Source organism: Acomys minous, assembly GCF_964271855.1.
Source record: "Acomys minous genome assembly, chromosome: 16".
NCBI classification, from domain to species: domain Eukaryota; kingdom Metazoa; phylum Chordata; class Mammalia; order Rodentia; family Muridae; genus Acomys; species Acomys minous.
The window spans coordinates 57,171,978-57,313,709 of record NC_140498.1 but is presented as its reverse complement, the minus strand read 5'-3'; the positions used below and the strand labels follow the sequence as shown (position 1 = coordinate 57,313,709).

Below are 141,732 nucleotides of genomic sequence, written 5' to 3'. Positions count from 1 at the left end.
TGATCTGCCAGATTGCGAGCGAGCAGACAGCTGCAGCCCCAGCCACACAGCTCCAGCACAGAAATAGAACCCTGGGTTCCTTTAATACTCACATTATCTAGATGGAGCTATATCTGGCCGTCCCTGACAAGTTCTCGACCCGCCACTTTGTTTCTACCAACTAAATATAGAAACTCGAGTGACTCATATTTTTTTTCCCCTCGTGTGCATCTAAGCGTACAAGGAAATCAGGCTGCTCCTAAGAGAAAGATGAGCCTTGCTTCTTCTTGAGAACCCTTTCAAGGTCGGCAGTTCTGGAACCCAGGACTCACCGGCGGCCTCATTTATCACCCGGCCCTGTGAGTGGTGCTCTGCCGTGGTCCAGGGAAGGAAGGCGTTTGCTGTACTATTCCCGAATGCCCTTCTTTCCGTGCAAAGTGACCTCCAGGACCATGGAGATCCCCCCACCCCGCCCCCTTTAACTCTAGAGACCATGGAAGAGACGGGTGCAGCCACTTTCCTCGGCTCCCTCGTGGTGACGTGATGGCTGCCCAAGGTGCATGGTGAGAGATCTGTCTTATCTGATGTGACCACAGTCATTATTTTAAGTGCTGGTGACATTGTGATGGCTGGGCTACATCAACCACGAACTGAGAGGTGGATGGAAGAGGATGGTTGTGTGTGAGGGGTGGGGTGTTTTCCGAGGTGGATGGCACAGCTTCTTTATAGGACCTGGCTGGCCTTCACAGACGGCTCTTTCAGGATCTGGCCTTCCCACGAAGAACTTGATATAGGATTCCTTACAGTGACCAAGAGGGTAACACAGCAGAGGCAAATGAGACTGCTGAGTCTCTCAATGGTGTCTGGGGGTGTGGGAGAGGAGACAAAGTCAGGACAGGCACGCACATGGCATGTGTATATGATACACTGTGTTTGCATGCTTGTATTGTGTCTGTGGCTTATAGTGTGTGTTTGTGCGGGTGTGTACGTATATGTGTGAGGGTATGTGGTGTGTGCACATGATATATGTGTTTGTGTGTGGATGGTATATATGTCTATGCATGTATGGTATATGAGTGTGGATGTGTATCCTGGGGGGGATTAATGTGTGTGTGTGTGTGTTCATGTGAACACAGACACGTGCACACATAGAGGTCAGAGGACAATCTCAGGTGTTTGTTTTCAACTCCCATGTTGTGTGAGAAAAGGTCTCTTGTTTGGCTTTGTGTACACCAAGGTAACTGTCCTCTGCGCTTCCTGAGCTCCCGGGAACCCCATGTCTGCCTCGCCTCTCTTCTAGGACTGTCGGCTTATAGATGTATGCTCTGTGTCTGGCTTTGTGCGGGCCTGGGGACCTGAGCTCACATTCTTGTGCTTGCATGATAGATGCTATACACACTGAGCCGTACCCTCAGCCCTTTAAGGTTTGTTTTTTCAATGTGTGAATGTAGTGTGTGTGTGTGTGTGTGTGTGTGTGTGTGTGTGTGTGTGTGTATGTGTGAGATATACATTCATGTGTGTGCACGTGGAGGCCAGAGGTTGACAGCTGCCATCTTCAACTTCAGTCTCTCACAGAGTATGGCCCTCACCGATTGGCCAGACTGGCTGGCCAGCCAGCTTCAGGGATCTCCCTGATCCTCCATCACTCCTGCCCCAGTGGTCCACACCACCTCTGCATTACTGATGCACTTGGCCACCTAGCTTTTTTAGGTGTGTGCTAGGCATAGGAGCTCAAGTCTTCATGTAGCCTGCCAGGCATTTTACCCGCTGAGCCGCCTCCCTGGCCCCTGCCTGTCTGTTCTTAGACAGGGTCTCATCCTGGAACCCAGCCTGGTCCTGAACTCACGGCAGCTGCCTTGCTTCGGCCCTCCAGTGCTGGGGTTTCAGGAGTGAGCCCCTAGAACCAAGGTCAGTATTTGGGATTCTCCTGTCGTGAGCTGCCCCGCAGGCAGGGTGGACACTCAACAGCCACTTTTCAAGGAGGCTGTTCTTTTTCACAGCAGAAAGGAGTCCGGTGACCAGTGGGGTCTCTGCCTCCGAGCTTACTTGCACACATCTCCTTTTTGAAAGATATGCTGGAGGCAAAGATAAGACAGCTGAGTTGGCTGGGTGATGGAGAGAGAGAGTTAGGGAACTGCCTCCTTCCCTCCCACCCCCCTTTGCCCCTCCCACCCCCTTTGCCCCTCCCACTTCCCTCTGCTCCTCCCACTTCCCTCTGCTCCTCCCTCTCTCACCCTCTAGCCAGATGACCAAACCCATCAGAAATGGTGGGCCAGGTGAGTGCAGACTGAGCTTCCTGGCTTTCCCAGGTACTCGATGCACCCGTCAGATGGTATCAATAGGTCATAAACCTCTGGTCTGTTCCAACAAGGTCGTGACTGCACAGCAGAAGGAAGCCCCCTCCCCCGTGAGGAGGGGTTCTGTAGGTATTTGACAGACATTGTTCCCCACTCTTGTCTGACCTACACCGCTGGTGGGCTGACTGTTTTACTTTGGTTTGTAATCGCGAATACGACCCTGAATAAGCCCTTTCTCCCCTAAGTTACCTTTGTCAGAGAACTTTAATCACAGCAAGAAGGAACAAAGATGCGTGGTTGCTTGATGGGTGTGGGCTGCCCCCCCAAAAGCTGGACCCCCCATGAGGACAAGAACCATGTCTATGAGCACTGTACCCCAGAACTAATCACTAGAAACCTTGCTCAATAAATATCAGTAAGCCCAAAGAGTAGCAACGGGGTGGGGCTATGGATTAATGCCATGAAAAAATAAGTTTCTCTGTATGAATATAAACTGTTAGTGAGTACTGATCTCCCTGTAGAGCAGAGGTTCTGAACCTGTGGCTCACAACCTGTCTAGGTGTCACAGGGGTCACCTAAGACCCTTGGAAAACACAGATATTTACATTATGATCCACAACAGTATGAAAACTAGTTACTAGGCAGCAATGGGATTAACTTTATGGTTGGGGTCACCACAGCATGGGGAGCCGCATTAAAGGGTCTCAGCGTCAGGAAGGTTGAGAACCACCGCTCTAGAGTGATGGGCTGGAGTGTTGCAAATGCCAAGTGCAGGTCATTTGAAAGCAGCGTGAAGAAAACGGAAGGCCCGCACAAGCTAGTTGAAATCCCAGCATGGTGTGTGTGTGTGTGTGTGTGTGTGTTGTGGCCAAATAGATCTTTCTGTATGGAACTATTGTCAATTGATGGCTACGGACAGTAAGAGAGTAATATCCCAATATAATACCAAATAATAATCGGTGTTAATAAAAATAAACTTTGTGCATACATATACACATATCTGTACCACAGCACACATACACAAACAAAGAAATAAATACATGTAATTTTAACAAGTGTGGTGGTGCAAGTCTTTAATCCTAGCACTTGGGAGGCAGAGGCAGGTGGATCTCTGTGAGTTCGAGGCCAGCCTGGTCTACAGAGCGAGTTCTAGGACAGACAGGGCTGTTACACAGAGAAACTCTAATAAATAAATAAATAAATAAATAAATAAATTTAAAATCTGAACTTGACAGTGTCAGCTCCGGTCTGACCCCCTGACAAGTCGGCCTGGCCACGCACTCTGCGCAGGGTCTGCAGCCTAAGAAGAGCTGCTCTCCATGCTGTTGAGTAGTTTATCCCCCTGGTTGCTAACACGGCATTATCACAGGCAAAAAGATTTCCCACAGGTGGGAACACAGGTGGAAGCAGTTTTATAGGCAAGTTTCCCAAGATTCCAGGAACAGATAATTTTAGTCCTAAAGTCTTTCAGAGCCTGTGAAAAGAGGCACACCTGCTGCTGACCAGGAAATGAAACTTGTGGACCTATCTCGTGTCACCCAGACGAGAGAACAATTCAACTGGTTTCTCAGTATAGCCTTGGCTGTTGTAGAACTTTTTGTAGACCAGGCTGGCTTTGAACTCACAAAGATCCACCTACCTCTGCCTCCGTAGTGCTGGGATTAAGGCAGTTACATCTGTGTCTGTCTGTCTCTCTTTCTCTTCTCTCTCTCTCTCTCTCTCTCTCTCTCTCTCTCTCTCTCTCTCTCTCTGTGTGTGTGTGTGTGTGTGTGTGTGTGTGTGTGTGTGTGTGTTTAAGATAGTGATCAACTCATTTCAGGAGTGGAAGATTACTACAGCATTAGAAAATGGAATTAGATTAAAAGAGGGAAAACATATGGCCATTTCAAAACAAGCCCCCCCCCCTTTAAAGGTTTATTTATTATGTACACAGTGTTCTGCATGCATGTACACCTGCAGAGCAGAAGAAGGCACCAGATCTCACCATAGATGGCTGTGAGCCACCATGTGGTTGCTGGGAACTGAACTCAGGACCCCTGAAGAGCAGCCAGTGCTCTCAACCTGAGCCATCTCTTCAGCCCTATCCTCCCTCCCCTTTTTAAAGCAGCCAGGAAACCTCCACAAGCTGTTTATAATAAAACAAACAAAAGTGTCTTAGTCAAACAAAGATTGGGGGGTGGTTTTCTTAGCATACATAATAAACTCTATTTTTAAAAAGTGTTGTGTGCACATAACGCTTCACAAACAAGCTAAAAGTGTTTCCTTTAAAAATCAGGAATAAGATGAGGTCATCAATTTTCACCACTCCCACCAGCTTTGTGCTGCAGAACACTGAATGCAACAGCAAAGCAATGACAGGTGTAAGACGTGGGAAGGCGACACAAAAAAACAAAACAAATCACCATTATTCTAAAGGTTGTCTATGCAGAAAACGTCCACAAATGATAAGAAACTCTAGCTGGGACTGCGATGTGGCTCAGCCCGTAAAACATTCACCCATCAAACACAGGATGAGAACTTGGCTCCCCGGGCTGTGTGAACGCTGAGGGCGTGTGGTAAGACACACCTGGGAGGTGAAGACAGATAGGAGACCCCACACAGCAAGCTGGAGCCAAGGGCCACACGCACCCAGGAGCACACTCATGTGCAAACACAAGCATGTAACACACACAAGAGGGGGGAGGGGGACTTAGCTACATAGATGATCAATGAGCAGAAGTCAACTGCATTTCTCTATATCAGCTCAAAGAGATGCAAACTTTAATATTAAAAGGGCACCATTTAAAGTACCACACAAGCTGGGCGGTGGTGGCACACACATTTAATCCCAGCACCTGGGAGGCAGAGGCCAGCCTGGTCTACAGAGCAAGTCCAGGACAGCCAAGGCTACACAGAGAAACCCTGTCTCAGAAAACCAAAAATAAATAAATAACCACACAATGTAAAGTGCCTTGGAATAAAACTATGAAGATGCCCTGCTGTCTGTTTTCCCCAAGCTCTATAGATTCAACTGGAATCCAAATAACCTTAGTGATTTACTCTTAACATTCATATGAAAAAACCCAAGCCCCAGGGACGGCCCCCAGACATCTAAGAAAGCTGAGAGCCTCACCCCAGAGGGGAGTGAGGGGCTGTTAGAAAGTTGTGTTTACTAAGACAGCACAGCATTTCACCAGAGACAGACAAGCTGAGATGCCGAGACTCGACCATGGCAAAGCTGGAAGTGCAGGTGAGTGGGGGAGACGGCAGATTTCCCAACAGAAAGCACACCACAGTCATCTGTGTGGGAGAGCCAAAGGGACTGGACCGCAATCTCATAATCTCACGTGTGCGGCCACGTGCATAAACCGTCACAGTGGCGAGACGCAGACTGGAAAGGTGAACCTTTCAAAGTTTCTGAAGGAAAATACGTATAGATTTGACTATATTTAGCTTCATAGCATTTCTTTCTCAAAAGCCTGTCACTGAGGGGGCTGTGAATACAGCTTAGTGGGCGTGTTTTAACACGATTGAGATCACAGGTTCAATCCCTAGAACAGAAACAAAGGCCAAATAATAACCAAAAAAAGAAAAGAAAAAGAAACTATTGATGATGTAAAGGTAACAAAGTCAATAACCAAAGGAACATAGGATAAGATGCAAGAGGGAAAAGAGGCCAGTTTATAATGGAAAGATATGGTCTATGACAGTCATAATTTGGAAGAATAAAAATAGAATCCCAATAATACAATTCCATATTGTACAGATGAACAGAAAGGTAAAGATTGAATGACACCAATCAGCACAAATGTGGAGCCACAGAACCAGAGTCAGCTGAAGTGTGAAGTTGCTTTAACAGTTTAATTTAAAAAAAAAAAAAAAAAAAAAAAAAAAAAAAATATATATATATATATATATATATATATATATATATGAGAAGAACTATAGGGGCTGGAGTGATGGCTCAGTGGTTACCACATGACGCACGCTCACAACGATGGAGATACCAGAAGGAGCTAACGGTAAGACAGTTACCGTATATAAAAGCAGGCTTATTGGAAGCAGCTCTTGGCCACCATGTGGTGAGGGAAAGAAAAACGCATGCAGAGAGGAGGAGGAGGAGGAGAGGAAGAGAGAGATACAGAAAAAAGAGAAGAGAGCAGAAAAGAGGGGACAGGAACCAAAATGGCTGGATTATATAGTGAGGAGCCTCTGGGAGAGGGGAAGTCCTGCCCCTGGGCTAGGGAAGTCAGGGTAGAGGGCAGGGCGTGCCAGCCACGCCCTGCCGCAGGTAGGGACCCAGGGATGCCTGAAACAAAACACATGATGTGATGTATGTTACGCCAGTTCCAGAGAATTCTACACCTTCACACAGACACACATGCAGACCCAACACCGAAGCACATAAAATTAAAAAAAAAAAAACACAAAAACTTTAGACCTGAATAGAGGATTCTCAAAAGAAGAAGTGTATTGACTGAAAAACATGTCTAAAAGTTTCCAGCACCGTCAGCCACCAGGGAAATACAAATTTAAACCATCCGAGAGTCCATCTCACCTCAGGTGGAACAGCCAAGCTCAAGAAAACAAATGACAAGCCCATCACAGAGGCTCACACCTCAAACCCAGTCCTCAGGAGGCAGAAGCAGGTGGACCTCTGTGAGTTCGAGGCCAGCCTGGTCTACAAAAAAGAGAGTTCCAGGACAGCCAAGGCTATGCAGGCAAACCCTGTCTCAAACAAACAAATGAGAACAAACGGTGACAAAAATGTAAGAACATCTTTTTTACAGCTGGTGAGAGGAAGTTGACGCAGCCACCGTGGAAATCAGTGTGGAGATTCTTAAGAACCTAGAAATAAGGGCTGGAGAGACGGCCCCGTGGTTGAGTGCTTTTTCTTGTAGCGGCCCCAGGTTCAGTTCCCAGCACCCACACAGTGACTCCAGTTCCAGGGGATCTGGCGCCCTCTTCTGGCCTCTGTGGATATTAGTCATGCCCATGGTGCGTGGTTCACGGTATGAGCAAAACACTCATAAAATAAAATGGAAAGATAAAATGAAAGCCCTTTCACCTAGATTAGAACTACCAGAGCACCCAGCTGTGCTATCAGCAGGCCACCACCCAATGGACTCTGTATCTCCCAGAGAAACTGCCTCATCTGTGCTCATGGCTGCTCTACCTGCATGCAATAGCCGGGAAGGGCAACCGGCCTACATGGTCATCAGCTGATGAAACGCTAGTGACAATATGGCACATAAGCACAATGGAATTTTCATTTGGCTATAAAGAAAAATGGAACTGCCAAATCCGCATTTTAAATGCATTGGAGCTAAAACAACATTATGCTGAGTAAGGAAACTGGGGCCCAGAAAGACAAACACCATGTCCCCCTCTCAGTGGATGCTAAATTTGAATTTCCAGATTTGTGTGTTTAACTTAGAATACTTGTGGCGCATGCCTTTAATCCCAGCACTCGGGAGGCAGAGGCAGGTGGATTGCTGTGAGTTCAAGGTCAGCCTGGTCTACAAAGCGAGTCCAGGGCAGCCCAGGCGACACAGAGAGACCCTGTCTCACTCCACCCCCCAAAACCAAACAAACCAAACAACAAAACTTAGAATACTTGTAGAGCCCTGGAAGCTAGAGATGGGGCCACCGGGTGGGGTGGGGGATGGAACACGGGTCATGTGAAAGCGGAGAAGAGACGCTGGGGTGGGAATGTTTTGACAGGGACAAGGCAGGAGGATGCAGGAGACAAGAGGACGGGGTAGGAGCTAACTAAAACAAAGGCTGTATGGAAAAGCCACATGGAAACCTACTGTCGTGTAAGACAATTAAAAAGTGTAAGCTCTAAAAAATGTTTGGAGAGCCGGGCGTGGTGGCATGCACGCCTTTAATCCCAGCACTTGGGAGGCAGAGGCAGGTGGATTGATGTGAGTTCGAGGCCAGCCTGGTCTACAAATTGAGTTCAGGACAGCCAAAGGCTACACACAGAGAAACCCTGTCTCAAAAAAACAAAAAAAACAAAAACAAAACAAAACAAAACAAAAAACCAAATACAATGGTGGTAAACGGTTCTTTGACCACGACTTCCGCCATCATGGCTTATGGCATCACTGGGCTGACAGTCAAAGCACACAGGTGGCTCACTCGGTAGGAGGCGGCTTGTATCAGAGGATTATTAGAGCTGCCCGTGCAAACAATGGACTGAGAGAAAGAGAGAAAGGTTGTGTCTAGCCAAAACCAGAAAGAAAGGGCGTGAGGCTGCACTAGCAGGAAGTTGGTGGCAGTAAGAGCTTAGGTAGGTTCTTGTGGCCTGAGGTTGAGGACGACACCTGGGGGCTGGGGGAGGGGAGCACAAATAAGAACAAAGGGGTGACTGTGCTAAGAAAACGACACAATGAAGCCCAGCCCTTTGGGTGCTAACCAAAGATTAGTAAGAAAGAAAAGGGGCATTGAAGAACTTGTTATCCGTAGCCACTGCCTAGGTAACAGTCTCTGAGGTGATGGAATCATTGGGTGGCACCTGCTGCTTGCTGTCCTTATGTGTCTCTGGTGGTCTCTTCCCAATGCTCCGGTGGATGCTGACATGTGAGTTTGTCATTAATAATCTTCCCATCCAAGGAAGTTCAATCAAGTAAGAAACATTTAAATAATTTAAATGTTTAAAAATTGCGTTTGGGTGTGTTTTGTCTGCATTTACATCTGAACCATGTTTGCAGTGCCGTAGAGGCCAAGAAGAGGGCGTCAGATCCCCTGGCACTGGGGTTACAGATGGCTGTGAGGCACCGCGTGGGTGCTGGGAACTGACAGGAGGGGCCAGGGCGCTGAGCTGCAGAGTCATTCACTTTCCCAGCTCTATAGCTGTAGCTTTGAAAGAGCCATCTCAGGGCATCACGGCCCATGCCTAGACTCAGGAGACAGAGGCAGGAGTAAGCTTACACACCCACGCTCAGATCCGCAGTGAGCTTGTGGGCAGTGTGAGCTACTGAGACCCTCCTTCAGAACCATAAATAATCATTGGATGTTTGTTGACTACACACATCCAGTGGTATAGATTCAATCCTGAATGTTTGCTAAATACTAAATGATGACATTAGAAAAAAAAAAGGGATTTCCTTATATATGAGATGCTAGAAGTTTCCTGGAGGGGCATATATGTAAATAGATAAATTTTTTCCTTTTTTTTTTTTTTTTTTTTGAGACAAGATTTCTCTTTGTAGCCCTGGCTGCCCTGGAACTCACTCTGTAGATCAGACTGGCTTGGAACTCACAAAGATCCACCTGCCTCTGCCTCCCGAGTTTTGGGATTAAAGACGTGTGTAGTAAACACTTAACAAAGAGAGAGTTCGTGGGACAAAACAATACTGGTATTGCAATGGGTTAGTCTTTTAAAGTTTATTTTTATTTGTGTGTGTGTGTATGTGTGTGTGTGTGTGTGTGTGTGTGTACATGACTACAGTACCTGCCAAGGCCACAAGAGGGCATTTGATCCTCTGGAGCTGGAGTTGCATCTGTGAACCGTGTGACATGGGTCTCTCTGGAAGGGCAGCGAGTGCTCATCCAGCTCCAAGCATGGTTAAACTTGATTCCCAACCTGAGAGGAGATAAAGTCTGGACATATCCGTGACGTCATTTCCACAGCTGTAACAAAAAATTCTGTACCCTGAATGTGGGAGGCACCATCCCATGGGCTGGGGTCCCAGACTGAACGCCAAGGTGAGAGCTAGAGCAATGGCAGCATTCCCCTCTTTGCTTCCGACTGCAGAACCAAAGCGGCCAGCTGCCTCCTTCTCCCCAGTGCTGTACCGCACTCCCAACGCGTGAGCCGAAGGGCACCGAGAGATGGCTCAGTGGTTATGAGCACCCGCTGCGCCTACAGAGGCTTGCGTTACCTTCCTAGCAACCACAGAGCGGCTCACAACCATCTCTAACTCCAGATCCAGGAGATTCCTAGACTCTCTTGGGTGGGCAAAAACATGTAACCATTGTAGAGAAGAGTGAGGGAGGGCCACAGGGGCACACACAGTCAGACAAAACACATTTCAAAGCAACCTACTAAGAAATTAAGTAAAAAGTTTAATGAAAGGTTTTAGGTAGATGAGTCACGTACAGATTGGAGAACCACGTTGATGTGTAGTTCTATGAGCCTAGGACACCTTAGCCGTTAAGTCACTGACTTAAACTGTCACGCGCATACTATTGAGGATTTGGTCGCGGGGAGCCCGTCCTTTCTTGGGGTTCTACACACATACCCAGCCTTGAACCTTCGACTTAGGAAACTGTAAGCCTCTGGAGTTTTGAGTCATCAGGAACTTGATGCAGATCTCCCCCCTAGACTTCCTTGGATGGCCCGTGGGAAGTCTGCGCATCTGCCCATCTAAAGCCGTCCACGCGAGGAGACCAGGTCCAGCGCACGCCCTCGGCCCGGCTTCCCCAGGGAGAGCGAGCGTGGGAGCGAAGGTCCAGCGCGACTCCCTGACCCTCCCACGCTCTCTTTCCTTCCTGGCCGGACGGACGCACTTCCGGCGGATGTGGGGGCGGGGGCTCGGCCCCGGAAACGGAAGTGAGCGGCGTGGTCGGCCGACTGGAGCAGGGTTGGAGGAGGCGTACGCAAAGCTGTTTCCAAGATGGTGAGTGAGCGCGGACGGCCGCGATGGCGGTGGACATCCGTGGCGCGGGCACGGGCACGGCTGCGCGCTCCCGGGGGGTGCCTGCCGTGGCCATGGCTCGAGCTGCGCGCTCCCGGAGGGTGCCTGCCGTGGCGTGGCCAGGACCCGAGCTGCACGCTCCCGGAGGATGCTGGTTCCCGCAGGACCGCGCGCTTAGAGCCCCGGGGCCTCCTTCTGTAGTCGGGGCGGACGCACAGGGCACCTCTAAAAGCCATCCTTGTATGGGTATTGGGACACCGCCACGCCCCATCTCCCTGGGGTTCTAGAGCTTACTGCTCCCGAGCTCTGTCCACGACCGCTGGTTGCGTTTATACAACTCAGCCTCGATTTACGAACATCTCCCCATTGCCATGTGTAGGGGTGCAGGTTGTTGCGCCCGTTTTGTCCCTGTAGTGACTGCCTGGACTTCCCCATTCCGCCCTCTGGCCTCTCCTCCTTCCCCGCTTTCTGTTTCTCTTTGAGCAGACTCCTGAGTCACCATGGCACAGACGTGACAAGAGCACTCCTTGCAGTTTATCTGCCCACGGCCAGAAAATGTGTGTTGGCAAATGCCGCTGACCACTGTACAGGAGTGTGAGAAACACTCGGGAATGCGAGTGCCTTTAGGTCTTTGTAGACTTTACTTTTACCTGACACTGTATTAGAACCTTAAAGAGCCCCGTGTTTTACAGAAAGACATTGGAGAGGCGTTTCTAGGGTTCAGAATTCCTCTTTTGTGTGTAGGGAAACTTTGCATTGTAGGGCTTCCTTAATATTGGGGAAGCTCTAATCATACTGGCCTAGTCCTGTCTGTCACAGAGTAGGTGACAGTCCACGGAAGATGGCAGGATGGCTTCCCATGGGAAGGAACAGTGCAGGCTGGTGAATTGCAGCCTGAGGCCCTGGGCTCCCCTTCTCAGATGTTAATAAGGCATAGAAGGGGCCTTAGCAGTCAGTGTTGGCCTTCAGGTGTGTTTTAGGGGAGCCTTGCTGTGCAGGGTTGGAAAATTGGTGGGGCCCAAGCAGAACCCAGGGTTTGCTGTCAAGTTAACTACCAAAAAGCTACTTTCTCAACAACAGTTCAGGATAGAGTAGGATTACAGACCAAGTTGTGCACAGGCTTGCTTGCATTTATTTTGACATGAGTGGGTTAGTGGTGTTAGCTGTGGTGTGACAGTGTCGCACTATCTCAGCTAGCTGCATTTATTTTCACTTCTAGAAAGAACCCTTGTCCCTTCTCTAGGCTCCCAAGACCTCGTTCCCTGGGTGTCTGCTGTTATCCATGCCTTTTATTGCTGTTCTCAGATCTGTCTGTGAGGCTTGGCGTTCCCCTGTATTCTGTCCTCCGCCTTTTCATTGTGGTAAACGCTACGACCGAAGGGAGGGTCCAACCTTCCAGGATTGTCAATGTTTGGGTAAAATTCATGGTCTTTTATATAGATGACTGTCCATCTCTGAGTTGTACCTCTTTATTAGTACGTTGGTTGAGGTTTGTCTATTCATGTCCTTACATTATGATTTTTTTCATAAATCATTATTTTTCATAAAATGTTGTCCCTCTTGGCACATTCAGCAGCCAGCCCAGCAGTCCTTCCACCACCCCCCCCCCCCCAAGATGTGGGACCAGGCACTGTGCCCTGCGTGCTGGCTACGGTAGAACGGAAGGCTCTCTCTGTATGTAGCTCCCGGCCTTCCCCGTCTCAGTCCTTTCACTCACGCTGGCTTTGTGCTGCAGGACTCCAGAGGCCTTGGGTCGCAGCTGAAGGACAGTATTCCAGTCACAGAGCTCTCGGCGAGCGGGCCTTTCGAGAGTCACGATCTTCTCCGGAAAGGGTACGTCGGGTCCTTGTGCCTGTGCCTCCCGTGGGTTCTTTTCAAGGTGCTCTTTGAGGATGGCTGTAAATGTGTCTTTGATCTGGTCTGTAGGGAGGTAAATGCTCAGCTAGAGGCCTGCCTGGTCCTTGCAGTGGGGGAAGCATCTTAGCAGCATGCAGACAGGCGTGCACACAGAAGGACCATCTCCTAGTGCAGGATACCATGTAGGGTGATCGCAGGGTGCGGGGGCTGATACTGGGGATTGAACCTGGGATGTCGTATCGTGGGAGGCAAGCACTCCGCCACTGAGCTACAGCCTTAGCCCTTGATACATTCGGAGTCCTACTGCTCGTAACGCAGAGCCGTGGGCCTCCTCACGCAGCTCACTGCTGGGAGCCACTAGAATGATTGACACGGGACCGCAAGCGTGACTTGAGGTCAGGTCCCCAGCACTCATAGAAGCGAGGCCAGCCTTGCCAGTTGGTGGTCTTTGGGTCCAGTGAGAGACCCTGCCTCAAAATACAGAAGGTGGAGAGCAGCAGAGCAAGCGCCTAATGCTAGCTTGTGGGCTACGTGTGCCCCGCGCGCACAGGAGTCAAAGCCTTCTATACAGAGCAGGACGGATGTAGGTATGAACTCAGAGAGACTGAGGCAGCATGCACAGGACCTGCACAGATCTAAGCCAGATGGGTCCCAGAGCCAGGGCAGGAAGTGGGCACAAGCCCCCATCCCTCACCCAGAAGCAGCTTGCAAAGGAAAATTTTAGTTTCTTCATTGGAACCCAACACTTAAGGTCAGGTCCCCATGCCATGGACAGCCAACACAAAACAAGCTCGATGGTAACTGTAGAAGTTTCGTTTGTTTGTTTGCTTCTTTCCTTAATATTATTATTGTTATTGTTGTTTTATTTTGGTTTTTCAAGACATGATTTCTCTGTGTAGCCTTGGCTGTCCTGGACTCACTTGTAGACGAGGCTGGCCTTGAACTCACAGTGATCCGCCTGCCTCTGTCTCCCAAGTGCTGGGATTAAAGGCGTGTACAACCGCCACCTGGCTTTTATTTTATTTTTACATATACATTTATATTATTACACATGTATACAATAAACTAGTTAAAGCAAGAAGAACCATGACGCAATCAGGAATTATGTAAATGTTACATTCTTAGTGTTTTGTCTATTTGTATTTGACAGCCTTGAAGAAAACATCTTTCCTATCTTGGTGCATCTAAAATTCTGAATGTAAATCAATATCTATCATATCTCATCTCTCTAGACCTAAACAGCTATCTAGATCTAAAAACATCTTAACCCCAAAACAACTAAGCTTAATTGTAAAACTAAACAACCTGGTCTTCAACCCCATCAGAGACTTGAGAAGGAATAAAGTTAATTATCTGAGTAAACAGGAAGTACAAGTTAGCAACTTCCAAAATGAGAAAATGACAGATAGTTTGCTGTCTGGACAGTCACCGAAAACTCTCTGTAACATTGGAGCATCATTTTCAGCCTTCTGGCCCAATATATCTGACAGACATATTTGTGAGGCAGGAACTATTGAGGACTTGCTTGTCCTGTTTTGGCTAGGTTTGGCCATCGACGCTGCCTGCATCCAAACTTGCCCATTTTTAGGCAGAATTCTGTCTGTGACAGAAACGAGGTCATTTTGCCCAGTACTGGCTTGCCACATTTGAAACCATCTCCATAAGGAAGTTCTTTGATGCTCATCATCCTCTGTGAGGTAGGCTGTATGTTGCCAAGAGTTAACTTGTCTTGTTGACACAGAATCATTAGACTAGTAAAAACATCTTTAAATGCTATATTCTGTAGGTCTCTAAAGTTTTTGAAGATCATATTTTTGGTTTTTGGGGACAGGGTTTCTCTGTAGCCTTGGCTGTCCTGGACTCGCTTTGTAGACCAGGCTGGCCTCGAACTCACAGAGATCTGCCTGCCTCTGCTTCCTGAGTGCTGGGATTACAGGCGTGCGCCACCACACCTGGCTTATTTGGCTCTTTTTTTTTTTTTTTCTTGCTTGTTTGTTTTGTCCTATTCTGGCTTGTTTGTCCTTATTCTTAGTTGCCTGTTTCTTTTCTAACGAGAAAGAAAAGGTGTAGTTTTGGCTGGGCCTGGGAAGAGTTGGGGGGGGGGATGGTGGTCAGAACACAGAGTATAAAATAAATCTATATTTAATTTAAAAAAAAAAAAAAGGAAAGGGGGGTGAGGCGTGATGTGTTGTGGCTGCCTGGTTTGGGGTCCCAGTGTTGTCATCTATGACTGGGGCTAACGGTGCAGACCTGACGGTGAGGAGTAAGGGAGTCACACCTGAGAACGTGGCAGTGGTGCCTGGTCTCACCGATCACCAAGTAGTGGCTGCTGCTGTTTCTGTTCTCCAGCTCCCTCCCCTAGGTGCCCACTTCTGTCACTTGTTTCCAGTAGTCTGTCCTTGTTCGGGCATACAAGCTCAGTACGGCTTTTGGTAACTACACCTTACGTGTATTTGCATCTTAGTTTAAAACGCTGGCTCTTCCTGCAGTAGGATGGCGTTCTGGTGTGGACTCTAGGCACAGACATACTCCCTTTTGGATTTGTAGTAAAAAGACACAAGATGTTGCCTCTTGAATAGGAGGCATAATTTGATTCATAAAGGCTGAGGGCTGCAGAGGTGGCTTAGCAGTTCAAAGCACAGAGAACCCTGGTTCAGTTCCCAGCACCACATGTGGCTCACAGCCACCTGTAACTTCTGGCCTCTGTGGGAACCAGGGCACAGACATACTCACAGACAAAACACAGACAATAAAAGCAAATAAATCCTTAAAGGGAATTAATAGACTAGCTGCCAACCAAGTCCTGGTGAGTCCTCCCCCGCCCCCCACATTCATGAAATGCTGCCTCTTTTCTTCCCAGTTAGCCAGTTCCTGCATAGGAGGGCTGGTTCCGCGGCCCCCCCTCCCTGGTGATGATCTGTCCACACGGGTTCTCGGTGATCGGCTGTTGCAGGGTTTCTAGGGTTGTTGATGCCTCAGACCCTGGCTTAGACAGAACTTAGCATGACAATGACCAGTGGTCTGGTCCTGGCTTGGGTCTCTCCAGCGTGTGGTGTGACATATCTTTATGGAAGAGCCTTAGGTACTCTGTCCTAGGAGCAGCATCCCAGCCAAGTGGCAGTGACAATAAACACATGCTTAGGGAGCTCTTCTAGAAATAGTCTCATCCGTTCGTTCATTCATTCATTCATTTTTGAGGTAGAGTTTCTCTGTGTAGCCCTGGCTGGCCTGGAACTTTGTAGACTACACTGACCTTCATCAGATGCTGGCATTAAAACGTTCACCACCATGCCCGGCCAACTTAAAATATTTTATTGGAAGGTTTAGGGGCTGGAGAAATGGCTCAGTGATTAAGAGCACCGGCTGCTCTTCTAGGACCTGGGTTTGATTCCCAGTACCCACAGGGCACCTCATAGCTGTCTGTATCCTCTGAGGCAGCACACACTGGTGATGCGAAGACAGACAAGCAGGCAAAGCATCCATGCACGTAATAAATACATTTAAAAAGATTTAAATTTACTGGGTGTGGTTGTGCAAGCCTTTAATCCCAGAACTCAGGAGGCAGAGGCAGGGGGATTGCTGTGAGTTCAAGGCCAGCGTGGTCTACAAAGCAAGTCTAGGACAGCCAAGGCTGCACCGAGAAACCCTGTCTCAAAACCAAAAAAAAAAAAAAAAAAATTTACATGAAAGACATCAAAATAAAAATGAAGCTCAGTGGAAATAGTTAAGTGGTAAAAATGCGTACCACAGCTTTTCAATGGCATTACTGTCAATTACAGGTAGAGGGCATGAGTTAGTGCCTATCTGGGGACTGAAATCTTGAGCGAGTGGCACTGTTCAACAGGTGCATTTTGAATTTGGCTGTTTTTTGTTCACAGTCCTATAATCATACCCACTTTCTCTGCTCCTGTGCTGTTGAGCACCATCAAGAGGAGAACAGTGCTCTCACTTCCAGAGAACCCACCCGAGCACCGCTGTTGCACAGGCACATCTTGGGGTGTTTCTGGGGACAGTGCCCCAGGCTTGCTAAGCACGCGCTCGCCCACTGAGCCCCACCATGTTACACGCGCAGCTTTGAGCTGGGGTGGCGAGTGACGTGAAGCCCTGTTACATACTCGGGTTTTTTCCTTTAGGTTCTCTTGTGTGAAGAATGAACTTTTGCCCAGTCACCCTCTTGAATTATCAGAAAAAAATGTGAGTATGTCACCATCTTTTTTTTTCTCCTCTGCTAGGGAACCAGAAGTGGACGTGGGCACTTAGAGACGGACAGCCACGTTTACAGACATTTGGGGTACCATTGCAGGGGCAGGGAGAGACAGGCCAGTCCTGGCGCTCACTGGCTGGCTTCCCTGAGTCTGTGGGCTCCAGGTTCCTTGAGAGACCCTGTCTCAAAAAATAAGGTGGGGAACTATTGGGCGTTGACCTCTGGCCTCAGTGTGCAGGCACACATGTGCATGAACACATATGCACAGCACACATACACGCGCCACACACAGATGCATACACATACGTGGTATAAAGGTTATCACGAGTGCACTTTTATCAGTTATAGACATTAACTGCTGGCCGCCGCATTGTCAACATTGCGCTTTAAGAACAGCGTGGGTCCGTGTGTACGAAGCTTTAGGTTAGAGTTATGCTGTCTTCTCTAGTTCCAGCTCAACCAAGACAAGATGAACTTTTCCACCCTGAGGAACATCCAGGGGCTGTTTGCTCCCCTGAAGCTGCAGATGGAGTTCAAGGCGGTGCAGCAGGTGAGTCGGCCTCCCGCCCATGCTCACGTACCCCTGGCAGCTGCTCACAGGTTACTTCCCTCACGGCTTGGTCTGCCTCCCCTGTAGCAGGTGACCCTGGCTTCTTGCTAAGTCTTGGTGGCATAAGTGTCTGAAAACAATGTAGCTGTGTGCCTTTGTGCCTCTCCACCCTCTGTGGGCTACAGTGCATGCATGGTTGCTGAACCTGTCGCTAAGTCTGTGCGCGTGTCCTCTGCCTGTGTCGGGGTCCCACTGCATCTCACCTCTTCAGGCACAGCTCCCTGTTGCCAGCAGCCCTGTCTGTAGAAGACAGCTTTCTTGTCTCTCCTGGCTTTGCTCAGCAGTAGCAGTTACATAAGTTCAAACCCGTCTTACAGTTGTTTCACTCCCTAGCTGGCTAATTCTTTTGGGGATAGGGTGTCACCTTGTATCTCTGACTGGCATGGAACTTGCTTTGTAGCACATGCTGGCCTTGACTTCCAGGGGTCTGCCTGCCTGGGCCTACTCTGCAGGGGTTAGAGGTGTGTGCCGCCGCGCCTCGCTTGCCCGCTGTCTCCTCACTCCTGCTTCTACAGGCTCAGCTGCTGGAGGCTGTCAGCTCCTTGTCTGTGCCTGTGCTTCTTGCTCCTCTGAGCCAGTGTCTCTGGCTCCCAGTGTGTGGGTGTGTGTGTGTGGCGGTTTGCTCTTGAGCAATGCAGACATTTTACTTGGACACTGTATATAGGATTTGACGTGCAAAGCTCCTCCTTTTCTCCATGATTTTTGTGGGCCTGCACCCCATGTCCCCTTCCTCCTCTCCGAGGCCCATTCCCAGCTGTCGGGGGTCCTTGGGGTGTTGGTGCCGTTTTTGTTCTTGCCTTGCCTTTCCCACCTGTCTGTCTTGGCTACCTAAGCTGTTGACTTTCAGCAATTCTCAACCCGTTTTTCTGGTTGGGAGGCCCGCAGGCGTCTCGCATTTCACGTGGGCTCTGCACAATAACTTGTTATTCCTCCCGTCCTTATGGGTAAATAGGTTTCTGCCTAAGGCGAACATTGGAGCAGTAGCCGTGGTTGTTCCCCTCAGTGCCTTGTCTGCCCCCACTTCCAGAAGTCTGGTCCCTTCCAGATCTTCCTGATTCTTGCCCGCTACCCCATAACCCCTGCTCACCGCCCAGAGCGCGTAAAACAGCTCGGCGTCTGGCTTCCTGCTTTGGGCTTTTGTGTGTTTGTTTCCTGATACTGTGGGGTCTTTTCTCTGGCCTGGCTAGACCTGAGTCTTGCAGTCGTGCTGTGAGTGCCACTGACTTCACAGGCCTGTGGTGCTGGAAGCTGCCGGAAGTTACGTCCTTGCAAGAATAAAGCTCTAAGATGGCTTTAAAGGAGAGTGGCTGGAGTCTGAGTGTGGCTGACTGCTGTATCTAAGAGCCCAAGAATAACAGTCTGAAGGTGCTTGAGGGTTGGTTAGTCTTATTCTGTGTGGGGGGCCTTGCGTGTATGTCTAGTGATCACACTGACCTGGGTTCTGAACCTCTGTGCGGGTGCTGGGAACTTAGCCTGGTTCTCCAAGAGGAGCAGCCCGTGCTGTCAGCCCTGAGCCAGCCGTCTCTCCATTCCCTGTCCGTGTGAAATGGAGATCAGTGTCCAAAGATGGTGCTTGGCACAGAGTCCTGGCTTCCCTTGCTTTCCCTTCCCATCTCTGCCTTTGTTTAAGTCACACTGCTGGGCCTGGAGGGATGGCTCAGTGCTTAAGCACTGACTGCTCTTCCAGAGGACCTGAGTTCAGTTCCCAGCAACCACGATGTGGCTCACAACCATCTATAATGTGACATGATGCCCTCTTCTGGTGTGTAGGTGTACATGCAGGTAGAGCACTGTATACATAATAAATAAATAAATCTTAAAAAAAAAATCACACACTGCTAATAAGATGGATGCCTGAGTGTAAATACCATGTCAAACCTTCGCTCAGCTGGCTGCTTGTTTTCCTGATTCCCTTCCTGGTGTTTCACAAGCCCCGCCCACTCCTGACGCTCTCTCACGGCTGTCTGTGATTTAACTGCCTCCCAGACCCTTTGCCCTCTTCTTCATTATAAGTTCCTGTTTCTGTTTCTCTTTCTTCCTCTTTCTTCTCCACAATTCCTTTTTTGGTTGTTTGTTTGTTTTAAAGGACAGCTAGAGAAGTATTTTTTCACACGTAAAGACTAATTAACATTATAAGCTGTTGGCCACTGAGAATCATGTGTTCACTCTGGAGGGTACTGAGGGCCGGTCGCCCTGCACCTGCCTCTGCGGGTGATGGCGATGCGGTTGTTGGCAGTGCTGGCAGCTTTCACTGCTGACCACCCAGGACTCTCGGTCCAGCAGACAGTGACCTGCAGCAAGACTGAAAACTGAGTTTGGCCACACCCTGTCTGTTTCTGGCCTTTCAGGCAGGTAATGTGCACAAAGCTGTGTCACTGGCTCAGTGATGCTTCTGCCTGCTCAGCCTGTGTGTCCCCCAACCCCTGTGCTTACCCGTCCATACCTGCCCAGTGAAGACAAAAGAGGTCGCATTGGCTAGGGTTAGTTAGTGGTTGAACCGCAGGCAGCTGTGGCGGGTTAGTTAGTGCTAGGAAACCCAGGCTGACACGGCAGGTTATTAAGTTAGTAAAAGTTACTGTTCCCAAGTCAACACTCTTTAGAACTTGGTCTGTATCTGAAATGCGGGGGATTCGTTCCCACCGGCTGGATTCCAGTTTTACTTTGCTTTGTAAAATTTTCAAACAGTGAAAACTGTGGAATCACAGCGTGTAGTCCGCCTTCCCCTGGACTTTTCTAAACGGGCCCTTTCCACTTCCCCTCAAGGTTCAGCGTCTTCCATTTCTTCCGAGCTCAAACCTCTCACTGGACATTCTGAGGGGCAACGATGAGACCATTGGTTTTGAGGATATCCTTAACGGTGAGTGACTCGCCACCTATGGACCGCTGTGGTAGCAGCCGCAGTCTCTGTCCCCGGGGAAGTTGAGGGAGTCCCTTGTATTTATTCACAGTCTTCAGATAAGATTTAATGGTAACAACTGTAGAATCAGGGTGGCCTGTTGTTCTGAGATTAATTGTTTTGCCCGTTTAATGGTCACTGGTTCCACACCCTGTGCGTGGGAGCTGATGTCAGTTCTGGGGCTGGGCCTGAAGATCCACAGCGTCTGTGGGGCTGGTTTCCAGATGAACAACAGTTAGAGTAAAACTTCAAAAGCTGGGCAGGGTGGCACATGGTTTCAATCCCAGCACTCAGGAGGCAGAGACAGGAGGATCTCTGTGAGTTCGAGGCCAACCTGTTCTACAGATCGAGTTCCAGGACAGGCAAGGCTACACAGAGAAGCTCTTGTCTCTTAGAAAGCCAAAAAAGTTTTATTTTGTTTTGCTTTCAAACTGTAACCACCCTGCCCAGTGCTGAGGCTGCAGGGAGGGGGAGGGGGAGGGGCCTGCCAGACCTGGCCAGGTTCTCCCGGGAATGGTGCTGTGGATCAGTGAGAGACACACACAGCACCCTCTGCCTCCCCTCCAGACCTGGGGAGGGTAGGCAGGTCCCCAGCTGCCCTGGGGCTGGGGTGGGGGGTGGAGAGACCCAGCAGAACTACGCTGTTGTGTTGCTGGTGGACTAAAGGCCAGCGAGCCACTGTCCGGAGACTTTATGAATGCCAGAAGCCCAGTATCCCTGAGCATGCTTTAACCAAAATCTGTACTTACGTGTAAAAGGGGAGGTGGCGCTTGAGCATTATTAGTCACATGGTAAGGCGCTGGAGGAGGCTCTGAGTACAAAACAGTGACGCTTGGATCTGCCTTCACAGTGAGGAGGTGAGCTTTAGACAGGAGAAGACAGGACTGATTGTGAGGAATGTTGGGGGGCAAAGGACCTCCCGAATATGACACATAAGCTGGTTATATGTAGAGGGGAGACTGTGAGGCCAGAGAGACAGTAGCTTGCGGTCTGACAGCTAAGGCTTGTGACACGGTAGCCTGCTGCAGGTTTATGGATGGCAGAAGACACAGGGCACAGGAGACCTTGGATGGCAGATGTCCAGATGTTTGTCCACATTCTGTTTGTCTCTGAGCTGCACTTCCTGCCGTGTGAAGAGAGGGTTAGGCGTTGCTTGTGTAAGTGGTATGACTTGTTCCAGTGGGGACTCCGTGTCCAGCGTTCCTCGGCCTTAAATCAGGCGTGGAAGCTGCATGTTGTGGCATCTCTGCCTTCTGGGATGCAGTAGGCATGTGGGAGGCTAAGCGGGTCTTGTCTCAGCACCTAGATGGACACCTGAAGCCCTGAAGTATAATAGTCACAGTCGGGTCACAGTCGTCTTCCGTCTCGTGTGTTGAGCACAGAGGCCATTGTCTGTTGTGCTTTGGTGTAGACTCAGTAGCTCGGGGTAATACTGCTTGTTTTCAGGATTTCAGTGCGTGGGCACTGGCTCCGGGAGTGCGGGGAGCCAGGGAGATACAGCATGGAGTGAGGAGGTTGGAAAGCCGGGCGGGCCACATAAAGCCGACTGGGATGCTCTCCCAGAATGCACTTGGTCATCCTAGGCAGAGCTGGTGTGGCACAGTTCCTGTCTCAGGTCACCAGAGGAGCTTGAGGCCATTTTTTCTTGTGTTCATTCTCTGCATTTCTGAAGTCCTCGGTTGTGTGAGCTGGTGTCAGCACAGTGAGACTGCGGTATAGTGTTCTTTTGGGGGCATCCCTCGGTTGGGAGCTGTGTGTGTATAGATGGTGTAGCCAAGGGCTTCCATGGCTATCAGAAGCAACCATGGTGTCTCCTGCCTGGGCTGCAGTAATTGACTGCACACCTCTTTTTGAGCTCTTTTCTTGTGTATCAGCGAGTGACCTGCGGCTGCGGCTGCGGCTGCATACACCCAACCTGCAGCGTGGCCTCAGGCAGACAGTGTTGGCAAACTCGGAGCACCAGGACGACCACACTGGACTTGTCACGGTGCGTCAACCCTGAATTCACTCACTGTAAGCAACTGTGAGTGGAGGAAAGGCTTGTCCTGCGCCCTGGCAGCCCCCTGTGCATCTCCTGGCCTGTGGGCTGATGCTGTGTGCTTCCTGTTCTGGTGAGAGTGATGACGCAATCTTAGAGAGCTGGAGGTTTAAAAGAGGAACTGAAGGGTAACTGCCGAGCTTATTCTGTTGTCACAAACTTGAAGCAGGCTTGTGGTACTTCCCCAAGCCCGCTTTGCTTCCCTTAGATGCATGGGCTCGGTCAGTGGGGAGAGGGCAGACACTTGTCCAGGAAGCCTATGTTGCTAGGACTTGTCAAAGCTTCTCAGTGTGCTACCATAGGCCAATACAGCTTTTCCAGTCGGTGAACCGGGGGCAAGGGACCTTAAGGTATTTGTTCTTGCTTTGGAATTTGGATTTCTGTTTGTGTGTATATGATGGAAGAGAAAATGGGAAAGACAAAATGTTTTTGCAACTTAGATTGTTCTCAGTGAGATGGGAAGCATCAGAACCTTGGAAGTTCTTTTTCCTGTTTTCTCAAAGATACATTTACTTTTATGTGCACTGGTGTTTTTGTTTACATACCTCTGCGTGAGGAGGGCGTCGGACCGCCTAGAACTGCAGTTACAGAGGGTGAGCCCCATTTGTGTCCTGGGAACTGAACCTGGGTCCTCGGGAAGAGCAGCTGGCACTCTTAACTGCTGAGCCACCTCTCCAGCCCCCGTTCTTTTTCTTTTTAAGTCACCTATATTTCGATATGATTGACATGCTATTCCATGTTTGGGTGGACAGTTCTGTCTTTTCCAAGTATGGGTAGTTGGGGCCCTTCAAGCAAGAAACAGAATTGTTTCATCCCAAGCTTCCTTGGCCCCTTTGCTGTCAGTGCCCCACTCCAGCGCAGGCAGCCGGCTCTTTGTCACACTTGGGGGGTGCCATGAGGACCCCAAGTTGACTTTCTGTGTCTGAATAACCATTTACAGCACCTGTTTCTGTTTCTTTCCAGATCCATCACAGAGTGAGCTAATGGGCGAGCCGCACTTGATGGTGGAATACAAGCTGGGCTTGCTGTAATACACAGTGCTGTGCAGGGGCAACAGGAGCGCCGTTTGTAGCTGCCTCTGCTACAGGCTGATGTGCACAGCATTAAAGTACTGACAAGATCCTTGGTCGTGTGAAGTGTTTGGGTCTTGGGCTTTGGTTGTGAGTCCGTTGAAAACCTAGAGGTGGGTTTTAAGCTCTGAGGTTACAGCAAAGCCCAACTATTAAAAATGTGTTTCTTGTAAATGTTAACAACGCCAGAGCTTTCTCTCTTCCTATAAATGTAATTTTAAATACCCATTATTAGGGTGTTTTGGTTTTTGTGGGGTGTTTTGTTTGTTTGGTTTGGTTTGGTTTGAGACAGAGTCTTTCTGGTATCTAGCTCTGGCTGTCCTGGACTCACTCTGTAGACAGGGCTGGTCTTAAGCTCACAGGGATCCTCCTGCCTCTGCCTCCCAAGCGCTGGGATCAAGGCTGTGTGTCACCACATCTTGCTCCTTACTAGTATTGAGCCTGCAGCGTTCCCACAAGTCTCCTTCAGAGTCACATGTGTGACTGCGCTTGGTGGCAGCCCAGGACTGAGGGCCAGGTTGGCTCCACTCTGTAGGAAGGTGCATCTCAGAGTCAGAGCCCAGAATTCTTTCAAGTCGAAAGGTTTGAGTCCTGAGTTTGGTCTTTTTTTCTGTGAGAAAGTAGCTCCAGCAGCCAGGGTGTGTTCGAACTGCTGTGCTTCACAGATGTGCTTTGTGGCTTAGATTACCAGGTGATGTTCTGCTGAAGAAAAGTACAGGTCACTTGGTTTTAAGTTACACATCAGGGTACAGAGGTACAGAAATGTTTTTAAGTTCTCAGAGCATTTCCATTGTACACCCATGAACAAGTCCATGCTACTTCAAGGACACGATGGCTCTTAAAACTGTTGTTTACGGACCTGGGCTATAAAAACTAAACTTGTAGCTGCATGGTGGAGGGGCACGCCTTTAATCCCAGCACTTGGGAGACGGGCAGGCGGATCTCTGTGAGTTCAACCCAGGCTGCTCTACAGAGGAAGTTCTAAGACCGCCAGGCCTACACAGAGAAACCCTGTCCAAAAATCAGAACATTAGTAAATGTGTCATCTTTTACTAGCTCTGAAGTATGACAGTTATTGGCCTTTTAGGAACATCTTTACTCTGAGGTAGCGAGCAGAAGCGCTTGGCGACGGCTGCAGGTATTTTGGGTGTCAGCTTTGATCTGAGCTGTCGCTGGCATTCATTGGGTGGAATGTGAAGGGCGGTGGTGGCACAGGTCTTCAAAAAAAGAAAGAAAGAGCTGTGCATGAACAGTGCATAGGACATTGGCTTGTGGTCAAATGACACAACAAATTTTGTTTCCCAAAGAACATTTAAGTTTATGTGTACCTGCATGTATGTCTGTGTACCATGTCAGAAGATGGCATCAGATCCTCTGGAACTGATGTTAACAGATGTTTGTGAGCCTCCATGTAGGTCCTGGGAACCGAACCTGGGTCCTCGGTAGGAGCGTCCAGTGCTCTTTACCACTGAGCCACCTCTCCAGCCCCTTGTTTATAGGTTTAAGATGGTCTTGCTTTGTAGTCCAAACTGCCCTTGAACCCAGTCCTCCTGCCTCAGCCTCCAAAGTGCTGGGGTTCCACGGGTACCGTGCCCACCTCTGCATTCTCATACTCATTAAAATTGTAGCCTGTGCGTCTCAGGAGAGCAACCAACGCATGGTGTAAAGCTGAGAAGCACCACTGGAGGTGCCTAAGCTGCAGTCCAGGTGCTGCCCGCAGCTGGGAAGTTATCTGGGTTCCTTGACATTTGCTAAGGCCTCTGCGTCTTTCTTTTGGGGTGCTTGGATTCTGCTGCTCTCATGGTTCATGATCTGACAGGGAAGGGCTCTGTGAACGCCGCTCTCCCAGCACCAGGCGATTCCCTAGGAGGCTCTGACAGGCTGCCCTGCAATTCCACCCTATTTTGACTGTCACCTGGGAGTCAGGACGTCAGGGCTCTGTCCTACAACCTGGCCCCTGATTCCGACTCTGTCATGAGCTGTGCTAGTGACAGACTGGTTATAGATGGTTTCACGTGTGCCCCCCCCCCCCAGGTCTGCTGATTTGCAAGCGCAGCTCACAACCAGGGGAGACACCCTAGCCTGGCGGAAGGGGCTGGGCGTACCAGTCCCTCTTGAGAGACTTCCAGGGAACCCTCAGCTCGTTCCCTTTAGGTGGTGGAAGGTGGGGAGGGAGGACCCCACACTTTGATCACACAGTGGTATTCATAACGCTAGGGAGCAGCAGGGAGTCGGGTTTTAACATGATGGGGGATTTGGCACATGGCGTTTGCCTTTGACCACCACGCAGGTCCACTCCTGCCTCTGGAAGTAGAAATAGGCTCACTGCCTTTCCTGAGTATTGGGTGTGTGTCTTCCCCATTTTTGTGTTTAAGTACTGGGGTTTGTGCCAGCCCAACCTCTGGAAGCTTCAAGGAAACAGTATAGACACTTAAGGCAGTTGCACATAGGTACCCACAGCATGCTCAGGCCAGTATAAGCCCAAATCAGCATTCTGGCATGGAGGTAGGTAGGGTGTGGACATGAAATCTCACCACTAGCTCGGGGTGTGACCCTGCTGGGACCACCGTGCTCCTGGGCAGGCCCCACTCCTAAGAGTAACTGGACAACACAAGGTGGACTCGGGTAGGAAATAAGGATGGGACAGGGCTGCTGTGTTGGAGTTGATCAGACTACACTGTGGAGCTCTCAGTACAAATATTTTTTTAAATTTCCTGCTGTTGGGTGTGTGTGTACCGTAGTACCTATGTGGAAGTCAGAGGGCAGCTTGTAGGCGTCAGTCTTCTACCATTTGGGTCCCTGGGATTGCACTCAGGCTTGTTTGCTGGCGAGCACCTTCATCAGAGGAGCCATCTTACCAGCCCTGGGCTAGTTTCTAAAGATTGCAAGATTGCATTGTGGATCTTCTGAATTCAGATATCTAGAGCCTAAAGCCGGGGGAGCCCTCCCTCCCTCCCTCCCTCCTCCAGCTCCTGTGCATTTCCTTGGAACATTGAACCAAGTCAACTTACCCCTGTTGTCAAGTTAACTGTTGAGTGATGCATCAGCCCCCAGGTCTGTGGAGACCCGTTGCAGGACTTTTAGTGCACGTCTGAGATGGCGGATATTACCTACCCCTCACATACTGTGTTACCCCAAACATATGCTATGATAATTAATTTATAAATTAGGCAAGGCCAAAGGTTGACGTCAATAGCTGATACCGAACTAAAGCACTTGGCTACAGCATCCTGTAATAAAATTCTGTGACTGCGTCCCAGGTCAAGAGACGCCAGTATATTTAGACTTTGACCACAGGCAGCATTGAGCCACTGAGCTAAAACGATGCTGTAGAGAGATGAGTAAGAAGAAAGGGCAGGGGAGTTGTACATGATGGGTTGGGCATTGGGGAGTCAGTCTGGGAACAGATGTTCCTCTCTCATGACAAGTAACTTCTGGAGATGTGACACAGCTGTCTTGTCTATGCTGCTAAGCCAAAGGACCATTTCCTTCTTTTGATTTCTGGACTTGATAAAGACCAGTCTGTCTTAATGTTATGTGTTTAAATAATCAGGTTGTTGTGTCAACTTTCCTAAAAAGTTAGCTTTATAATTTTTTTAGCTTTATAATTTTTAAAAGTTTTGTTTTATATGAATGTTTGCCTTTGAGTGTGTGTGCACGTGTGCACCATGTGTGGCCAGTGTCTGAGGAGGCCAGAGGAGGGTGCTGGATCCCCTGTACCAAGTTTCAGATGATTGTGAGGGTTAGGGTGCAGGGAACTGAGCCCAGGTCCTCCTAGCCAGTGAGCCATCTCTCCAGCCCCTATAAGGCTTTCTATTATTTATGTACTAACACACACTTTAAGATGGTAGCCGGGCTAGAGAGATGGCCCAGAGGTTAAGAGCACCTTTTCTTCCAAAGGTCCTGAGTTCAATTCCCAGCAACTACATGGTGGCTCACAACCTTCTATAATGAGACCTGGTGCCCTCTTCTGGCATGCAGGTACATATGTAAATAGAATACTGTATAAATAATAAATCTTTTTTTTTAAAAGGGGGGGGGCTTCATCATGACATTTGAGACTGTGCTTCAATGAGCTCTGCTCCTCCTCGGTCCTTCATACAGCTTGTCCTGCCTCCTCCTCCTCTCTTTGTCACGTGTCAGTCTAGCGTCCGTATAAGTTGTCTTTCTCCCCATCGCCCTCCCGTTTCCCTGCTCCCGTCAGCTCTGTCTGGGTATTCTCCCCATCTGTCACCTCCTCTGTCCCTCTCGCCTCCTCAGCATTGTCTCAGTGGCCTCTTGAGGCACACACAGGCGGCTGTGCTCACTTAAGGTCTGTGTTTGACCCTGGGTCAGCATTGAATCCTCAAAACTCTGTATCTCAAAGTCGGCTTCTCCTCGACCAGGAAGCCATCTGTTGGTCCTCAGCTACGTCAACATCATCCTGACTGGTGGCACTGGCAGGCACTGTAGGCTGCTCAGGGGAGGACTGGAGTGCAGATGCAATTTTGGACCTGGTGGATGCGATTTTGGCCCTGCCACTGAGCACACCTCAGCCCCTGCTGATGGGGTTTACGGGCACTGCACCATTCACTGCAGTTCCTGCTTTTGGATTACAGTACACATAGCCTGGCAGTAAAGACAAGTCCGTGTGCATATACTGCTATTGTAGCATGGCCACAGCCGGGCTAAATGTCTCTGAGACGTGCCTTCTCCGTCTGTTGCGTGGAAAATGAAGATCCATTCTTTCAGGGTTACTAAGGACACAGCATGTTTACAGGGATGGGCTTTGTAAGTCATAAGTGCATTTGGGGTTTTTTTTCCCCCTCAGATTATAGAAAAGCCATGGCATCTTCATTGTTATGTATGGAAACTTAGAAATACGATAAAGGGGCTGGAGAGACAGCTAGGGAACGTGCTTGCCTTGCACACAGGAAGCCCTGAGCTCAGTCCCTCAGAACCCAGCTACAAAGCCAGCTGTGGTGCGGTGACTTGGAATCCCAGCCGCCAGCCCATGCTCCCCAGAGAGCCCCAGACCACAGGAAGGCCAAGGTGTGGTGGTGCACACCTTTAATCCCAGCACTTGGGAGGCAGAGACAAGCAGATCGCTGTGAGTTCGAGGCCAGCCTGGTCCACAAAGCGAGTCCAGGACAGCCAAGGCTACACAGAGAAACCCTGTCTCGAAAAACCACAAAAACAAAAGCACCACAGTGGCTGGTGACTGGGGAAACAACTGCAATTATGGCCTCCACAGGCGCAAACACAGAAAAAAAAACAGAAGTATTGAATAACCCAGGGAAACAAGATCGATTAACATGAAAGCGGCACCGGCTAACACTTTAATCTGTTCACAGGTTTAGCTCAGGAACCCTGGGAGTGGTTACTTCAGCCATTTCAACAGTCATTACAAATAAACAAATTGTAATAATCAGATTTAGTTCTCCAAGTATTTACTGAGCGTGCAACTGAGCAAAAACTCCCTGCTTTCAAGAAGAATTGTCAAGAGGGAAACAAATACAGTCTTTTGCCATAGAGGTGGCTCAGTGGTTAGAGCACTGGCTGTTGTTGCAGAGGACCTGTGTTCAGTTCCCAGCACCCACATGGCAGCTCAGAACCATCTGTAACTCCAGCTCCAGGGGGTACAGCACCCTCCTCTAGCCTCTGTACACCGACATAAGTGGAGTTCACACAGTTAAAAATAAATTAAATCTTTAAAAAAGTACATTGGAAGATGCTAGGTGGAATTCTTGTTTGTACAAAGGGTGTGGAGGCCCTGCAGAGCAGGGGTCAGGTTGGGTGACAGATATCAAGAACCCTGGCCACACGGGGAAAGCAGTTTTGGCTGTGACACTCAGTTTTAATGAAACACGAGAGGAAGGATAAATCAACCTGTAAAGACAAGGTGGTGTTTGGGGTAAGGGGCAACTGTAAGAAAGGGGTACAGTGTTGTGACATGGCATGGGGCAGGGGCAGGCTGTGGTCACGTGCTTGCCTGATTCCTTTGTTTGTTTGGGTTTTGTTTGTTTTTTTCGAGACAGAGTTTCTCTGTGTAGCCTTAGCTGTCTTGGACTCGCTTTGTAGACGAGGCTGGCCTTGAACTCACAGCAATCCACCTGCCTCTGCCTCCTGAGTGCTGGGATTAAAGGCGTGCACGAGCACGCCCGGCTCTGATTCCTTTCTTGTGCGACAGTTGCTGAAGGAAGAGAAGAACTGGAAGAGAAGAACTGTATTTTAGAAACAGCCGTCTCGTCAGAGTGGAAGACAAGACCGGAGGTAGAAAACCCAGCCAGTGTGTGTGTGCCATGACAGCCTTCTGCCGAGCCAGAGAGTGAAAGCAGGCTGGGAGATATGACTGGCTCACTGTACTCCAGTGAGCTCTCAGCTCAGTTTAAAATTCAAGACAATTTTATAACTGGAATCTTTACCCACTCCTCCCATTCGTGTAAAATCGTCATCAGGCTTGTCGCTGAATAAAATAATAGGAAAAGTGAAAGATACCTATTTTAAAAAGTGCTTCCCAGCTGGACTCAGCTTGTGATCCCAGGTGAGTTCAGGCCAGCCTGGTCTACAAAATGAGTCCAGGATAGCCAGGGCTACACAGAGAAACCCTGTCTCAAAAAAACCTAAACAAACAAAACAAAAGAAGGGGGCGGGGCTTCTCTTCCAGAATGTTTGCATCAGTAGAGCCTTGACAGGCTCTGAAAGCTGTGTCAGTCAAGTTCAGGAAGAGCTATAAAAACCTGAAACACTCTTTTCATATCAGTGATTATTCAGCATTAAAAAAAAAAAATCCCTGAGAGGCCAGAAGCCCATTGCGCAGACAGAGAGACTGAGGTCGGGACGCCTTGGTTTCCACACGAGAGACTGTAGCATGTCAGTGAGGTTATTGCTTCCAGTCTTATCCCCCCACCCCCACCTCTCCACTGTGTCTCTCTGGTCCGAGGAGAAGTATGCCGGGGCTTGTTCCTGTTATTTCTGGGTCGAAGAACACAGTGGGGTGGGTGGCACCAGAAGCAGCAGAGCAGAGCCTGGCACTGCCTCCCAGCTCTCTCCGTCTAGGAGGCAGGACCCTGCGACCAGATCCCTAATGAGGTACTGATTGTGGAGTCCTCCAGGAGCCGCGCACAGGCCGTGAGCATCGCTGCTGACTCGTCAGTCGGATGTGTGCACGCTGGGTTCTTCCTGGATGAGCAGTGTGTAGCTTCCCTCTTCCCAGCCAACACACTTGATGCCACTGCAAAGACAGACGTAAGTTACCAAGGCTCTGTCTTCCATACATGGCTTTTAATGAATTATACAGGTTCTGTGTAACAGCTGTACCCCAGCATCTTGAACCCCACTGGTTATGTATAGTGCTCTGAAATTAGCAAAGTAAACTCCTTGAGTTTTCTCTCTCCCACACCCCTAAGATATTCATTTGTTAATGCTGTCTATTCTTAGGGTCCCCATAAAATGACCTGCCAATGTCTGTGACCTAAGGCCACTCCCCCTAGTTCTCAACAGCCAGCGACACTATCTCATTTTAAGTTCTCAAGTTAGTGGCAGATGCATCCGTGACCAGTGATTCTTGAGGAACACATCCTCTGGGGCAAATTGTCAAGCATCTGTGCCATTTTGCTGGCAGCGCTAGAACTGAGTGTTGTAAAGCACGTGCCCTTTGCTAAGATGATGAGAGGCACCTACCAGAGGCTGATGACTGGAAGGACCAGGAGGCCAGCAGACAGCAGAAAGATGAAGCCAGGGTACCAGGCGACAGTGGCCGAATAAATCCCATTATATGCAGAGGTTGCAGTGATTCCACCAAGGGTTTCTAAGAAAGCTATGCAAGCAAACAACGCACCTATTTGGGGCAGGGAGGGAGGGAGGGAGAAAGAAAAAGAAAAGGGCTGAATTACAAAGCAACAGTCAAAAGACCGTGCTCACCAAAACCAGCAATGGGGCGTGACTTGGTGAGTGAAAGCCACGTCTCAAGATCCTTGAGAAAGGGGCTGGGGATGTGTCTCAGATGTCAGGCTGTCTGTCTCGCATGGGAGGAGCCCTGGGTTGTATCCCCAGCACAGCACAAACCAGGTGAGGTGGCACATGCTTGTAATCCCAGCACTTAGGTGGCAGCAGCAGGAGGACCAGGAATTCAAGGTCACTCTTAGCTTGAGAGCCTGTCTCCACAGTAACAAGAACCCCAGAGAAGCCACCAAACCATCTTGTAGGTAAAGGAACTAAAGCCAGGCACTCCCAGTGAACCTGATGGGAGAGATGCTGAAGACCCCACATAGCTGAGCTCCATCATCCACCATGGAAGGCTGGCAAAGGAGCTGGCGTGTTGAGTGCTGTCTCCTCCCACAGCCTCAAACCAAGCCATCCCACTAGACAGAAATCCAGCTGTGGCTGGAAACTACTGTGTGGACCACAGCTCTGCGGACTCCATTTGCACATCGGTTCTGCTTCTGTGATGTCCCCAGGGCCCATCTGTCCTGGTGCACGCCAGGCATTTAATAAGCACGTGCCGGCGAGGGAATAAAGGCTGGGCTCAGGGCTCCCCTCAGCAGCCGCTGGTAGCATGCAGACGTCCTGCCCTTGTGAATTATGGTGCACATGACATCATTTAATGGGCCTTTCTACTTGCCTAATTACAATGCTTTGTTTGTGTTTCTTCCTATATCCAGAAATAGTGCTACAATAAAAATCAAACAAACAAAAAAACCCACCACCATCAAAACCCAAACTGCCCAGTGCTGGTTCGAGTACAAGGTGGGGGGAGGGGAGAATGTCCATCCAATCTCTAAGGTAAAATAGTTCGGGCTGGGCGCCATCTGTCTGACACAATATGCTCATACAGAATAGCATTAGCTTGTTCTTTTGCTCGACTTCTCTGGGCAATCCGGTGTGTTAGGTCATAGACATAAGATGAATTAAATACATCCAGATGAGTGTACTTTCTAGACTTAAAAAAAAAAATCGAGCAGTTAAAAAAATCAAGACTGCTTTATTGTGTCCCAACTGGCACTCACCCTGAGTTTGTGAGTGGCGCCAAAACAAGACAGTGAGTCCGGCACATGAGACTTTTGTAAAGCACATGGATTTTCAAAAACATTACCAAGATGCTATTTTCTCTCCCTTTTGGTTACTGAAGCATGTGGTCTCCCACTGAGCTGGGTTAACATCAGAGAAGAGCCAGACTTCAGCTGACACAGCCAGTGGCAGCTGGTGGCCTCTGAGCATCCCTGCTCCTGTGATTAAAGTGCATCATATTTCCACAAAGTAACCATTTTTTAAAAAAGGATGGGCCGGACGTAGTGGCGCAAGCCTTTAATCCCAGCACTTGGGAGGCAGAGGCAAGCAATCTCTGAGTTCAAGGCCAGCCTGGTCTAAAAAGCGAGTCCAGGACAGCTAAGGCTACATAGAGAGACCCTGCCTCAAACCAACCAACCAACCAACCAACAAACAAACAAACAAAAGGATGGGAATATATTGAGATATGGAAAAATGCCCCTGTAGTCTGGCAGAGATGGAAGTGCCTGTCTGCAGCCCCTGAGCAGAGAGGGTGGCAGGACTGTCAGAGCCCCTCCTTTTGCTCCTAACTCCTGTCAGAGCAGTGACGCCTCCTCAGCGGAGCCCACACCTTTCCTGCCAACACGGAGCTGCCCACAATGGCATCACCCGCTCTCTGCTCTCGGTTGGCTATCCACGCTGCAGGGAAAGGCCTCCCCGCAGTAGACTCCTTTTGTAAACCCTGTAATCCCTGAAGGCAGAAAAGTAGCCATGCCCCTGCCTGAGGAGCTCCAGCAGCCTGGACTCTACCCCAGACTTCCCTATTAGAACAGCGTCTCCAGCTCCTTCGACTCACAAAGGTCATCTCGGGCCCTTAATAGGTCCCGTCTAGATTATGTTAATCTGAAATGAAGTCTGGACAAAACCCCACCAATCCCCAAGCAGGAAACCCCACCAATCCCTGAGCAGGAAACCAATCCCTGCCCCAGAAAGCTCCACCCCCTGAAAAATCCTATATTAAGGCTGTGTCTGCCCAGTTCCCCGGCTACCTTCCGCTAGAAGCAGAGGCAGACACTCTTGAATCTTCAATAAATCTCTCTTAAGAGATTTACCGCCTGGTGTGACTCTCTCACCGGAAGCCAAGAAGAAAAGAAGAAATGAAGAGAAGAAGCAAGGCTGACGCTCCCGAGCTCCTCAGCTCAGCGGGAAAGAGGGGTGGGGGTGGGGGAAAGACACCGGACATCTGGGAGCTGTGGCGCCTCTGCTGAGGGGCTTCCTCTCAGAGTTGTGTGGCTCTTGCGCTACTGAGTTCCAGGATACCCTTCCATCAGAGAAGGAAGGTCAACAGCAGCTACTCTTTAAAATATGTCCCAGTTCAGAGGCACGAACAAGATAATTATTGTAATAACTGTTTTCTAAGATTTATTTGTTTTGTATGTGTGTTTGGCCTGCAGGTGTGTATATGGACTTGTGTGTGCGTTCTTGGCGCCCATGGAATCCAGAAGAGGGTATTAAATCCCCTGGGACTGGAGTTACAGATGGTTCTGGACCACCGTGTGGGTGCTTGGGATCGACCCCAGGTGCGCTGCAAGAGCACCAGTGCTCTAACCACTGAGCCATCTCTCAGCCCCTTAGCTACATTATGTCTTCTGTTGTTATTCTTTTGGTGGAAGCCAAGGGCGCAGGTCTGTCTATCCAGAGCATCTTTACGGACTTTTCTATTCCTAAGTGCTCTCTGGAGAAATATCATGACAGTCTATGAACAGCTGTGAGGAAACCACACACCAGTTTACAAGCAGCCAAGGACACACACATACATATGTATACACACACGTAATATGTACACACACATGTATATATAATATAAAAACCAATCTATCGCTGGGCACGGTAGTGCACACCTGTAATCCTAGCACTCAGGAGGCAGAGGCAGATGGATGGCCATGAGTTCGAGGCCAGCCTGGTCTCCAAAGTGAGTCCAGGACAACCAAGGCCTGTCTCAAAATAAAATAACCCAAACAAACAAACAACAACAACAACAAAATCCCAATATTCCCCTCCCCCCATATGCTTTTCAAGACAGGGTTTCTCTATGAAGCCTTGGCTGTCCTAGACTCTCTTTGTAGACCAGACTGGCCTGGAACTCACAGAGATCCACCTGCCTCTGTCTCCCTAGTGCTAGGATTAGAGGCGTGCGCCACCACCGCTCGGCCAACAGTTATGTTTTAGAACTGACTGAAGTAGGAAGTTTTCCCAGCATTGAGTAAACTGGCACGAATGCGCATTGGTACAAGGTTGACATATAAGACAGGACAGTGCCTGAGTCTGGCGACAGTCACAGAATACTGAGCACATATGCAGCACCGACTAACCGCTGTTCTTGGCTACTGCACCCCCAAAGCGCTAGTCTCCTGTGCTCCTATGTGCCTTTGGGGACGTCCCTGCTGGCCACCTGGTCAAAGGAGAAGAGCAGCACTCACTGAGGGTGAGTCTCCCCTGAGTCCTCTCTGCCTGGGCCACTCTGCCAACATCTCTGCATGGCCTTCTGTGGAATTCCGTTGGCCTGAGTCAGACTCAGGCCCAGAAGAAAGCACTTCCGGGGCCCAGTGTGAGAATGTAACTGAAGGTTACTATGGCCTTCAAAGCACGGATGCTCTCAGTGTCTGTGAGCTTCACATCTGAAGGGTTAGTCAACCACCCACCAAACCTACAGTCAGGCCCCAAACATGCAGACACTTTTTCTTGTCATTATTCCCTAAACAACTCAGTAAAATGACATTTACAAAAATTTATATCCGCCTCGGTATAATGGTTTATCCAGAAATGGCGAAAGCCTAGGGGTTATGCCTAAATTATATGCAAATACAATCCGGTTTAAAAAAAATTTTTTTAAAGCCGGGCGGCGGTGGCACACACCTTTAATCCCAACACTCGGGAGGCAGAGGCAGATGGATCGTTGTGAGTTTGAGGCCATCCTGGTCTACAAAGCGAGTCAGCTGTCTCAAAAAAAACAAAACAAACAAACAAAAAATTAAGTTACTTCCACAAATTCTTTGGCTAGTGTGTAAAATAATAAGTTTGACTGAAATTCTCATATATATGTCACTGTAACTTGTTCAGAATGTTGGTGTCTGTGAGGGGTTCTGGAACCTTCTCTGTCAGACATAGAGGAGCAGCAGTGTTTAGTTGTCAAGATACAGCTAAGGTTTGTGCGCCATGTCTCGATGCTGTGTGTGGAGGGCCAGATGTCCCGGATGGAAACACAGACCTCCCAGGACAGACCTGCACCTCCTCCTTTGGTGGAGAGGGAGAACTGGGGGTGAGGGGTGGGGCGCTGGACAGAGTCCACGGAAGAGTCATTTTCTTCTTCTGGCGGAGACATGGCCAGAGAACGCCTCTAAAGCGAGGCCCCTCTGCCTGAGTGTAAGCCCCTTTCTACCAAAGCTCAGCACGTCTTCAAAAGGAGACCCTGGCAGAAAGTGCCCCCACCTCCACCCCGTAGGCTGCTCAGAAGCATCGCGCATCGATTGTGCAGAGCATCGATTGTACAGAGCATCGATTGTGCAGCGCATCGATTGTGCAGGCCGAAGCAGGAACCCTTGCTCTAGGCTTTGGCATGGCTCACCTTGTTCGGTCGAGTGGACCACCTTCGACAGCATGGACCTCAGCACAGAAAGCGGCATGATGGTGAAGAAGAATGGTATCCTTACTGTGAGATAAACCAACGGTCAGATACATAGTCAACCCGGGCTACGTCAGAATGTTCGCCCATCTAGGCATCTCTTCCTCTGGGCGCCTTGGCTCACTGCAGCTGAGGATCTAGCTAGCTGCAGTTTTGCCTAATAAATTAACAGACGACTGAGCTTGCTTTACTCTAGGATTTACTATTTATACAGTACTCTGCCCCCATGTGTGCCTACACTCCAGAAGAGGGCACCATTATAGATGGTTGTGAGCCACCATGTGGTTGCTGGGAATTGAACTCAGGACCTTTGGAAGAACAGACCTTAACCTCTGCGAGTTCGAGGCCAGCCTGGTCTATATAGTGAGTCCAGGACACTCAGGGCTACACAGAGAAATCCTGTCTGGTGGGGCTGGTGTGGGAGTGGTGGGGGGGATTGGGGAGTTGGGGGGAAAGAGCCGAATCGTACAGAGGATGTCCCTCAACATGTTTTGGCAAAATAGGGAAAAAGTGGGAAAGTGTGGTGATTCTGAGAATTCACCATATCGTAGTAAACCTGGCATTCTGATTACTGTCCTCTGGCAAGCCAGCTGTTTACTCTAAACTGTAACAGGGCATCGGCATCGGGGGCTTTATGTTAAGTGTAAGCTCCTCCTCCCAGCGGACTGAGTTCATTTCCCATAAAGCCAGCCATATTTGTAACTCACCCAGAAACATCATGAGGGTGGTCCTGGTGAAAGCAGCCAGCATCATCCCCAGCATCGTGGTGAAGATGCCGATGAAGGCAATGTAGATATCCTCCAGGCAGTACGAAAAGAGCCAGATGCCGAGGAAGCTGCTCAGAAAGGAGACGCTGCCCAGAGCCGAGCCGTAGCCGATGTAGACCTCATTCCAACAGAGCGGGGAGGCCAGCTCGTAAAGCGTAAAGATTGGGGACGCGCCCATTATCACAAAGAAATAGACAACGATGGTGCCAATCAGCAGGCAGAGCAGAGCCCGTCGCTTGCTGGAGCCGTTCTTAAAAAGCATGTAAGTCCGGTAAAATAGGTCCTTGATGCTTTCGCTGCAGGACAGAGTGACGATCTGAGACGAAGACTCCTTTATGGGGTCACTGAGGAAAAAGGAAATGTAGGTCAGGTTGACCGTAAGGACCACGGCGACAATGAAGTAGGACCACATGAAGCCCAGTTCTCGGATAAAATAGCCAGACGCCAGGCCCGTCAGCCCGGTGGTGACTCCGAGCACAAAGTCCAGGACGGCTATCCGAATGATCCTCTGCTTGTACTCTTTATGGCGATCCACAATGTAGGCAAAGCAAGCTCCCCAAAACGTGGTGTAATTCCCAAAGAGGGCACCGATGAAGGTGGACGCCATCAGTAGCTGGAGGGGGAGGTCAAAGTAGGACAGCACACACAGCCAGACGCTGGTTCCCAGAGAGCCCAGAGACGAGAGAACCATGGGGAATTTCCGCCCGTGGTTGTCGCTGCTGGACAAAAGCATGAACGTGGATAGGAGGCCAGGCATCAACCCGCTCAGTTCCACCTGCAGGCTGAAGAGGGACACCTTCTTCTGAACTTCCTGCAAGGACAAACAAGACGGGGTTAACAGATACAACGACCATAAAACCGCCTGTAGTGTGCACTTCCTCCACATTGCCTCTGGTTACGAGCGGGGCCTTGGGGATGTGGGGGACAGTGCCCACTAAGTCTTCATGCAGTTCACAATGCACATAGCAGAAGGTACCACACCCCTGCGTAGTCATGGTACCTACACATCACGCATGGTGGAGACTCAAGCTACCAAAAGGAAAATGTGTGCATTGGTGTTGTGCCTGTCTGGACACAGGCCAGGTGCACATCACAGACTCTGGTGCTGGCGACAGAGTGGTATTTTTCCACCCGTCATGACCCATTTGCACTGGGGGACCACTGAGGGTGGTCTTCTACAGCCCGAGCCGTGACCCGTGCTGTGGCGGGTCTTCCTGCCTACACTACAGGAGTGAAGAAAGCAGTTCCTACACACCTGCCGAAAGTCTCCACCTAAGTGGACCGCTGCTCCACAGACAGAGCCAGACTGGTCTTGCATTGCTCAGAACAGTAGCACTCTGCGGACTGGGAATACTACGAAGATAGACAACAGGGCATACGCACACAGGACATGCATGTGGGGAGCCGTGGCAGTCACTACGGAAGCCATTTGACGGGAAGAACCTTGGTCTATTAAAGGCATCCAGTGGGGCTGGAGAGATGGCTCAGTGGTTAGCAGCAACGGCTGCTCTTTCAGAGGAACCAGGTTCGAATCCCAGCATCTTCTTCTTGCCTCCACAGACACATAGGCATGCACATGGTGCACACAGATGTATGCAGGCAAAACACTCACAAACATACAAAAAACGAAACAATCATGCAGCCAGGCGGTGGCGCACACTTTTAATCCCAGCACTAGGGAGGCAGAGGCAGGCGGATCTCTCTGAGTTGAAGGCTAGCCTGGTCTACAAAGTGAGTCCAGGACAGCCAGGGATACACAGAGAAACCCTGTCTCCAAAACCCCAAATCATGTAAAAAGTCTTTAAAAGACATCCTGTGTTTTCTGTGTCTCAGTGTTGTCTAGTTCATACACAGGGCATGTGGCAATTCTACAATAGGAAATACTATGCGTGGAGAAGAGCAAAAGACCCATGTGGTCAGAAAACAGCCTTATCATTAATGAGCCCCCCCAAAATTAAATGTTTTTCTCCCAGCTGGGCGTGGTGGTGCACACCTTTAATCCCAGCACTCGGGAAGCAAAGGCCTGCAGCTCTCTGTGAGTTTGAGACCAGCCTGGCCTACAAAGTGAGTCTAGGACAGTAAGGGCTACACAGAGAGACCCTGTCTTGAAAAACAAAACAACAACAACAAAGTTTTTCTGCCCACTGTAACCTAACCTATAGGGAGCAAGACCTTTGTCTTCTTACCCTGAGTGTCACTAGCTCTGAGGACAATACTGGGCACAGGGCAGGCTCTTTGGTGGATACTGAGCAAATGCTTGGCCGAAGAAGATATCCAATTACTGTGTCTGCTGCTGCTTCTTCTGACAGGAGGGAATGAAAACTTACTTGTTTTTTTGTTTTAGTTTTTTGAGACAGGATTTCTCTATGTAACCTTGGCTGTCCGGGATTCCCTTTGTAGACCAGGCTGGCCTCGAACTCACAGCGATCCACCTCCTGAGTGCTGGGATTAAAGGCGTGCACCACCACACCCGGCTCATAAAAAACTTACTTTGCCGGCTATTGGGAGGGTTAAATTGGAAAGACACGAGTTGCCTGGCACCAACATGTCTCCTGGCTGTTCTTTGAACACATCTTTGTGTACTTACAGTAGCCATCAGGGAAATATTTACTGAGTAAATAAATATGAGGTTGTCTTCTAACCAACTTCCCAAACAGGCGTTCCCTGTTGGAAGGACCCTGCTGCTCGAGGTTGCAGTCCTCCTGGTCCTGATAGCCATCCTGAGCTCCCACTAAGTGCAGGCCTCCCTCTCCCCAGCAGGGCCTCTGGCTCTCTGCTTGACTCCATCTGGAGAGTGTCTTTAGACATAGATGCCCCTAGCCATGCTTGACATATGGCCCTTGACACAGCTCCCTGCTAGCTCTGCCCTCCCTGTGTCTATAGAATAATTAGGTACTGTGTTCCCGTTCATATGATAGGAGTGTGCTGCCAAACACAAAACAAGCATCCTTAAAGTGCCTGGTTCCAACCAATTATGAACACCTGTGAACACCTGTCCTGGAAGCCCCACCTCCCACCTGCCCCCCCACACTCCCCCAGAGCTATACAGCCTTTGTTTTCCCTGAGTTACGTTTCCCTGGAGGGTACGTCCAGCTGCCTGGCCGTGCATCTCCTCTTCTGCTCCTCTTACCTCGGTAGGCTGGTGACCAACAGCCTCCCCAGGGAGGAGGAGAACCACAGTTCCTGAGGGGACTCATTCGAGCTGGTCTACCCATCTGTCTTTCTCCTACTTCTGTTATGCCTCATCCAGTCTTGAACAACTGTGCCCTCCTCTGCAGTCTGTGGTAAAACAGTTCTTTTTTAACAAGATAAATTCAAAGCACAGTTTCAACCGGAGTTCTAAGTGGGAAATAGAAGACAAAATTATAGGGCTGGAGAGATGGCTCAGTGGTTAAGAGCACTGGCTGTTTCTTGTTGAACTGAGGTTCAGTTCCCAGCACCTCCATGTGGTGGGGAGGCCACAAGGTTTCAGAAGCTCATGCCAAGCTGAGTGGCTCACTGAATCTTCCTGCTGCTCGTGAATCCAGATGTGCAGCTCCCAGCTTCCTCTTCCATGTCTGCCTGCTCGCTGCCGTGCTTCCGGTCATGTCTGCCTGCTTGCTGCCGTGCTTCCCGTCGTGATGATAATGGACTAAACCTCTGAACTGTAATCCGGCCCCAGTTAAATGTTTTCCTTCATAAGAGTTGCTGTGGTCATGGTGCCTCTTCACAACACACACACACACACACACACACACACACACATGTATACATATATACATGGGTGTATATTATGTATATGACATATATATACATATGTGTGTGAGAATAAAAAAGCATTGAAAAATAAGACTTTCATTAAAAATATAGACCTATAGCCGAGAGAGCTCAGTTTATCCTTTAATTATTTCTTAATTTGTTGAGATAAAAGTCTCCTTATGTAGCCTGAGTTGGTCTCCAACTTATAACCTTTCTGCTTCTCTCTCCCTAGTGCTGGGATTGCATATGCTCACTACGATAAGGCTGATTATGACTTGTTTTGTGGTGACAAAGATGGACAAGAAGGACAAACAAACATGGCCAAGCAGCACAGGGCTCCCTCTCCTAATGCGCAAAGCCCTTTTACACACAACAGGCAGCTGGGGCTGGGTGGTAGGAAAGAAATCTTGTTTTTCTAGTATTTTCCGAGGGCTGGCTCCTTATTATTTGGGGTGACCAGTATACAAACCCCAAACCCCTACCCCCACATGGAAATCGAGGGGACAAGCTCACACAACAAAGATGGAGGCTCTCTGTAGGGTAGCTGGATGAGGTGTTCAGATTCGGAGGGAGGGAGGGAGGAGGGTGTTCTCTGAGAAGCCATAAAGGGACAGCATCCTGAAAGGGCCCAGAAGGAAGTGATCCAGGTGAAATGAGGCTGTCAGCCTCCTTGGCCTAGCCTGGCCTGGCCCAGCTGTGGGCGGAAGGGTAGGGCTGGTTGGGTGTGGGGGTGGGGGATGGGGTTTTCAGTTCTCCACTCTTAGAGAAAGCACCAAAGATCTAAGGCACCAACGTTGGGGACAAGACCTGGAATATTAGTCTAATTGAAAACAAAAGAAGAAAGGAAAAGAAAAATCAAGTTGAAAGTTTGGCTAAAATCTCAATGAGGGAACGTTGCTCTGGGCAGTGCTTGCGCATGTGTATGGGGCATGTAGGGTGCTGTTGGTCAGCAACCAGGGCTGGTGTGTGTGTGTGTGGGGGTGTCCCTCAGTGCAGGAGGACACAAGCAGGTACTTTCCTCCCAGGCTCCTCTCACACTGCAGCAGGGGGCCTGCTCCTGTCCCCTGTGGGGAGGGTTGAAGAAAGTCCCTTACTCAAACAGAAATGAGGAGCCCTTGGAACCTTCTCCATCCAGAGAAAATGGATCTTGAAACATCATCGTCATGTGATCTTCTCTCGTGAACTCACAACCCTCCGTCCCCAGCCAGCGCTGTGGTTACAGGCCAAAGCAGAGGGCAGCGAACACTTCTCTATAGCTGCGCTGTCCCCCACGGCTGGACACAAACGCTCTGCTCCTAGAAAACTCCCCCACACAGCCTGAGGAAATAAGTGAGGACGGGCCTGTGCCAAGCAGCTGGACTTTGTCCCATCCAGCTTCTACCTTGAGGCAGCCGGGGTGGCTTCCGGCCTTCTCTTGGGGGGCCCTCTGCCACGTCCTCTCCTCAGACTCATTTGCCTGCACAGAGATCCACAGGATCAGGGAAGGCAGCTGAGCAGCCCCGACCTCTCTCTCATCTGTGACGGTGAAGGTGACACCCCTCTTGTGCCCATATCCCTAATGACAGCAGTTCTGGGCTCGCAGATGTGACACTGCAGGGTATCAGCTGATGTCATCGCCTGGCCTGCACTCTGGACCCTGATAGAGACTGATGACAAAGCTCCTGTCACAAATGTACAGGACTGAGGGAGGCCTGTGACATCTTGTTAAACAATTTTAGGATACTGAGAGCTAAGGTGGGCACTCCCCAATCCACGCATGGGCATGGCACTCAACTCCAGAGAGCCCGGCTTATCTACTGTCACCACCTCCTGACCTCAACTAATCCTGCCCCACCCCCACCCCCGCCCCCGTGGGTGACAGCGACCCAGATGCAATTTTTCAGACATTTGTTTTGGCTTCAAGAGACCAAGAAAAAGAGTGGACGAGGTTGTAGTGAGATTTACAAAGGAGAGAAGAGCTGGTCCCACGGGGGGGGGGGAGCGGGGCGGGGCTAAAAAGAGGCAGATTAAAGGTGTTAGGCGGAACGATTAGCTGAAAGGGGAACTGAGAAAGGGACGCTTGATTTTGAGAGTTTTTTTTTTCCCGGTGTGTGTGTGGGCGGCGGGGGGGGGGGGGCGGGGGGGCTCACACCCTGGAGAGCGTCTTTGCTTTGGAACCAGTTTCCGCTCCCGTTGACTACAGGGTGGGAGGTTTTAATTTCTTACCTCCCGGAATGCAAAGATGGGGCTGCTTTTGTTTTGCTCACATTCAGAGACATTGCTACCAGAAGCAAAGGTGTAGTTACCCGTTTCTTCCCATATCCTCCGGTACACATACTGCGCCGTCAGCGGGAGGGTTAGAGTCATAGCAAACGCGTTCAGGAGCACGGCAGGCTCGACGAATGAACTCTTCATAGTGCTCTGATGGGCGGCTGGAGTCTGTCAGCAGGAAGTAGGAGAACAGCGGAGAGAAATCGTTAGTTGATTTCTTATCCCAGAAGCTAAATTCTCAAAGATGGGGAAGCTGGAACAATATGTCGTAAGCATGAGCAAGCAGAGAGAGAGAGTTCCAGATTTCCGAGAATGTCCTTGCTGGGAGAGTGTCCCGTTCTCTCAGGACCGGGGCCTTCAGGACTAAGTTCTCCCGGGTCTCTGCTTAGCCGGTGCTCACAGTGCAGCGCAGGATAGCACCGGCTAGTTCCCGCAAGGTAAACAATGGGGTTCCTCGGGGACCCGGGGGTTACGCAACTGTTACTATTTGGCTGCCGCTTAAGGACCTTGATTAAAAAAAAAAAGCAGCTCCCGATCGGAAAGGGGGAGTTTCTGATTTCGTTTTTTAAACTCACCCCACAGTTACAGTTTTCCTGCCAGGCGAGGCGCAGGAGGGACTGTGCGGAGCGCAGCGTCCCCGGCTTCCCAAAGCGGCTCCCCAGCTGGGGACAAGGAGGTGGAGCTGGGCGGCCGCAGGGGACGTCCCTTGGGACGGAACACACGAGTTCTGTTTAAAGGCAAAGCGAGATAAGCGCACCTCTCGGGCTCTGGACTCAGTCCCCGCCGCTCCCCGCCCCGCCGCAGTATGGGTCTGTGAGCCCTAGTGGCAGCTACCCGCCGGCCGAGCATCATCACCCCGACGCGAAGGTGGCAATCTCCCGCCCCAGCTGTCACCCGCTCCCCAGCTCGCTGGCGATTGGGTCTTGCGGCCGGCCCCCCCCCCCCGCAGGGATTGGTCTAGCTCGGTGCTACTTCTCTCTTGCGCCCGCCCCTCGGAGGCGCAGCGGAATCTACCCCAGCAAGTTGGGTGGCCCGGCAGCTCCCCGAAGGTTCTGCCAAAAGCGTTTCTGTGTTGGGTTACTGGGTTTCCGCTGAAGCGCCAGGGAGCCGCACGCGGATCGCCCTGGCAGCTGGACCGAGAGTTCGAGAACCGCCGGGACTACACAGCGAGACAAAACCACAAAAAAGTGTTTAGAAACGTCAACCAGGCAGTTGTGAGCTGCCCCGAGGGTGCTAGGTTCTGAACCCCAGGCTCGGTAAAACAGCAACAAGTGTTCTTCATCAGAGGGCCATCTCTCCAGGCACCCCTCCCTCATTGGGGGCGGGGGAGGGGCGCAGTATTGCCCTCTCTGAATGCCCGTTCTTCCTTCGTCAGGAGGATATACATTCTCACAAAGCACGCACAGCAATCCCAGAGACAGCTGGAAAGCAGCCAGTCGCCTCCAACACACACAGCTGGAACACACCTGGAGCCCCATAGGGCATTACCTCCTAGGAAGAAAAGCAAACAGACGAGAAACCAGAGTTCCGTGATCTGAGGACCTGTCGTAGGCGGAAGTGGTTGTGTCAAGAAATGGGGACGATCCCGCCATTAAGCCTCTTGCTCCCACCTAGAAGTCAAGGTCAGAAGTGGGCCGGAGCCATACTTGATAAAGGAGTAGCAGTCCGGAATATGGGCACGACACGAACACTGGGGCATCCAATCTGGGTCCTCTGCGACACCAGTCTGTGCTCTTAACCGCTAGCCCATCTCTCCAGCCCCAGACATAATTCAAGATTGCAGCACACTGGATTAAGTGGAAAAGACTGCTGAGAAGAGCCGACTAACAGGATGACTACAATCCGATGACCCCAGAAAACCACAGGGAGTATTGAGGGAGTGACTCTGCGCTGTACAGTCTTCATGTGCCTAAAGTCACAGTTATTTGCTGCTAGCCGAATCCATTTTCTATAGAGTTTGGTTGATTTACAACCTCTTATTAATGATCTTAAGAACAAGGAGCGACTTGCTCGGTTTAGAGGCCAATATCGTGTTGGAGGATCTATTGCCTCGGGCCAACAGCCATCTCTCAAGCCTCCTGGCCACCTTGGGACCTGGGAAACCTCACTTTCTACCGTTCTCACTCACAGACACAGGGCGATGATGGAGCCTACATCTGAACACTGACCACTGCCACAAGGGGGGAGGGAAGGGCACTACACTGTTTAGCCCAGACGGGGTAAAAAGCTACTTCTAACATTGCCATTGGCTAGAACAGGTCACAGGACCACGTGGAGAAGTGCGAACCTATCAGGTGCTCCGCAGGAGTGGAAGGAGAAATTAGGGCAGATAGCTCTGTGGTCATCTGTGCTCCAGGCTATGCCTCTCATGGAAACCAACAGGCAGGAAAGGGTACTTAACAGATTTGTATCTATGGGACACAGTTGGCATCCACTCTTCTAGGGTGTTTTGGTATCCTTCCCTTCAGCCCCCTCCCTGCCTCCCTGCTTTCCTCCGTGAAGAAAAAAGTCAGGGCACCAGTTGGCTATGGAAATTACAGTGACCATGGTTATATAAGCCTTTTTCTTCCAAATACCATCTTTTTTGTTTTGTTGTTTTGTTTTTCGAGACAGGGTTACAGGGTCTCTCTGTGTAGCCTTGGCTGTCCTAGACTCGCTTTGTAGACCAGGCTGGCCTTGAACTCACAGCAATGCCCCTGCCTCTTGCCTCCCAAATACTAAGATTACCAAATACTAGTCTTAAAAGGTATTTTTTAAAATTATTTTTTAATTAAGTAATTTTTATTTTATGTGCATTGGTGTTTTGCCTGCATGTATGCCTGTGTGAAGGTGTCAGATCTTGGAGTTTTAAGCTGCCGTGTGGGTGCTGGGAATTGAGCCCAGGTCCTCTGGAAGAGCAGTCAGTGCTTTAATCTCTGAGCCATCTCTCCAGCCCCTCTTCTAAATACTATTAAGTACTTGAATACATGTATTACAGAAGCTGTCACTGGCTATTGACTGGACCCTGCTGTTGCTTTAGGCACAGCGGTGAGCCCGTAGCTAAGCAAAAAGTGACTTTTTTTTTCTTTTTTGTTTTTTTTTTCTTTTTTGTTTTTCGAGACAGGGTCTCTCTGTGTTAGCCTTGGCTGTCCTGGACTCACTTTGTAGACCAGGCTGGCCTCGAACTCACAGCGATCCGCCCGCCTCTGCCTCCTGAGTGCTGGGATTAAAGGCGTGCGCCACCACGCCCGGCTCTTTTTTCTTTTTTTTGAGACAAGGTTTCTCTGTGTGGCCTTGGCTGTCCTAGACTCGCTTTGTAGACCAGGCTGGCCTCGAACTCACAGATATCCGCCTGCCTCTGCCTTCCGAGTGCTGGGATTAAAGGCGTGTGCCACCATGCCCGGCTCGCTCGTGACTTTTTCTTTATTTGGTAAGAAAAGATGAGACTAGATGAAAGCAGTCACAGGGTGTGCCTTCAGCCCACACAATCGCTGCTCCACACAGGCCCAGGACTCCTTCACAGTCAGAAGTTGAAAATAAAGGGCTGAGGCTGGAGAGATAGCTCAGAGGTTAAGAGTACTGTTTGCTTTTCCAGAGGTTCGTTCAATTCCCAGCAACCACATGGTGGCTCACAACCATCCATACTGTGGTCTGATGCCCTCTTCTGGCATGCAGGTGTAAATGCAGATAGAGCACTCATACATAAAATAAAGACATCTTTAAAATCATTAAAAAAAAAAAAAAAAAAGAAAGAAAAGAAAGGGCTGGGTATGCAGGAAGTAATACTGGTTATTGGGTCTGTGGCCCTGGTAGTGTTTTCTAAAATGTGGCTTAAGGGCCGGGCGTGGTGGCGCACGCCTTTAATCCCAGTAGTCGGGAGGCAGAGGCAGGCAAATCGCTGTGAGTTCAAGGCCAGCCTGGTCTAGAAAGGGTGTAGCCAAGGCTACACAGAGAAACCCTGTCTCAAAACAAAACAAAACAACAACAAATGTGGCTTAAGCCAAGTGGTGCCAGCCAGGAGAATCCACAAGTTCACGGCCAGCCTGTGCTTCCCCGTGTCACGAAGCAATTAAAAAGCAAAGCCAGATGCATGCATAAATGCATAGAGCCATTCCGAAGGTGTGATATTCAAAGCAGGTCATTAAGGATAATTTTGAAATTTTACATTTTTAGTTCACTAACCTAGGAGTTTCCATTTTAGTGAGTGTACTATTAACTGTCATGTGTTGTGACATTTAAACATCAGAGTTCACATTTGTATTGCTCCTTTTCATCATATTGGGTCTTACCATGACTATTTTAGTATGTCAGACTTGGACTAAATGGTCGACAAGGTGGTCCCATGGGCGGAGGCTCTTGCTGCGAAGCCTAAGGATCCGAGTTCAAATCCTGGAGCCCAAGTGGTGGAAGGAGAGAACTGGGCCCTGTAACTTGTCCTCAAACCTCCGTGGAAGGTGCCGTGGAAGCCTGCACCCCACCCTACCCGCCCCCAAACAGAAATAAATCAAATGCAAAGAAATAAACAACAAGAGAACTGAACTGATTATACAAAGGCTACATCTACGCTAAGAATAGAAGGGACGGCAGGTGTCAGGCCATGCCTTTTGGGAGATGCTCTCCCTGTGAGAGAATGTGGGGGCCTCCCCTGAGTAGACAGATACACTACAAAAGAACCTGTGCTCTGCAGGATGTGGGGCGGGGCATGTTCTAAAGGAAAACAGCAAAACAGACCTTGGTTGCAACAAGCTTTTGTGACTTTTATGAGGATGTGACTCTTTTTTTTTTTTTTTTTTGGTTTTTCGAGACAGGGTTTCTCTGTGTAGCCTTAGCTGTCCTGGACTCGCTTTGTAGACCAGGTTGGCCTTGAACTCACAGCAATCTACCTGCCTCTGCCTCCCAAGTGCTGGGATTAAAGGTGTGTGCCACCGCTGCCCGCATTTTTCTAATATCTTGATTTTTCTGAGATAGTGGGTTTGTGATAACATTTCCTGCCTTATTGATATAAGGATAGATCAGCTGGGTGCCTGTAATCCCAACAGAGGCAGAAGCAGAGGCAGAGGCAGAGGCAGAGGCAGAGGCAGGCAGATCTCTGTGAGTTCGAGGCCTGCTTCGTCTACAAGCTGAGTCCAGGATAGGCAGCACTACACAGAAAAACTCTGTCTTGTAAAGCAAAACAAAGCTGGGTGTGGTGGTGCACACCTTTAATCCCAGCACTCAAGAGACAGAGGCAGCCAGATCGCTGTGAGTTCAAGGCCAGCCTGGTCTACAAAACGAGTCCAGGACAGCCAAAGCTACATAGAGAAACTCCATCTTGAAAAAAAGAAAGAAAACAAAACAAAACAACAATAAAACCAACCAAACAAAAAAGAAATAAGGATGGATCACAATGTTTAGAAAACTACAAGTACAAACATACTCATATATGGTATGTTCATAATAAGAGAAAATATTAGCCGGGTGTGGTGGCGCACGCCTTTAGTCCCAGCACTCGGGAGGCAGAGGCAGGTGGATTGCTGTGAGTTCAAGGCCAACCTGGTCTACAAAGTGAGTCCAGGACAGCCAAGGCTACACAGAGAGACCCTGTCTCGAAAAAACAAAAAAAAAAATATTCAGGCATTAACCAGCCTAAACTGTGATGCCCCCAACAATCTAAGATGTTACTCTCCTCCAGAAAAGAGAGAAAAATGTTCACTGTCATTCACAGTCAAACAAACACACAATCTGGGCAATTCACAAACATGCCATCTTTTACTTTCGAAATAGGCAAATATAGATAAAATTCATTTGGCTAGGTTGAGATGAAATGAATACACTGTCAGACATCTCTAGTAGAAACCTCAGTGTAGGGGCTGGAGCAGTGACTTAGTGGCTAAGAGCACTGGCTTTCCATCCAGAGGACTCAGGTTCAGTTCCCTGTACCCACAACAGGGTGGCTCACAACTACCTGTGACTGCACGCCCGAGGGATCTGACACCTTTTTCTGATCCCTGAGGGCTCCTGCATGCACTTGCTACACAGACAGAACCAGAACAGATTTGCGTAGGAATAAATACAATAAATAAGCATTTAAACATTTAAAAGCCCTCAAAATAGAAAATATTTTCTAACACCAGGTGTGGTGGTGCACGCCTATAATCCCAGCACTCAGGAGGCAGAGACCTGGTCTACAAAGAGAGTTCCAGGACAGCCAGGGCTACACAGAGAAACACTGTTTAAAAGCAAAACAAAACAAAATAGAACAACAACAACAACAAAGAAAGAAAACATTTTCTAGAAAAACAATGTAACAAACTTCACTGACATTATTGTATATTGTCTGCCTACCAAGTCCTGCCGAGGAAACGGTATGAATTTATAGACCCACATAGCTAATTGGATTGGATTAATATTGTATATCATGATATTATTTACTTTGAAAATATCTAAATGCAATAAAATATAAAATAATGGCAGAATAGTATATATATACATATATATACACATATCTGTATATATAGGTTTTTTAAAAAAAGATTTATTATTTATTATGCATACAGTGTTCTGTCTGCATGTACACCTGCAGGCCAGAAGAGGGCACTAGATCTCATTATAGATGGTTGTGATGCACCATGTGGTTGCTGGGAATTGAACTCAGGACCTTTGGAAGAGCAGGAGGTGCTCTTAACCACTGAGACATCTCTCCAGCCCTGTATATATAGTTTTATGCTTAGAAAGGTCATTTAATTTTCACAAAGTGTTTAATTAAAAGGAAAAAAATTCATGCTATGATATTAAGTGGAGAAAAACAGTGAACTAAAGCACACACCATATCCTAAATTTGCTAGAATAAGTATACATGTGAATGTATATAGAAAACTCATAAAGCTAAGGCTGCAGAGATGGCTCAGCAGTTAGGAGCACCTGCTGCTCTTGCAGAGGACCTGTGTTTGTTTGGGGTTTTTTTTTGCATCCCAAAGGAAGTCCACACCCATCACTAACTCCAATTCTAGTAAATCCAACGCACACTTCCAGTTCCGTGGGTACCGGGCACAAATGTGCATATACCATATATGCATAAAATAAAAGAACTAAATCTTAAAAATATAAAGCCTGTAGAGTAACATAAAAATGTTAATAGCAATGCTCTCTGAGTAGATTGCTATTTTAAATTTTTTTCTATTAAGTACCACAGACCATGTGATGTTCTGTGTCTTTTTTTTTTAAAGCTGCGACTACTCTATTTAAGGGTGATATTTATTAATAATGGACATTTATAAAACAGTGACTCAGTTGAACTTATAGCTGTTTGAGATAGGGTTTCTCTAAGTAGCCTTGGCTCCCCTGAACTCAAGTTTGTAGACAAGGCTGGCCTCAAACTCACAGCTATCCACCTGCCTCTGCCTTCTGAGTGCTGGGATCGCAGGGGTGCACCACCATGCCCAGCAGTGTTCTGCGTCACATATGTGTACATTTAATCAGAAAAAGAAGTTTAATGAAAAACGGGGGACTGGAGAGATGGCTCCACGGTCAAGCGCACTTGCTCTCCTCTGAGAAGCCCCAGGTTTGACTCAGAGCCCCCAGGGGATTCCATGGTCTCTTCTGGACTCTGCAGGCGCCAGACTTGCTGGTGGTGCACAAACATCCATGCAGGCAAAACTCCTGTACCCGTAAGACAAAACAAAAGTTCAGCGAAGAAGAAATGGACATAAAGAATAAACAGTTACACCGGGTGTGGTGGCGCACGCCTTTAATCCCAGCACTTGGGAGGCAGAGGCAGGCGGATTGCTGTGAGTTCAAGGTCAGCCTGGTCTACAAAGCAAGTCCAGGACAGCTAAGGCTAATACAGAGAGACACTGTCTTGAAAAACAAACAAACAAACAAAAAACCAAAATAAATAAATAAATAGCTACATGCAATGTCATTCAGGCTCATTAAAAAGCTTTAAAGACAAACAAAAGAAAAGGCAAACCTGAGCCCAGGTGGAAAATCCCCTGCTGTATCTTTAAAGGCTGCCCTAGTAACTGCCTCAGAGAGCCAGAGATAAGTCAGGGAGAATGCTAATTGCTGGCCAGCAGCTGTTAAATACCTTATCTAGAAAACGCTGTTAAGAGACTGGAAATTATATCAAAAGGAGGAACTAGGGTGATTTTTGGACTGTTGGAGAGACGTGTTTCGAGCCAGGCACACTGAAGCTCTAGTCTAGGGGTTCTCAACTGTCCTGATGCTGCGACCCTTTAATACCGAGCCTCGTGTTGGGGTGACCCCCTCACCATAAAATTCTTTTTGTTGCTACTTCATATCTGTACTTTTGCTACTCTTGTGAGTCATAATGCAAATATCTGTGTTTTCCGAAGGTCTTTAGGCGACCCTTGTGAAACGGTCGTTTGACCCCTCAAAGGGCTTGCGGCCCACACGCCGAGAACTTGCTAGACTCTAGACACACTACACTCAAGCCTTGTGTCCCTACTCACTGGTGCACGTCAGCCAGCCTCCTGTGCTGGGGTCAGAAAAGCAGCTATAGAGTACTTTTCAGAGCCCAGCCCCCCCAACCCCCGCCCCAACAGGAAGTTTTAGGAGTGTATCAGATTATGGGTTATGTCAAACGTTGAAGGTGGGCCAGGAGTGTGGCGCTCGCCTTTCAGCCCTGCCCGCGGCAGGCAGAGACAGCTAGCCTGGGCTACATAGTGAGTTCCAAGGTTTGTTGGCTTCAAAACTCTTACCGCCTTTCTACCCTCACAGCCCCTTCCACCTGTTACTGCTTGCATCTTTACCCAGGTTTTACCACACCGGTCCCTGGTCGTTGTGGTCGTGCCCCGGAGTTTAAGGAAATAGGGCCCGTACTACCCCAGCTCTCACAAGTGGAGCCCCGCCCTTTCAAATGACCCACTCCCAGTTTACCGGATGCTATCTCCCTCGGGAGCTGATAAGAGAGAGCAGCTTCCAAACATCAATCCTGCCCGAGAAGGCGGGGCCCATCCACGCCCAGGTGCCTGGAGTTTGTTCCCCAGGAGCAGCTGCGCGAAGATGAGGCACCCAGGTGGCAGCACTATGAAGTTCCCTGTGGCTCTGCGTCAGGCCTACAGCCTGTTTCTGGCCCTACTTTGCGTGCTGGGCCTCGGAACGATTCTCTTCTGTTACCTTTATGTTGAAGGCCTCAAACTCCTGTCCCAGCAGGGGCACGTTTCCAAGCTCGTGCAGGGTGCCACCAGCGCACAACCCTCTCGGGAGCTGGGGCCTGCACCTTCTTCAACCAGCTGGTCGCATCCTCGCCAGGATCCCAGCCTCTGGAGCAATGTAACTGTGGTCCAAGGGCTTCCTGCTTGTGCTCAGAAGTCCCCGCTGCTCACTGGTTTCATGTGGATTACCTTTAACATCCATGTGGACCTGGGGCTTTTGACAAGGCAGAACCCAGAGTTAAGGATGGGCGGCCGACACACCCCCAGGGACTGCGTCTCTCCTCACAAGGTGGCCGTCATCATCCCGTTTCGCAACAGGGAGGAGCATCTCAAATACTGGCTGTATTATTTACATCCAGTCTTGCAGCGCCAGCAGCTCGACTACGGTGTCTACGTCGTCCACCAGGCCGGAGCCACCATCTTCAATCGGGCTAAGCTCCTCAACGTTGGCTTTCGGGAGGCCTTAAAAGATTACGACTACCACTGCTTTGTGTTTAGCGATGTGGACATCGTTCCCATGGATGACCGCAACGATTACAGGTGCTTCCCCGAGCCGCGGCACATTTCGGTGGCGTTGGACAAGTTTGGGTTCAGTCTGCCTTACCATGGATATTTTGGAGGCGTCTCGGCTCTCAGCAAACAACAATTTCTCTCCATCAACGGATTCTCTAATAACTATTGGGGCTGGGGAGGAGAAGACGATGACATTTTCAATAGAATAGTTTATAGGGGCATGTCTGTTTCTCGCCCAAGTACGGTCATCGGGAGGTGCCGCACGATGCGACACAAAATCGACCTCAGGAACGAGCCCAGTCCACAGAGGTTTGAAAGGATTCTGAATACAAACCGGACGATACATTTTGATGGCTTGAATTCACTATCTTACCGGGTGTTGGATAAACAAAGGTACCCGCTGTATTCCAAAATCACAGTGGACATCGGAGTACCTCGCAAGCGAAACTGAAAAATGACTTAGAACCTCTGCGGTGGTGTCTCTGCTGGTCCCGGGAAGCCCCGGCATCCTTCAGATCCACGTGCACAAGGCCTGAAGGATCGGAATGCTTTGCACACAGCTTGGCGAAGGAATGCAGGTTTTGTTTTTGGTTTTGGTTTTTTTGTTTTGTTTTGTTTTTTTGAGACAGAGTTTCTCTGTGTAACCTTGGCTTCCCTGGACTCACTTTGTAGACCAGGCTGGCCTCGAACTCACAGACATCCGCCTGCCTCTGCCTCCCGAGTGCTGGGATTAAAGGCGTGTGCCACCACGCCCGGCCTAGGAATGCAGGTTTGACGGTGTAAACGCTGGCAGCCTTTGGGGTTTCTTGGACAGGCCCCTGGTGGTAGCCAATGTAGCGACTATGGAGACTGTTGAAACTGCAAGATTACAAAACGGGTAAAAACTTCATCTTAATGGGTGATGTCATGTCTCTGCCTGACAAGTTGGAGAACACTGATGGATTGGTGGGGTTTTCTTTTAGTTATTATTATTATTATTATTTTTTTCACAGTAAACCACAAATTTCAAGTAGTCTCATAGTCTGTCCTTTCATTGTAGTCACTGTGTGTGTGTGTGTGTTCTTCTTAGCAGAATTAAAAACACTTGAGTCTGGAATCGCTTTTGTCTTGATAGTGTGTGAATTCCAGAGGCCTTGACCTCAGAACAGGGCATGTAGGTGTTCTCTTTCAGGGTGGCCTGTCTCTAGACCTATTGTCTTAGTTCTGAGCATGAAGGTTCATGTGTGTGTGTGTGTGTGTGTGTGTGTGTGTGTGTGTGTGTGTGTGTGTGTGTATTTTAAGAAGCAATTATTAAGTATTTTATTTTTATTTTTGATTCAGGGTCTCACTGTGTAGCCCTGGCTAGCCTGGAACTAAATTATGTCGTGCAGAGTGACACAAATGCACAGAGATTCCTGCCTCTGCTCCGCTAGTGCTGGGGTTCAAGTCCTGTACCACCACATCTGGGCTTTAATTTGGGTTAGAGTCACGTGCCACCATGCCTGGTTTTATTTATTTACTTTTTAAGTTTTGCTAAGTGTCTTTCTCAGCCCTAGATGGGGTGTGCCTCTGTCAGATTCCTCCCCTCAGAACTCAGGGGGCCCCCTTGGGAGAGGAGGTAGAAGGAGTGTAAGAGCCAGAGAGGATGGGGGACACCAAGGAGACAAGGCCACCTAAGTCAGCAGCACATAAGCTCCTGTGAACCCACAGAGGCTGTACCAGCATGCACAGGTCTGCATGCGCCAGGTCCTCTGCGCTTGTATCATGGCATCCAGTTTAGCGTTTTATGGGACTCCTGAGTGTGCGAAACGAGTGATTTTGATGTTTGTGCCTTCTATTGGGCTTTTTAAAATTCTGTTGGTTTGTCCTATCCAACTTTGATGCTTTAGCTTATTAAATTTATTTGGTTATATTTTAATATTATGTCTTAGAAGCCTGTTCTTTTTTAGTGAGAAAAAGGAGGGTGGTGGATCCTGGTAGGAGGGGAGGGGAGGGGAGGGGAAGGGAGGAGTGGAGGGAAGGAAAGCCACACTCAGGACCTATTTTTTTAAGACAAGAATCTATTTTCAGCACGCCTTTAATCCCAGCACTCAGGAGGCAGAGGCAGGCGGATCGCTGTGAGTTCGAGGCCAGCCTGGTCTACAAAGCAAGTCCAGGACAGCCAAAGGCTAATACAGAGAGACCCTGTCTCGAAAACCCAAAACCAAAACAACAACAAAACAAAAAAGAATCTATTTTCAGCAGAAAGAAAAAAAAATAAAGTTTGTAGTGTTTTAAAGAACAAATTGGGTTGTAATTATGCTATGGCTTGACTTTGCGGCTCCGAATTGGAACAGTGCCAGGTCATAATAACTTATTTTTCTGGCCATAATATGTCAAACTTGAATTTTCTTTGTTTTTTATTGTGATGCTTTAAGTAAGGGCAAAGGACTGAGTATTTCTTAGGGCGGGGGCGGGGGATGAGCATAAGTTGTATTGGCCACAAAGAGGCCTCTGGTCCCTGATGAAGCCCCCTCTCTGCCCTCTCAGCAGACTTCCGGGGCAGGAACTAGGCAGAAGGCAGCATCAGCTCCCTGGAACTTACTCCCCAGGGCTAGGTTGTGAGGTTCAAATCACAGGTTGCTTATCACCCCGGCTCCCTGGCTGAGCCAGCCCGTGTCTGTCAGAGCCCCTCACCAAGACCTTCCGGGCCACACACGCGATGCCCCTCTCTGCCTTTCCCGGCCTCTCTGGCCCCGCGTTTCTCCCTCCTTCCTCCCTTCTCCCCCACTTTCGTTCCTTCACCCTGTTCCCTAAAACTTGCCTATGGCACTCAGGGTCACACCAGCCACCTTTCTCCACCATGACTGCGTCCTTTGATTAGAGAGAGATCTAGAAAGTTCAGCTGAACCCACACCCCATTCCTCCGGAGAAGCTTCGTGCCAGAGACGCCATCGTCACTCGCGGGTTTTAGCAGATGCCCCCGCTCCTCCGCTTTCCCCCCCCCCGCCCGCCGCCCCCACTTCACCTGTGAATAGCCAAAGGCTTGTAGACCAGCAAATCTTGAGGGACTTGCAGTCCTGGCTGAAGCCCTGGTACGCAGCTGTCTAGTCCCAGAGCTTTGCCCTTCGCGTGTAGCAGCCACTCTCCAAGTACAGAGACTATGCTGCCTGCTGCCCTTAGTCCTGGTTCTCTCTCGCTTTCCCCCCTCACCCCCCCCCCGCCCCCCACCCCCCCACCCCACCCTCCGCCGCCGCAAGAAGCCGTTGTTTGGGTTAGAAACTATGTTAAAGCTGCTGGACTATACAAAGTATCCGTTTCTGTCAGTTCCTCAAGCTTTTTAAGGTCATTGAAATCGGAGTCTGACAGCACTGAGAAGGGTTTGGGGAAAATGCCTGTCTCTCTGTTTGCAGATCCTGATTTTTCTTTTAAAAGAAAGGAGACAGAGGCCTGGGGCGTGGTGGCACACGCCTTTAATCCCAGCACTCGGGAGGCACAGGCAGGCGGATCGCTGTGAGTTCCAGGCCAGCCTGGTCTACAAAACAAACAAACAAGCAAACAAACAAAACCAAAAACCAGAAAGGAGACTGCCCTGAGAGGTGTCACCTTCTTTGCTCCTAACACCAAATTCTGCCTCGCCTCTTGTTTGCTCCTGTTACATCTCGTTCGCGTCAAGCATGGGTTTATTTTTAGAGCCGAGGGAAATTGTTTAGCCTATCGCGCCCGCCCCACTTGCTGACCTCTTAGAGCTCTCAGGTCTTGCCCTGCCCAAGGCAACACAGACACTGTTGGGCCTGGACATCCTCCGTGGGTGTTTAAGGACCGAGGGTTCATTCACCCTAGAGTTATGACAGTGGTGTCATATGTGGTGACTTCTTCTGTCTGCCATTTTATTGGTGACCTATATGGAGTGGCCTTCCAGAAAGATTAGAGGAAATCCTGTGATCATGGAGTGGGGGTGGGGAGTGTTCAGAACAGACAATCATATTTTTGCCTTTGAAATCTAACAATATAATGTGAAGAAATGAACCCATCTTTCCGAAGAAATAATAAAAATACCCATAAAACATTTATTTATTTATTTATTTATTTATTTATTTATTTTTGTCTTTTTGAAACAGGGTTTATCTGTGTAGTCTTAGCTGTCCTGGAACTTACTCTGTAGACCAGGCTGGTCTTGAACACACAAAGCTCCTCCTGCTTCTGTCTCCTGTGGGACTAAAGGTCTGCACCCCCCACCACCTACCCAGCCCATAGAAACGTTTTATATGCATTGAACATGTACAGAATTTTTTTTCTGAACTATCACAGTGTGTCCGGTGATCACACAGCCTGTGTATTATATCAAGTACTACAAGTCAACCAGAGAGGACCAAAGGTGTGTGGGAGAGCTGTTGGCTCAGCTGGAAATGCCACACTGTTTCAGAGAAGGGACAGAGCATTGTGGAGTTTGGTATCAGGCCCTGTGGACTTCAAGGGGAATTTCCATTCAGGATATACCTAAGCCGAACTCTGCTGGTGACCTTTACTTTCCCCTTTATTTTTTCACATATTTATTTCTGTGCCTATTGTGTTGCCACCCTGCACCCCCCTACCCCACCCCCGACCCCCGGCCAGGGTCCCCTTCTCTGCCTGCATGCTCCGCACCCACCCATCTTTCCTCCCTCAGGAGCACTCACTCCACAGATTTGTTCATTTGGACTTGCTGTGGCTGCTGCTGCTTTTAAAATATTTTTATTTTCCAATTAATTAGCTAATTCATTGTGTCTCGTGGAGGCACTTGCCATGGCACGTATGTGGACCTCACAGGACAACTGTTCATCACCAATTCCCAGGGATTGAACGCAGGTTGTCGGCTGTGGCAACAGCAACCTTTACCCTTTGAACCATCTCACTAGCCCTTGCTTTATCTTTGTAGTCCAAGAAGATGGACTTTCAGTTTCAGCTTAATTAAAGAGACATTTTATACACTAGTTAACGATGACAGTGCTGCGGGTATTATTCACCGGGGTCCTGACAACGGGTATGGTGACTATAAGATGGCGTGTGGGAGAGAGAGAGAGAGATTGGCTTCAAGCCCACCTTCCATGGATCATGTGTTAATGTTCTATGGAGCTGAGACCTCTGGCCAATGGTTACAGTTAGATAAGGTTCTAAGAACTGGGTGGAAAAGAGGCTAGACTAGCACGCTTAGCCTCCGTATCATCACATCATGCCTTCAGCCTTGTTAGGATGTAGCGGAGAGAGCGTGCGTGCCTGCGTGCGCGCATGCGTGCTCATGAGTGCCTACATGCGCGCATGCGTGCGTGCATGTGCGTGGCTCCCAGTCTCAGCTTTACAGAAGACAAATACACTCTCTATTCACGCCCTGCGCCTGTCTCTCTCCATTCCTTTCCTCCCTCCGTTGTCTGCCACAGTGGACAAGCCTGGTTCTTTAGCTTGAAGATATCGCTGGCTGCTGTAAGACCTTTGCATCCTGTGTTGCCTTTCAGTCTCGCACCACTGTAGCTCGTTCTTTGCATTGCCGCCAGAAGACGATCTGCCGCAAATGGGAAGCAGACTGTTTTCTGCCCAGCACCTCCACTGACAGGGAACCCTCAGGGGGTGACTGCAGAAAGCAAAGGTGTTGAGCATGTTGGAAACGGGTGGTTTTGAGAAAAAAAATATCTAGAGTTAGACTCACAGGATTTGTTATTCTATTTGGACAGGGAATTAGAAGAAAGTTCTAGAATGTTAGTTTGGGTGGGGGATTGGGGCATTATTCACCGCCCCTAAACTTACTAAAGCCCGTTGTATGATGTCCAGTGCTTTTTTTTTTTTTTTCCCTTCTAGCTGAGACGCATGATGACCAGGGAGGAGTTAGTGACAAGGTGAGGGGGGCTGGTCTGCTGAAACCTTTCCCCTTGATGTCAGCTGGCCCCTTCTCAAGGCGTCATCACGATCTTTCTCCTGGGGTCTTTCCCTCCTCTAGCTAAACCCTAGTTAACCTGTGAATTCAAGGCCAGTTTGGTGTACAGAATTCCAGGACAGCCTGAAATATGTGGAGGGTTTCTCTGTGTAGCCTTGGCTGTTCCTGGACTCACTTTGTAGACCAGGCTGGCCTTGAACTCGCAGCGATCTGCCTGCCTCTGGCTCCGGAGTGCTGAATTTAAAGGCGTGAGCCACCACACCCGGCAACAATTAATTTATTTCCCTGGAAAAGTAGGTTACTAGCTTGTACCAGGAAAAGACAGCGGGAGAGGTATGGAGAAGTGGAGGGCTTTTGTAAGAATCAAACTCACAAGATTTATTATCCGAGGTAATAAAAGAAGAAAAGATAACTTTCTTATCTGGAAAGGTTAGCCTATGGCAAGGAGGCCTAGTGTGTCTTAGCTCTACACCCATATTGGCTTCACAGGGAGCCACCCCCCAAATGATGTCAATCACTAAGCGGTGGATGTAAGAACTGTGGGCACCAGCAGGCATGGGCTGTTGGTCAAGGGGGGCAGGCGCTTTCCTATAGCTTCCCTTTCAAACCCAGCTGTAAAGTGAAGGGGGCGTGGCTAATGCTTCTACCCAGGCGGAGTGCGAGGGATCGGGGCGTGGCTAATGCCTCAGGCCGGAGTGCACAGAGAAACTGGACCCGGAGCCACTGCAGAGATTTATTGCGGGTTATTCCCCGGATGACTCAGGGTACAGCCACTAAAATGACCCTCCCTGGCTCGGCAGAAGGGGTTTCCCCTGCGATGTGCCTTATGACTGAAGGAAGTTAACGAAGCAGAACTAATGACTTGAAAGCCAAGCTCTGCATAACTTCTGCAGTTGCAGAAAGGCACCTCATCTCTCTTCCCCGCCCTTAATTTCCACCAGTTTAAACAAGATTTTATCCTTAGTTTTGTGCATGTGTAGTGGGGGGGGAGGGGTATGTGCACCTGAGTGCAGGTGCCTGTGGGGGTCGGGGGAGGACATTAGACCCTTTGGAGCTGAAGGAACAGGTGGCTGTGAGGTGGCCAGTGTGGGTGCTGGCAACTTAACTCGTGTGCTCTTAACTGCCGAGCCATCTCTCCAGCCCCTTCCACCTGTTGATTCTGTTTTCCTTCTTCCCCAAGCTTTACAAAATTGTGTGTGCACATGTATATATGTGTGTACATGTATGTGTTGCACATGTATATGCACGTCTCTGTGTGCGCACATGCAGGTGTGTCTCTCTCTGTGTGTACATGTATGTGTGCATTTTGTGTGTGCACATTTATGTATGCTCACATATATGTGTGCCTATGTGTGTGCACACGTGTCTGTGTGTCTCTGTGTGCACATGTGTGTGTGCACATGTATGTGTGTTTCTCTGTGTGTGCACATGTATGCATGTGTGTGTGCATGCATGTATATGGATAGGGAACACTTGACCACCTCCTTTGGGACAAAGTCTCGTTGGTTTGGAGCTCACCATTAGGCTAGGCTGCCTGGCCAGTTAGTCGCAGGGAGCCACCTATGGCCATGTCCTTGATGCTGGGATCACAGGTGCCACCAGTCGTCCTAGTATGTATGTTCTGGGGACAGACACACTCCCTCTGCTCCCAAGGGACATGCTTCCTTCTAGCCGTCCCTCAAGCGCTTGGCTGTTGCTCACACTTCAGTCATCAACACTCAGAGCTTGACCTATGCACTCCGCCCATCCCCCTCCCCCCCCCAAAAAAAGCCACCCCACAGCTTGCTACTTGACCGACATGAGGCTTAAGCTTGTCTGTCACCAGACTGGAGGTCTGAGAGCCGCTTACGGCATTTAACGTTCCCTCTAAGACACAACACAGAACCTTCAACCCGCCAAACTCTGCCTGCGGGCTGTTCTGTTCCGCATTAACCACACTGTACAAACCTGTGCTTTATCTCACACTAGAAGTGTCTGCTTTGGCAGAGAGAAATGGGGCAGTTCTTTCTAATTAACCAAAACGGCAGTTTAAAAAATTGGCAGCAAACCGCACAGCCTGGAAACCTGGGGGATGGAGGCGCTGACAGGTAGGCTCCTCCGCCGGTCCCTCTTACTCCCACCACCATGTACACATTTGCTTTTACCTTGTGGTTGTGACTCGTTTATTCGGATTGTCGGCTCTAACCCTGGGGGTCTGGTCATTAGTGGTCTATGCCAACCATTCTTCTCCTGTTTTGGTTACTTAACAACGGGTGAGGGTGCTGTAATCCTTGCTGAGGACCTGTTTGGGGGTGTCTGCCTGGGTGCTCTGTGCTAAGAAGTGACATATCGAGCACACTTTCTGTTTATCGACTCTGGAATATGGAATGCTTGCAGCCATCTTATGACCACGGGGAACGTTCTGAGCTAGCTGAGGACAGAGGACAACAAGGTAAGTGGGTAGAATTCAAGTTCCAAGAGGAACTGTTGACCTGGGCCACAACGGGGCGTGCTTCCTTTTTTTTGTTTTCTGGATATTTTATTTATTTATTTTTAAGTTTCTATTTTTCATTTCTTGTTTTTTTGAGACAAGGTCTCTCTGTGTAGCCCTGGCTGTCCTGGACTTGCTTTGTAGGCCCAGCTGGCCTCAAACTCACAGTGATTCACCTGCCTCTGCCTCCTGAGCACTGGGATTAAAGGTGTGAGCCACCACACCCGGCTTCTCATTTCTTAAAACACATCAGGCACAATTTGTCCGCATTTTATACTTGATAAGCTTCTTAGGAGCGTGTGTGGGTGTGTTTTTGCTGGCTCTTGTTTCCACTACTTTTTTTTTTTTTAATGTGCATTGATGCTTTTGCCTGCATGTATCAGTATGAGGGTGTCAGATCTTGGTGTTACAGACAATTGTGAGCTGCCATGTGGGTGCTGGGAATTGAACCCGTGTACTCTGGAAGAGCAGATGGTGCTCTTAACCGCTGAGCCATCTCTCCAACTCCCCACTACTGTTTTCTTAAGGAGCTCTTTTTGCCTTTCTATTATGCACAGGTCATTGCCTGTGGAAGGTTGTCTGAGAGGCTTGGGGGAGAGATGCTCCCTCCCTGCAGGATTCACTTCTGTCAGGCCCTGTGGGCTCTGCTGGCCAAGGACAGCATCAGGCTGATGGCTGTCTAGAGGTTCCAGAGGGCTGCCTGTCCTGCAACTCTCCTCAGGCCAGTGCCTGTGGCCGGGTCAGCCTAGTGGGGCAGCTTTTCTGCTCCTCACTTAGAAATACAGATCTTTTTTTTTTTTTTTTTTTTACATGTGTGATTGTTGTTTGTATGTGTGCCATGAGCATGCGGCCTGCAGAGGCCAGAAGAGGGCACTGGATCATAGAGAACTGGAGTGACAGATGCTTGTAAACTGTCATCTTGGTGCTAGGAACCGAACTCAGGTCCTCTGCAAGAGCAGCCAGCTATGCCCTCTGCTTCCCCCCCTGTGATTATGCCCAGTGCCTCACGTGTACTAGACGGATATTTTACCAGTGACCTAAGGTAATGCATGGTGTTCAGTCATGCCCTACTCTCATGGAGGAGTAGGAACAGTGTGACAGGGCACTCCTTCCTGCTCAGTCCCTAACACAGAGGTGACTATCACTTCCCTGGGGCTGTGAACACACTGTAAGATGCTCGCCCTGAGTTATAAATGACACCTCTGAGTGGTTGATGGTAATAGGTGATGAAGTTGACAATGTATTCACGGCTCAGCCATTTTCCCCTAAGCTCCAGCTGCTTTCCTGGACCTCTCCCCATGGATGCCCCAAACCCCACTCGGTGCATGGTAGACTTGAGTTTTGCTCTTCCCTCTCTGCACTTGACAGCTTCTGCAAATATGAAGTTGTTTTTTTTTCCTATACAGAGCCTCTCTGTGTAGCCTTGGCTGTCCTGGACTCTCTTTGTAGACCAGGCTGGCCTCGAACTCACAGTGATCCGTCTGCTTCTGCCTCCCAAGTGCTGGGAGCAAAGGCATGCGCCACCACTGCCCAACTTACTTCTACAAATGTGCGTGTTTAGTATTTGCTAGGCAGCCTTATTCTCTATGGATGGAAACTCCAGATCTTTCCATTATGCATCAAGGTTCTGTTCTCAAGGACGTGCAGGTAACGTGAAGGAAGGTAAGGGGCAATGGATGGACACAGGGTAGGAGGAGGAAAAAGGAAGGTGTGTGTGTGTGTGTGTGTGTGTGTGTGTGTGTGTGTGTGTGTGTGTGTCCCTTGGGATGGCGTTACAGACACTGGAGTTTCCAGATTCTCCTGCCCCTTCTATAATAAATAGTACAGAGACACATGGAGAGTTGCTGCAAAAGAGACAGTTTTTACTGAGGGGAAGATATAGAGGGACCTGGAGGTGTGCCATGCCTCCCCTGTGGCCTGTTTCTGAGAGGACAGGAAAGGGGAGAACAGGAAAGATCTTCAGTGACCTTTTGTGGGTCATTAACAGAGTAACTTTTCTCCCGAGCCTCTATAACACACAGGCTTTCCCGGGCATGCTCCTGAGCCCACACACAGGCAGGCTTTCCAGGGTGTGCTCCTGAGCCCGTACACAGACAGGCTTTCCAGGGTGTGCTCCTGAGCCCGTACACAGACAGGCTTTCCCGGACATGTTCTTGTTGAAGCCAAGTCGTTGAACAGCAGTCTCCTAAGATTTAGGAGGTCCCAGAAGAGGGGGGGGGGGGAAATAGCAACTGGGAAAGTGGAAACTTGCAAGATTCTAGAAGGCTCCTCTCTAGCTTTAGAGAGTAGAAAACTGAGGGAGTGAGGCAGGCAGTGGTGGCGCACATCTTTATCCCCAGCATTTGGGAGGCAGAGGCCTGTGGATCTCTGAGTTCGAGGCCAGCCTGGTCTACAGAGCTAGTTCCAGAACAGCCAGGACTGCACAGAGAAAAAGAAAAAATGAAGCTGGGGGAAGGGAAGGAGAGAGAGAGAGAGAGAGAGAGAGAGAGAGAGAGAGAGAGAGAGAGAGAGAGAGAAAAGGAAGCTGAGTGGGGTCAGGAGACCCAGCCTTGCTCAGCTTTGTGGCCTGGCTTGCAAACTTGAGTGCTCCCAGCTTGCAGCTTGCATGTGCCTCCACAGTCTTCCCCTGAGCGTGCATCGGTTTCCACGTGACTCTCTGGAGCTTCTTGTTGGGTTGTTCCAACTCTGGGGGGGGAGAATCTGTTTTGTTTTTTAGGCTAAGACAAACTCAGGAGAGGAAACATGACTGCTTGTTTTCTGGACGGCCTTGTGCAATGCAGCCTTGTGCAACTCGGTCCCGTGGCTTTTGTTGTGTGAGAGCACCAAGCTTGCTGTCTCCATGGGCTGGGGACTGGAAGCTCTTATTCTGGGACCTGGAGTCGCTTTCCCTGGGGTGGCGCGTGCTCAGTGCAGATGGGCACCACCAACAAGCCAGTCATCTAGTCAGAGTCCAGCTTGGGGAGCCCAGTGAGTTCACTGCACCCTTTTAGAGAGAAGCATGAACAAAGAGGTATTTACAGATTTACAGAAGTGTGGGGTGACCGCTCCCCCTACCCCTGCCCTTGCCCCCAGAAGCTATATCACAGCATCGCAGATGGCAACCTTGCGGAAGCTGGTCCCCTTGCAGCTCACTTACAGCCATAGACCTGAATAGCACTGTATTGGGCTGCTGCAGTTGCCATGGCTATCGGGAGTGGGGGGGGGAGGATGGGGGGGGGCGGCCAAAGTCCAAGATGGTATCTTGTGACGGAAAAGTGAAATACAACAGGTCTTTTATTGAAATTGCAGCTTGGTGACTGAGACCGGGCGTCAATCAGATAAGGTAATTTGGAGCTAGCGCAGGGAGTGGAAAAGGTCAACTCCTCTAAGTGTCCTTGCTCCCAGCCTTAAAAAAAAAAGAAAAGAAAAGAAAAGAAAAAGACAAAAGAAACAAAAACAAACCAAAGTTTCAGTGTTCAATGGGACCATCTTTAGGATTCATCCAGAATACTGTTTTATGAGAGTAATTTTAATAGAGATTTTAAAGACTTGATTTGAGATGTCTCCTTCCCAGGTGTCTTTGCTTTCCTCATACTCCTTGGGGTGACCCCTGCTCAGATGCTGTCTGAAGCCTTGTGGAGCCTGTGACCTTGTCACCTCAGCCCTGCAGGGTGTCCTGGCAGCTCAAGGGGGCAGGTTGATGGGGGGTGGGTGGGAAGGGGACGGACACTCAGGCCTATTCAGGAAACCAGTGTCCCAGATGAAGTGAGGTGCTTGGATGACTCATCCACACGCTGGCCCTGCCTGTGACAGCCGGACACTCCACAGGCTGGAGACTGTTGGATGCTGGGAGTCTGAGGCCAAGGTGTCAGCACGGCAGGTCTCACCTCCTTCCCTGAGAGGCCTTCTCACCCCATATCCTCACCTGGCCGTCCCTCACGTGACCTCTCCCCAGCCTCCTGCTGCCTCTTTCTTCCTCTTACAAGACCCACAGTCAGGACAAAAAGGAAGGCCACCTCCCAGTGCTTCAGCTAACCTAAATTGCCTTTCTCAAGGTCTGCTCTGCAGTACAGCCACGTTCTCAGACCCTGAGACCTGAGGAATAAGGAGGCTCCATTTACTCTGTACCAGGACAGAAAGCCTTAAGAGCACCTTAGCACAGGGCAGCTTTAAAGGGCCAGCCCACTCCGGAGCCCCCCCCCCCCCCCCCCCCCCCCCCCCCCGCTGCCCCAGCCATGCCCAATGTCACCTTCCGGTAGTTTCCTGAAGCCCAGGGCTCATCTCAACATTCAGCTTCCTCCAGCTTGCAGGGAACTGAGCCAGAGGCACACACCCCGCCATTTCCTTCTTTCTTTCCAGGGGGAAGGAATACAGTGGCTCCATACACGGTCTCCTCAAACTGAGCTGCTTCCGGAAGACCCACCAGCGTGTATGGAGCAGGGTAATCCTGTAATCCTGAACTCAGCAGGCTGAGGCAGGGGGATGGTAAAATCAAGGCCTGGTTTGGCTGCAAGAGCTGGGCTTAAAAACAAAACAAAATACCCCCCCCAAAAAAACCCCTAACCAACAACAACAACAACAATGCCACAACAACCAACAACAAATTAATAAACAACAATACAAGCAGAAAGGAAAAACGCAAACCAAACAAAAAATCACAGTGACCGGAGGGGAGAGTGACCAGGAGAGAGTGACAAGACAAAGGGGCTAAGGTAGCCTTTTATCATTTGCTTCTTGCTTCGCACTCGATGGCTTTTTCCTACCGGGGGGGGGGCTCAGTTTTAAATGCCAATGAAATATGAAATATGTGCCACACAACAGATATGATACGGAGAGGTTTATTATATGAGCATGTGGGGAGAAGGAAAGGGGAGTGCCCCCCCGCCACGAAGTTTGTCCTTTTATACTTCTAGGTAGGGCCACGCCTAAAGGCAGGTAGGTAATGACATCATAGGTTGCTAGGCAGACTGGGGCAGTATGCTAACACTCGGAGTCTCTGACTCCACAGAAACAAGAGTTCCAGGCCCTGCTTCTCTTGTTTTGGGGTCAGATGTCACTCCCTTTCCAGGTTTCCAGGGTCTCAAATGCTTGCATGTTTCTCTTTGCATATCGGGACCTCACCAGCCATCTCGGAAATGAAAGCCATGTGGAGTGAGGATTCAAGAAATAAAACTCTCTTTCCCTGTGGTCCCCCCCGCAGAACAGATGAAGGGGCGAGTTGAGTCTGAAGCACTCTTGTAATTGTTACAGGAGGATGTTGGCCTTGCGGGAAAGTGCTTGGACACCCTGGGAGATCTGAGGAGAGGGGCTTTGCTTCCAAAATGATCCCGTGACCACAGGTAACCCCTTTCCTCTACAGTGTCACCCCACCACCTGCCTATCTTGTGTCCTGACATGGAAGTGCACCCCTGCTGGGATATGGGTGGGGGAGGGGTCTGCATCTGTGGCCTTAGCAGGTCCCTCTCACCCATCCTGAAGTGGACAGTGGGTCAGGAAGTGATTGCAAATTGCAGACAGGTTTTTGTCTCACTAGAAGCAGCGGTGGAGTAAAGCGTGAAGAATATGACTGACCCATTCATGCAGAAAGAGAGCCGTCCCTGGCTTGGCCGCCGTCCCTAATAGCAATGGGCTATTGTTTCCCCGATCCTATAGCCTCAACAAAGTGTGTTTATGTCTGTCCTGTTTCCTCTAGAGGCTCCATATATGCCCCCATAGGGAAAAAAGTCATGTTGAGCCAAACACGTAACTGAGGCAAGGAGGATAGGAAGTGCTCAAAGATTGGGAAGGAAACTTCCTGAAAATCAGACAGCGGGAGAGAGCGCCCCAGGGTTAGCTGCTGTTGGGTCTGTCTCCTGCCTTCTGAGGGCCCCTAGTGGAGCTGTCAGGGAGCGGTGGGTGTGCCATCCACAGTAAATGTTACAGGAGGGTTAAGTCAGGCAGGTTGGTAAGAGGTTTGATAGAAGGCCACGGGGAAACTGGGTACAAATTTGAGGGGGCCATCACTGGGTACCGCCATAACTTTCTCTGCGTTGGTCAAAAGTCAGGGTTCTGGAGCCTGGGAAATTTCCAGAGTACAGCTAGAATGTCCGAAGTCAACTTAAAACCAGATGTCAAACAGGCCCCGCCACACACACACACACACACACACACAGACACACACACACACACACACAGACACACACACACACACACAGACACACAGATACACACACACAGACACACACACACAGACACACACACAAACACACACACACACACACACACAAACACACATGTGCATGGGGGCCAGGAAACATCAAGTATTCTCCACAGCTCCTCTAACTATCTGAGAGATTTAAAAGTGAGCTATAATACAGCGATGTCACAGTTTCTTTTGTCTAAGGAAACGTATTTATAACGGAACGGGAAACTCTTTTAGTGAGGAATTTGAAGTGGTCAATGGCTTACAATTTTTTTTCATTTTTATTTTTTGTGTATTGGTGTTCTGCCTGCATGTATGTCTGTATGAGAGAGTCAGATCCCCAGGAAGTGGAGTCACAGGTGGCTGCGAGCTGCCATGTGGGTGCTGGGAATCGAACCTGGGTCCTCTGGAAGAGCAGCCATTGGGTGCTCTTAGCCACTGAGCCCTCACTGAAGCCCTGACTTTGGGATTTGTATAAACTGTCCTTGAACATGGATTGCTGACCACGCTGGTGTGCCAGCTTCCGGTCTGTGCTATGTAGTGTCTGGCTGGGCAGATGACCAGTCTCTATGAATTCTCTATTCCTTTCCCTCCCCCCAAGACAGGGTTTCCTGTGTAGCCTTGGCTGTCCTGGACTCACTTTGTAGACCAGGCTGGCCTCAAACTCACAGTGATCCACCTGCCTCTGCCTCTACCTCCTGAGTGCTGGGACTAAAGCCGTGAGCCACCACGCCCGGCAAATCCTGTATTCCTTAAGAGAATTTTGACTCAGATTTTTCCACCTCCTGCCTGAGAAACAAAGATGCGCAGCTAACAATTTAGTCTTTGTGAGAAATCATTTCCATTTGATTCTAAAACAGCTGTTTTCAGTTGTGTTTGAATACACACGCCACTGTTCATCTTTTGTTTTTTTTCTTCAAGACAAGCTTCTTGGGCTGGAGAGATGGCTCAGTGGTTACGAGCACTGCCTGCTCTTCCAAAGGACCCGGGTTCAATTCCCAGCACCCACATGGCAGCTCACAACTGTCTGTAACTCCAAGATCTGACACTCCCACACAAACGGACATAAATGAAAATTAAATAAAATATTAAAAAAAAAAAAGACAAGCTTCTTCAAGACATAGCTAACGCTAGTTTTGAACTCAGATCATAGTGGTGGAAGACCTTGAATTCACAATCCTCCTCCTTCATCTCCCCAGGGCTGGGACTGCAGGTGTGTGCCAGCTCTAGCTCTCTGTGTGCGCCTTTCTTAGCACGCAGCTCACGGCACGGTGTGGCCATCGCATCTGGGCATCTGTACGCACTAACCACAGCCCCCCCTTCCTCCCCGCACCCACATTTCTACTCTGCTGTATATGAATTTAACTTCTTCAGGCCCCGTATCTGATTGTAGTGATTTGTCTTCGATGAAAGCTTTATTGCAAACAGAATAACATGTTCACCGCGTATCCCATTTGTCAGGGTTCACCTTTTCCAGGCACGTGTACAAACCATACGCAATAACCCGTGAATAGATACCTGTGCAGCTTTGCCTGCTGGCAAATCTCTCTTCTGCCCGTGGCCACCCCCACCAGCAGTGTGCAAGGGTCAGAGGTTTCTGCATACTTATCTCTTACTTTTTTTTTTTTTAAGTGTGAGAAATTGACTAGGTTTCAGTATTCCTGAACTTGTTCTGAAGGTCTCAGCCTTCAGGTGGAAGGTTTATAACATTCAGACTTTTAGTCTCACCTCTGACCAAGTGGGACCAATGCAGCTGAGGTGCATAGTCTTTTGAAAAGCCCTAGTTCCGGGGGGTGGGGTGGGGGAGAAAGAGAGAGAGACAGACAAACAGACAGACAGACAGAGACACAGACCACAGACAGACAGAGACACAGACAGAAACAGAGACACACACACAGAGATATACACACAGACAGACAGACAGACAGATAGAAACAGAGAGAGACACACACAGAGACAGACAGACAGACAGAGACACAGACCACAGATAGAAACAGAGAGAGAGACACACAGAGATACACACACACACACATACACAGAGAGAGAGAGAGAGAGAGAGAGAGAGAGAGAGAGAGAGAGAGAGAGAGAGAGAGAGAGAGAGAGAGAGAGAGAGAGATGCAGCCACTCCCACCTTGAGGCACAGTGGCACGCACAAGTCTCTTATCTGTCATTTCAACAAGCCTGAAGTCTTTCCAGTCATGGACTTGTAAAAAGCCAAGTTAAGATCTGGAAATGAGACATTTTTAACTGAGGAAATGCTCTTCAAACTTTAGATTTTCACAAGCGGCCCTCCGGCAGAAGGTCCTATTATCAGCTTCCCACAGACCTCCCCAGCCACCCCCAGTCACTAGGCGGAAGCAATCCTCCCCAGGGCCACTTCCCCGCTGCGCCGCCCTCCGCGCGGGTGAGTCACGCCTTTTGTCCTGTGCCTGGAATCTGGGGATGTTTATGAAAAGCTGTTGTAAATAGTAGCCATAATTCTTCTATTCACAGATTTTCTTATTTGAGAAATGAGTACCTCATCACGTAGGAACGTCACGTCACTTCCGGTCCCATTGTCGCCTGGGAATATTCTCCCCACCGCTTCAGCGGGACAGTGTGTCACGGACGCCCTCCAGAGAGCACGGTTCTGGGTCGCCACCAGCAGTGTGTGGAAACGTTCGCGACACCCATCAGTGTGCCCCTTCCCGCACGCAAGTCCACTTAATAGACATTTTCTGTCACAGGAAAAACTCATAAGGGAATGAGGACCCAATGAAAAGAGCTGACCCGTGTGCTTTTAATGTTAGGGTTTTTACTGACTTGTCTTGTTGTTTCAGACAGGATCTCAAACTCATGAAGACCTTCTTCTGCGTCGGCCTCCCAAGTGCTGGGATCAAAAGCATGCACTGGCCTCATTTCTTTTTACGACAATAAAAAGACAATAAAGCAGATTTTAATTAATGATTTAATTAATTAATAACTCATTTTAAATAATTTTCTTTTTGAGATTATAGTAAAATTGCATTATTTCCCCCTTCCCTTTCTTTTCTTCAACCCCTCCCATGCTTTCAAGTTCATGATCTGTTTTTCCTTCTTCTTCTTTTTCTCTTCTCCTCCTCCTCTTTTTCTTCTTCTTCTTCTCTTCTTCTTCTTCTTCTTCTTCTTCTTCTTCTTCTTCTTCTTCTTCTTCTTCTTCTTCTTTCTTTCTTTTTCCCGAGACAGGATCTCTTTGTGTATCCTTGACTGTCCTGGACTGGCTTTGTAGACCAGGCTGGCCTGATCTGTTTTTTCTTAATCGTTTATATACAATGTATACATATACATTGCTAAAGACATAAACACGAAACCCAACCTGCTCAGTCCATATACTGTTACTTGTTATATCCGATCTCAGAGATGACCTCTTGGTGTGAGATAACCAGTTGGGGGGCTGTCCTGGGAAAGATAATGTTTCCCACTTTAAGCATTCCCCAATTGCCTCCAGTTGAGGACCCCGAGTTTTCCTTTCCATCTTAGCATGCCTGTTAGTACCATCCCTGTTCAGGTCTTGTTTACACAGCCATGTTGATGAGAGTTCATGGTGTAGCCTGTCTGACATTTCTCACGCAGAGAGCAAGAGATCACTCGATGCTAGTCCTGGCCGATACAACTACAACACGATTCCCATACCTAAGGCTCAGAGTTCATTGAGGAAAAGGGAAAGGAAAGACTGTAAGAGACAGAGGTATAGGACATTTGCTGTGAGAGCGTGTCTCCTAGGACTGTCAGAAAAAGCAGCTTTCGTGTGTGGGAGGCCGTGTTGACTGGTTCAGGGGCTGCTTGCGTTGGACTCTTGGAGCGCTCAGCTCCTTTCTCATTCATTTAGAAGAAGAAGTAGATGTTCTTCGGATGGATGATTGGATAACAAAGCAGCATCTTGGGGCTGCAGAGATGGTCCAGAGGTTAAGAGCACCGGCTGCTCTTCCAGAGGACTCAGGTTCAATTCTCGGCACCCACATTGGCAGCTCACAACTGTCTGTAACTCCTATTCCAGAGGATCCGACACCCTCACACAGACATACATGCAGGCAAAACATCAATGCACATGAAATAAAAATAATTAAAAAAAAAAGTGCCATCTCCTTTAATAAGGTGAGCTATCAAAGACTGTTTATCCAGCCGCTTCCCTGTGACCTTGTGACGTCAGGAACTCCTATTCCTTTCTGCAGGCGTAGGAACTGTACGTCTCAGGCCAGAGACGCTTCACTGGCTTGTTAGTTGGCTGGTGCTGGGGACCAAACCCAGGGCTTCGTGGGTCTGAAGACCATGCTCGACAGTGGGGCTGCACCACAGCCTCTCTCCCAGGTGAGGGGAGCGATGCTGACATTTCCATGTTCCTCTTCTTGCACGCTAGGGGACCATATTTCGCCGTGGTGTGCCCTGAGCTGATAACTGCCAACTTCGTGTTTTGAGGGAGAACCTTGAGGTTAGAAACAAATGCTACTGAAAAGGAAGGCTCTCGTTTCCAGTGTGAGTTCCTTGGGTCTGTGTAGAACACCTGTTGTTGCCTTGAATTTCCCAAACTGGTGCTCCCAGGATGAGGACATTATTGCTAGGGGACAATTACCGTAATTTTTGGATTATAAGACACACTTCCCCCCCAAAAGTGTTGGGAGGGATTAGGGTGTGCCTTATGGTCTGATTGCTGTTTTTACTGTTTTTTTGTTTTGTTTTGCTTTATTGCTCTAAAATCTGGGTGTGTCTTATGGTCAGGTTCATTTTATAGTCCAAAGAGTATGGTAAACCTTATTTTTCAAAGCAAAGGGCTCTGGCAGCAGGGTTGCCATGGTGCTTAAGTGTGAACTTGGTTTGGCTTTTGAGACAGGATCTCCCTATGCAGCCCAGGCTGGCCTCCATTTGTGGTACCCCTGCCCCGGCCTCCTAAGTTTAGCTGGGATTAGAAAACACAGGCTAAGCTCTGGTTTTACTGAATTTGTTTTGTGTTTTTCAAGACAGGGTTTCTTGTCTAGTCCTGGCTGTCCTGCAGCTCACTCTGTAGACCAGGCTGGCCTCGAACTCAGAGATCTCTCTGCCTCTGCCTCCTGAGTGTTGGGATTGAAGGCGTGCGCCATCAAACCCTGTCTGCTTTGCTGCACTTTAAGCAAGGGTTGCTTGCATTCTTTGCCGTCTCCTCAAGCTTCATATGTAGAGTTCACTAGCCCAGAGGAATAACTCACACAGGGCCTTGTCCATACGACCTGGCTTGCCCCTAACAAAACAGAAATGGCGAAAGAAGCTGACCCTCAGCAGAGAAGGGAAGGGCGAAACCCATTCAATTCTGCCCAGAATTTAGAAACTAAGCATACCCTTGAAGGCTTTTCTTTTTTCTTATTCTTTTTTTTTTTTTTTTTTTTTAATAGTGCTGGGGCTGAAACCCAGGCCACCGTGCATGTGAGGCAAGCGTTCTACCACTGAGTAAAAACCCCCATCAGCCCAGCTAGACTATTTAAGGAAGTAACCAGCCCTTCCTGATAGGGAAGAGTTGGGGGGCTATAATCCTAGCTACCCAGCAAAGCCAGGGCAGAAGACTGAAAATTCAAGGGCAAGCTGGACCAAAGAGTAACTTCAGAGTCATCCTGGTCAAATAAAAGGTTTTAAAAAAATTTTTTTAAAAAAGCAAGCAAGCGCTGGAGATATAGCTCATGGGTAGCCTGCAGAGTGTGCGTGTGCAGAGAGAGAGAGAGGAGAGAGAGAGAGAGAGGAGAGAGAGAGAGAGGAGAGGGAGGGAGGGAGGGAGGGAGAGAGAGAGAGAGAGAGAGAGAGAGAGAGAGAGAGAGAGAGAGAGAGAGAGAGAGAGAGAATGTGTGTTCTTAGTTGTTAGGGTACACACTGAAACATATTTCTAAGAAAGTATAAACACTGGTCACTTTGTAAAGACGTGAGGCAGCCGAGCTGGTCCTTGGGCATTTGGATCCTATTTTACTGTTTTACAAGACCGGGAAGAGAAGCGGGCTGTGGGAACTTCATGCGGGCTTTCCCAGCCTGAACTTCAGGGAACCACGTCCCGTCACAGCCTTTCGCTGGTCCCTGCCACCTGGGACATCGCTGGAGGGATACTTCCGGTTTCCTGTCCCACTGCCAAAGCTGTACGGCCAACATCTCGCAGCACATTCGTTCTCTGGCTCCTTCTCTCCCAGTGGGACCCCGATGGACGTGAACCTCACTGAGATGACGCAAACCTGGGTTCACTTCTGGCAGCGGAGCGGAGTAAACGCAGGAAGCGGAAGCCGCTGCGGCCACCCCACCTTCAGCGTGATGGGCTAGCTAGCTGCTGCAAAACACACACCCTCATTTCTACTTCCTCTTGGGGTCACAGAGCCTCGGGAGAGGCTTGGAATGACTGGCCTGCAGTACGCAGGGCTGCTACAGCTTTCTGGCACACGAGTCCAGTGCCTGGACATCAGCCTTCCAAAGAAACTTCTAGAAGGATGTTAGAACGATGCATTCTCACCATCCCAGAACTCCTTGCTCCATCTACTGTTTATGCATTAGTTAAAATGGGCGAGGAACAGCAGGCCATCTCGGCCTAGTAGCTACACGCAGGATCTGTGCTTCAAAGACCAGCCATCCCAGCCTACATGCGGGCTGCACCATATCAGACTGCCATGCCCAGCACACGCCTCTCTACGGGAGCCCTGTTCAAAAGACTCACTTGAGAGTCCAGGAGCTTTGCCTGCCTGTATGTGTCTGAACCACTCATGTGTCTGGGCCGGCTCCTCTGGAGCCGGAGTTACAGATGGTTGTGAGCCACCATGTGGGTGCTGGAAATCGAACCCAGGTCTTCTGCAAGAGCAGCCAGTGCTCTAACCACTGGGCCATCCTTCCAGCTCTTATCAGGCCAGTCTTTGCTTTTACCTATACGTTAAGAATCATAGGGCTGTGAGCAAGATCATCTCAAATATTTCCCCTGCCCAAAGCTCAAATTTGAAGTCTGGGAGCTTTGTGGCACTGTGACTCAGTGGCAAGTTCTTAAGTCAACTATGTCTTCTCTGTCCCCTCAATTCGTCAGTAGCCACCAGCTCCCCAAAACACCTCCCTTACACACACACACACACACACACACACACACACACACATACACTAAAGCATGATAGACGGCAGACTGAGTCACCTCACCCTATTATAGCGTTAATTTGAGCAGGCAGCGATTCATTCATGAATGGGGTAGCTCCAGAACCTCAGGAAGTTTTGAGGCTCCAACCAAGGGGGTGATGGTGGGAAGGGGGCAGGCTTTCATAGTGTGAACTTGATGAAGACAATATTTGGCTGGTTCCAGTGGACCGGTGGCCGTTTTTTGGCCACTCCAGGGGAACGGCCCTTGTCAGCCGATGGATAGCCCAGGTTGGCTGTGGACCGGCTGAGCACAAGGTGGGTTTGGGCTTGCTTACCTACGGCCCCAGTGAACTGTGGTCCAGCCCAGTGTGCTGGTTCCTGCCATTGTTGGGGTGGGGGTGGGGGGCTTCATTTCAATCTTTAGCTGAGGTCACAGAGTTAAAGAGGATCCCTTTGGGTGATCACACACGTCTGTGCTCTGCTCTAATTTCCTTTCTCTAGTGACATTTACGGGATGTCCCAGTCATTAAAGTTGGACGTAAGTGAATTCTCTTTTCTCGGTACATTCTAAGTTTGCATTTTATGGCCTCGTTTAAAGTTGTGCACATCCTGTGACTGGCTTTGGCCCAAGTAATGTAGGCAGAAGGTGACATGGGAGAGTCTGTGACCAACTCAGTTCCTGTTCTTCCAGTGTCAAGGAAGTGACTGTCCGGTACCCATCAGCGGACAGTCACGCTTCCCCACCTGGCGCTCACTGCACACGGAACACGAGCTGGAAATAAACTTCACTGTTAAGCCCCTCTCCCTCCTCCTCTCTTTCCCTCTTCTTCCCTGCCATCTCTCCACCCTACCCGTGTGTGTGTGTGTGTGTGTGCGCGTGCAGGTGAGTGTGTGAGCGAGAGTGTGAGCGTGTGAGTGTGGGGAGAATGCTAGGCACCGTATCATTGTGAGTAGTGAGTACTGGGCACTGAATCATCTTCTGGCTCTTGTTTGTTTCTAAAGCTTTCATTGGTCCACTGTCTGTCCTCACTGTTTCTAAAGCTTTCATTGGTCCACTGTCTGTCCTCACTGTTTCTAAAGCTTTCATTGGTCCACTGTCTGTCCTCACTGTTTCTAAAGCTTTCATTGGTCAACTGTCTGTCCTCACTGTTTCTAAAGCTTTCATTGGTCAACTGTCTGTCTCTCGTTGTTTCTAAAGCTTTCATTGGTCAACTGTCTCTCGTTGTTTCTAAAGCTTTCATTGGTCACATTGGGGCATAGGTGTCCTTTCTTTCCCTGTTTTGCCTTTTCTGTGGCTTTGGAGTCCCTATCTCCGACTGATGGCTCATCTATCTCTTTCTGGTCAGTTACTCACAGTTGCTGGTCCTGCCAAGTCTTGCCAACCTGTGGCCATTCCTTGCCACAACTGTCTTCACTCTCACCATTGCTTTAAGTTATTGCTTTAGGCTGGGCGTGGTGTGGCGCAGGCCTTTAATCTCAGCCCTTGGGGAGGCAGAGGCAGGTGGATCTCTGTGAGTTCGAGGCCAGCCTGGTCTACAAAGAGAGTCCAGGACAGCCGAGGCTACACAGAGAAACCCTGTCTTGAAAAACAAAAACAAAAAGAGTTTATTGGTTTAGACTGTGCCTAGTGGTGCAAACTTTTAATCCCAGCACCTGAGATGCTGAGACGGATGGATCTCTGTGTTTGAGGCCAGCCTGGTCTGAATGAGTTCCAGGCCAGCCTAGGCTACATACTTTACCAAACACGAACAAATAAAATTCAAACCCACCAAACACAAACTGTCTTAAAGACAAACAAACAACCCTGAACAAACAAACAAACAAACAAACAAACAAACCCCCACAAAAGCCAAACTGTTAGGTTATAAGTGTAGAAGCTACAAAGGCAAGACTGGAAGTTACCCAGGCTGCATGAGACATGTGATTGTGAAGGTTTTGGCTCCGAGCAGAAGTCTCCTGGCCTCCAAGCCCCATTCTGGCCCTTGGCCCTTGCTGTCCTGGGTGGCTCGCTGAGTGGGCCTCAGAGTCTCATGGTGACATGGTGTCTCTATGGTGCGTGTCCTCCTGTGGTTGCTGTGAGCAGTTAGTGAGGGAATGCCTGCAGAGAACTTTGACAAGAACCTGGGAGCCTGCAGGTGCATCCTACATGCTCCAGGCAGGAGGCCAGAGCACAGCTCAGGGGGCAGCCATTGTGGCCTTAGGGAAGTTAATGACCTCTCTGAACCGTTTCCTTGTCTTTCAAATGGTGACAGTGGTACCGACCTCACAGGAATGCTTCCAGGTTAAAATCAAACAAACCTTGGAAGGATTTCAAGCACACATTGTGTCAGATCACATGAGACATGCAATACAGACCTGTGGAGTGTTTTTATTTTATTTTACTTTTTAAATCCTCAGCATTTATGGAAACAGCTTGTGTGCTCCCCTTCTGTGCCTTTGCCTAATAGTTTGAAAGATGGAATTCCTCGTGTTGTCCGCTCTCTTCAATGGGTGATTTCTTTGATCCAGGGATGCGGTGTTTACATTGGGTGTCAACAGTGACATTCGAGAGTTATTTTATTTTATTTTTTTAACGATCATTTCTCAGAAATTCTATAGAAAGCGAACACCTTTAGAGACAAAATAAACGTAAGATTTGCATGAGTTCTTGCAAATGCCTGCTCGACATCTCCAGGATGCTTGACTTTGCTCTGCGTATCCTGGCCATGGGTTGCTGCCTCTCGCATCGAACCTCAGAATTGTTTGTGCTAATTCTGCAAGTTCTGTTTGGTCCGAGGAATACTTTTGAGTGAAACTTTGAAGGGGTCTCCTTGTATGGTACGTCTTAGGGGTACTTGAGGATACTTTTATTGATCTCAAACTTGCTGAAGCCACCAAACCTTCGCAGGCACCTGCACAGGGACCCCGTGTGTCACCTTTTCACCTCAGAAGGCCGGGACTCCACTCCAGCCTTATGCTGATCACATCAACTTCTGACTGCAGGTTCCCTAAAGAGCAATGAAATGTAAGTGCCCACGTGACGTGTGACGTCACGTCTCTTTCCTCCAGTCATGCCTCTCGAGGGGCCAGACCGCCCTGTTTTTCTACTCCATAATCCCCTCCAAGGCTATCTTCAGGGGAGCCCATCGTTGTGTTGGGAATTTCACCCCCTCGTGAATAAACTCTGGAAAACTGCTCACTCGAGTGGGCAAAACAGGCCTGGTTGGGTAGCAATGACCTCTTCCTGGATGCATCAAAGAAGCCCAGAACATTGTCTAGCGCCTCGTTGTGTTATCTCTTGGCAGTTACCCACGAGCTACTAGCAGGTGCTAAAGAGAAAGAAGCCGAGGGAGGGGGGCAGGAGAGAAGCAGTTTTCATGTGGGTGGGGTGTGAACTAAAAAAAAAGAAAAGACACATAATAGCACAAAGGACCTCAAACAGCCCAAATAATCTCAAGAGATAAAGCTAGTGGCTTTACCGTGCATGACGCATGACGGTGAGTCCGCAAATCCGGTATGGTGGCCAACTAGAGAATGTCAGCCTGCATCCAGGGGACGACGGGAGAGTCACTTTATTTCCCTCCTGCCTTGTTAAGCCATTTTACAACAAACACAGGGGTTGCGCTTCAGGTGACCACCACCAGGAGGCGCCGTGGTTCACTAAAACCAGCCTCTTCTAGTTACTTCCCAGAGAGAGAGAGACGGGGCAGGGGAGAGGTTTGAGAATGGTTTACTCTGGGGGTCTCCAGCCCTGTAGTGTCCCATGTCTTAACCATTGGCTGAACCCAATCATCTTCTCCGAGGAGGACGGCTGCCTGCTGCCCTGCTGCCCAGCTGCCCAGCTGTGTGGGCACACACCGAGCCTCTCTGCTTCCCTTCGGTCCCTTGCCTCTCCAGGCTCTCTCTTCAAAGTTACTCCCTTCCTGTACCCGATAACATCGGGGTGGGGGGACAGCTCCATGGCTGCAGCTTTTTCGGTGACTAACTGAGCCTCCGCGCCATGCCAGAGACAGAGAGGCTATTTGTGTGCTTCTCAGGAAATTTCAAGCTCTAGGTGGGAAAGGACTGGGTTCCTGGAAGAATGCCTTTAGAACAACCATCCTCGTAAGAAGCGAAACAAACTTTTTTATCTGTGTCCTTCCTGTTTCCTCCGTCCAAGGTACCCCCTCCTTTGGCCTGCCTAGTAAGAGAAGTTCAAAGGCTCAGCCTTCCCCAGCCTCAGGCCCAGGGGCCATTTTCTTTGAACGCTATGTTTTTCTGCAGTTGGATGTTGAGTCGCTCTCTTCAACCGCCTAGGGACATCACAGGATGACGATTTTGAAATCCAATTCAACTGATTTCTGCTAACGCTCTTATGTAGATCCTAGTCCATGTATTTATTATGTTATGCCCAAGTTTTCAGAGGAGAAACCATGTCTTGTTCATATGTCATTAGGAGGCAAACGCACACAGTGGTGTCACTGTCACTTAACGGGCTCACTTACTTTATTATGGTCTGCAAAAAACGTATGCCCGTAATACCTCCACTTATAATATTATGAGTGTGTTTTTCTGTCTGGTCCTACTTGTAGATATTCTTCCCCGGGGATCATAAATGTAACGGTGTGTAACCCAGATGCCAGCGTTACTCAAAAGACATCCTCTAATGCCGGACGTGGTGGCACACACCTTTAATCCCAGCACTCGGGAGGCAGAGGCAGGCGGATCAATGTGAGTTCGAGGCCAGCCTGGTCTACAAAGTGAGTCTAGGACAGCCAAGGCTACACAGAGAGACCTTCTTGGGAAAAAAAATTGAAAGAAAGAAAGAAAGAAAGAAAAAAAAAAGGCATCCTCTGCTACGATTCTAATCTTTAGAGGAAGCCCAAGAAGGAAGGTGCCATCGTGTGCAACATTGGTGTAAATTAACCTGTTGGAGACTGCGGAACTCATAAAGGGAGGAGAGACAGAGAAAAGTGAGCGCCAGGCATGGGGGCAAATGGCCAGCGGAAAGGGGAGGGGGGACTGGGGGGACAAACCCAGAGGAGAAGTGAACGAAAAGTGCTCTGTAAAACGCAAAGGCAGTGACCCGGTGCCCAGGCCTCTGAAGGTTTTGGTGGTGGTAAAGGAACGAAGAAACTACAGAGGAGGGGAAGAGACGACAGTGGCCCCAGGCGCGACGTCAACCTTGGGTGGAGGGTCGGGTAGCCATGACGTAGAGAATCATCGTAAAAAAGTGACCGGGCGCCAAGGCTGACTTGGTTCCTTCATATGAGGCATGACTGGTTGCAAACAAACTTCAGGGGGGAAATAGCGTCCAAGAAGAACAGGACTTTTTTTTTTCTTTTCTTTTCTTTTCTTTCTTTCTTTCTTTCTTTCTTTTTTTAATAGACTGAGTTCAAGGAGAAAGTCAACTACACAGAGTCTGGTTTTTGTTTTTCCAAATTAGTTTATTTTATTTTATGTGTGTGAGTTTTGGCCTGCATGTATGTATGTGTCCCACCTGTGCACACGGTCTGTGGAGGCCCAAAGGCGACTTCGGGTCCCTTGGAACTGGAGTTACAGACTGTTGGGAGCTGCAACAAGCAAAAGAAAAGTATTCTAAAATACTACCATTTCCTTTTCAGACTCCATTTAATCACAGGGAGAAACTAAGTCCAAGCTTCCAGGCCTTTAGGGGAGCTGGGGACTTCCCAACAGCTGCACAGCCTCTGTTGTAAGGACACAGTTGCCTGAGCCCAGTCATCTCAGGGACAACTTGTCAGGAAACAGTTGCCTGAGCCCAGATACCTCAAGGACAACTTCTCCATCTGCTGGCAGGGTCCAACTAAGTCCATGTTCGCAGGCCCAGGAACCAACTCCTACACTGATTGATGGAAACTCCCATGCTCACCTCTTATGTCAAAATATGATTGGACAACGCTACAGCCCACCCCGATGGTTTCATCCTTGAAACATGCTGCACAGTGTCCCTTTCGGGGTCGCAGGTCAGCTCCTGAGTCTGCTCAGCAGCCCTGGTCGATCAGTAGCGCCTCCATGACAATAACGTCTTGTCATCTGCCTTGAGCTGGTGTTTGAGTTAGGTTGGATTTAAGTGGACCCCACAACAGCACTAATGAGTAACCTGTCCACTGGCTGAGACGAAGCTTTGTTGCCACCTGCACTGGGTACTCAGTGTGTCCCTCACCACCATACACTCCCGGTTAAAAAAAAAAAAAGATTCAGTTCCTTTCACTAAATGCTCTTTTTTGCTTGTCTCTTTCGATACATTTATTATTTCTTCCTTTCGGCATTCCTTAGTGGCCTGTGGTTTGTTTATTTATTTATTTATTTATTTAGGTTTTTTTTGAGACAGGGTTTCTCTGTGTAGCCTTGGCTATCCTGGACTCTCTTTGTAGACTAGGCTGGTCTCGAACTCACAGCGATCTGCCTGCCTCTGCTGGGATTAAAGGCGTGCGCTACCACACCCGGCTGGCCTATAGCTCTTTGTGAAGTATTTGTCTGCTTGATACACACATTGTTTCTTCCTCAATGGCCTGTAGTTCTTTGGGCAGGTTGAGGCCTCACGGGCTTGCCCGGCTCTTTTTCGGCATGTCTAGTGTTATGCGTGTTCATGCCATGTTTGGCAGTCGTGCTGGTGAGAGTTCATGAGTGCAGCCTCTGACATTCCTAGAAGGCGCGGTCTCACAGGAAACTCCCCGTTCCTCTGGCTCTTATGATCTTCCCGTCCCTTTTTCTCTAGGGCTCCCTGCATCACTTCTCCGCATCCCTGAGGTGTGGGAGCTGTGTTGTTGATGTGTCGGAGCCTGAAGTGGATTGATTCTTCACAGGTGCCTGCCTGTCCTTGGAATGGTGACTCTGCACACACACAAGAAGGCCTCTGCTGAGCCTGGCCACCTCCACCCGCCAGGAGCAACCCAGAGGACACTGTCCAGAGAGCCTGGGCCCTCCATCCCCGACCCCCTATTCAGAGCCTCAAGTCACGGAAGCCGGGGCGTGAACAGACCGACTCCCGAACACCAGACACAGTCTTACAGGCAGGCTGCGATCCCAGACTAAGAATTCAGGTAGAAAGTGGAGTCTCCACATATCAGAGCTGTAACCAAATAGCTTCCATTTCATCTCATTTTATTTATAAACTTTATTTTTGTATCAATTTCTAGATGTTTTGTTTTAGCCTTTTGGGGGGGCGTTGAATTGCTTTGCTTTCTCTTCACCCCTTTACAATAATTTCCTGATGATTCCTCAAATGTCTCTCTCATGTTCCTTCCCCTCTTTTTCTCCCTTTCTCTAGCCTCTTAACTATCAACACTTTCAGCTCCAAAAAGAGAATAAACTACATTTCCTGATTAGGACCCTCCTGTGCCTGTTTGATGCTTCCCAGGGACTCAAGGGACATGAACAAGTGCTTTAGCACCAACACTGCTGTCAAGCCCTTACACGTTAGTGTAGGCTTCCCCGAGTGGCACGGAAACGTACCTCAAGCGAGGACGAAGACTCACATGAAATTAAACCAATGCGGGGTGGGAAACAGGACTCAGTGCACAAGAACAGCCATGCTGGGTGGCTCGCAACTGCCTGAAACCTGGGTCCCAGGGGATCTGATGCTCCCTCTGGACACTGGGCGCCTGCACTCAGGTGCACATACCTACACACTCAGGCGAGCGCGCGCGCACACACACACACACACACACACACACACATGCACTGATAAAATAAACCTTTAAAAATGAAGACAGAACAAATAATACACAGAACCAGTCAAAAGTTGCTTAGAGAACATAGGCAAACAGGAGACTGAGAAGCCTTTAGCCAAGTTAGCCAAAAGAAAGAGAGAAACGACCAAAATTAATAAAATCGGAGCTGAAAAGGGAGATATTTATAAAAGGTTCCACTGAAATCTGAGATTGTTAGGGAAAACTATAAAAAACCTACTGCAAATACTCTAAAGATGGATAATTTAGGAGAAATACAAAAATTGCTAAATACACATGACTCATTAAAGTTAATTCAGGATGACGGACAGCAACACTGACTCATAGCAAGCAGCTGGGCAGAACCAGAAATTGAAAGTCTCCCAATAGAGAAAAGAATAGGACACAGGCAGAGTCTTAACAAATGCAGGACTGCGATAGTTTTTGTATTCTGTCTGGTTATAAGAAAGCAACAGAAAGGACAGCCAGAGAAACTATTGAGCTGACAGAAACTCCCAGTGCATACATGATTAGGCGGGGCATCAGGAGGGAGTTAAATCCTCTTAGATCTGAGTGATATTGAAAACATAAAATAAACAAATTCAGAAATTCATAAGATCATAAGATACGTTTCTGAAAATCTTCATTCCCATAAATCAGAAAAATTCGAAAGAAATGGATAAGCTTCTGAACAGATATGATCTACCAAACTTAAATAAAGAGGATATTTATAACTTAAACAGTTGTACAAAAAAATGATATGAAAATGGTAATAAGTAGTCTTTCAACTAAAACAAAACAAAAGAAAACCACCCAGGCCCAAATGGATGCAGCTGAATTCTATCAGATGTATTATTATTATTATTATTATTATTATTCACATGAGACAACAAGAAATATAGCTTATTGTACACAAGTTATACTAGGCCACAGATGAGAACAGAAGTGGTCCAGAATGCCACAGGCCCAGGGCAACGGAGGCTGTTGAGTTTGTAAGGACAGCAGTCTCTCCGAGGTGGCCCTGGCGAGGAGATGTGAGCTTCCAGGTCCACTGCCGACAATAAGCCGACAGCACACTGTCCTGTCCGGACAGCAGCGTGCGGTTCTACAGCCTGTTCTAGCATCCGGGCCTCCACCATGCCTTACGTCTGCTCTTCTGCCTTGGAGGGGGCACAGGCTAATTCGCTTTGGCCCTTGCCTTGGTTTTCTTCTCTTGCTCTTCAGCCTGCACGGTGTCTTGTTCCTCCACTTCACTTTTATGGTGCAAGAGTTTCAGGGAAAGGGCTGGAGAGGTGGCTCAGGGGTTAAGAGCACTGCCTGCTCTTCCAAAGGACCCGGGTTCAATTCCCAGCACCCACACGGCAGTTCACAACTGTCTGTAACTCCAGTTCCAAGGGATCTGACACCTTCACACCAATGCACATAAAATAAAACTAAATAAATTATTTAAAAAAAAAAAAGAGTTTCAGGGAAGACGGAGCTAAGATTGAGAGCTTTGCCAGACTTTTTAATGAAGAATTAATACCATTGTTCCTCAAACTATTCCATGAAACAGAACTGAAGAGAACACTACCAGACTCGGTTTGCAAACCTAATACCACCCCTGATGCCAAGCCAGACAGAGACATAAAAAGAAAATGACAAGACAGTATCTCTGATGAACACAGATACAAAAATTCTCAGTAAGATGCTGGCAAACCACACTCAACAACACATCAAAAGGTTATTTATTAGAATGGAGTTGGCTTAATTCCTGGAATGCAATGGTACTTCAATAAACACAAATCAGTAATCATAGCACATCACAGGGACTCAAGAACAGAAGTCACAAGACCCTATCAGTAGACGCAGAAGTTTTGACAAAGTCCAGCATCGCTTCATCATAAAAACTCCAAAGAGTGGCTTGGAGTGATGGCTCAGAGGTTAAGGGCATTGACTGTTCCTCCAGAGGTCCTGAGTTCAATTCCCAGCAACCACATGGTGTCTCACAAGCATCTATAGTGTGATCTGATGCTCTGAAGGCCTAGAGGTCTACATGCGGGCAGAGTACTGTGTACATAATACATAAATAAATAAATACATAAATAAATCTTTTTAAAAAACCCCAAAGAAACAAGCAATACAAAGAACATACATCAATATAATAAAGCTACATACAAAAAAGTATAGCCAACGTTCTACAAAATTGAAAAAGAATCAAATCTTTCTGCTAAAATTAGAAACAAGACAAGGGGACGCAGGAGAGGCGAACACACGAAGGGACACATCCTGACACACTGACAGTCTAACGAGAGCCATCTTAGTGCTGGTGTTGACATTCTTGAGGGGCGCCTACCCACTCCCTGCTCTCTCGCTTGTTTGAAGTCTGCTTTAGGGTGAAGGAGGGCAGGAAGACAAGGCAGGTGTGAGGTCGGCAAAGACGTTGCCTGGATATCCACAAAGACAGCCAGCAGACACTAGGGTGCCAGCTGGGGGTCTGCAGTTGACTCGGCAGCAGGTCCCAGCTTCCCTGGCCTCCCCCACTTGTGCCTGGATTGGCAGGGCCGGAGTTTTGCAGTTTACCCCCAAGAGATTTGTTGCATGTATACTGATCCTGTTGTGTGCTTGGTGCTGCACTATGCATTAAATATAGGGTGAACAGGTCCTGGGGTCATCTTGACATGCTTCTGCCCATCAGGAAGAAAGTAAGCAAGCAGGAGCTCCTCTGGCTTGGATTGCCCAGGCAGCCATATTTTTAGAGGAGAGGATTTTGGGGAGAGGATGTTAAAAAAACAAAAAACAAAAAACAAAAAACACTGATTAATAAGTTCCGTGGCTTCTAGAGCAATCAGTCTGTGCCTGGAGCTGATGGTCTGTATTCCAATGACTCACCGCGTTCCAGAGAACCCGGGGCCGGAGAGTGGAGGAGGCCGAGAGTGAAGGAAATAGGTCAGAGCAAAACAATGCAACATAAAGGGCTGACTTATTCATAAATGTGTGTGTGTGTGTGTGTGTGTGTGTGTGTGTGTGTGTGTGTGTGTGTGTTTTAAAGAAGATGAATGGAAATAATTTTACTTCGGAAGTGAAGCGTGCTCATTTGACTACAAATAGCTGTTTATTCCCGATTTCAAAAAAAAAAAAAGTAGTGTTGAATGAGACTACGTCAGGGTCGCTTCTGGGAACCCAAGAATAGATGAGTAAGCATGACAGCCCAGGGAGCGAGGGGAGAGGTAGGCGTGCTGCTCAGCAGCTGTGCACCGTGGGTGAGTGAGGGTTCAGTTTCATCCGTTAGCCTCTTCCTTGAGTTGTTATTGGGGAGGGACGTGAAGTGGAGGTGGGAACTGTAAAAGTTTCAAACTATAAGATGACTAGTAATTTAAAAGTTAAAAAAAAAAGTTATGTTTATGAAGGTTTACCCAAACTTATGTCTGCGGACCGCAAGCATGTAATGCCTGTGTCGGCCAGAAGAGGGCACCAGATCCTACCGACCCGGAGTTACAGGTAGTTTGGAGCGACCATGTGGTTGCTTTGTAAGAGTAGCCAGTGCTTGTAACCATCTCTCTCTCCCTGACCAGTACTTTTTTTGTATAGACTTGAAGACTGTAATAAAAGGAATTATACATGTTATTTGTATTGTGTGGTTTGAATGGCAATTTTAGCTGGGAAGTACCCTGCTTTCAAAAATAAAATGCTACGTCCCTCCCCGCTTAAATCTCAGACAGAAAACATGTTCTATGCACAGTGACCTCATAATCTGAAATGCCTATTACTTACTCAGAGCATGAACTAATGGTTTCTATATTTTACCCTTAGAAATGACATCTTTTGCATCTTGAATATTTATTTTCATGTGCTAAGAGAGATGAGAATGGTAGCCAATGATCCACCAAAATGTAAATTAGTGAGCTGGAGAGATGGCTCAGTGGGCATTCGTGAGATATGCCTGAAACACTTGTCACTAGCATCTTCTGCGCAGTGTAGGGGGAGGTGTGTGTGTGTGTGTGTGTGTGTGTGTGTGTGTGTGTGTGTGTGTGTGTTGGGGTTAGTGATGAGGAGAGCGCAGGGAACTGCTGACTGGCACCTGGGAGACAGGCGTGATGAAGTGACACCAGGTGGAGCAGGAAGTCATCAACACTTTGGCATTCTTTTTTTTTCTTTTTTTCTTTTTCTTCTTTTTTTGGCCCCAGAGCTGAGGACCGAACTCAGGGCCTTGTGCTTGCCAGGCAAGAGCTCTACCACTGAGCTAAACCCCCAATCCCCTACTTTGGCATTCTTGGCGGCCTTTCACACCCCTGTCCTGTCAGAGGAGGGCCAAAGCTATCAGAGGTAAATTGAGACTCTTCAGGCCACCTCCCCTTTGAGGTCCCCAGAGTCAGGATATCTGTAGCCTCCATTACAAAGTGTTTGCTTGTGTGTGTGTGTGTGTGTGTGTGTGTGTGTGTGTGATGTGAGAGGACCAAGTCCACTGGGAGTGATGTCACCCCCTAGGCAAGTGGTCCAGGATGATATGAAAAAGCAGGCCCCGAGGGCCAGGCAGTAAGCAGCGTTCCTCGTGGTCTCTGCGTCAGCGAGTTCCTGCCTGGACTTCGCTTTAGGTGGACTGCAAACCGAAACAAACCCTTTCCTCCCCAAGCTGTGTTTGGCCACGGTGTTTTATGGCAGCCCTAGAGACCCTCGCTAAGACATGGAAGTGAGGGGTTGGTGTGTGCCTGGAGCCTGGCGGGACATGCTGTCTGCAGTGCCGCAGCGGGAGCAGGCTGCACATCAGCGTGAGAGCCGGCAAAGAGCTTCTACAGAGAGCATGGAGTCGGCTGCCGGCTAGGATGGGGCCTGTATCTAGGCTGGGTTTAAAATGATGTTTAAAGAGTAACTGGTATGCAATTATGGGGTGCATTATGACATTTGATAGAAATAAATGAGATGATGATATCAAAGTGTTGCACGCCCACCACCTCTGACCTTTATGGCGGCATTGTGTTGGGACTTTGTACACCGAGTGCCTCCTAATTCAAACATTCTGTCCTGGAGGGAGGCAACTCAAGTCTCATGAAACAAACAAAACTTACAAGGCTTGAGAAGTTCCTGAAACTTACAAGATCACCAATCTCCTCCTCCCCAAGGCTTTGTAAGTAGTAGCAAATGCTGACCAAAGGAGACTCTAAGCCTGCGGCCATTCTGGGAGCGCCTGGCGTGTAGCTCCTGTGAGCAGACACACATGCTGAGATGGGGTTTCAGGAGATATGGGTGCCTTTGACCCTCTCTGCCTGTTCATACTCTTCCAAGTAACCCCAATAAACTCACAGGATTGGTCCAGCATCAGTGCCCTACCTAGGGTCGTGACCTCCCCCAGGAAAGGTCACAAGGTCACAAAGCATGGGGCACAAAGACGATCTTGCCCTCTATTTTGAAGTATTTGATTCCTGTTGTCAACTTCAGTGTCTGCTGTGCTACTGAATGTTAAATGTTAGCCCCCTCTTTCCAACTGTCCCCCATTCCTGTTAACCGTCCTCTCTCTCTCCATTCCTGGTCCAGCCTTTGGCAATCATCAGCCTGCTCTTGGTCACCGTGAGTTGGGATTCTTAGCTTCCACATGTATGTGAGAGCATGCGGGTTTGCCTTTCCGTGTCTGACATCTCACTCCACGGACTGTATTTGGAGATGGTGTTTTTCTATGGCTAGCTCCTGGGTACGACTGTCAGAGCCACTTGGAGTTGTTGGGAACAAGAAAAAGAAACGGGGTTGGAGAGATGGCTCAGAGGGTAAGAGCACTGACTGCTTTTCCAAAGGTCCTGAGTTCAATTCCCAGCAACCACATGGTGGCTCACAACCATCTATAGTGAGATCTGATGCCCTCTTCTGGCCTGCAGGTGTACATGCAGGCAGAGAATTATATACATAATAATAAATAAATAAATAAATAAATAAATAAAAGGAAAAAGAAACTTGTTCTAAGAACCGCCATTTTGTTTTCAGACTCCATTTAACCATAGGAAGAAACTAAGTTCAAGGTCCCAGGGGACTGGGACCCAATAGCCGAACAGCTACTGTCATAAGGAGACAGTTTGTCTGAGTCCAGACACCTCAGGGACGGACAGCTTCTCCATCTTGCTGGCAGGATCAAACAAGTTCATGTTCCCAGGCCCAGGAACCAACTCCTATCCTGATAGATGGAGAAATGGAACAATAACTTGGCATAGATATTTGTGGTTCGCAAGCTTAAATACTCTGTGGTATTCTGGTTCAGGGCCGTAGCTCAGCTCCTGGGTCTGTTCTGCAGCCCTGACCGACCAGCAGCGGCTTGATGACGATTCGCTTTGCCATCTGCATTGACCTGGGGTTTGAGCCAGGTTGGGATTAAGCAGATTCCACAACAGGATGTCCTTGATAAGGATGCAGACTTGGGGGCTGGAGAGATGGCTCAGGAGTTAAGAGCACTGTCTGCCCTTCCAAGAGGTCCTGAGTTCAATTCCCAGCAACTACATGGTGGCTCACAACCATCTACACTGTAATCTGATGCCCTCTTCTGGCGTGAAGGTGTACATGCAGATGGAGCACTCACAGATAAAATAAATAAATAAATTAAAAAAGGGGGGGGGGGAGCTGGAAAGATGACTCAGTGGTTTAGAGCACTGCTTGCTCTTCCAGAGGTCCTGAGTTCAATTCCCAGCAACCACATGGTGGCTCACAACCATCTATAGTGTGATCTGATGCCCTCTTCTGCAGATAAAAACGCTCGTATACAATAAATAATAAATAAATAAAGCTTTAAAAAAAAGGATGCAGACTTGATTGGCAGGTTGCGGGTAGGGCTTAGACATAAGAGGGGCAGGGTTGTTTGGTTGTTTGGTTTTGGTTTTTCGAGACAGGGTCTCTCTGTGTAGCCTTGGCTGTCCTGGACTCACTTTGTAGACCAGGCTGGCCTCGAACTTACTGTGATTCGCCTGCCTCTGCCTCCCGTGTGCTGGGACTAAAGGCGTGCACCATCATATGTGTCTTTAAAAGAATGACCCCAGGTACTTCTTACCTCCTGCGTATACATGTCTGAGATCTCAAGTCAGCAAGGCTTGCTTTTCTCTTGCTGTGACAAACACTGACCAACAGCAACTTGGGGAGGAAAGGTTTGTTTGGTTTCCATTTCCCTGTCACAGTCCATCAGTAAGTGAAGCCAGGGCAGGAACTCCAAGCACGAGTTCAGACCACCCACTATGGCGGAATGCTGCCGGTTAGCTCACTCGGACTGGGTCTCAGCTGTCTTTCTCAGGCACCTGTAGCTCCCCTGCCTAGGACTGGTCCAGACAGGATTTCACCTTTTTTTTTTGTTTTGTTTTGTATTTTGAAACAGGGTTTCTCTGTGTAGCTTTGGCTGTCCTGGACTCTTTGTAGACCAGGCTGGCCTCGAACTCACAGAGATCAGCCTGCCTCTGCCTCCCAAGTGCTGGGATTAAAGGCGTGCGCCACTACACCCGGCTTCAGACAGGACTTCAGAGGCCAGCCTGGCCAATCTGATTTGGGAGTTCCTCAGCTCAGGTTCCCTCTTTCCTGTTGAGAATAAGCTGTGTCAAATTGATAGCTGAAGTTGGCTATGACGGAAGTGGGGGTTTGGGGGAGGTGGGGGGGCAGACAGGGGGGCGGGCAATGTTTCATCAGCTTGCTTGTGTTTCTCAAATTACGCTACCTTGAGAGAGAGATTGTTTGAGGGTGGCAGAGAGTTCCACACGGTCTAGGTTCTCCTTCTTTCTCTGGTCCAGTGTGACTCCTGCATCTCAGTGAGCATCCTGGCTTGGAGTCACATGACTGATACCCACCTCACTTCCTTCCCTGGTACCAGCCGTATAGAAAAGCCATCAGCAGGAACGCTTCAGCCCTCTCGCTCTGTAGCTAGGGACCACATGCTCTGTGGCGTAAAGCACTTCCCCCTACCCCCGTGCTATCTTATGTTTCCACAGCTCTGGAGTCCAGGCATGGCTCAGCTGGACCTGGCCCACAGGCTGTAATGTGGTTATCAGCCAGGCTGGTTCTCAGAGGAAGCCTGGAGCTCTTCCAGGATTTGTGGTGCAAGCGTTTCAACACATGAGCTGCTGGGGGCCAATTTCATGGCTAACTCATAAAGCTGTCAACCATGCCACTTCAGGCTTTTAGGCCCAGCGATTGAGGACACGTTGTGAATAACATACATCCTTTCTGCCAGGAAAGAGAACGCCTTCAGGCAAACTCCCAGCAGATCACAACTTAGCTCACGTGCATGCCAGGTAGAGATTTTGGTAAATATCCACAGACATTGACTTTGCTTTAACTAAAAGAACAAAGAATTTTTCCCAGGAAGACATAGAATTCACGAGGGAACCTAACTTCCCCCAAGAGTTCCTTGTAGAAATAGCCGTGCTTGGCTGAGATCCTGCTCCTTATGAAGCCCAGCCTGGCTTCAAACTCAAATCCTTCTGCTGGGTTCTCCCCAACCCGGGGGTTTCAGGACTGTTGCCACCAGTCCTGGCTTAATGGAGATACCTTTCTAGTTGGTTTCTGCAACCCTAACTGCTCTCTACATTTTGTTTGCTCTTCTGCTAAATAAGTTTGAACCGGGGAGGGAGGTGGGGGGGATGAGGTGGGCCCTTAGGGTCCTTTCCAGTTTTAAACTCTTATATTCTACCATTTTCATCCTTGCCAACCTATTAGGAGACAGCCCTGTAGTAAACAGTGATATTATTATTATTATTATTATTATTATTATTATTATTATTATTATTATTACTACTACTACTACTAACATCATCATTTTTAAAAACTGTGTTATTACTAATGTGCTACCTTGGGTAGGCAAGTCATATTCCATAATTCTTTTTTTTTTTAAGATTTATTTACTTATTATTATTTATACAGTGTTCTGCCTGCATGTACACCTGCAGGCCAGAAGAGGGCATCAGATCACATTCTAGATGGTTGTGAGCCACCATGTGGTTGCTGGGAATTGAACTCAGGACCTTTTGAAGAGCAGTCAGTGCTCTTAACCTCTGAGCCATCTCTCCAGTCCATATTCCATAATTCTTATGCCCGGCCTGAAGTGTTAAGTCAGTTGCTGTAATTTCTCTTTAGGCATATACAGGTCAGTTACAATCTTTTCATCCTGAAGATTAAGAAATGACGAACTGATGGCTTCCACGCAAGGGAAGGAGCCACTTCGTGTTGTTTAGTCCCACTGCAATGCATACTCTCTGTCGCTTTTGTAACGTACACTGGCAGGTCATCACACTGTGACAGTCATTGTCACTTAGGAAAGGGTGGTGGTCGTCTGCAAGTTATCTCTGCCACCCAGTCTAGGTGGCTACTTCTTAGGGTCAGAGCTTGTAAAAACATTGTTCTGGTGAAATAGGGGACTTGGAGATAAAATCTGAGCACTTTGTATCGAGAGGAGGAGGCAATCACCTAAGTTTACTTAGGAAGACACAAAGTGAACTGTGCAGAGCCGGGTGTGGTGGTGCACACCTTTAGTCCCAGCACTCGAGAGGCAGAGGCAGGTGGATCGCTGTGAGTTCAAGGCCAGCCTGGTCTACAAAGTGAGTCCAGGATGGTCAAGGCTACACGGAGAAACCCTGTCTTGAAAAACCAAAACCAATACCAAAAAAAAAAAAAAAAAAAAAAAGGACAAAGTGAACTGTGCAGGGTGTGGGCTCCCACCGAACCTTCCAGGCCACTGTACCAGCTCCAGCAGCCGCAAGAAGCTAAGCTCAACCACACACCGGTGCGCCAACTAAAGAAATGATCCAGTCTTCCCACAATGGGACAAGTCATACTCAAAAGGGTCCAGGGACACCGCCTCTCCAAGTTTATCTTTGGGTTTTGTCTTGAACTTTAGGCTGAAATGGAGGGGGGCTTGGGCCAGGGAGTGAGGGAGGGGCGTGCACAATTAAGCTGTATTGATTGACTGGCGTGTAGTCCACCCAACAATGTGTCAGCGTTGGTCCTTAGCAGACCTCCTTTATTCACTCATAAATATTTCTACCTTCCAGTAAGGTTTGCTTGTACACATACCTGTGCAAAACTCCTACCCTGTGAGCCTTTCTTTCTTTTATTTTTATTTTTAGTTTTTTTTTTCCAGACAGGGTTTCTCTGTGTAGCCTTGGCTGCCCTCGACTCGCTGTGTAAACCAGCCTGGCCTCGAATTTACAGCGATCCGCCTGCCTCTGTCTCCTGAGCACTGGGATTAAAGGCATGCACCATCATGCCTGGCTCCTGTGAGCCTGTTTTGAGAGGACCCTACTCCTTTGCCAGATAAATCCCTTCCTTTGTGTCCTCTGATTTCTTTCTTTGATGGAGGTAACCTGGAGGTACCTTGTAGAGGTCACATACTGAGATGCCCTCAGCCTTTGCCTGTGGACGAATGCACCGTGGAACTTTCCCGGTAGGATCTAGGAAGCCTGCACGGTCAGTCAGCGCAGGTCAGGCTTACAGAGTCCAAGGCGCTCTGTTCTCTCTGGGTCTCACTTGGTTGGGCTGTAAGGCCGGCATCTGAAACTACCTTAATGGCTGCAATTGCATCCTGTGGGTGAGGTCCCACTGAAGGAGAGAGGCTGAGCGCACGGCAGGGCTTGGAGCCTCAAGCTGCCAGGCCACCCTCAGGGTTGCGCTTGGATCATCTATCTGCTCCTGTTCCATACGCCAGAGGATGGGTGGGGGGCGGCGGGAGGGGGATGGGAAGGGCAGCAGGACTGGCCTGGCGGTCTGGTCTGTGTACTGAGCATATCCAGAATTCACCCCCCCGCCCCACCTCTCCCCCACGCCCCCCCAGCCCCAACCCACGCACATCGAGGGTCTAACGTGCAGACAGCCTTCCTGTATCCCTGTGCCAGAAGACATGGGATGTTTGCTAGCAATAAAAACACATCAGGTAGAGAGAGGTTGTACAACATTGGGAGGTGTTTTTTTCTTGTTTGGGGTTGTACAACATGGGGACGTGTTTGCGCTTTGTGGCCACAGCGCTGTCCTGTGGGCTGTTTGCCCTCTGCTGGGCAGACTGGGTAGTAACTCTGAAGACAATAGCTAAACGGTTCACACTACTCTGGTGCCTCATATTTGACCATGTCCCCTGAATGGGGAGACCTGGTGGCACTCAGAGGAAGGATAACAGACTATCAAGAAGAGACTTGATACCCTATGAGCATATACAGGGGGAGGAGGTCCCCCTCAGTCACAGCCATAGGGGAGGGGAGTAAGGGGAAAATGGGAGGAAGGGAGGAATGGGAGGATACAAGGGAGGGGATAACCATTGAGATGTAATATGAATAAATTAATAAAATAAAATAAAATAAATAGGTAAGCCATAAAAAAAAAATAGTTAAATGGAGCTTTTTACAAATCAGCTAGGACTTGGTTAGTCTTTGCGTTTGGGAGGCTGCAGTAGGTGGATTTCTGTGAGTCTGAGACCAGCCTGGTCTATAGAGTGAGTTCCAGGACAACCAGGGATATACATAGTGAGAGTTGGAAAGAAAGAAAGAAAGAAAGAAAGAAAGAAAGAAAGAAAGAAAGAAAGAAAGAAAGGAAAGAAAAGCAAAACAAAAAGTCAAAATTCCAGTTGAGGTCTTGATTGATCAGGGATTTTCTTCTTCAAGATTACTGATGTTTGGGAAATATTTCTGTATTATTGGAAGTCATAAACAATGTATTATTAACTCTTTACACTGCTGCCTCTATATAGCCTGTTTTTCAGATAGTGATGCATTAAATGCCTGGTGGGGGGGGGGGAGGGCATGACACCATTGAAATTAGAGTTTTGTTTTCTTAGCTCATTGTGTGTGTGTGTGTGTGTGTGTGTGTGAGGTATGTGCGTGTGTTGCATACATGAGATAGCCACACTGGCGACTCATAGATGAAAGGTGAAAAGTGAGCTTCCATCGTGTAGGTGTAGAAGTTTTACTTACCCACCCCAAGTCTGTTCCTACTCCCTTGTCTGCCAAGCACAGTGGCATGCACTAATGTCCGCCTTCTTTCTTTCAACATGACAGAGGGAATCTCCATTGAGGAGCTGTCTTCATTAGATTGCCCTGCAGACATACCTGTGGGGCCTTTCCTTGCTTGCTGTCGGTGTGGGAGAGCCTCGCTCACTGTGGGTGGTGGTGCCATCCCTGGGCCGGTTGGTCCTGGGTCCCGTAGCCCTGAGGAGCACCGCAGTAAGCAGCGCTCCTCCATGGCCTCGGCTTCAGCTCCTGCGTCTGGACTCTGCGTTAGCATCCCTGGAAGATGGACTGTTCCATGTAAGCCACGTAGACCCTTTCCATCCCAAGTTGCTTTGGTTGTGGTGTTCATTACAGGACCAGGAAGAGAGCTAGGACGGCAATATATCAATATATGACAACCGTCAGAGTAAGTGAGCCTTAGAATCTGGGACCCCCATTTTGTGTTTACTCTCTGTCACCTGTATGGTATCTGGGGCCTCCAACGACTTCCTCTGTTAACACACAGGAGGATGACCGTTTCAACACAATTTGACCGCTCATGTCCTAAAGTGTTCTGGAAAGAAGCGAAGCTCAGCGAGTAGGTGGCCCACTCTAGCGTCACCCAGGGCAGCCCTACCGTCAGCTGATCAATAACCCACCAATATTTCCTGGCCTTTCCCCATGTGCCCAGTACTGGGATGTTCTAACTAACTAGGGTGAAATGAAGTGTGTGCTTAGCTAAACAGGATGAAGAAATATGTAAGCCAGTTCCCATGTGGTACATGTCTCACAGGCATGCGCTGTGGATGTTCCAGCAAATTCCATGCCTGAGCAGCAGGGAAGGTCCTGCTGAAGGACACAAGGCGCCCAGTGCACGCCAGCATACCTTCAGTATGGGGGTGCTAGTCACACAATTTTTTTTCTAGTGTGTAAAAAAATTGTATGCATGAGTGCATGCTTGAGTGTATGTGCGTGCATGTGCGTGTGTGTACAAACATGAATTTGTGTGTGTGTGTTTGTGTGTGTATGAACATGAATTTCTGTGCATATGTGTTCATGGGTGCCCGTGTGTGTGTGCCTGTGTGTGTGTGTGTGTGTGTGTACGAACATGAATTTGCATGTGTGTGTGTGTGTGTGTGTGTGTGTGTGTGTGTGTGTGTGTTAGCATGAATTCAGTTATTGGATTCCCTGGAGCTGAAGTTACAGGAAACTGTAAGCCACCTGAGGCAAATGCTAGGCAGCAAACTCAAATCCTCTGGAAGAGCAGTACGTACTCTTAATGAACAAACCATCCCTCTAACTCCTAGTCTTTTTTGTAAAAGATTTAAAAAATAGTTTTTATTTTATGTGTGAGTGTTTACCTGTGCACATTGGGTACCACACATGTGCAGTACCCTTGGAGGACAGAGGAGGGCGTCAGAGTCCCTGGATCTACAGTTGTTAAGTGGCTGGCGGCCACTATCCAGGTGCTGGAACCAAACCCAGGCCCAGGTCCTCTCTCAGAGTAGTAAGCATTTTTTTTTTTTAAATAAAAAAGTGTTTTTGGGCTGGAGAGATGGCTCAGTGGTTAAGAGCACCGCCTGCTCTTCCAGAGGTCCTGAGTTCAATTCCCAGCAACCACATGGTGGCTCACAACCATCTATAATGCAATCTGATGTCCTCTTTTGGCCTGCAGGTGTACATGCAGGCAGAGCACTGTATACATAATAATGAATAAATAAATCTTAAAAAATATATATATATATAACTTTTTAAAAAGTGTTTTTGTTTTTTGAGACAGGGTTTCTCTGTGTAGCCTTGGCTGTCCTGGACTCACTTTGTAGACCAGGCTGGCCTCGAACTCACAGCGATCCGCCTGCCTCTGCCTCCCAAGTGCTGGGATTAAAGGCGTGCGCCACCACGCCTGGCTTAAAGTGGTTTTTTTTTTTTGTTGTTGTTGTTGTTGTTTTTGAGACAGGGTTTCTCTGTGTAGCCCTGGCTGTCTTGGAATCCCTCTGTAGACCAGGCTGGCCTCAAACTCATAGAGATTCGCTAGCCTCTGCCTCCCAAGTGCTGGGATTAAAGGTGTGCATCACCACAACTGGCCTATTAAGCACACTTAACTGCTGAGCCATGTCTCCAGGCCCTAGTTTGTTTGTTTTAAAATCATCATCATGATTATCTTTGGACTTTTTTTTTTTAAACAGGGTTTCTCTGTGTAGCCCTGTTATCCTGGAATTCTTTGTAGACCAAGCTGGGCTCTGCTGCCGCTGCCGCTACCCTGCCCCTGTACTGAGATTAAAGGCATGTGCCACCATGCCCGGCCATCGTTAGTTGTTTTTTTGTTTTTTCCTGGAGGCAGTTCTCTAACTTTATTTGACATTCAGCAGGTTAGTTCTCGTCCAAGTTGACAGTCTGTAGATTCTTGAATGTGGTAACAGGCACGTAAGTAACCAACGTGTAGAGCTCGTTGGCCGATTCCTCATCTTCGTTACGCTTTCTGGACAAACGCACTCGGATGCGATATGGAACATTCCTTATTCCTTTGGCCCAGACAGCTGTGTTGAGCCTGGTGTCTAGGCGCACATCTGGAGTCTCCGTCTCCTTTATGACAAATTTCCGAATTTCTTTGAGTGCCCGAGGAGCACGCTTCTTGAAGCCCACTCCATGGATGCGCTTGTGAATGCTGATGATGTATTCTCGGGTCACCACCTCGTTGATGGCAAACGGCCGTTCTTCTTTTCGCCACCCTTTTTTGTGGGAGCCATTCTGCTGGGCCAAAGCTGGAAAGCGTCGTTAGTATTTTTAATGTCCAGAGCAAATGTAGAACCTTGAATATGCCAGGCGGCCATTGTCCCTGAGCTGTGTTCTCAGCTGCTTATCTGTACATGGCCCAGGATTTTGAGACCAACCAGAAACTGGTAATAATTAAAAAAAAAAAACTACATTATTTTGGCTGATAAAGAAGACCAGTGTGGAGTAGTAGGAGGCTTTTGTAGGCTCCAACTCACTTGAGGAACAGGACAGAAAGGAAAGCTTAATTTCAGCTTGGTTAAACACAACATAATTGCACTAGCGAAATCATTATGCTAATTTAATTAAAAATGTAAAGAGAAAAACAAACGTGTTCGCTAAAATGGTACCTACTTACTTAAGCTTAATGAGATTTCAACTTGAGCATTTCCCCCCCTCAAACCAGAAACTGAATTAGAGTTCTCATCCATATCACATCAAATGGTTAACCTGCCTCTTTTATTTCCAGACAGACTACAGAATTACATATCTTAAAAATTTTAGAAAAACGGTAAATGAAAATGATTGGTTGTAAAATCTCAGGATCGGCAAGTATAGTTTAAGTTAAAAAAATATACCAATGAAAAAAAATCAGCAACTTTAATTTATAAAATGAACATCTCATTATGTAAAATTTAAGAAACCATTGAAATACAAGGCAAAGAATAGCCTGGGAACTAGTTACAACAAGAGGCTAATTTACTTAAGAAATCTTTTAAAAGACTTTTTGTTTTGTTTTGTTTTGTTTTTTGTTTTTTGTTTTTTGAGACAGGGTTTCTGTTTGGCCTTGGCTGTCCTGGACTCACTTTGTAGGCCAGGTTGGCCTTGAACTCACAGCAATCCACTTGCCTCTGCCTCCAGAGTGCTGGGATTAAAGGTGTGTGCCACCATGCCCGGCCTAAAAGAGATTTTTTTTAAAGGTATTTATTTATTATGTACGTGGGTGGTTTTTTTTTATCTGCGTGAACCACATGCATGCATCACACATGGGGGTCAGAAGAGGGCGCTGGAGGCCCTGGAACTGGAGTCACAGCTGGCTGTGAGCCACCACATGGGTGTTGGGAACTGAACCCAGGTTCTCTGGAAGAGCAGCCAATGCTCTAACCACTGAGCCATATCTCCAGCTCCTTATCATAATGCCCTAATATTCCTGTCAGTGTTCAGTGACCTCAGGGGAAATATTTTATATGTGCGCATGTGTGTATGTGTGTTTTTAAATTTATATATGTATGTATGTATGTATGTATGTATGTATGTATGTGTGTGTTGTGTGCATATGTTTAGAAACTATAACATAAAATAAAAAGTAGGGAATCTGGGACATGGGGAAATCTAGGTTGAATATATCAGGCTCTCTCCAAAGGTCTGTGTGCGCTACATATTATTATGATGTATACATGCTGTTCCTGACAGGCTTTGCCATAATAAGTGAATTTAATTTTACCACAAGCGTATAAAACAGGCTGTAAATGAACACACCCCTAGATGGATAGTATTTTACTTACAGCCTCAAATTAATGTCCTATTCTCAAGGGGGCGCATGCAATGAAAGTCAAATGGCACTAGGAAAAAAAAAAAGGATGGTAGGCAGTTTTACTTTCCTGGTGCTTCAGCTGCGGCAAGCATAATTAATTGCCTTCGGTCTGGGAACAGAACTTTACGATTTTGCCTTATTTCCCACCAGAAACAAAGGCAGAGCCGGCTTTCATAGAAGGCGAAGCAGGCCTGCCCGGGGTGGGGGGTGAGGTGGGGGGCGCGAAAGTGTGTGCTGCTGAGGGAGAGAGCCCAGCCGGAAGTGCTCTGTGCTGGGGTTTGCAGGCTGTTAGGCAGCCGCACCCGGGGTTACAAATGACCGTCCAGAATTCAGGGCATCCTCATGCTCCCGTAGTTCCACGCCAAGGGAAAATCCCAGTCAGCCTCAGAGCAGTATCCAGCATTACGAGAGGAGACCTAGCAGTTGCCGCCAGCGCGCGGTGAGCCCCGGTAGGAGAGGGAAAGAGTGACAGGGCGGCACCAGGTGGCACTGTGGGAGCTTGGAAGTGTACCTCGGGCTTCTTGCTGAGCTCTGCTTTCCTTGATTTGGGTTTATATTGTTGCTAGTGGCAGCTGCTGGTGGCGCAGGGACTGGGACCAGAGGCCCCGCCCAACCAACCTGAGCTTGCTGCAGACACTGTCCCAAGAGGCAGGTGATGTTCTCCCATTGTCGAATGGGGTGCAAAGCTACATGGGTCAGGGGGAGGGGCCCAGAAAGACCACAGGCCACCTTCTCTGGAATTCTTAATGCAGGGGGGCGTTCGAGGCCAGCCTGGTCTGCAGAGAGAGAGTCCAGTCCAGCCAAAGGCCACACAGAGAAACCTGGTCTGGAAAAACCAAAACCAACCAACCAAAATCCAACCAACCCAGAGCTCCTTGGTGGATCCCCACCTGTGCAGCACCTCAAAACCCCTGATATGATCTGTTTGTTCTCAGAGCATCCCTCCTCTGACTGACTGTTTCTGAGACTGGTGTTCCTTCACTCTGATGTTTGTACCCCTGCTATTATCTCCAACTGTCACCTTGTGATCACCACCCCTCACCCAAGACCCTGTATCTCCCGCACATCACACACACACACACACCACCACCACCACCACCACCACCACCACCACCAGTACCACCAGCACCACCACCACCACCACCATATAACCACTGTTAAGGTTATGTTTCCGCAGGCTAAGAACAATTGCATCATACTTGCACCCAACACCTTGTCCATCCCCAGAGCCCTTCTCACATGAGGAGTCAGTCAGACCCTCGGAACTCACAGGAGACGTTAACTCTTTCCTTCACACCCACCCTACCCCTGCAACCATAATCCTATTTCTGTCTCTAGATATTTGGCTAGGCACACCATCTTCTTTTTTTCTTCTTCTTCTTCTTTTCTTTGTTCTTTGTTTTGTTTTGGAGACAGGGGTTTCTTTCTCTATGTAGCCCTGGCTGTGTCCTGGATTTGCTCTGTAGACCAGGCTGGCCTCGAACTCACAGAGATCCTCCTGCCTCTGCCTCCCGAGTGCTGAGATGAGAGGTGTGTGCCACCACCGCCTGACTTCCATCAGTCATCTCTGGTGACTGGACTGTGTTAGTGTAAGGCCCTCAGGGTCTGTCCACACTGCCACATATGTCTGAAGTTCTCTTCTCCCTCCCCCCCCCCCCCCCCGTGTGTGTGTGTGTGTGTTTTGAGACAGGGTTTCTTTGTGTAGTCCTGGCTGTGAAGTTCTTTCTTGAGGCAGAATATTATCACGTTGTGTGAACACAGCACATCCTTACTCGCTTAGCCGTAGCTGTTGGGCTGCCCGCATTCCCGCTGTGGCCCTCCAGCCCTTGATGCTCTGTCCCACATCTTCTTGGTCTCTGTCCCCTCTTTTCACCTGTGACAATGGGTGTGCCTAGCAAGCTGGGCTCAAGCTAACCATCTCTCAGCATCACGATGCTGTCTGTTGGTCTAAATCCCTGGAAGATTTGGGGGACTTAAAGGCCCAAAGGTAAGCCGGGCGTGGTGGCACGCACCTTTAATCCCAGCACTCGGGAGGCAGAGGCAGGTGGATCTTTGTGAGTTGGAGGCCAGCCTGGTCTACAAAGAGTCCAGGACAGCAAAGGCTACACAGAGAGACACTGTCTTGAAAAACCAAAATAAATAAAATAAAATAAAATAAAATAAAATAAAAAGGCCCAAAGGTAATTTGACCCACAGAGACTCGGAGCCAGAAGGAGAGTCAGTGCTCGGCACTTTGAAATAGCCATTCCCTGAGGCCTTCCATGAGCTTCCTCGGCGTCCTTGCGGCACTGAGGTCAGCTTGTGCCCTCAGCTGGTTCTGGATATTACATGTTCTTTTTTTGTTTTTCCCCTTCTGGCTTAGTCACTGCTCTGCTGCTGTGAAAAGACGTGGCCAAGGCAACTCCTATAAAGGAAAGCATTTGGCTGGGGCTTCTAGTTCCAGAGGCTCAGCCCATTGCCATCATGGCGGGAAGCACAGCAGCGTGAGGCAGGCATGGGGCTGGAAAAGAAGCTGAGAGTTCTCCATCCTGGTCCGTAAGCAACACACCAGGCCTGGTGTGGGCTCCTGAAACCTCAAAGCCTACCCTAGTGACATATCCCTTCCAGCAAGGCCACACGTCCTAACCCTTCCCCACACCCCAACTGGGGGCCAGCCACTCAAATATACGAGCCAATGGGGTTTTATTGCTGTGAAGAGGCACCATGGCCATTGCAACTCTTATAAGAAAACATTTCACTGGGGCCGGCTTACAGTTTCAGAGGTTTAGTCCACTATCGTCATGGCGGGAAGCGTGGCAGCGTGCAGGCAGGCAGACATGGTGCTGGAGGAACCCAGAGCTCTACATCTTGATCTGCAGGCTGCAGAGGGCGACTGAGTGCCTCCCTGGGCGTGGCTTGGGCATAGGAGACCTCAGAACCCACCTCCACAGTGACGCACTTCCTCCAACAAGGCCACACCTCCTCATAGTGCCACACCCCATGGGTGGAGGGGGTCCTCCCCTCTTCAAACCAGCATGGGGGGCGGGGCATTCTTATTCAAACCACCATATGGTCTTACTGTTTTAATAATTTTTTGGCCCCTGCTTCCTAGGATCACTTTCCAAAATAAACCACCAGTATCCATGTCTCATGAAGCCGTTGCTTTGTCAGCTGTACGCGTCATCACGGAGAAAACCCCACTTATTCTATCCCACTCCCCTTCAAAAAAACATTTAACTCTGTTCTCCATCACAGCATTACAATACATTACAATGTAAGGTAAATTAAAGCATGTGTGTGTGTGTGTGTGTGTGTGTGTGTGTGTGTATACAATCTTATTTTGGCACAGCTACTGGGCACACTAGGTGACTTGTAGCTTGGGAATTCTAAGAAGGATCAGACTTGGAACAAACCAGTCAGTCAGCCAGTAAGTCAATCAGCCAACCAATCAAAACAACAGCAACAAAACCAACTTCTCTTTCTATTTCTACCCGTCCAATGGGAAAGGAAAAAAAAATCTCAACAGGACCATATGACTGTTGTATCTGGATTGTATGTTTTTTCCCTTTCCAATTTACCATTTGTAACCATTAATCTGCATGGTCAACTTGACAGTTCGCAACCACCTAGAAGAAGGGTGACACCCACCCTGGAAGTGTCACCGAGGACATCCCCAGAGAGGACTATCTGAGAGGGAGGATGTGCTGTGAGTTAGGCGGGTGCTAGGGCTAGGGACCCTGAAAGAATCAAAGGGGAAACAAAGAGAAAGCCAGCAAAATGCTGACATCCTCTCTGTTTTCTGGTGGAGTCCTGGTTTTATGATATTAGCTGTTTATGCTCCCAAGATCCCAGTGCCTTGTCTTGGGCTGCCATGGAGATACGTAGGTGCGTGCGTGCACAGTGCTATTCTCTTTTCTGTGGGACTTGTTAGGAGGCATTCTGTTGGCTCAGCGGTTGGTGGTGGGGCAGCGAGATGAGGGGGATGGCGGGGGGGGGGGGGGGGGCGTGCCAGGAAGAGGAAGAAGGGCTCGCTTGTGTTCTGCTGGAAAGACAAGCCTGAAGAGAGATGTGTGAGGACGCTGGTCCTGTCATCTGGAGTGTGTGAGGCTCAAGGAAGAAGCTAACCAGAGCTTTTGTAGAGTTTGATGGAAGGTCCGTGAGGACGTGGGAGAAGGTTGGATCTGCCTGTCAGGGCTCGCATCCCAGAGGAAGTGGAAGTGGCCTGGGGAAGGCGCTGTAGCGTCAGGACCCCATTCCTTCCCCCTCTGAGGTGCGGAACACTCAAATAGGAGAGTGAATTGCGAGAAGGAGGCGGTTCTATCTTTCTAAGCTTAGGTCAGGCTGGGAGTTTGTGAGCTAGGGGAGGGGAGTGGAGAAGGCTTAAATGAAGTGAGATTAAAGTTTGACTTAGATTGGACTGGACTTTGTAATAACAGCGAGTCAGACTGCTTGTTAACACCCGAAGGTGACAGGAAAAGCGATAAAATGTGCCCTAGATTCTTCCAGAAGAAAAGGGAAGCCACACAGAATGATTTAAAAGGACAGCGTGTGAAAAGTGCTCTTTGATGATTTCCCTTCACTATGTAGTAGTCCAGTTAGTACAAAAAATAAAGCTGATATAAAGCATTGCTCAGTACAGCAGTGTTGGGGTTGGGGGGAAGGAGCCCGCTTTCCCACACTCCCGACCCCCCAAAAGAAAGCAGGCTTGTGAACCAGCAAGCCCACCTCGCAAGCACTGCGTCTTCATTCTTAGTCTGCCCCAAGCCTTGTCAGAAGCAGACCGGGTAGGTCTTCAGGTTTCCCAGGTGTGCGGCCTGGAAGGGCCATTGCGAAGTACTGCCTTCATCTTTTCTCCCAAAGAACGCTGTGAATTACGAAGCAGATACAAGCTTGCTTTGAGACAGGAGCTTTTCCCACCACTCTTTTCAGGGGCAAGTGGGTCGCAGTCTCCGTTTTTAACTCCAGCACTCGAGGCGGAGGCAGGAGAATGCCTGTGAGTGCCAAGCCAGCCGAGGCTATATAGCCAAGACCCTGCTGCAAACAAAAAGACCCCTCCCCCTTCTGCCGCCAAACACGCAATCTCGCACACAAAACCCTTTCAGGGAGAGAGCACTTTAGTCTCCTGTTCATCTTTCCCTCCCCCGCCCCCCGCATCCCTTCCAAGTTCTCCCACTGGGCCCCAGTCCTTCCTGCAGCACGCAATTAGAAGAGGCTCACTCTTGTGAGCGGACCACATCAGATCCCACTCGTGGGAGTCCGGGCTGTAGGTCGGCGACCTCAGCCTGTCTCTTTTTTTCCCTGGGGTCTGAGGCTGGATGCTCTGGACCACGGTGGTCCCGTGAGCTGCAGGGCCGCGTCCTGTCGGCAGAGGGCGCGCGGCTCCCCCCGCGGGGGCTCCGGCCGAGAGGAGGCGCCGGGGCTCGTGAGCATCTCCGGGCCGCCGGGAGGGGGTGCGCGCCTGGGGCCGCTGCGGCCGGGCTGCTGTCGCCAAGGACGGCACCTCACTGGCCGGTAGGAGGGAGCGGCGTCTTTGTCCGGCGAGGCGTCCTCAGCCCCGGCCATCCCTGCGAGCAATCGGAGCCGGGCGGCCTGGGCGGTGCCCATCGGTGAAGTGCGCGGGCGGGCGGAGGGCTGGCTGCGGCCACGGCCCCAGGTACCCGGGTGCCCCGGGCTCGTCACCTGCGCCACCTCTGCCCGCGCTCTGTCAAGTTGCAGAAGACCCGGGTGGGTCAGGAGTCTGGACGCGTGGGCGCGTTGCAAACTCCAGCTGCGAAGGAGCTGCGTGCGGAGGTAGCCCGGCCCGGGATGCTCCCGGAGGCTGCCCTGGCCTCTCTGCGCACCCTTCTTGGCTCCTCCAGACCCAGGTGAGCGACTGCGGTCCGCGCATCCCGTTCTGGCTGGAGACAGGTGCGAAGCCGGGCGGAGGCGGCGGCTTTTGCAGGCGTCTCGGGCTTCAGACTCCCCTCAGCCCACCTCCTCTGATCCGCCGGAGCGAGGCTGCAGCCCACTCGCACCTTCCGGGGATGTCAGGTTGAGCACCGTGTTTCAGAGGCGACAGCGGGTTAGCCGAAGCGAGCTCCCCCTCCTCCCTCCACCCCCAGCTCGGGATAATTCGGTCCGCGTCCTCGTCTTAATTTAGCACCGATGTGTTATTTCTCTGGAGCACTAGAATGGTAAGGCTTGCTCCATCCATTTTTCAGCCCCCTTCATTCTGAGTCTGTGCAGGGAAGGAACTACATACAGGCTTGCAAGCGATGTTACTACCGTTCTATTTTAAATACAAACACCCAGAGAAGTACGCTTGGCGGCGTGCCAGAGGCGCCAGCACTCTTTGTTATGTAAGTGCTTAGCAAAAATATTTGCTGGTTGGTAAAGTTAGGAGCCGTTACCAGAGGACGTAAGAACGCAGGAAGTCAGAGGCATACATTTCTGTCTTAGCTCAAAACTTTCCTTCAGGGTGAGCATGTGGCTTTGGTATTATTTAAAGATGACACGAGGTCTTTAAAAAAAAAAACCATACTGTGGTATTTCAAGCGTTAAAACACAACACAGGTTTTTATGAAGTCTGTTGTGAAAAATCGGTGGGACGTCTCTAACGATGAGAAGTGATTTAAAGAAATAGAACCCCATGCGCAGCCTTCTGGCTTTTAAACTGCCAGGTGATTTTATTTGCTGTCAAGTGGAACCGGCTGATTTTGAGTTGACAGGTAAAGATCTCTGCTCACACGGGGACTGCTATTTTTTTTTTTCAGGTGAAAAGATGAAAGTGGAAAAGTATGAGATACGCGAACGTCTAGGCATTTCCGTGTTTTCCACCCCGTTATATTCTGTTCTTACTGGTTCCTGGTGATGGCATTTGTTCTGTCTATGGCTTTCTAGTGATTGTCATGTGTAGTCAGCGGGAGGGACCGTTGGGCGGCATTGCTTCCTTTAGTCTCCTTGCAGCCTGAGGTGTGGCTCCGTGGGTTCCAGGTACCTCACGCATGCCTGTGGAATATAGGGAGAGAAACTTGCTGGGCTGGAGAGAAGCTGGTGGATTTTAGCCCCTCCCCTCCTCTCTTTTTTTCACTTAAGTAATCTTCTTGCTTGTTTTTCTTGCAAAGAAAAGCTATGTGTACCAGGGACCCTTAGTTTAACAGGGAATCCCCACGGAGTCTTAGTGGGGTACAGTGCAAAGGGAAAGTTCAGTAGTCCTGTGTGTGTGTGTGTGTGTGTGTAAGGGGGGGGTCCTTTTGGTTTAAATGATTTTTAAAAAATCAAGTTTTACCAAGGAGTATTTTCCCCACCGAATTGACATTTTCTTATACTATAGCACAGTGCCAACTAGTCAGTCAGGTGCAGAAAGCTTTTCTTTTTTTCTTTTCTTTTTCTTTTTTCTTTTTTAAAGACAGAGGAAAAGCTGGCATCTTTTCTAAGTCCACACTTCCACACCTTGGGGCAGGCTTACTGAGGCTTTCTGGGAGCTTATGTAAGAGCTACTACGGTGCTTTTGGTACCCAGTTAAACTCCCTGCTTTGGCTCTTACATAATTGGCATGGAACTGGGTTGTCACAGCTGAAATTGTGGGGGAGGATGTATAAAAACCTAGGCTTGTGTGCATGAGCCCACAACACACACACACACACACACACACACACACACACACACACACACGGGGTTTTATAATGAATTGCTGCTGCCAAATTAGAGGGAGCAGCAGAGACGGTGGTTTGTGAACAGCAGATAAGAATAGTGCCGTGGGGGTGGCTGGAATAGATAACTGTTATGGTTAGCAATTTTCTAGAGATCTGAACGCAGCCTGGAAACCACTATAGCCTTTTACGTACTGGCAGAGGCGGATGGCCAGGAGGCTGGTGAGCCTTGGGCTTCTGGTCCCTCACTTGGACTTACTTTGGGAGGCCCTAGGAGGAGCACTGGCCATATATCTAGGTGGTCACACGCACCCTTAGGTTTGCATATGTGGCTTTGGATTCTTTTTTTTTTAAATAGGGGAGGATTCTCTTATCATCCTCTCAGCCTCCAATTATATACTCAAGTTTCTATGAATCCTGAACCTGTCCATTGCCTAAATTATATTTAAACATTACCTTATAAAGTAGCCTTTTCTTAAAAACAAAAACAAAAACAACTTATTCTATTTGCCTGCATGTTTGTATACTGCATATATGTAGTACCCATGGAGGCCAGAAGAGGGCATCAGATCCCCTGGAACTGGAGTTACCAGACGCTGTGAGCTGCCATGCGAGTGCTAGGAATCGAACCCAGATCCTACCGAGAAGCAGCAAGTGATGTTAACTGTTGAGCTATCTCCCCAGCTCTTGTCCCCAACCACGTGGAGTTACTGACATCACAGGGTTCCTGGAGACCAGCTCCCTGTCTTGTAGCCTCTCTGGCCTTCTTTTTGGATCTGAGTGATCTGGGGATAGAGGCAACACTGGGACAGGGTACCTGTGGAAAGCAGGTCTACACTTCAGAGGCAGGCTGCCCCGGCACCAGGAAGAAAATAAACCACGAGGCACTCATTAAAAAGTGGTAATGGGAAAGCCAGGCATGGTGGCGCACGCCTTTAATCCCAGCACTTGGGAGGCAGAGGCACGTGGATCATTGTGAGTTCGAGGCCAGCCTCGTCTACAAAGTGAGTCCAGGACAGCCAAGGCTATATACAGAGAAACCCTGCCATGAAAAAAAAAATAGTGTTAATGGGAACAGAGAGAGCCAGCTTTGTCAGGGACCTTCCCCCACAAACCCCTTAGCATCTATCTCAAGTAGAAATTTTAAATAGTGAACAAACAAGCCCAGTCTCGGGAGATAACTCACAAGAGGCAGAGCAGCTTGGGAGTACCAGGTGAGCCACCAGACTGCCCGATCAGCAGATAAGAGCCTTTAGGCGAAGCCTGGCAGGGCTGAAAAGGGCCTCCTTTTTTTTTTTTTTTTTTTTTTGAACCAACTCCTAGTGTGTATTAGAACCTGAATGTCTTCGGACGTTCTCATCTTCACCCTCCCCGACACAGCACACACCTCATGTGCACATCTGCCATCAGGCACCCGGCATCTGTTATCTGCCCATTGTCTGTCATCCGCCTGTCATTCATTCCCTCACCCACCCATTCATAGGGACACCATCTTTCACCACATCACCCACCCATTCATAAGGACACCATCTTTCACCACATCACCCATCACCCACCCATTCATAAGGACACCATCTTTCACCACATCACCCACCCATTCATAAGGACACCATCTTTCACCACATCACCCACCCATTCATAGGGACACCATCTTTCACCACATCACCCATCCATCCATTCATAAGGACACCATCTTTCACCACATCACACATCACCCACCCATTCATAAGGACACCATCTTTCACCACATCACCCACCCATTCATAAGGACACCATCTTTCACCACATCACCCATCCATTCATAGGGACACCATCTTTCACCACATCACCCATCCATCCATTCATAAGGACACCATCTTTCACCACATCACACATCACCCATCCATTCATAAGGACACCATCTTTCACCACATCACCCACCCATTCATAAGGACACCGTCTTTCACCCAACACATCAGACTCCCTTTAGGAGCCTTTTCCTCAACTGGGGCTCGACACTGGCCTGGAAGATCTACGCTTTCAGCAGGAATGGTTTTGTCCTGTCCAGCAGCTCCGAGACTTGAAAGCTCTTACACAGCTTGTGGTGGGTGTGGAATTCAGCCTGGCTTCCTTTTGTTTTACATCACTTATTTAGAAAGTGAAACAAAACCCTAACCTTGTAAATCATTTCTCCATTGCTTTGTGATGTAAATGTGTCTTTAGCATCCCGGGGAGCTTTCCTCAAAGACCTGAAATGCGCTCACCAGGAGGGAGCAGCTCTGCCTCCAGGCTCTGAGGGAGGGTGTGGCCCAACCATGGCAAAGCCAGCGGGCACACAGATCCCTAAGCAGCACACTCTGTGTGACCAACCCCACACTCACTCTCCTTAAAACATGTTAATTGCCTCTTCAGGACAGGAGTTAAATTCAAGTTCTTTTTTCATCAAGACAGGGTTTTTCTGTGTAGCTCTGGCTGTCTTGGACTCGCTTTGTAGACCGGGCTGGCCTGGAACTCACAGAGATCTGCCTCCCCAGTGCTGGGATTAAAGGTGAGTTCAAGTTGCTCTCATCCTGAATAAAATTTGTGCTTACTGCAACTTGGTGTTTGGATTAAAAATACACCACCACTATACACCGTTGTAGACACTAGGGTATATACAGAAAAGAAAATGGAAAAGCATGGTGCTCTTAAGGTACTTACCATGTAATAATAGAAGGGGACAGATGAGTGTGAGTAAAAAGTTGAATGGGTTAGGTGCAAGGAGGGAAAATAAGTCAGGTAGGGAAGTAGTGTGGGGAAGAGAACGGCTCTTTCCAGCTCTTTCCGACTCTTGCCAGCTCTTTCTGGCAGTATGGTCAGAAAATGCTCACAGACCCCCAGGGTGGTGGGTGAGGGAGGAGCCCATGGTGGCCTTTGACCAGAGGGCAGCTGGCCCCTGGGAGCCAGGGCCAAGGGCAGCGCTGAGAGCCTCATGCTAATGTTGTAATGAAGGACCAGAAACTTGCTCTGTGTGGGTGAGTGAGTGCTGGTGTGTCTCCAGAGGGTGCATCAGCTGGCAGGATAACCAAGGCCTTTCAGGGCACCAGAAACCTGTTCTTGACCCTTTGAGTAGGGAGGGAGTGTTAGACTCAGATTGTTGGAGTCTATTCCTGAAAGCCCAATTGAGAGTCAGAGTCAAGAGTCGATGCAAAGGGCTGGAGAGATGGCTGAGCAGTTAAGAGCATTGCCTGCTCTTCCAAAGGTCCTGAGTTCAATTCCCAGCAACCACATGGTGGCTCACAACCACCTATAAATAAATCTGATGCGTTCTTCTGGCCTGCAGGTCTACATGCAGGCAAAACACTGTATACTTAATAAATAAATTTAAAAAAAAAGTCGATGCAAAAGCAAAGGAATTTTATTGAGCCGACACGCCGGGGTCCATCAAGCTCAGAAGAGCTGGGAACCCTGTCCTGCAAAAGCTGATGGTTTAAATAACCTTTGCAGAAGCAGAACTTAGCCCAATGGTTAGTTAACAAGTGATAGGCTAACAATAGGTGACCTTTTAGGTGAATGGGGGTCTGAGGTTAGTAAATTCCAAGTAGGGTGAGATGGGGGCAGTAAATTCTGGAGGCAGAGTGGAGATGGAGGCTAGGGGAGAAATTTTAACTTTGGCCTGCAGTTCTTAACTTGCTTAATAACTTATGATGGCTGAGTTCAGGCCACCTGGAATCTTATATTTCTGGAATCTTATGGAAGGTTATATGTTTCACTGGGGTTCAGCATGGCCTGCTTTAGGAAAGAGGCCAGCAGACAAGTTCCGTGCTGCCACCTGGATCCCTGCCCTCTACCCTAGGAATGTATCGGGGCTGTGGTGGTGACCATGCCTGCAGTGGGAACCACAAACTCCGTCCTTGAGGAATAGTTCAATATCTAGAGAAAATGAGCCAGAGAAAAATCTCCACTTGAAGGGAGTCTGGCTATATATAGGGTGTGGGGAAGGGAACTGTCAGGTATGGAAACGAGGCTCCTGAACACCCAGACAATTGCCCTGCGTCCATGGCTCGGATGTGCGGTGGTGTGTATGTGCGTACCTGGACCCAGGCTTCCATGGACCCCTCAGCGCAGAAAGCAAAGAAGCCCCTGGGAGAGCGGTAGCCAGGAACTGGTTGCTGTTTTTCATAGCTGCCCTATCTGGGCACAGAGGCTGAGCTCGGCTGTGGGACAAAGGCTAGGCTAAAGGCTTACTTTTAAAGGACCAAAGCTTGTAACCATGTTGTACCCTCATGAGCCCAAGGAGAAGGCCCCAGTATGGATGCTCTCTGGTCTGCAGTGGTAGAAAGAGCCCCGCAGCAGCTTGGATGAGCACACAAGCAGTTATGGGTGGCTGCTGAGCCTCTCGCTGTATCTTGTGGTGGTTTGAAAACTTGGGAGGTGCAGGATTTAACGTCATTCCTGGCTTCTCTGAGCTCTTTCCGGCTGTCCTGAATGGACCATCACAACTCATGGGTTTGTATGCTTAACCTAAAAGAACAAATGGATTGCAAACCAGATTTACAACTTCAGATCACAGTGGGGGGCGGGGGGGGCATAGTGGCCTTTAACTTCAGCCCTTGGGAGATAGAGGCAGGTGGATCTCTGTGAATTTGAGGCCAGCCTGGTTTATATAGCAGGTTCCAGGACAGCTAGGGCTACATAGACTATCTTGAAACAAACAACAAACAAACAAACAAACAAAAAAATCCACACTCCCAAGCACAAGTCGTGCTTTTATACGCTCTAGCCTCTTTGAGGTTGTTTGCTCAGTCAGTGGTCTCACCTTCTGCTAATTAAATGAAAAACAAATGATTAGGAATGAATAAAGGGAGTGACTAATAACTGTTTTGGCCTCTTGTCTTTATTTTCTGTTTTGTTACGAGAGTGTGTAGTAGATGGAAGGAAAGGAGCCGCTTAGCTCTGTTTGCTGGTACGGATTTTATCTTTTGCTTTGCAAGAGCAGTTATTCTCTTCCGGGATGATGAGCATCCCTTGTCCTGAAGGGGACAGCTCGATGACACTTCAGGACTTCTCCTTGTGTGCCTGGCACCCTGGGTGTGCCGACAGCCCCACGCAGACAGCAGATTCAGTTGCTACATCGTGGGTTGGTAGTGAGCAGTGTGCGTGGCCACGGCCAGCCCAGTGTCGATGACAGGCTGGTATTGGCATTTGGAAATGTGAGTCTCCAGCAGACATGAAAAAGCTAGCATGGCGCATTAGCTTCTAAGATACGCCGGCCCAGAAACAACTTGAGATTGACACAGGGGAGACGGCATGGCCCAGTGAGGAGCCCTCGGTAGGGAGGCTGCTGCAAAGTCCTAACCTGCACACAACCTCTGTGAAGGGGCCGGAGAAGAAAACTGCCAGAATTAACTGTCTCTGTGCTGAGCAGTTTGAAATTACTCATTCAAAATACCTTCTCAACACAGACAATTTGTCTACACACACAAATAATTGCCTTCCCAGGTGGGACCTTGTCACACAGGGAGCCCAAACTGCCTTTTAGTTCTTAGTTCTTTCTTAGATAATTTCTCTATTTTTATTGAATGTGTATGTGTGTTTTGCCTGCAATGTAAGTGCACCATGTGCACATAGTGCCCATGGCGGCCAGGAGAGGGCGTCAGATCCTCTGGAACAGGAATGGCAGACAGTTGTGAGCTGCTATACGGGTGTGGGAACTGAATCTGGGTCCTCTGGAAGAGCAGCCGGTGCTCTTAACCAGCGAGCTGTCTCTCCAGCGCTTACAAGGTTATCTTAATGTAATGACAGTGTCTTTGATCCCCAAACTTCATACTGTGAAGTTTCTGCCAGGCTTTAGGAGTATAATTCTGAGAACAGGCTAGGATGGTGCACTAAACTATGCATGTGAGTGAGAGCTGGTATCTAAGTTCGTAGGACTAAAAACAGAAGAGCAGAGGTGGCTGGGAAAATCTGCCCTTTATTATAGCCATACTCTGGAGCCGGATGCTTGAGCCCATCGTTTTAGGTGATGTGACAAGACCTCTTCTCAATCAACGCCTCCCTGACAACAGACACCCCACCCCCAAATGGCAGGTTCTATGATTATATAACATCAAAAGTATTCTCCAAGGACCCGTCCCCATCACTGAGAGTGTCAGCGTTCTGTTGCTAAGCCAGAGTCCACATACTTATAGGAGTGGCTTGTCCCCCGCTGCAATGTAGCGGCTGCTGTAGCTATGGACAGAGCCCGGTACTGTGAACTGACTTAAAACACTGAGGCTTTTTTTTTTTTTTTTTTTTTTTTTGTAGCTTGACTGTGTTGTTCGGAGGCATAAACAGGTGACTTTGTATCTCAAAATCAAGAGGTTGGTCACCCCATGAAGCAAAAGAAATTAATTAATTATTTTTGTGTTTGTTTCTTGAGTGTGTGTGTGTGTGTGTGTATGTGTGTGTGTGTGTGTGTGAACAGTAATAATTAAAGAAGGGGTTTTGAATATGAGAAAGGATGGGAGAGGGAAGACTTGGAGGAGAGAGGCTGAGGTAGGAATTATATACATGTGTGAAATTCTCAAAAAAAAAGTGAAAATAAAAAAAAAATCAAAACTTCTAAGACACACACACAGATGCACACACACGTGCTCACACACACACACACACATGAATGGTTGTACCTGTATAGCAGTCCTATCCAGTAGAAATATAATACTGTGAGCCACGCATGTGTGCTTTCTGATATTTGTACTGAAAAGTAAAGCCAAACGGAATTAGTGACAGTGTACTTCATTTCATCAGTTGGGTTCCAGGGACAGCACTCCGGCCAATAGGCTTGGTGGCAAGATCTTTTACCCACTGAGCCATCTCACAACCCCAAACCCTGTATTTTACTCTATATTTTGGTTTTTTGAGATAAGGTTTCTCTGTGTAGCCCTGGCTGTCCTAGAACTCACTCTGTAGACCAGGCTGGCCTCGAACTAGGGATGTTACAAGATCTCTTCTGCCCCCCAAATGGTGGGATTAAAGTCGTGTGCCACTATGCCGTGTTCAGAATCCTGTACCTTATACTAACAATGCAACTTAGCAGGGACTGGCTGCATTTCAGGTACCTAGTAACCACCTGTGCGTGAAGGGCTACTGTACTGGTGACGTTTGCAGTAGACTTTCGGCTCTTAGAAACGCACCGCAGTTCACACAGAATTCTGATGTCACGTCTAGCACGGCATTTATTTATTCCTACAACGTTTACTCGCGTTCCGTCTCAAAAGCGCACAACCCATTCCTGTGGTGAGACACACATGACGGGACAGGCATGCCGCCCTTCTCTTTTCCTCGTTACAGCAGAGTCCAGTGAAGGAAGCGGTGAGCCCTGCCTGGGTCAGGCTGAGGTGGACCACAAGGGCTTTGCTAGGAAGATGAAGGGTGGGGCACTTCAGGAAAGGCAGGAGGAAAGACATGGGGGTGTGAGGCAGCGCTGCCAGCTCGTGCTCAGCAATCAGATTCACTTGGAGCAGGCATGGGGGCGGCTTGCCAAGGGGGTGGCGTGGCTATGCTGTGAGAGGCTACCTGTAAGGGAGCCTGGATGGCCTTCCTATTAGCAAGCGATGGGCAGCCCCGCACCGGGCCTTGTGTTCTTGCTCTAACAACATGGACAAGCCACTGACTTCTCTTATTTCCAGCTGGTGTTCTGCAAGACAGGGAGGGGTTATTACAAACTAGCGGGGCTCCCATCTATGACTCCTGGGACTGCAGAGACTGTCTCCCTGGTAGATTCCACACATTAAGCGCATAGTGGTTCTCCAATACGGCCGCACTCCAGTGGCACCCAGAGAACACTATTAAAAATGTACGGCTTTGGATCATAAGGATCAACTTCAGGGTTGGCACTTGGTGTTGAGGTTATTTTTATAAAACGGTGTTTGTTTCTCTTAGCTTGTTTCTTAACCCAGCTATCACACGAATAATTGAGACTCTATTGTAACGCAAGGCTTCACGACACAATCTGAGCAGTTGAAATCTGTTCTTAACCCTCTATGCTGTTTTGTCTTACTCCCAGCAAACATCCCAGGGATACTTGCACTTTGTAGCTTTCCTGGTCTCCAGCTCCGTCCTCCTGACCTTCCCTGGACCTCAACCCATGGCCGAATCCCCTGCTTCCTCTCCTAACTCCTCCTCCCCTGGCTGGCAGGAAGTCCCGCCCTATTCTTCCCCCCTGCTCACCAATTGGCTGTTAGCTGCTTTGTTGACATATCAGGGGGACAATTGGGGAGCCGAGTTTGAGCAACATCGAAACAGCAGATCAGAATGTAAACGACACGATAACCTATGCCTACAATTTGGGAATTCCTTCAGCGTTTTGTGTGTATGGACACCTGGCTTTGGTTGTTTACCAATGCGCAAACTCCGTCTCCTCAGCCCTTTTCTATATGAGGCCCAGGGTGTTGTATCAGTTTCTGTGTTCAGTTGCTGGTGATGGTCTGTAGACACCACTGTGGCGACGATGGTAATTCCCTGTACCCAAGGGTTCCTCTGTGTGAGGTTGACAAGCTGCTTCTTGGCCAGCCCGTGGTCCTCCAAGAATGCCCTTCTTTAGGCTGGCTTTCACTCATCGTATATAATCTTCACAGACCAGCCAGAACAATTTATCTTCGTTCATACTCTTACATAGATGTGCTTGTGTGTGTGAGCTCATGTGTGTGCCGGAGAACAGTCTGGGTTGTCATTGCTCGGGAGCCGTGCATCTTGTGTTTTTGAGACAAGGTCTTTTATTGAGACCCAGCACGTGAGAACGAGCTCCATGCTACGCTGCTTCTGTCTCCCTGTGTGGTGACTGGTTGCAACCACACCTGGCTTTTTAATGTATGGTAGGATTCGAACTCAAGTCCTATTGCTGTGGGTGGCAGGCGCTTCTGTCTCCTCTTTGCCATGAGTTGTATACTTCCAAATGGTCAGGGATGTTTAGTTTTCAGTGGCTCTATGTGGCCATTAATAACACCACCACCTGCTTTTCTCTGATGACTAAGGCTCCTCCCTCAACGATTGCTGTCACTGACACACTTTCTGCCTTGTGGCGTGTAAAAGTATCTTTAATTCTCCAGACGTGGTTGTCATTTTGGAGGCTCACTGCCTCCTTCTGCTAACCTGGTCCTAGTCCTGGAAGCTTCTAGCCTCTGTACAATCTAATCTAGGCCTAGAGTGCTTTCAGCCTCTGAGACTCACTGCTGAGTAAGCTCACCCTTTCTTGTTCTTTGTGAACTCTGCTGGCTGGTTCAACTCAGCTCTTCTGACCTAAGCTGACTGATTCAGTGTGGCTTCTCTCTCAGCTTCTCACTGGATTGCTCTGCTTAGCCTCAGACTCACTCTAGCAATCTGTTCTAATCTTCTGGCTCCTTCTCATTCTCTGGCTCATGTCGTCTTCGCCTGTGTCTAGCACGTTCTCTCTTCAGCCTGTCTCTGTAAAAGTGTCCTGGTAAAACCTGCCTCTGAATTCCACCAGCTGAACTGCCTGGAACTCAGCTCCGCTGCACTGCCTCTCAACTCGCTGTCTCAACAGAACAGCCTGAATGGCACGGACTAGAACTCAGAGATCTGCAGGCCTCTGTCTCCTGAGTGCTGGGGCTAAAAGGCGTGTACCACTACGCTTGAACTTAAGCTTCTCTGTACCAGGCTGGCCTTGAACTCAGAAATCTGCTTGCCTCTGTCTCCTGGATTAAAGGAGTGTCTGTATTCCAGCCGGATCACACAGACCTAGAAGGTCTTTGGGTGTGATCTCCTGCCAGAGCAGATAATTAAATTCCTCTACAGTGGGTCAGTATAGACCACACTGTCTCCTTTTTAAGGCACAGCCTCTGTAGTGACAATTCAGATGGAGTGTCTCTGAATGCCTGTTTCACGCTGCATCTCCTTTGATGACCCTCTGGTGTTCTTTGAGAATTCTGTCTGGATACGAAGGAAATGGTTGTTTTTCCCTAGCTTGCCAGCTTAAACTCTTTCATTGCTCTGTTGAGTTTCGACGGCAATTTTGGCATCGCACTTTGATCCTGCACTTTATCCTCACATAATCAGCTTAGAAAACAGGGACAGAAAACAGGTGAACTGGTCCTCAAGAGATCAGCCGGTTTGTTTGGCAGGAGTAGACTCTTTCCAGGGGCTGGTGGGAGGGCTGCGGGTCTGATGGGTCTCCTGGTGGGAAGGAAATGGGTTCAGCTCTTTCCTGCTCCCTCCCACTCAGAAGGACACACAGTTTTGAACATGTGAATTTTGGGTACCTGGGGACTCCGCGCAGCTGCTCTTTGATTGGCTTTGCATTCCACCAGTGCTGTGGGTAGTACTGTGGTGTGCTGGGTCCTTAAGATAGATGGGTTATTAATATATTATCAGACAGGAGTGAATTCTTTTCATTCCGTCTGGGCTTGGCTCGGGGCCTGCTTAGTTTCCTCTGTGTGGTGTGTGTGTGGTTCCCACGTGGGCACCTGCTCTCTGCTTTCACCCCTCCCCCGCTGTGCTACAAGCTCTGTGGTCCATTTTCTGTTTAGCTCTTCTTTCCCACATCCTCCCTGCCTCCCCCATGTCTGTCCTCCAGGCCACAGCTTTGCTTTTAGGGGGACCTTCCGCATTGCAAAGCAGAGGCTGGGAAGGCATTGCCACTTGCTGTAGATGGAAAGAAAGCACTGAAAAGCTGCACAGAAACCTCCAGATTCGTAAAGAATTCATTTATTATCTTTTGGGCAGCATTGGTGATGGGTAGAAAACCCAGGCCATTGACACTGAGGAGAAAATGATGGATGTCGAATAATAAATAGTTTTTGAATTTTTTAAAAGATTAATTTATTTACCATATACACACAGTGTTTCTGCCTGCATGTACACCAGAAGAGGGCATCAGATCTCATTATAGGTAGTTGTGAGCCTTCATGTGGATCCTGGGAATTGAACTCAGGACCTTTGGAAGAGCAGCCAAGTGCTCTTAACCTCTGAGCCATCTCTCCAGCCTGAGTTTTTGAATATTTAATTGTTTATAATCCCTCCCCCAATCTTGTCTTTTTTTCTTCCTCAGAAAAAAAATTGAACTTAATGGTTTTTTTTTTTGTAGGCTGAAAATGGTTGAATATTGAACCTTGTGCCACTCAACCTAAAAATAGCAAAAATTCTGTGATATATATTCCAGTAGGATTTTGGAGGAAAATCTGTGTCTTTTCCACTATTTAACAGTGAATTTTTTTTTCTCATGAGATTGAGAAAAAAGTAATGTTTTTATGTTGAGGTTTTGGAAATGATTTTTTAAAGGATGTAATTAATATTTTCAACATTGTAAGGTTCATTGTTCCATTGGGTCTTGATTTCTCCTGAAGTAAAATAAGAGGAGACAGTTGGCAGCACTTAAGACAATGAAGAGTTCACAAAATAGAGCCAAGCATCATGTATCCTTCCTTCTGATGAAAAGAACCTCAGCACCTTCACATATTCATTTCTGTGGTCAATTTTTCAGATCATTAACTGCTTAAGGGATGAGGGCAGAGAGAAAATGTAGTCATGTAATCCACGGAGGATTAATCGGACAATAAGATTAAGTGGCTCCCGGAGCCCAGAGTCAGCCGGCACGAGCTCACGGGGACGCCAATGGGGAGTTTGTGGAGTTTCTGTGCGCCACGTCAAGGGCTCCGCACGCTCTCCGTTCAAGCGATCGCTTGGGCTTTGCTGACTCTTTCTCCTGGGTTTTTCCATATCCTTTTTCTTTCTCAGGTTCGCACAGCTGGGTTGTCTGCGAGATCGGAGCGTCACCAGTGACCCGGAAGCTTGTCTTGGGGGTCAGGGTGAGTTCGAGTACACTCCTCTCTAATTATTATTCGGTTGGCACTCACCTCTTGAGTGCCTCACACTTCCTGGTATCTCACAACGAAGAGCTGCCGCTGTCTTATGTATGTATTTGTAAGTGATATCATTAACTAAGCAAGCCGCCGAGAGTGAGTTCTCATAAGAAAGCTTACTTCATTTTATCTTTTTTTAAAAGTGTGAAGAATGCATTCAGGTGGCAATTGAAACGCAAGTTCGAGCTTCCTGTTTTGTTAATGATTTTAAAGATGTAACAGACATCTCCGTTTTAGTGGTAATTCATCTTCTACTAGCACAAAAGGTTATCTTGTTAGTGTAGTTACGTCGATTGACAGAAGTGGGGCGAGATGCTGCCGCAGTGCCAGCGTGGGGCGGGGGGAGGGTAAACTCTGTGACTGATGAATAAAGTTACCAAGAAGCTGGCCTGGTGGCGTGCCCCTGCAGAACCAGCGCTTGGAAGGCAGAGGCAGGAGGATGGCTGCCAGTTGGAGGCCAGGCTGCGCTAAATAGTAAGTTTCAGGTCAGGCTGAACTGGTTCGCGTCTCAGGCCCAAGAGAACAAAGCTGGCTCTCCTCTCTATAAACAAGACCATTTAAGTAAGGCTGGGGCGGGGTTGGTGTTTAGCCCGTATGGCGTTGTGCACAAATTAGCCAGAGCCATCTTCCCATACGACATTTCATTCCCTTCTAATTGGAAAATTGTTGAACTAAACTGATTGTTGGAAAAAAGATACTTTATTACCACATGCTAGAAAATTATAATGTAAGTAGTCAGATTGCCTATTAGGAATGCCTCAAGTTTTAAGAGAGATACAAGTTTAAAAATAATTGAGGAGGTATCCTTGTGAAGGCCTCGTGCGTGTGGCGCTTTTCCCATAATGCACAGTGGCAGGGCAGATCTGCTTTGTTGGGACCCAGTTCATGGTAGGTGGGAATAGAAGTTTGGTTTTCTTTGTTGTTGTTGTTGTTGTTTTTTTTTTTTTTAAGTTCTGGACATAGGAGATGGAAGATAGAAATGGGGCTTTGAGGGATGGCTTTTTATTAGAAATTTAGGTGGTTTGAAAGGAATTAAACAGATGAGGAGAAGTTTTTATAGGTTTGGGGTATTTTGATCATTCTGGAGGTAAAAAATTAGGGAACAAAACGGAAACTATTTTAAATGAACTTTCTGGCTAATTCCTGCAGTTCTGTGCTTGGTTGTCAACTTGACACACCAGGGAAGGAAGGAAGGAAAGAAGGAAGGAAGGAAGGAAGGAAGGAAGGAAGGAAGGAACCCAGCCTGCCTGTGGGGCATTCTCTTGATTGCTGATTGGTGTAGGAGAGCCCAGCCACCTGCGGGCAGCACCATCCCTACACAGGAGGGCAGTGCAAGGAAGGCAGCTGTGGTGGCTGCTTCAGCTCCCCTGCTGAGTTCCTCTCTTGCCGTCCCTAAGACCTCCATAAAAAGATGGGTACATGTCTATGGTTCCCAACACCGGGGGCGAGTGGAGACAGGGGGACCTTGGGGCCTCACTTGCCAGCCAGTCTAGCTGCATTGGCTAGTGCCAGCTTCAGCAAGAGATCTTGTCTCAAAAATATAAGATGAAGAGCGATAGATGGGGAAACCCAATCGACTTCTGGCCTTCACGTGCAAATGCATACATGTGTGCACACCTGCCTGCACACACAAGTTACTGAAACGAAGGATGTCAGGCCACACATACAAAGTACCCGGCCTTGGATGTATAGCTTCGCTTCCCTGGGCACAGAGGGTAGAGATGATGAAGGAAGCTCCAGGGGCCTCCAGTGTGAGGGCCACTGAGGCGGTTTTGCCAGTGGTGTATTCCTTGACTGGCCTGCACATCTTGCCTTGAGAGTAACCAGGAACAGTCCTGGGCGGTGGCCACCGTCTCTGTGAACATCTATGCCGTTCCTAGGTTAGTTTCACGGCGGGTGCCTTTGCAACGTGGGGAACTGGACACTGTTAGTGCAGAAATGTAACAATGTAATTCAGAGAGTCAATGAGATTTGGGGTGAATTTCTGTTATTTGTGGCTAGAATCTTCCCACCCATTGAACACACAGATAGCCAACACTTGGAAGAAAAGATAATTCTCCTTATTTTTAATGAGAGAGAGAGAGACAGAAGGAAATCAGAATTGGGGGGGGGTGCTGACATTGGTCACCACTCCTTGGGGGGGGGGAGCGCTGACATTGGTTACCCCCTCCTTCTGGGGGGGCACTGACATTGGTCACCCCTCCTTCCTGGGGGTTGCCGATGTTGGTCACCCCTCCTTCCTGGGGGTTGCCGATGTTGGTCACCCCTCCTTCCCAGCTGCTTCCTGGCTTTCTCCTTTGTCTTCAAGGTGCCATGGAGAGAGAGGTGGTGAATGAGGGGACTTTTGGATCTGATGTTTGGCACCTGTGATACTGAGCTGATAATTTCCTGTTTCACTTTTCCTCACCTTTCAGCGGGGAGGATGGTAATTTTCTCATAGAAGACAGAGAGGGAAATGTACGCAAACGGCAGCTTAATGAGCGTCAAAATGCAGCAGAGTGATAGATCTGATGCGTCTTGTCACTGTGAGGTCCAAATAATCGTGCCAATTGCCTTTAAGGGAAGACCGGGCTGGAGGGTTGCACACGTAGAGATGTGTATCTTTGGCAGGCGCTGAAATTTGATCAGGATGGACAGTGGTGGAGGAAGGGAAGTGAGTGGGCTGTCCTGCGTGGGGACCCTTAGGTTTCCCAAGTCTTTTGCAGAAGAGCCTTACGTCACTCACATGGTCAGGGCCTCTCTGGCAGTGGTTCTCAGCCCGTGGGGGGTCTACCCCTCAGGGGTCACAGAGCAGGTGTTTACATTATGACTTAGAACAGCAGCAAGTTAGTTATGAAGTAGCCACAAAGACAATAGTTTTATGGTTGGGGGTCCCCCACAACTTGAGGTAATGTATCGAAGGGTCGCAGCTTTCGGAAGATTTAGAGCACTGTTCCGTGGTAAGGACGCCTCCTTTGCTCAGTGCTTTCCTGGGCCGAGGAGGATGCGTGTCTTGTTTGTTTCTCGCAACACCCGTGGGAGAGCTGATGTGTCCTGAGCAGAGAGAGGAGAGCTGGGACTGTAGCCGGATACCACGCACTTGACCAACTCCACGGACCGTGGACAGACTCCTCTCTGCTAGGTTTGCCTCCCTCAGGGTTTCTGCTGCTGTGATCCAACACCATGAACAGCAGCAACCCGGGGAGAAAGGGTTGATTTCACTTATATTTAACATAACCCAGTCCACCATTGCAGGAAGTCAGGACAGGAACTCAAGCAGGGCAGGACCCTGCAGGCAGGAGCTGACGCAGAGGCCGTGGAGGGATGCTGCTCACTGGCTTGCTCCTCATGCCTTGCTCAGCCTGCCTTCTTATAGAACCCAGAGGGGATTCTATGCCCTAGGCTCTGCCCCCACCCATCATTAATTAAGAAGAAGCCCCACAGGCTTGCCCAAGCCTGACAATTCCTTAATTGTGATTTCTCCTCTTACGTGTCGCCAGTTTATGTCAAGTTGACAAGCTTGCCAGGACAAAGCTAAAAATAATTTCTGTGTGGTCTTGTGCACTTCAGGCTAGTCCATCTTGTCCCTCAGAATGGTTTGTTGTTGTTGTTTGTTTGTTTGCTTTGTTTTTTTTTTAATAGAGCAGCTACTTCTGTCACTAGGGGATAACAGGTGAACATGCCAGGTGAATCCTGGAAGTACGTGAGAGTCACTCTGCCCGCAGAGATTGTTAAGTGCTATGTTTTTTCTTGTTTGTTCGTTTTTGGTTTTGTTTTGTTCTTCCACTCCGATTCTGAAATACCTAGGTACCAACCAAATGTGACTGAAATAGCTTCATATCTGGAGCATGAGGTGAAAAAAAAAATCGCTGTGTGTAAGTCTTATTTTCTGCTTTAAAGCAACCCCTAGGGGGACAGTGAGGTGGCTTAGTGGAGCGAAGAGCTGGATACCAAGCACAATGGGCCGAGTTTGTCTCTCAGGACCCACAGACAGGGAGAGAGACCCGAGTCCCACATGCCGTCTTCTGACTTACACATGCAAGTCTGTTCCCACACATGTGTAATAAACAAACATACAGTTGTTGAAAGAGATAAAAATAAAATGACTCTCAGGAGTAAGTTAGATGTGCCATGGTTTAGAAAGCATTTGTTCAGGTTGAGTGAGAGTAATCATTTCCTAATATATTTATTCCTTAGACTAATAGGCAGAAGAAAACACCAGTCACGTGTGAGTATTTAAAGCCATAGAGGCCTGGCATATTAGGAGATGGTTGTAGGGGGGATGAGGGAGACAGTAAGTGTCTTGTGGGCAATTCTGTTAAAATGATAACAATCCCATAAGCCTCTTTATTAGAGGGGACTCTCCAGGGCCGACCGGCACCACTGCTGTCTGTGTATTTGGTAGTGAAGGATTAATTCTGTGGCCCATTTGATCTGAGGCCAGATTTTATGGACTAGGTCACCAGGGCACACGAGAGGTGGGTGGGGGGTGGGGCTGCCCCCCTCCCCGCTGGCACTCTGCCAACTTTGGCAGTTATTCAGGTCATCATGCTGGTAGGTAGACAAACAGGCTTCGCTTCAGTAGCAAGCAGGTAGCAGGCACCCGTGTGGGATCTGAACAGGCCGCTCATTGGGGAAGGTCAGACAGAGCCTCCTGTCTGAGGTGGCCCCGGAAGTTGCAGAGGACCCGAAGATGAGGGACTGTTGTTCAAGTGTGATAAGGTTGCTGCGTCCACTCGAGTGTTTTGAACCCAAAGTGGTTTTTTTTTTCTCGTGCCAGGAGCCTGAACTGATGTCCATCACTTGGCAATGGCTATGCACAGGGACATCCACTAGCTTGGTTCAGTGTGACAATGAGAGACAGCCCAATGGCCTTCTGGCGACATGACTTCAGATCTGCTCTTGCCAGTGAAGGATTCGGTTTAGTCACTGAACATCACATGCTGGCAGGGATGCTGTTGGTCTGTTCCCAACCGCGTTCCCTGCTTGTCAGACAGCGAGCGGAGGCTTGACACGCGCTGGGGGCTTACTAAGAGTTTGTAGAGCGGATGAAGCAACCCAGACGCTGCTCTGGGAATGCGCGTTTTATTCACATCTATGGGAGGGGAAGGAAGGTCCCGCAGCCTCCCTCACTCTTAGCAGTCCGCAGAGCCTGAGGCGGCGGCTCACCTGAGGAGGGGCTGGAGGCCTGGACAGCGGTCTGCTTCCTTAGTGGGAGGCTGGCTCCATAGCAGTGCATGTCTCTCTGATCAACCTTTGTCAGGAAGCAAAGAGAAAGATAGTATAGAACTTGGTGACACTCTGGGTTGGGGGCTTTTGTTTAATTTTCAATTTTTAAAATTTTGTCTCATATTTATTTATATTTTAATGTTTTTATTTTATTTATATTTGTTGGTTTTTATTTATTTAAAGTGACTACGATTTATTAAAAATACCTCAAACTTTCAATTCTCCCACTTTAGCCTCTGCAGTGCTGGCTTTTAAGTGCCTGCCACCATTACTGCTGATCACTGAGAGGAAAGGAGGCAGTCAGAGGTGTCTCATGGCATGTACACACACATGTACACACATACACATATACACACACAAACATGCACACACACATGTACGCATATACTTATACACACATATACATACACACATATACACACTCATATACATGTACACACATGCTCACACACATACACCGTACATATACACATGTGTACACACATGTACACATATACATATGCACACACATACACATGCATGCACACACACATATTTGGTTTTCCAGACAGGGTTTCTCTGTGTAGCCTTGGCTGTCCTGGATTCACTATTTAGACCAGGCTGGCCTCAAACTCACAGCGATCTGACTGCTTCTGCATCTCCAAGTGCTGGGATTACAGGTGTGCACCACCACGCCCAGCTAGCAGATATTTTTGTTGACTTTGTGGCATTTGTGCCCTGCTTCCTTCCCAGCACTCCCTCTGCCATCAATGGGTGTGTGGTTTTGGCCAGAATTGTCTAGAACTCTTTGATTCTTCTTCTTGCAGTGGGTCCTTGCCAATACCAGGAGACATTATGCTTGTCACAGTGGGGAAGGTTTGTGTCACCTGGTGGCTGGAGGTCAGGGATGTCACACACAGACCAGTCTGCCACAGAGATTCCTCATCCCAAGGTCAGCAGTGCCAAGGCTGAGAAACCGGTTTGGGTGAAAACCCGATATTGTTGCCCATAATGTGGATAAAAAACAAACAAAAAGATCACAAACAGAACCCCAAAGTCAGGACTGCATCGGGTACTATTCTCACTGCAGAGACTGGATACCTGGATGGAGAAGGTTCTGGGAGGAAGGGCTTTTGTCAGCTCTGCCTGAGGGGTACATAGTCCACGCCGATGGAAAAGCACAGGGTAGGTGTGTGAGGCAGCTGCGTCCTTAGTCGGGAAGCCAGGAGAGACAGCTGCTTCTCAGTTCAGTCTCTTCCTCTTTTTAGATTTACTCTTATTTTTTGTGTGTGGGTGTTTTGCCTGCATATTTGTGCACCACATGTGTGCAGTGCCTACAGAGGCCAGAAGAGGGCGTCAGATTCCCTGGAACCCACAGTTACAGAGGGTGTCAGCGGCCATGTGGGTGCCTAGAGCTACCACATTTCCAATGGGCCTTCTTGTGTACCAGATCTAGAACCCCCACCCCCCTCACACGTGTGCAGAGCCTTATCTCCTAGGAAACTCTAGATCCTAGACTTGACCGTCAGTGCTAATCACCACAGTGACTTTGGTCACAAGGGGTTGTCAGGCAGGCAGGAGGTGGGAATGCAGTTGTGATCTCTCCCAGTTGAATTGTTTTATTTTCGATTCCACTGTATGGCCTCTCTCCTTTCTAAAAACGTTGTTTTTTATTTATTAATCCGCAAGTTAAGTTGTTTTGATCATTGCTTAGCGGGTTCTGAGAACTTTACGAATGTATCTCAGTTTCTGTCAGACTGTTACATAACCCACAATCCACATGCACTTGTGGGACTACACAAAGGCAGTTGCTATGTCCCTGGAAAGGGCAGTGCTTTGTTTTCCAGATGCCCCTCTGATACCTCACAGTTACATAGTTGCTGCTGCCAAGGTTTCCTAGAGTCATCTCTGGGACTCAAAACAAGCGTCAGGTTAGCAGAAAGCAAGGCACCTGCTCTTGGAAGGAAGGGGGATGTGAGAAAGTGCTGGAGTTGACTCTGGCATCAGCTTCTTCGGAAAAGCTGACGGTGCAGACGATCCTGGGGGCCCACTCCGGCTGTAGCCACGGAGGAATAGTCTATGAAGGAAACAGCTGCGCCAAAAAGCAGACTCAACACAAACCTACAATAGGAGCAGCAGGCCTGTCAAGAGTCCTCCGTGGAAATGCAGGCTCAGCTGGCCACGGGTAGATAGCAGGATCCATGCGGGACCCACGTCCAGCCATTACCTGAAGCTACAGAGCAAGCCAGACAACACCGTGCTCTGCCCCGGGTGGGCTGTTACCTTCCCTCCGTGGGGGAAAAGATCCTCCCATGCTCACCCCTGTCTTTCTGCGTTTTCCTGCATGAACCCTCAGATGTAGCCAGACTTCTGCACATCACGCTGCCCCTGCCTGTTTGCTCAACACCATCTGACCAGAGCTCGTTTTCTTTTCTTTTCCTCCCTCCCCACCCGATACAGGGTCTCTCTGTGTAGCCCTGGCTGTCCTGGACTCGCTTTGTAGACCAGGCTGGCCTCGAACTCACACAGATCCACCTGCCTCTGCCTCCCTGAGTGCTGGGATTAAAGGTGTGCACCAACATGCCAGGCTCCTCCCCCTTCCCCTCCCCCAACCTCCCCACCACCTCCGCACCACCAAGTCCCAAGCTCTTTTTCTTCTTTTAAAAATCTTTCTTGCCTGCCTTGGGCTTTTCTTGTCACCTAGAAACTGTTTACAACCCAGGCCCTCCCCTCTCTCTGTTCCTCTGTATTCTGGCAAGAGCTGGCAGTCTTGGTTGGTTTGGTTTGCTGTTGGGGCTTCCGGGGCGGGGTTCCAGGGGCAAGCCGACATCAGGACCTTGTGAATTGGAGTGCAAACAGCGAGGAGTAAGGAGAGAGAGATAAGAATGCCAGTCAAAACTGTTGCGTGGAACCCTCAGGTGTAGAACTGGCAGAACGCTCGCCTGAATAACCACCCAGGGACAAACACACCTTTTGGACTTGCTGGAGCAGACACTAGGGAGAGGAGAACCATCGTCCTTCCTTCAGGGAGCTGCCCATTGCACGAATGGGTGCCCCTGAGGTGGGAGCGATGCCGCTGACAGCACAGGAGACTCTTGAAGGAAGTCTCACCTAGGGCTCGCTGGCCCAGATCAGGTTGGCCTTGCGGGCATGCCAGCAAGGGAGGGGTTCCTTAGGTGGCTTAATTGTGGGGGAAAGACCCACCCTGAAAGTGTGTGGTACCACTTCCTGGGCTTGGGGGGCGGGGCGGGGAGGGGAGAGGCAGCCGGTCAGCGGAGCACGGAGGAGCACCGAGCATGCCTGGCTTCATTTCTCTCTGTTCTGTTCTGTGTGGACGTGCGGGCAACCAGCTCTTTCTAGTTCCCACTGCCTTGACGTCCCACCCTAGTAGTGGAACCGCGAGATGAAACAAGCTGTTTCTCCCCCTAAGATGCCTTCAGTTGGGTATTTTATCACAGCAACACAAACGAAGCTAGAAGGTCTGGAAACGCCACGGAGGGACAGGTGAAAATGAAGGGCAGTGTGAACGTCAGGTCCGCACTGGGTGGGCCTCCATCCGGCATCCCCCACCCCCGGGCTCGGCATCGGTCCAGTCCCACCAGGGACCCTGTCCCCAGGCTCCGCTCATAACCTTGCAGTGTTGTTTGGCATTCCCAGTGGCAGCGGGCTTTGATCAGCTCTGCCTACAACCACGATATTAAAAACATAAATTGTGCGGAGATTGTGAAACACACACAAATGGAAGCTGGGACTTAGAAAAACCAAGTTCGCTTTTGCCGCAGAGAACTTTCTCTTTCTGTTGGCCTGGTTTCTCTTGACGTCCCTTCTCCATCTTGGAGACGAGGCTTTAGACAGTTGATTCATTTTACAGCAAAATATCAAGACGGATACAGCAAATTAAAAAAAAAGTCTCATGCCGAGCATTACATTTTTGTCATTGTACCGTCCTTATTGCAATGGCTTGTTTGCTGTTTCTGAGATCATTGGCTAGGGACCGTTCAGCTGCCTCTCTACCCTGGATTCCTAGTTTTAGATGACAGTTACCTTTTGTGTGTGCATGCTTACATAGCCAAGCGCATCTCACAGTTGCCAGAGAGGAGGGCATTATGGTTACTAAGTAGGACGATCATTTATTTGCAAGCTAAAATATGTTCTAGAGTGCTGAAGTTTCTTCTTGCCTGAAGCTTGTTTCTTTCCCCAAGGGCCATGGGGTGTCCTGGAGATCTGTTTCTGTAGTGTGTGTGTGTGTGTGTGTGTGTCCCTTTGTACCAGCATTAAGGCTTTTTCTTGGGTTGGGATAGGCAATAAAAAACAAAGCAAAAAACCTAGAGAGGACTAATATAGAATAAGAAATCTGTTAGTTATTAGTGTAATCTCGATGTAGGGCTAATGATTCTGAAAAATGCTAAATTATGTTTAAATGCCACTTGTGTGAGTGTCTAATTTGGCTATTGAGCTTGATGGGATCATCTTTTTAAAAAATATTTAAAATTTATTATTATGTATACAGCATTCTGCCCGCATGTGTGCCAGAAGAAGGTACCAGATCTCATTATAGATGGCTGTGAGCCACCATGTGGTTGCTGGGAATTGAACTCAGGACCTTTGGAAGAGCAGCCAGCCAGTGCTCTTCACCTCTGAGTCATCTCTCCAGCCCTGATGGGCTTATCTTAAAGGACCAGGTGAACTCATTTATTTTCCATGGGGAAAATAGCTCAGAGCATGTGTGTTCGTCAGGGTTCTTTAAAGGAACAGGTGGGAAGGATGCATATATTATAGGTGATTTATTAGGTGGACATGCAGGATGTGGGCTGGGCAGTGCAGCGATGGCTTTTCACACCAGAGAGGCAGAATCTGACCATTGCTTGGTCTGTGGAGCTGGATTTTCGCCGCTGAAGGCCTGCAGGATTCCTAGAGAGCTGCTGGTCTTCATCTGTGTGGGAATCCAGAGAAGTTGGTTCTAATGTTGGTGAGGGATGATGCAGCATCATCATAGATGCACCTGCCAGCAAGAGTGAGGGCAAGCAGGCAAAAAAAGCAAAAGCCTCCATCCTCCAAGTCTTTTTATCTGGGTGGCCGCCAGAAGGTATGGCCCAGAATTAGGGCGGGCCTTCCTGTTTCAAATACTCTTATCAGGGAAGTCCCTCTCTGCACTGCCCAACATCTTCTGTTTTAGTCTAACACGAATGCAGTCAAGTTGACAACCAAGATGAGTTAGTACAGCGCATCTCTAAACCCAGCTCAACCCGCACATGCACTCACCACACACACACACACACACACACACACACACACACACACACACACACACACACACTTCTGAGGCACACACAAAGCGGCTACTAGATACTGGGCATCGTGCAGCTCTGTCTTGGATATAAAAGGAAAGGTGACAGGGATTTTGTCCCTTCCATGAGTTTACAGTTGAAAAATTTATGGTGCCAGGTGAATTGGACTCTGACCAAAGGGCCTGACACATTCGTAATTTTCAGGACTCTCATATACTTCAATTTATGAAGAATAATTTGATGGAAAAATGATCATGTTTCAGCGGACTTGAGCATACAAGGAGCTCTCAAGTGTCATCCTCTCTGCCCTGGGCCTCCTGGGATGTGTGACGATGCTGGGGCCTCCTTGCTGTAATCTGAGGCACCAGTGATCTTCCCGTCCTGGGGTCTGTACTCACTGCCCCGACTCAGCTGCAGGGTGCTGTAGTGCCTCCCTTCTAGGGGTCTGGGTATGCGCCGCCAAGGTCCATGTGTTAAAGGCTTCATCACCAGGTTGGCACGACTGGAAGGAAAAGCCTTGTGGGAGTTCGCAGGTCATTGAGGCGTGGCCCTGCAGGGAATCCTGGGAGTTTGCGGGCATTGAGGCGTGGCCCTGCAGGGAATCCTGGGAATTTGCGGGCATTGAGGCGTGGCCCTGCAGGGAATCCTGGAACTCTGATCTCTCCATTTCTCTTTGCTTTCCGGTGATGAGGTGAGTGGGTTTTCTCCTCACCCCCTGGCCCCATGATGTCTTGCCTCACTAGAGGTTCAAAGCAAAGGTGGTCCCCTGCTTACGGGCTAGAAACGTCCAAACAGTGAGCCTGAGGAGGACGTCCCTCTGTGCAGGTTGTCTGTCTTGCCTTGCATGCCACTAAGGGGATGACAGCTGGCCAGTACACCTCCGGATCAGCACCGCTGGCTCTGGGAGGATACTGCAGTTCCCTGCTTTGTATCACACAGTTTAAGAGTGTTCTAGAAGAAGGGAGCGGAAGGGAACAGTAGTTTGTTCCCAGTATCCAATGAAAAGGACCCTCACGGGCTTCCAGTGTCTCCAAGAGCCTGAGATACATAAATGCAAAGATTTTATAAATCCTTTCAAAAAAGTATGTCTCCCAGATTTTAGTAGGCAGAGAGCAGCTGATGACGTGAATCTGGACCGATTACGTATTATAATTACCACTGATATTAAGTGCTCTGTTTAGTATAAAATCTCGACACTGGCCTTGGTTGGAAGGGACTTTAAATTTGAGGACTGGGAAATAGAGGCATTGTTTCAGAAATTTATAAATGTTTCCGAAAGTTTAAAATGTTGACTTTTGCAGGGTGGTGGTGGCACACACCTTTAATCCCAGGCAGATCTCTGTGAGTCCGAGGCAAGCCTGATCTACAAAGCGAGTCCAGGACAGCCAAGGCTACACAGAGAAACCCTGTCTCAAAACAAACAAAATTGACTTTTTTTTTCTCCTACTGATTAAGCTTTTGTTAAATGTTTTGGAAACGGGCTTGGTTGTGAAGCTGGGAGTGTGTCACAGCGTGAGTGTGATCCCCTGCTCACTATGCTGACAGTCTCTTCTCTAGGACATATCATCCGGGTACTTGGGTATGTGTGTGTGTGTGATGGCGAATCTTACTTGTCACTTTGATCATGCATGGGAAGAGGGATCCTCATCTGTAGAATCACCGCCATCAGACTGGCCTGTGAGTGTGCATGCCTGTGTGTGTGTGTGTGTGTGTGTGTGTGTGTAGCGTGCATGCATGCCTGTGTGTGTGAGGGGGGCATTTTCTTGATTGCTAGTTGACGTAGGAGGGCTCAAACCACTCTGGGTGGGGCCATCCCTAGGCAGGTGGGCCTGGGCAGTATAAGAAAGGTGGCTGTGCCAGGTGCTGGTGGTTCACCCCTTTAATCCCAGCACTTGGGAGGCAGCCTCGTCTACAGAGTGAGTCCAGAACAGCTAAGGCTAGAAACCCTGACTTGGCAAACAAAGAAACAAAAACAAAAGATTGCTGTGGGGTACATGGTAAAACAGACATCAGACATAAATATGCCTTAAAAAAAATAAAATAAAAGACTGATGAGACAGCAGCTTCACTTAATCACATGGAGAAGTGGTACCTTCCTCATCACACGGAGGAATGGTACCTTCTTCATCACACGGAGGAATGGTACCTTCTTCATCACACGGAGGAATGGTACCTTCCTCATCACACGGAGGAATGGTACCTTCTTCATCACACAGAGAAGTGGTACCTTCTTCATCACACAGAGAAGTGGTACCTTCTTCATCACACGGAGGAATGGTACCTTCATCACATGGGGGAATGGTACCTTCATCACATGGAGGACTGGTACCTTCTTCATCACACGGAGGAATGGTACCTTCTTCATCACACAGAGGAATGGTACCTTCTTCCCTCTGTCTTTTCCCAGCCTGTGTGTGGGAGGGCTAAGGAGCTACAGATCACAGCACTCACTTGTATCTGAATTAACTCTCAAACCAGATGAGTGGCTTAAGAAGCCAAAATTGATCATTACAGCAAATAGCTAACGTGTGAAGGAACATCAAGAGTCAACACAATCGGGGCCTGGAGAGCTGGCTCAGCTGGTAAGAGCACTTGCTTGCTCTTGCAGAGGACCCAGAGTTGGTTCCCAGTATCCACGGAGCTTTACACCCATTTCTCCAGTCCCAGCCATTCCTCAGGCACCAGAACACCTCCAGGGCACACACAGAGGCAAAACACTCCAACACATAAAAAAAAAAATCTTTAAAAACCAGCAAAGTATCTGCTGCTTCCGTTACTGCTTGTGGGAGTTTCCTTAGTGAATTATTAAATGACCAGAATCTGTCCAGAAACTCCAGGTCACCAGGATAATCGCAGTCACCGTGGACCCAGAAGCAGTGGAGCTATAGGCAGTAGGCTAACCGCCCTGAAACCAGAGGCTCAAAGAAACCTGCCTTCCCCTAAGTTGTTTCCGTCTGCTATTTGGGCAAAGTTTCTAACATTGTACTGAGCAAGGGCAGTGGTTTGAAAAAAATCCCCCCCCCGCCCCCCCCCCCCCCGCGGGATCATGCATTTGGATGTTTAGTCCCCTGGGAGTGGTACTCTTTGAAATGATTAGAAGGATCAGAGGAGGTGTGGCCTTTTTTTTGGAGGAAGTGAGTCACTGAGGGTGGGCTCTGAGATTTCAGAAGCTCATGCCAGGTCCAGTCTCCCTCTCTCTCTCTCTCTCTCTCTCCCTCTCCCTCCCCCTCTCTCCTTCCCCCCTCTCTCCTTCCCCCTCCCCCTCCTTTCCCCTTCCCCCTCCCTCCCCCCTCCCTCCCTGTCTCTCCCTCTCTCCCTTCCTCCCTCCCTCCCTCCCTCCCTCCCTCCCTCCCTCCCCCCTGTCTCCCCCCCCCCCCCAGTCTATGGATCAGCATGTAGCTCTTGGCTACTTGTCCGGCACCACCCCGGCCTGCTGCCATACTCCCTCCCACCATGATGCTAATGGGCTGCACCTCTGAAACTGTAAGCCAGCCTTTCCAAGTCTAACGCTTTCTCTTATAAGAGTTGCCTCGGTCATGGCGTCTCTTCACAGCAGTGGAATCGTGACTAAGACACAGATGCGACAGTAAGGTATTCTTGCCGCCGGGGGTGTCCGTTCAAGAGGGCTAGTGCCCTCTGCTCAAACATCTTACTGTTCAGAAGGGTACACCACAGGGGAGTCTTGTAGACTTGTAGTGCCGGGGCCTTCCCTAGCTCTCCAGGCCCAGGATCTGCCACTTAGAAATGGTCCTAGGGGACGTGTGCGCATGCTCTAACCTGGGAAATGCCGTTCAGGTACACGTGACAACTGGTGTGTCTGCACCCACAGGTATATCTGCACCTGTGAGGCGACCCTAGTAGGAGAATGGGGCCAACGGGGCTGGCATTGAATTTATTACGAACTTGACCTAGGGCAATTAGCTGGTCCCTGCTTCCTCATTGTTAGAACAGAGAGGGCCTCCTGGCTTCCTGGGACGGTTTTTGGCGCAGAACAGTGTCTCCTCCCTCTGTGGCTGTGTAGGATCTACACAACTTTCCTTCATCCTTGTGTTTCTCAGCGCAGGTCTTTGAAACTTTCTACTGAGGTGTTTTCTAAATATAGCATGAAAAAGTGTAGATGGTTCCATTTTAAAAAGTGACATGGAAGAGTTTTGTAAGTATAAAAGTTTGCCAAAAAAAAAAAAAAAGTCTTTAGGCCTTTGTAACCATGGAGAATGTCTTCAAAATTAACCTGGGCTGGAGAGATGGCTCAGTGGTTAGAGCACTGGCTGCTCTTCCAGAGGACCCAGGCTCAGTTCCCAGGACCACCTGGTGGCACACAACTGTCTGTAACTGCAGGTCCAGGCGATCTGATACCCTCTTCTGACCTCTGTGGGCACCAGGCACTCACCTGCTGTACAAACATACGTGGGGACCAAACAATCATACACGTAAAGTAAAAAAATAAATAAGTCTTTAAAGCCAAATCCCCAGTACCAGTCTTTTCCAGCTCACCAGTGTGGCTCTCAGCAGCAGGTTAGGGAGTAGAAACCACCCCGTCTCTTCCCTTCCTTTGACACTGGCGTCAGCAGTAAGAGCAGGGTCCTCTGGGTGGCCAGGTCTTTCTTAGGGACGTTGGCCCTGACTGTGTTGTCCCACCTGCTTGCGTCCTGCCTTGGTGATGCCCTGAGGCCTCCGGTGGTTTCTCAGCTCCCCCTTCAGCTGTGCAACCCTCTTTCTGTGCTAATTCCCCACGTAGCTGATTGCGTCATTCCTGACAGGTGGTCAGTCTCCACTGACCGGCACCTGGAGCAGTCCAGTGGCCCTGGAAGACTTTCTACCCAACAGCTGAGCTACCAGAGATTCATGGTGAGAGTGGGATATGCCTCTTTTCCTTAAGAATGGAAGATGGCCGTGGTGGTGCATGCCTGTAATCCCAGCACTCAGGAGGCAGAAGCAGGTGGATCAATGTGAGTTCTAGGCCAGCCTGGTCTACAGAGTGAGTCCAGGAAGGCCAAAGGTACACAGAGAAACCCTGTCTCAAAAAAAAAAAAGAAAAAGAAAAAAAAGAAAGAAAGAAAAATAAAGAATGGAAGATAGGCAGTTATGAAGAAGAAACATAAAACATATTCCCAGGGAGACCAATGTTGGCAAAAAAAAGTACAACTAAAAGACAAAGGAATCAATTCCTTCAAAGTGAGTATATTTAAAAGTACTTTTAAAAAATTTTATGTGTATGATTGTTTTGTCTTTGTGTGTATCTATATACCATGTGTATGCAGTGCCTGAGGAGGCCAGAAGGGGGCGTGAGATCCCCTGGAACCGGAGTAACAGATGGTTGTGAACTGCTGTGTGGGTGCGGGGAATTGAACTCAGTTCTCTTAACCTTTGAGCCAGCTCCCCAGCTCCTAAAAATGAGCGTCTTATAAAATATGAGCTGCCTTGTGCAGATTGCTGCCTTGCAAAGTGAGCACATTGCACATTCACACACAGCAAATACCATTGTTAGTGAACGGATGCTGACTACGTACTAAACTCGGGGAATCTGTGGCGATAACAAGGCCCCGCCGATTCCACCGGGTGGAGCGCACGCTCAGCCTGACGTGCCTTGAAGCTCAAGTTCGTAATTGGCTGAGCTGGGCGTTGCCAAGGGCGGGGACCTCCGCGCAGCAGACAGAATGGCTGGGGTAGCGGAGAGGCTGTTGGAGGCCCAGGCAATATGGGTGATCAGCGCAGAGGGCAGCGAGATGCTGATGTGTGCAGCTCCGTACATCTGCTGATTTGCTTTGGAGCTCCTCCGCTTGTCTGGGGAAATCTCTCTGAGAAATTTGTTTACTAGATGCTGAACTGTTCTTTTATGGCTACCCAGATTGCTGGGGTTTCAGATATGTTTCCTGAGGACTTAATACGCTGACATTTCGTCTCTGTTGTGAAGTGTTACGTTGGGGAGAACTTAACCTGTGGCGTTGGGAGGAGATGGGGACTAAGTACGGTCTTTAGGTGGACCCCTCAACAGTTGAACTTTATAAGAAGGGGAGAGGGACCCCGAAAGTTCTCGTTTTCTTGCCAGGTGAACCCCTGTACTATCTGGAAATTGCTACGAGACAGCCGCGAGCAGCCCCTAACCTCAGGAACTGTTAGTTTAATAAACCCTCCTTTGTAAGGGTGCCCAGCTCAGGCACTCCACTGCAGTGACACAGAATAGACTAACACATGAGTTAAGCTCAGCGTAGCCTCAGGACGGACTTTGGCCGCCAAAGAATGCCATTCAGTCCGTTTTCTCTTTGCTAGGATTTTAAGGTCGCAAATATATCCCGACTTTTGATTTGTAATAAGTGGGATCAGAGTAATGGAACTTAAGGCACGCCTACCTATAAACCTCAAACACGCCCCAGTGAAGAGAAGGCATGCCCCCCCCCCCAAGAAAGAGACCCTGTCAGGGGCCAAGTGCCTCCTGTGTGCTCGCTTGCTTCAACTCACTTCATTCTCGGGGTGAACTGGTCAGGACTGAGCCCAGCGTGTGGGCTGGAGAAGATGAGGTTTGCGTAAGTAGCACCCCCCCCCCGAGATCCACAGCCCGTGGGAGGCAGAGCTGAAGCTGGCCTTGGGTTCGGGCTCCAGAATCTTCAGCAAGCCACCGTTGAAACACTGGAGCAGTCAGCCAGCTTAGACGCTGGCTTTCCAGGGACCTGGCTGGCTGCCCGGCTTGCGTGAGGACCTTGGCATGAGTGTACTCGGCAAGCTTAACTTTACTTCGCGGTAGCAAATTTGTACAGTCCCAAAGGGCCATATTGGATGTAGAAGCCCCCAGGAAGGCACTGCCTGGGAGAAGTTGGGAAGACCATAGCTCTGGGAGACATGTTGCTCTGCTTAGACTTATTTTATTTCATGTGTATGAATATTTAACCTGCGTGTATGTGTACCACCTGTGCGCCTGGTGCCTACAGAGGTCAGAGCAGGGTGGAGGGTCCCCTGGAACTGCAGTTACAGGTGCTTGTGAGTCACCATGTGGGTGCTGGGACTAGAACCCGGGTCCTCTGTAAGAGCAACAAGTGCTCTTAACTGCCGAGCCATCTCTCCAGGTGGCTCAGGCTGTTCTTCTTAAATGTAGGATGCTGATGGTCCGAGTCATTTGCCTTTTTTAAAAGCTAAAGCTTTTCAGTCATAAAGTCGAGCATTATGAGAAGAGAAATGGCACAAGGCAGCCTGGTGAGGTTTCTCGACACCGTTTCTGACGTAACTGGCTGGGAATTTGGAAAATATTTAATAAGTGTGTGATGGTGTGAATGAGAAATGCCACCCTCCCACCTCCCCCAATCTTGAGCACCCCACGGAGCGGGGGGGGGGGGTGGTGCTGCTGGGAAGCTTAGGAAGTGTGGCTTTACAGGTCAAAGGACTGTCACTGTCACTGTCACTCCTAGTTGGCTCTCAGCCTCCTCATTGCTGTTCAGGATGTGAGCTCTCAATGTCCTGTTCCAACCGCCACCACACCTGCTGCTTGCCGCCATGCCTCCCTGCCACTGTGGACTCTCATCAGTTCCTCGACTGTAAGGCAGAATAAACTTTCTTCGGTAAGCTGCTTTTGGCTACAGGATTTTATCTCAGCAACAGAGAAGAAGCTGGCGCAGAGGCTCATTCGTTGCGGGGTACCCCCAACTTCCACGGACCAACGAGGGAATAACAACAAGAACACAGCCAGCGCAACCGAACCTTAGAAAAGCAGAAGAAAACAGAATTTCATGCTGATGAGCCCTGGAGCGCGGATACCTATCAGGGGCTGTGAGCAATCAGGGAATTTTGCTCTCTTAAGAGCGAAACTTTCTGACTAGAAAAGAAAATGTGGAGAGATGTGCCTGCTGCAAGTGTAACGGAAGGATTAATACGTTTGCTGTGCAAACAGCCTACTACTGAATTGTCAGAGTGAGGAATACGACGTAAGAACAGGCTCGTCGCAGAGGGAAATAGCAGATGGAGAGAAGTTGCCTACTGGACTGAAAAACAAACAAACAAACAAACAAACAAACAACACCGTCTGTGCTTGGGAGCTTTGCAAAAGCGAGAGAGGTAATCCAGAAAAATCAGCCCTGCTCTCCTATTGCTGGGAACCTGTCCCCTGGATGTGGGACAGGGAAGAAAGCCTCCACACACAGCCTTGATTATGGCCTTATTTCTAGGGGCAGAAACCTTGGTGACTGCTCCCCCTTTGGTGATCTCCCTAGTCACTAACAGTGATGATTTTGAAGGAGATTGTAACATAGGGAGAAAATCCTAATGGGACATAGTAACTGTAAAACAGGAAACACAATTTTATACAGAAAACAACTTCGGTTCAACATGTATAAAAAAAAGAAGAAGAAAACCCTATAATTATAGATATTTCCCAGTAGGGTGAAAATTTCTGAGTGACTCTTCCTTTTATTTTCTGTCTCGTAAGAGTCCTAAAAAAAATTTTTTTTGTTTTATAATTTTAAACAGCGTATATTTAAATATTTATCATTACTCTGCTAAGGGGGAAAAGCAAGAATGTAATATAGGAAATGCACAAATAAGCCAGTTAGTTATTCACATGGCTTTTTCTCTTCTCCGCTAAGCGCTCACCTACCACGCAGGAGGGCTGGGGGAGGGGCTGCCTCATCCTTATCCAGAGATGGGGCCCAGACCCTGAAGCTAGTGGGGTTCCAGGCCTCCTTTCCTGTTCCTTCCTGCTCCTGGAGTCCCTGTGCTTGCTCAGCGATGGACATCTGGAGGCCGCCTGTCCCCCTCCCGCCACTGTGTCTGTATCTCTGCATGCATACCTGCCATCCCTGAGGACACTACCCAGTCCCTTTCTGAGTCAGACCTTTGAGGTCACCCACAACCTTCCCATCAGTGACCATCAGCTGTTGCTGGTTTGAGGGGGCGTGTCTGGCTCTCAGAAAGACAAGTGAGTGTGACCCAGATTGTGATCTGGCCCCATGTCTCCTGACCTGAGCCAATATGTAGGCCTCACACTGTCTGTGGATTCTTGCCCATCCTTGTATCATCCTCTGACAGTCCAAGGCTGAAGAAGGCTGAGAGGGCTGGCAGTGTCAGTAGGGAATACGTATAAAGTTTGGTGGACCCGCCTTCCTAAGGTTGCCTGGGATGGGCATTCCAGAGAGGAAACGAGGTCCTCCTAGCAAAAGGCTGTTTCACAGGTGCCACAGGCTGTATTAGGTTCTATTACGGCGGATTTTATGTAGAGTTGGTTGTCAGCCTGTGCTCCCCCGTCATTTATTCTTGGGGACTCAGACTTCCTGGGCTAAGAGTTAAGTGTGTCTTTTGTCCCAGCTCTTTGGAGGCAGAGGCAGGTGGATCTCTTAGTTCAAGGTCAGTCTGGTCTACAGGCTGACCAGGGAGGGCTACACGGAGAGACCCTCTCTCAACAACAACAGCACCTGATCATTGATACCACAGCCCACGCTCTCTTCTCCCACCTTCGTGTCCACTTGGGACACTCCCTGAGAGAGAATTTCTAACCTTGCATTGTGCTCTCATTATTCATGTTTGCAAGTGCACAATGCTGCCTTGGAAGTACAAAGCCCTGAGCACTCACAGCATATCAGTGGTTGACCACATACGGACTACATACGGATGACAGCAGGTACATTTATTATATAAGTGGAGAGATGAGAGAGCTGGCATTGTGAGCTTGTGGGCTGTGGGTGGGGACATGACCATGTTTTCTGAGTGTTTATGGCACCAGTGTCACCTCCCTGGCTCCCGCCTCACCAGGGCGGCCCTGCACGATCAACTGCTCTAACTGACGAGACCTCCGAGGTTGTCCTCACTGGGACATGGGTCTTGCTGGAGACCTGAGTGACATAGTAGAGCTGATAGATTAAGGGGATGGATGTGGGAGCATTTCATAGGCGGGGGCAGAGGAGCTACATGAAGGATATGTGGGTTTCTGAGGCGTTGGCTTCGTTTTTTGTTTTTCCCTGCAGGCTTTTGTTACTAGCCTTGATGTCTTTCTCGGTGTCTTAAGCTGAGTCAAGTGGCTCAGTGAGAAAGGTGACTGATTAACTTATGGACTGTTCAGTCCCCACTTGATCCTCCATAGTGGTGGTGCTCTTCCTATGGATGGTCACCAATGTAAAAATAACTTTTATTCACCTGCTTCAATCGTTGCCTTGGAGGCGTATTGCCTCAGTCTGCTCACCTAGGCCTAGTCCTGGAAGCTTCTAGCCTCTGTATGATCTAATCTAGGCCTAGAATGCTTTCAGCCTCTGAGACTCACTGCTGAATACACTCACCCTTTCTAGCTCTTTCTGAACTCCGGCTGGCTGGTTCAACTCAGCTGTTTTGGCTCAAACTCGTTTCTAAGCGGACTGATTTGATCTCACTTCTCTTGGCTTCTGACTGAATTGCCCTGCTAGGCCTCAAGCTAACTCTAGCAGTCTGCTCTAGTCTTCTGGCTCCTTCTCATTCTCTGGCTCGTCCGTCTTCACCTGTGTCTAGCTTGTTATTTCTTCAGCCTGTCTCTGTAAAACTCTCCCAGTGAAAACTGCCTCCTTACTCTTCCTCTGTTGCTTTCTGGCTTCATGCTCCTCTGCTGACCTGCACTGAACTCACCCATGAACCCCCACCTGGCTGCTCCCTTTTACCAACTTTACCTTCGTTGTTTGGGATTACAGGTGGGTGCTAAGGGCATGTCCGTATTCCGGCCAGAGTAGCCGTGGTTGCTGGATTAAAGTCCCTCTACACACCAATAACTCCAAATATGAGCTTGGATCCCCTTACTTCGAGTAATTGTTATCTCTGCATAGTACGTTTGAAACTTCTGTTGCTTTTTCCACTGGGAAAAGGCAGCCACTTGGATCTTCTATTTCAGAAAATCTATAGGCACGCCTTGATTGCTGTACTAGTCAGGGTTATCATTGCTGGTATGAAACCACAACCAAAAACAACTTGGGGAGGAAAGGGTTAATTTGGCTGACATATCCACTCTGTAGTCCATCACCAAGGGAGTCAGGACAGGAACTCAAGCAAGCAGGGCAGGACCCTGTAGACAGGAGCTGCTGCAGAGGCCATGGAGGGGTGCTGCTCACTGGCTTGCTCCCCATGGCTTGCTCAGCTTGCTCTCTTATAGAACCCAGGACCACCAGCGCAGGGATGGCTCCACCCACATGGGCTGGGCCCTCCCACATCAATTAAGCTAATTAAGAAGATGCCCTACAGGCTTGCCTGCAGTCCCCTGTTATGGGAGGCATTTTTCTCAATAGAGGTTCCCTCCTCTCTGATGACTCTGGCTTATGTCAAGTTGACATAAAACTAGCCAGGACAGTTTGTGATAAACCCAGCATCCAGTGAAAATACCATAGGTTGAAAAGGTACCACACCCATCCAACCCAGTGGAAGGAGCGTCTGGCTGCACAGACAACCCAGAGGACTGTGGTGATTGTTTTCTCACTGCTCATGTCCTGACTGGTAGCTGCCACTCCCTGCTACCACTTGGCATCTCAGAAGCAGTTCATATCACCTATTTCTGTCTGTCGGAAAAGATCAAAATTCACAATTTAAATTTGGTTGCTGCTGAATGCTTGGTACCACCGTGAAGTCCAGAAGGTCTGGACCAAATCATTCGTAAGCTGGGGACTTCTACAATATAAAGCAGCAAGGCCTCTGTAGTCTGTTGGGTCAAAGCCACATTAGTCTACTTTTGGAATGTTTAAAGCCAGACTGACGGAATGTTCTATGAAAACACTGGACAGCATAAGCAGTCCCATCGTGCCGTCCTTTGAGCGAGGCAAAGCCCCCGCCAGCAGCCCAGCAGAGGCTGTCAGGGCTGAACAGGACATGGGAGAGGCGCTCCTTTCTCTTTAAAAAGAGTGTCTATCTAAAAATAGAAGCCTGTTTCTTGCAGTGCTGTGCGTAGGAGGACAGGAATCGGAGGGAACAGAATATTCTAGAAGTTCTGTAAAATCTTTTGAGCCAAAATAAATGTTGAGTGCTCGGGGCACTTGATGGGCTCATTGTTGGTTTGAGGTGATGGAATGTCTTTGTGATGGATTCATGTGAGATGCCGATGCTGAGTTTTTTAGAATGAGACAGAGGTACATAAATAAAATTGTTTATCACTATCTATGGTGGGATTCCAAGAGGTAAGCATGCTATAAGTCAGTGTGCCGTGTCCTGTAAGCCTCTGGAATGTGGTGAATCCCATGTAGCGCCCACCCCTCCCCTCCCTTTAAAGAACTAAGGGACCTTGGTGCTCTGTATTATTTAAATAGGGTTTCTTCTCTCAATAAACTATGGAGCAAATCCGTTTTTAAAAGTGCCTTTCTGGGCTGTAGAGATGGCTCGGCAGTGAGGAGCACACACTTCTCTTCCAGAGAATTCTGTTCCTACCACCAACATCAGGCAGCTTACAACTACCTGTAACTTCAGCACCAGTGGGAGGGGAGGTGTGACGCCCTCTTCTGGAGTCTGCAGGTACCTGTACTCATGTTCACATACTCACATGCAGACACACACACACACACACACACACACACACACCTTAAATAATAAAAACAAAATTATAAAAGGCCTTTTAGTTTTGTTTTTATCATTCAATTAATTTTAGACAAAGCCATCATCTGCGACGCTTAGATTAAAATACAGTGACTTGCTAGCAAACCCCCCAGAAATTGACTACCTCCCTCCCCCAATGGTCACCAAACAAGGAGAGAATAAGAAGACAGGGGCCAGAGACTGTACTTGATTGAGCAGTTGCAGGGTTTTGCCAGGCAGTGATGATGCCTCTCAGATGCCCCCTGTTAGCATCTGTGCTGCAGGCATTCCAGAGAGTTGTACTTTAAGGAAATGCAGCTTTGAAAGCATGCACTTGGAGAGGATGGAGTCTCTTGCACTTCCTCCCTAGTGCAAGCTCTCTCTCCAGGCTCTCGGGGCATAACTTCTTAGTGTGCTATCATCAAACGAAAAGCGTGAAAGACACAGGGGCGACGAAATCATCACGTGGAGTTAGCGGTCTGCCACTCGGCGTTCACACGCTTCCTCTGTTGGGAGCTTGAGAAGAAGCAGAGTTCTGCCTTGCACACGGTTTCAGCATCCTGTGTCCACTATGGGTTGAGCCACTGAAGTTTTCCCTATGGTAATATTCCCGGGAGGATTGGTGACAAGCCAGTGACAGGCCTGAGCACGCTCAGCAGCTGTACGGCTTGGTAATTGCCTTTTGCTTGTGATTTCCTGGACGAGTGAGCCAAACTGTTTCTTGACATCGAAACCAGAAACAAGCCAGCCAGGGCTGTGGAACACCCTGCATCTTAAAGAGTCTGGCGTCTCACTTTGTTCCATTTCAGAACAAAGGGCTCACTTGTAAGGGTTTGACCTTGCCTTTGAAAAGCCGCGCTGTGAGGCGGAGCATCCACTGGCAGCGTCTTTCATTTTTCATGAGAGGAGTCCGTTAGCGCATCCCGAGGTAGACGTCTGGATGCTAATTAGCAGGAAGACGAGTGCAGTCCGTACTGGCGCTCATGGATGCACCGGAGTTTCCGCTAGTTTTGTCTGGTCCACTGTGACAGCCGCTGTTAGCTGTACCGTTCATTGTCCTCAAGTTTAAATGTTCCTTTGACCGTAGCTTACCACAGTGCGCCCTTTTCTCCTAATGAAAAATCAGATGCGTGGAGTCTGGTATCTGAACTTCTAACAGCCGAAGTGCGTAGGTGCGGAATGCTAGCGGTGGCGGGCTGTACTGCCCGGGGCTCCTGGCGTGTGGCCTTTATGCCTTGTATTGCTGGTCCTTATGACACCTGCTCCTCAGGAGTGTTGGAAA

At 48.9% G+C, this 141,732-nt stretch overlaps 3 protein-coding genes, 1 long non-coding RNA gene and 1 pseudogene across 11 annotated transcripts; 2 read left to right on the top strand and 3 right to left on the bottom strand.

Moving 5' to 3' along the window:
* The first annotated feature begins 10,745 nt into the window (after positions 1–10,745).
* Positions 10,746–23,803, top strand: POMP (proteasome maturation protein). The gene is made up of 6 exons (XM_084762929.1): positions 10,746–10,882; positions 12,636–12,733; positions 16,891–16,951; positions 17,410–17,511; positions 20,335–20,428; positions 23,469–23,803. Exons 1-6 carry the CDS (start codon positions 10,880–10,882, stop codon positions 23,534–23,536), a joined length of 426 nt encoding a protein of 141 aa, XP_084619055.1. The 5' UTR covers positions 10,746–10,879; the 3' UTR covers positions 23,537–23,803.
* A 5,587-nt stretch (positions 23,804–29,390) lies between these two features.
* On the bottom strand, positions 29,391–52,149 carry SLC46A3 (solute carrier family 46 member 3). 7 transcript variants are annotated; one of them, XR_014775655.1, is made up of 7 exons: positions 43,555–43,853; positions 42,935–43,147; positions 36,932–37,802; positions 36,168–36,251; positions 31,238–31,394; positions 30,632–30,788; positions 29,391–30,601 (listed from the first exon to the last, which is right to left on the bottom strand). XR_014775655.1 is itself a non-coding variant. In XM_084762918.1 (6 exons), exons 2-6 carry the CDS (start codon positions 43,042–43,044, stop codon positions 30,707–30,709), a joined length of 1,224 nt encoding a protein of 407 aa, XP_084619044.1. In that variant the 5' UTR covers positions 43,045–43,147; positions 52,076–52,149; the 3' UTR covers positions 29,391–30,706. The 7 variants fall into 7 exon arrangements, 6 of the variants coding, with proteins under 6 accessions (XP_084619044.1, XP_084619041.1, XP_084619039.1 ...); XM_084762918.1 differs by lacking the exon at positions 43,555–43,853 and adding an exon at positions 52,076–52,149 and having other exon boundaries at positions 29,391–30,788; positions 43,015–43,147; XM_084762915.1 differs by lacking the exon at positions 43,555–43,853 and adding an exon at positions 52,076–52,143 and having other exon boundaries at positions 29,391–30,788.
* LOC311586769 (beta-1,4-galactosyltransferase 1-like) lies at positions 51,560–53,638 on the top strand. The gene has a single exon (XM_084762928.1). It carries the CDS (start codon positions 51,839–51,841, stop codon positions 53,075–53,077), a length of 1,239 nt encoding a protein of 412 aa, XP_084619054.1. The 5' UTR covers positions 51,560–51,838; the 3' UTR covers positions 53,078–53,638.
* An 11,589-nt stretch (positions 53,639–65,227) lies between these two features.
* Positions 65,228–69,693, bottom strand: LOC311585950. The gene is made up of 3 exons (XR_014775401.1): positions 69,641–69,693; positions 69,254–69,348; positions 65,228–65,410 (listed from the first exon to the last, which is right to left on the bottom strand). It is a non-coding gene; the product is annotated as an uncharacterized lncRNA (long non-coding RNA).
* Positions 69,694–96,121: 26,428 nt separating this feature from the next.
* On the bottom strand, positions 96,122–96,498 carry LOC311585602 (large ribosomal subunit protein eL31-like; annotated as a pseudogene). The gene has a single exon. The product of its transcript is annotated as a large ribosomal subunit protein eL31-like (transcript).
* Between the last annotated feature and the right edge of the window lie 45,234 nt (positions 96,499–141,732).

What these genes read in the sequence shown, in the direction of transcription:
- POMP (XM_084762929.1), top strand. An exon ending in CACGATCTTCTCCGGAAAGG is followed by an intron (nt 12,734 to 16,890) that starts GTACGTCGGGTC and finishes TTTTTCCTTTAG; the next exon opens with GTTCTCTTGTGTGAAGAATG. An exon ending in AGTTCAAGGCGGTGCAGCAG is followed by an intron (nt 17,512 to 20,334) that starts GTGAGTCGGCCT and finishes CTTCCCCTCAAG; the next exon opens with GTTCAGCGTCTTCCATTTCT.
- SLC46A3 (XM_084762915.1), bottom strand. Translation starts at nt 43,123, where the DNA reads ATGAAGAGTTCATTCGTCGAGCCTGCCGTGCTCCTGAACGCGTTTGCT. An exon ending in CCATCTTTGCATTCCGGGAG is followed by an intron (nt 37,803 to 42,934) that starts GTAAGAAATTAA and finishes TTGTCCTTGCAG; the next exon opens with GAAGTTCAGAAGAAGGTGTC. An exon ending in GGTCCACTCGACCGAACAAG is followed by an intron (nt 31,395 to 36,167) that starts GTGAGCCATGCC and finishes TGCCCCAAATAG; the next exon opens with GTGCGTTGTTTGCTTGCATA.
- LOC311586769 (XM_084762928.1), top strand. Translation starts at nt 51,839, where the DNA reads ATGCTATCTCCCTCGGGAGCTGATAAGAGAGAGCAGCTTCCAAACATC.